This window comes from Marmota monax, unplaced genomic scaffold (assembly GCF_021218885.2).
Source record: "Marmota monax isolate L192 unplaced genomic scaffold, Marmota_monax_Labrador192_F-V1.1 WCK01_AAM20220418_F8-fsc00014, whole genome shotgun sequence".
Taxonomy (NCBI): domain Eukaryota; kingdom Metazoa; phylum Chordata; class Mammalia; order Rodentia; family Sciuridae; genus Marmota; species Marmota monax.
This window is the reverse complement of record NW_026695222.1, coordinates 23,775,495-23,916,523: the sequence shown is the minus strand read 5'-3', so window position 1 is coordinate 23,916,523 and position 141,029 is coordinate 23,775,495. Positions and strand designations below refer to the sequence as shown.

Here is a 141,029-nt window from a genome sequence, read left to right as displayed (position 1 = left end):
GAGCCACATCCCCAGCCCCATAGTTCATTTTTGTGTGTTGATCTTGTATTCAGCTAACTTGCTGAGCTCATTCATTGGTTCTAAAGGTTTATGTGTGTTTATTCCATAGGATTTTCTACATACAAGATCAAGTTATCTGCTAATAGAGTTGGTTTTACTTCCTTTCTAGTTGGATATCTTTCATATTTTTTGCTTCATTATTCTGGCCAGATCTTCTGGTATAGCATTAAATAGCCAAGTGAAGAGTGGGATTCTTCTCTTGTTCTTGATCTTAGGAGGAACCTTTTAGTTTTTCACCATTAAGTATGGTGTTAGCACTGCGGTTCGGTTTTCACTGATGTATTTTATCAGTTGGAGAAAGTTGTGTATTCCTGCTTTGAGTATTTTTATCTTGAAAGGTCATTGGGTTTTGTCAGATGCTTTTTCTGTCTATTGAAATGGTCATGTAGTTTTTGTCTTTTATTCATGTGTATTTTTTAATTCAGTCATTTAACTCCTGCTTGTAGTAAGCATCTGCACTGCTAGAGACACATAGATGACTCTGCATCTTGTTAGGGAGTTCTTTGCCTAGTAAGCAAAGAACAAGGCAGGAACGAAAAATGCTGAGGCAGAAGGATGCCCTAGGGAGCATTGGGAGGTGGGAGGAAGCCTCTAACTCAGCCTAGTGAGGGTTGATGTCAGGGAAGTCTTTCCAGAGGACATGGCACTGAGTCAGAGAAGTGAGGGATGAGTAAGTTAGCTGGGAAAAGGTTGGTGGGTGGTGCATCCCAAGCATAGAAGAGGCCCTTTGAAGTAATAGGAACATAGTGTGCTTTGGGAGTTGGGCCATGGAGTTGTAACTGATGCAAGTATGGTCAGCCCTATGATGACAGGCAGCAGTTTAGAATTTTAAGCAGAGACCTTAGTCTCCAAAGTTGGAGCAGCTACAATATAATGTTTGCAGGCCAAAGGCAGCAGTTCATTTCATAGCCCCTTTCTGATTTGTCTTCCTTACTTTCCAGCATCCGAACTTCCAGCAACAGCCAAGTAAACAAGCTGACCCTCTCAGGGAGTGACAGCGTGATCCTTGGTGATACCAATGCCAGCGGAGCCAACGATGAAGAAGATGGACAGCCTCGGCGGGCTGTGGACAATGAGAAAGAGGGAGTGCAGTATAGCTACTCATTTTTCCATCTGATGCTCTGCTTGGCTTCCTTGTACATCATGATGACACTGACCGGCTGGTACAGGTGAGGCACAGACAAAAAGGTGGAAGACCACTTAGCCCTTTGGACCGCCTGTGACTCTTTATCTATTGTCCTGACCATATCACCCCTTATTTTACTCCTTTAATAAGCTCTGCTCGGTGCTCTCTCTGAAAGACTTTGGACTTTCTCCCCTCTGCATTTAAAATCCATTTGGAATTCTTTGCAGTGAAAATATTTGGGAGTTTTTCTAGACTTGATTTATTTGAGAGAGAAAATCACGATATTTTATAGGAGCTTAACCCATCTTTGTAGACAAGTTTTCTCTGTACATAGAGATGGCCATATCAAAATATTTTGGTCAGAGTAATAATGTGCTAAGGAAGGAACGTTTCAGGGAGGCCCATTTTAACCTAGACTTTTACCAATAATTAGAACAGCCAAGTGGTCCTGAAGCATTTTACCCAAAGAATAGCTGAAGTCTTTCATGCTGACACGAGGAAAAATGCTATTTAAGAGGCCAAATATTTGCTCATAACAACTAAAAATAGCAGCTTCTTCAACTTTCCCCTAGAAATGTACTGGGGTACTAGTGCCAGCCAGGTTTCACAGGGGAGTTTCTTGCCTTAACTAGGGTCTGCAGGATGCTGGTACCAGGTTCCTTTACCTGACTCTCTTTGTTTTCTTAGCCCTGATGCCATGTTCCAGAATGTGACCAGCAAGTGGCCTGCTGTGTGGGTCAAGATCACCTCCAGCTGGGTGTGCCTCCTCCTTTATGTCTGGACCCTTGTGGCTCCATTAGTCCTCACCAGTCGGGATTTCAGCTGAACTTCTGAATGCCAAGGACACTGCTGAAGTTCCTAAAGGTCTCACCTTTGCTGAAAACTCATATCCCTTTTAAGTTTGCTTCTACTAAACTATTAAGTGAACGCTTTGCAAATTTGACTATATTCTGGTTTATATCAAAAAGCAAGATTGAAAATGCTTGATGCAGAATCTGAACTTTTCATTTTTATGTATGTTTATTTGTAAGGATATAGCACAAGAGAACATTTTTGCGTTTTTAAAGAGAACTACAGCTGTGCTGTGAAGAGAGTTCTTTATAAAGATATGTAGGGTTCTACAAATTTCGTTTAAAATATAAGATAGAAGAATATTGGATATTTGAAGCTATCATTAATATATTTCTATTGCATTCTCCTTAAAAAGAAAAAATGCATTTATATGACATTTCCCTCCATGAAAGTCTTTATTGTGTGATTTAAGCACATTGTTCAGTTCGTAAACTCTTTGGAGGTGTGTCGCATCATCGTTCTTGGGTAAGGATCATGTATGTGGGTCCTTCTCTAGAAGCGTGATTGCTGATGAGGCTGCTGCTTCTACAGCTTGAGTTTATTTACTTTTTTAATACTACAGCATTGATGCAGCTTGATACAAGTCTGTGGCTTTGCCAGATATGTTAATTTCAATAAATGCTTTGTAGGTTTGATTAAAATGAAGATTCATTTGGGGAAATACCGCAATGTCTATGTAATGATCTTATCATGAGTATGTAAAAGTAAAATGCATGTAAGTTATATATTTGCACTATAAAGGTATTTGATTACAATAGAAAGACATTAAACTTTTAAGGCCCTTTCTTTAACAGCTTTTTGAGTTAATAGCCATGCATTATTTTTTGGACAGTCACAGGTTTATCTAGCATCACATCAGGATGCCCCTGTTCCTTCTGAGTCTTGAACTCATTCAAAAATTATCCCGATTATCTTCTCTGGGTAAGACTTTGGTAGATGAGGAATAGTTAAGGCACTGTCAAGAAATATAATCCAGAGAGGCAGCATACAAGGAGGTGTAGGATAAAGCAGTTCTTTGTTAAAAGATTTACTGGGTGTCTATTCCACAGCAGGCCCTGGAACACAGCTTTAAATATGACAGACCACAGGCTCTTCCTTCTTGGACAGTGTAGAGGAGTTTGAAAATGAGCTGATGGGTGGTTCTGATGTGAGTTAGTGCTGTGATTTTGGGATTGCAGGAATCAGGAGGATGGGTACCTGGGGTAGAGGGTGTCACAATGGACTTCCTAGAGAAGTGCTATTAGGAGTAAGCTAGAGAGACATGAGATAGTGGAGTGACATTGCTGAGGATGGGCAGAACTACACTTAAAAGCAGGGAGATGGGAAAAAAAGTGTTCAGTGAAGCTGGAATGGAGGGGGAGAGAATATGGGGACTGAGTTCTGAAGTGCTTTATAGACCCTCATGAGAGTTTGGACTGTAATGTTGAAGGCAGCAGAGCGCATCTTCAGAGCAACATGCGCAAACTGTGTCTTTGGTCACTTGGGCTGATACAGAGAGGATGGATACAGAGAGATGATACCAGAAGCAGTTCATATAGGAAATTTGAAATAAAGAAGTAGAAGGGGACATGGGGGGAATGAGAGAGTGAGGGCTACTTAGTAATTAGAATTTTAACACTGGAAATTAATTAGATATGGGGGAAGGGTAGAGTCCTAAGTGCTTCTGATTTAATCATCCAGGTAGATGGTGCTGCACTTAGATTGGAAGCAGCAAGAGCACAGGTGTAAAATGACAGAGGTGGTCCCTTCAGAATGAGTACAGTCTTGGGAGTAAGCTTTTAGGTTTGCACCCCAACTTTGCCCCCCACCCCCAAATTGGGGATTGAACCCAGGAGCATGTTATCACTGAGCTATATCCCCAGTATTTTTTTATTTTAAGACAGGGTCCAAGTTGCCCAGGCTGGCCTCACACTTCTGGTCCTCTTGCCTCAGCCTCCTATGTTGCTGGGATCACGGGCCTGGGCTACTACCATGCTTGGCAACTTCTCCATTTTTCAGCTGCCAAACTGGTCAGCCAATATTTACTGAGTACATACCACATTTTATGACTTAGGGCAAATGACTTTACCTCTCTGAGCTTCAGTGTTGGTACCTAGAACCTGTGTACTGATGTACTTAGATGGTTTGAAGAATGCTTAACACACTTAAAGCACTCTTGATAGGAGCTGCTAATCTCATTATGGGTTAAAGTGAGACTGGATGAGATTCAAGGGTCACAGATGTCCAGAATCTGGTAGAGGCTGGATTTGAGGTATTCTTGTAGAATTAACCAGATGAACATAGAGGTGGAGATAGGGAAGCAGAGCTTGAAACAAATGGTTGGAACCGCTGTCCTTCAAACCAGCCGTGTATGTCAGGCTTGTATGTGGAAGTAAAGTACAAAGGATTTGAGGGTGAATGAGTTTGGCCCTTGGTCTTGCCAGAGTAAAGCAGATTCCCGGTCCTTAATAGCAGGGGAGCCAGAAAGAATTCTATAGGTTCTAAACTTCAAAAACATTACAGTGCCCCCCTCTTCTGCCTTATGTAATTCAATATAAAAGCAATACTAAACTGTAAAATAATGTAACAAAGTCCAATAAAGGTTTTTATTTTTTTTTCTCATGATGATAGTTTGATATTAATTTGAAATAACAAATTCTCTTTAAAGTTTGGGGATAATGTCCCTTTTGTTGGTCATCCCCTAAGAATGAATGAAGTCTGTCTGTGAATAGGAAACTCAGTCATTGACATTCAAGAATTATACACGTGAATGCTGAATTATACATAAACGTTAATAATACCAACATTTTGAGTAAGCGAATATCATGCTTCAAAGCAGGGTGGTGTTATGAATCATCAGATCCCATGGTTTCATCTCATTCCAGATGAATCACCTGCTGTTTCTTCAGTAAGAACAGGTTGGGACGGCCTCTTAGGTCAAGGCCTTGGCTTTGTGGTCAGAAGCATGTTCTAGGAGTTCATTAAAGCAGCAGCTGCTACTTTGACCTCATTAGAGCTGGGAGAGAGCTGTTAAGTTTTGGTTTACCTTTTAGGTTGGCCTTAAACTCAGTGGGGAATAAAACTTTCTCTTGATAGCCAAAGATAACTGCCAAAGAATGACCATAGACCTGGTTATAAGGATAACTTGATGTTCCAGACCAAACCATAACTCAGGTCTAATTTAGAGCAGGACAGCCTTTTTTGTCAATCGTAAAAGTCTTTGCTTGACTATATTTTTCTTTTTTCCTGTTGAACGTGAGTATTTAGATGATGATGTGCATTTGATTTCTGGAAATTAGTAGCAGGTACCAGGCTTATGTTTCTTCACGGGAGCTTCTGGTCATCTTTCTCCCTTTGTGTTGGCCTATCCATCCTGTTACCCAGGCACCTAAATCAGTCCGCCTCCTCGGTGATGTCCTGATGACTGCTGGGTGACTCAAGCCACACGTTGCCTCTTTCCTCAGGTGAAGAATAATAATAGATACCACATAAACAGCTACATGTGCCAGGCCGTGAATAGATAATGTGTACACCCCTGTGAGGTGCTGAGTCCCCACACTCCCTGCCCTTAAATCAAACCGAGGCTTGGAAAGAAGTCAGACTTCCTGTTGCCCAGGAAGAGGTGAAGAAGCAGGGAGTCAAACCTGGGGCTTGACTTCTAAGTTCTTTTCTCAAAACACCCTTTGTCTGGATCCAGGAGGTTATACTAGAGACTGCTTGGAGACAATGGAGGGGAGTAAGCTGGCTCACGACACTACCCATCATTTTCAGGAAAGTTAGTGACCACCTGACAGCAGTCACTATTTTACTAGGTCACTATTGCTAGTTGCTGGCATCTAGTCAGGTAAGAGCATGAACACTTGGTTAAAACTTCCCCCCAAGGAAAGTGATACCCTAACTGATCTTCTGACTCTCCACCTTTATCATTATTTGGTTTGGGGACCAAACCCTGAGCCTTCTGCATGCTGAGCATGCAGTCTACCTCTGAGCTATATCCCCAGCCCTTTTTATTTTTTGTAAGTTGCTGAGGGTGACTTTGAACTTGTGATCCTCGTGCCTCAGCCTCTCAAGTCACTGGGATTACAACAGGCGTGCACCACCGCACCTGGCTTTACTTGCCAGCAGCTTTAAATGTATTAATGTGAAACCTGTGCTGCCATTGATTGTGGGAGGGGCCCTGCAGGTCGGCAGTGAGGAGGTGCTCAGAAAAGTGCCTCCATTGATGGTCATAACACTGCTGTGAGGTAAAAGGGCTGGAGATGTTGGCTCCCATTTTCCAGAATGAGAAACAGACTGAGCATTCGGTTCCTCCATTTTCCCAGGAAAGGCTGGTTGCACTAAAGGGTGCATACCTGCCTGGTTGTGACATCAAAAGCCAACAGTGAACCTGCATCCTGTGCTGGAGTGTTTCTTAACTCGCCAACACACCAGCCCCATGTGGGGACCTAACTGCTGCCTACTCTGGGACAGAGTATTTGCCTCTCGATAAATAAGGAGGCAGGTTAGAGAAATAGCATGTTTGGAACCAGAGTTGGGTCAAGCCATACTGTTACCCCTTGAGGAGTCTGGCCTCGCTTGTAGGAGCTTCTGGAATAAAATGCTCAGTTACCACTCGGATCTGAGATTAAGAATTGCATTACGTGTTTCCAGAAAATAAGGCAATTTCTGATACGATCTTTTTATAAAGATTCCTATCTTCTTTCCCTCTGTTCTGTGGATTATTTGACAACAAAATTTTTAAGAGATGGATTCCACCTGGCTCCCACCATCAAGTCCTGATGCAGGGCTTGGGACTGATGACCTGCCTTAGAATCCCATCTTTACTGTTTTGCTGGTTGTGTCCTTGGGTAAGCTGTTCCACTTTTCTGTGCCTCTTTTTCTTCCTAGGGGCCATACTACTACTTCATTAAGGATACCTGAAAATTAAATGAGATTATGTGTTGTGTGTACTTGACAGGTGTGGCTACCCCACAGGCACATTCGGGAGTTATTGGCTACCACTGAAAGATTCAAGGCCAGTCAGTCCTGAAAATCATCTTGTTCCTCAAGGACTGAAACAGTGACATGTTGCCCCTACCACCATGTATGATTACATCCTCTCCCCTTGGTACATGATGCAGTCTAGGCGCACCTGGTCTTTGGGGGCAGCCAGCTCAATGTTTGCCACAGTACCCCTCCCAGGCTCTCCTGGAAGAGGGAGGCTTTGGCCATGCCTATGAGTAGGAAACCTAAGAGTCTTTATCCAAACTCTGTGGGGGCTGGGGATATAGTTCAGTTGGTAGAGTGCCTGTCTCGCATGCACAAAGCCCTGGGTTCAATCCCCAGCAACACCAAAAAAAAAAAAAAAAACTCTACGCACACTCATCCTTACAGGGATTTTTATTAAGACCCAGTCATGCATACTAAAATTACATATTTTTTTCACCACTTTGACTTAGAAAAATGCACTAGAAAAATAAACTTTTGGTCAAAACAAATACTGAAGTAGATGAAGCCACCACCATGTGTCCCCACACTCGAAGCTACACTGAATTTCAGGTTGAAGCAAGGAATGCAACCAGTGGCTAAAATGATAACCCAACCTAGTTAGGAAATTACCCCAGCTCCCAACAGAGTGGTATCAGAGGCATATCCACAAGAGCCCAGAACTTACTACCTGACTACACAGGCTGCCTTCTTGAGAGTTCTCTTGAAAACAAGCTAAACTGAAAACCAGTAAATGCATCCCAATCATCTCCATCCACGAGTCATACCAGACCTTCCCATGAAGCAAGCTCCTGCTAAGTGGGAATATTTGATGATATTTGTTTCTTGCATTTCAAGCAAACCATTTCTGAGTCAAGAGAGCAGAAAGGAATTTAGATTTTCAAAGTTAACAGCTGCCAATGCTCAGGGGTGCTAGCAGGTTGACAGTCTTCCTGAGCATCTCCAAGCTGTCACGGCTGCAGGAAGGCCACACATTAGTTGACACGTCCCTTCCTGAACGAAAGGAGGTTTCATAGGAAAACCTGGAAAGCTGACAACTTTAAAATGAGGTATTGTAATAATGCCACAATGGCTGCCAAATGAAAAAGAAACCCCATGACTGATCTGAAAATAGCATTTATAAACACTGCCCAGTCAATAAGTCTTGAATTCAGGGGAAATGCCTCCTACCACACCAGCAGGATGAAGTGGAAGGATCCATAGCCCCTTCTGTAGTCCCACGCAGGAAAGCCAGTGTGCGAAGCCAGGGTTGCATTTTTGGCTGTTTCCAGAGATTTCATCTGTTTCTCTCCATAAAGGTAGACTATGTTTCTAGGAAGAATGGGGAATGGGGGAAGAGAAAACTCCCATTGTCCCAAGCTAACAAATTTGTTTTGGAAGCTTTACCAATACATTCAGACCCAAATTTCCTAAAAACCCAGATAGCAGTAAAAGCGGGTTGTCACTGTGGCAGTGAAGCCTGCCAGATGCCAGAAACAGGTTTGGCATTCAGAGTAGAGGTCTCCCGGGTCATGATGATTCAGGGGTGTTCAATGGCTTGTTCAAGGACACATACGTGGCAAGATGTAGCTGGAACTCAATCCTCCTAATTTCTATCCCTGTCCCTTCCCGATATCTCCCTACCTGTACCCAGGGGAAAGTTCATGCCTGGTGTTTGAACCAAAGTTCCCTGAAGGAAGGCTCTTGCCCCAGTCCTCAGGTGTCTCCACCACAAAGCCAGGCCTGCTGTGCCCTGCTGGTTGCCCGCCTGCTCTGCCTTGCTTTTCACCAGGGAGGTCCTGGATTTACAGCTTGCTTCCCATTCCCTGAGGTGCCAAGACCATTTGATCTCTCTGGAGCCAGCAGGATGCCCAGCAGCTCCAGGAGGCAGGCAGAACTAGGTCAATGCCTCTCGCCTGAGGGGAAAGGCTGGGAAAACAGGCAACATCCCTTCCTGCCTCTGAACTATTTCTCCAGGTGAGCCTGGCCATCCAGCGTTTAGTCATGTAGACAAGGGCCACTGGCCAGGAACATGATGCAGGGGCCAAGTGTTCATCCGTCCCTCCGTCTAGCTGTTTCTGTGTGCGTCCCCCACTTCACACACACACATTCTCTTCTCTCTGGGACCCAAGGGAGTCTAACCAACTTCCACCTGGGCCTCTGCATTCTGAACCATGCCCTTCAGCCATTCCACTGAAGCCTAGGTCTTTCAGCAATGCTGGTGACATCGCTTTCACCCACTGGTAGCCAGTGGTGTACGTTTTGACACTTCCAGCTCAGCCAGGACCTTAGAGGATTCAGGGTTAGTGTCTATGGTGGAAAGAACTTTCCATGGAATTGGCATTAATGAGGTAAGTAAATTAATTTCCACCAACTTATGCATTTCTGAAAGTGCTGTAAACTTGAATAGCTTAGTAATAGAAGACCTTGGAATTTCAGAGGCTGTTTCTCTCCCTCAGGAAACTGTCTGCTTTGCCTGCTTATTCTCATAAATGTACAGAGAAGGTACAGGCACAACAAATAGTACTTGCCACTACTTGACATCTTGATCACATATGAAAGGAAACAGGTCAGAAACCATCAGATGAACCACCTAATTTGATGGCTGGGCTAAGGTCGAAGTCTTGACAGGAAGGTTCTAAAATGCTGAAATACAGAACTGCCATTCAGGGCAACTGGTCCTCCCACACCAGAAAGACAATCTTCAGTGGGCCTGGGAGGGCAGAGGCCCCATTGGTGACCCAGCAACAACCTGCCCATGTGTGTATGTTTTCAGGGATGAGATTTAAGAAATCCAAGTACTAAAACCACTGTAGCTGAGTTTACAATATCCTACCCAGATTTCAGGATGGAAGGAATTCCTACAACATTCAGGCCACCTCACACAAGCCATCCTTTTAACCATCACTACAAAAAAGAAGTTGGGTCACTGAGTCCTAGGAATGCACATACTAGCTTCTTTAAAGACAGGACCAGATGGCGCTAATTCTCCATGGAAAGGTCTGTTCGTATCGATAAAAACCAGGATGTGACCAACACTATCTGATAGCCATCTCTCCAGGAAGATAACCTACCAGTAGCTAAACCAAATACCAGAACCTCAGTGCCAAAAGGGCCCTTTGACATGATTTCATCCAGCCTCATAAATGAGAAAGCTGAGACCCACGGGGGCCTGAGTCTTGTGTACAGTCACACAGTCACATACCTGGAGCCCAGGTCTCTTGATTCCTAGTCCAAAATTCTTTAGCTTCACAAGCCTAGAATCCAGTGTTTTACACTGAGCAAGATCATATACTTTTTTTTTTTTTTTGAGAGAATTTTTTAATATTTATTTTTTTTTTAGTTCTCGGCAGACACAACATCTTTGTTTGTATGTGGTGCTGAGGATCGAACCCGGGCCGCACGCATGCCAGGCGAGCGCGCTACCGCTTGAGCCACATCCCCAGTCCAAGATCATATACTTTTAAGACCTGGTCTGACTCAACTGAGAACCAGGGCTAAGGCTTTATAGGTTTGGGAGATGTTTCTATTGCAAGATTCAACCAGTGAATCCCAGGGAGGCTTTGAAGTCTCTGGCTTCTCAATTTGATCAGGAAGAAGTGCCTAGATCCTGGTGCTCCCCTAGTGCAGGCAAGGTGCTTTCCAAACCCAGTGACAGCCACCGGGAACTGGACCTGGAATGGGAAGTTTCCTGATTGGCAGCGGGTTTACAGCGAGAGTTCTTGTAAAAGGCAGACTCCCAAAGCTTTGCATGGCCTCCTTGAAAAGTTCAGCCAAGTTTGTTTCAGAAGAGTAGTGCTGACTGGCCACTTGTGTTGTCTTTTCCTGGAATTGGGATCAAAGTGACTTTCTTACTTCCGGGATGCCTAAGAACTAGATACAACTTCAAGTGTGAATGTGTGGGGGTCACTGGGGAAACTTTCCCTGTCATCCCTGGAATAATCCAAGTAACCAAAGGCTCACCCCAAGCTGGGCTCACCCTCAAAGGTCTCCAGACGGTTCCTCATGCTGCTCTTTCATTACAAGGAGCAAGACTGAGGCCTCAGACTGTAAGTTCTAAAGACGAAGGGAAAAGATTTAAACATGGCGACACTCCCGGGGGACTGACTAGTAGCAGGAGTACAGCTGTGACTTCACCGCCCGCATGGAGTCGTCGCACTGCACATCTGAGGCCAGTCCTTCGGACAGTAGTGCCTGGCCCAGGATGCTGTCACAGGTGGGGACAGGTTGGCAGAACTCTTTCACAAAGTCGTCCTCTGAGGCCAGGAGCACGGCACTCCAGCTGGCAGTGTCCAGCTCCCCCGCTGTGCCCCCATACTCCTTGGGGAGGATGTTTCTTGGGAGGTTTGTGTGAAGAGAGTTCAGGTCAGACCCGTGGAGGAAGAACTAACAGGGAGTGAAATTAAAAGGACACACATTCTTAGGTCAATCAGTAATGGAGCAATCCCTTTTGTGGTAGGTGCTCAAATAATACGTGTTGAATGAAGAAAGATTAATTGCAACTTTACTCAGTTCCTCGGCCAAGAAGCCTGGAGTACCCCTAATTCTCTTCTCTGTATACCACACACCCTATTGGTAGGCCTTCCAGATCCATCCAGGGTCCAGCCACTTGGCTACATCCTCAGTGGTTCCAGGCCTCCAGCACCTCTCTCTGGAGTCCCACATTAGCCTCCTACCTATCTCTCTGCTCTCACTCTTGTCCCCATAGGATTTCAGTGAGGGCTGACATGTCACTCCTCCACACCCTTCTGGCACTCCCTCTCGGACCAGTCAGAGGCCCCTCATGACCTGGCCTATTACTTCTCCAACTCCTCCTCTGATCATTCCTCAGCCCCAGTCACACCAGCCTCCAAGCTGCTCCTTCAGCTATGCTGGACACCTGCTTGTCTGAAAGGCTGACGCCTCACCTGTCAAGTCTCTGCGCAAACATTGACTTCTCAATGGGGCCACCTCCTCAATGCAGCCACCTCTAATACCCTATTGGACACTGCGATCCCCCTTCACACTTACTACCTCCTTTCTGTGGTCTACTTTTGTCTGAAGCACTTCTCCCATTTGAACACTGGGTAACATGTGTGATCCATTATCTGGGTGTCTCTTTCAAGTGTGAGCTTCTTAGGGGAAGGGATTTGTGTCATTTTGTTCATTCTGCACAGAGTAGTTGATTGATAAATAGTTTTGAATGAATAAGTGAATACACGAGGGAGAAAAAACAACATCATGTGCCACAAATAAGAGCATTTCATAGACGTAAAAGACCTGTGTGAAGGCTATGTAGGTTCAGGTTCCAAACAGAATCTTCGGGAACCAACACAGGTTGCGCCCATGCAAGGAGGCCACTAAATCAGTAGCTCCACTATATCAGCCTAGCTATGCATCAGGATTACCTAGGGAAATTTAAAAACCCATATCCCTGGGCTTCACCCCTGAGCTGATAAAATAGGGAAAGAGCTAGATCTGGAGTTTAAGTTCCCTCTTTTGCAACCCTGGGGTTCTCCATCTGTATAAGCTTTCTTTTTGAAAAAGAGTATAAAATTGAGGACCTAGTCTTTAGAGAGAGTGACTACCACGTTCCTAGGTCCAGGCCATTTCAATCAGTGGTCCTGGGAAAGGTGAAGAGAAAAAGGGCTCTTCAGGGTCAGCAAGGAAGACTCGTCCTTTAGTTTATCTTTTATTTTTTTGTTCTATTGAGGATTAAACTCGGGCCATTGCACACACTATGCAAGTGCTCAACCACTGAGCTGCATCCCCAGTTCCTTTTATTTTAATACAGGGTCATGCTAAATTGCCCAGGTTGATCTTGAACTTGTGATCCTCCTGCCTCAGCATCTCAAGTAACATTTATCCCAGCCAGACCACGATCTCAGTTTACTCAGGAGAACAAGGCAGGAGGGTTGTAAATCTGAGGTCATAATGAGACCCTATCTCAAAATCAAAAGGGCTGGGAGTGCAGCTCAGTAGTAGAGTACCCCTGAGTTCAGTCCTCACTATTGTGAAAGAAAGAATGGAGGAAAGAACAAAGGAAGACATATTTTGGGGGGGAGGGGGTAACTGGGAATTGAACTGAGGGTGCTTTGCCACTGAGCCCCATCCCCAGTCTTTTTCATTTTTCATTTTGAGATAGGATCTCACTATGTTGCTGAGGCTAGCTTCCCTCCTGAGTCACTGGGATTAAAGGTGTGTAAGACCTAGCCCCTTCTTAATTAAGAATTAAGCTAAAACCCCACATAGCTCAAAAACCTTGAATTGCTTCAAAAACTGCACAGTAAGACATCAAATTAGGTAAACAGAAATGCTGAAACAGCTTTTTTTGTCTTTGAGACAAGGTCTCACTATGTTGTCCAGATTGGCCTCAAACTCCTGGGTTTAAGTGATCCTCCTGCCTCAGCCTCCTGAGTTGCTAGGATTACAGGTGTACATCACAGCACACAGCAAATGACCCTTAGTTCTTAAGCAATCTGCCCAGTTACTCTCTTTGGCTCCTCCCTTTCCACATCCTCTCATGTATAAAATGCAACATTGGCTTACAATGTCTAAGATAGGAGATCAAAAGGCTAAGGGTTTACATAGCAGAGAGGACACTTATGGTAAAAATTCTGACTTCTGCTCTTTTCTGACAAATATTATCATCTTATAATTTCATCTTTCCCTTATAAAAAAGACTGTTCATTTATATTCATCTGTACTCTCAGACTTTCCAAGTTAGTTCCAAGGCAAAAAGAATTAAGTACTAGCTGTCACAAGCAAATCCAAGGAGGAAAAAGATGAAAGCATCAAAAGCCACAAGGATTGTCACTTACTCTGTTTGCTATTTTCTCCTTCAGAAATGGTTTTATGATGGCAAAAATGCCTTTAAATATCCGAGGTTCATTTACTACATGGACTGCTTTTATCCGAATGGGAAACCCATCCTGTTGGGGGAGGGAAAAGAGTGTTAGAACATCTGCAGTGACTGTAAACTGTCCCTTCCACAGCCACACTCCCTGATTCAACCTCTACGTTCAGCCCCACATCAGTCTGGTTACATTCTCAGGGTCTCTGCAAAGACAGAAGGGCGTGGGGGAGAGGGTTGCTAAATAGGAAGGATAAGCCTTTGTGAAAGTCTCTCTTGGAAGCCAAAATTGGGTCAGAAAAGAGACAAACAGGCAGAGTGGCTCCTCTTATGGGCAGCAAAGATCTGCATCTACACAGATGGAGCTGGCACACATCAAGAGTCCTGGGTCAGAGCTGCCCTAAGCATATTTCTCAGGGAGCATTAGATACAGAAAAGGATTCCATGGCAGGTGAGTCTGGTAAGTCAGTAGACTAGAATAGACAGGTTTCTGTGACCACAGTTCCCTGCTCAGCCTTTAATACAGAGATGTTGGTGGTGAAATTCATAAGAGAGGGATGTGCTATTCCACATTACCAAACCTGTTTAGCCCTGGGACTTCTGTCCGCTCTGGAAGATTTTTGTTTGTTTTTGTGGTACTGGAGATGAAACCCAGGGCCTTGCAAAACTGACCAAGCACTCTACCACTAAGCGACACCCTTAGCCCTTTTTATTTGACTTTGAGACAGTGTCTTAAGTTGCCCAGGCTGGCCTCAAAACCCATGATCCTCCTGCCTTAGCCTCCTAGTAGCTGGGATTATAGGCGTGCACCACCACACCAGGCTGGAGGAGTTTAAAATACCAGGAAAACACTGATTCACTCTACCCTGACACTGAATGTAGTAGACATGGGAACAGAGCAGAGGGCTGGGGTGTGGCTTGTGGTTCTGTGCTTGCCTGGCATGCGCAAAGACCTTGGTTCTGTCTAAGCACTACAAAAGCAAAAAACAGAAACAGAGTGGAAGCAAAGAAAAGCCAGAATACTGGCTCAAAGCTAGAAATAAGATTTACAATTATGTCAAAAAGTGGTCTTAAACACACTTGTGAATTCGGTGAGAGGTGATGCTGTGACCACTGGTGCCCACAGTTCACAGGGGCAGCATCTGCAGCACTCTAGGACTTGGGTCAGAATGAACAAGGAATCCAAATCTGTCCCAGTTGTGACCCTCTGGCCAGACTCTATCCTCTCTAGGTCTCAGTTTCCCCGTCTATCAAAAAAGGAAAAAGAATTCTTGACTAATACAGAAGATTCCTCAAAGGACTGAATGGGTGATAACGGTGGTAACAGCCCTTTGTGAACTGTTAAATATGTATGGAAGGGACCTTCCAGGCCCTAGCAATTTGGGTTCCAAAACGTGAAGCCTGAAGTGTGAGACCTCTGATCAAAACACAGTCCCACAGAACCCCAGGTCCCAGTTCCACAGAGGAATGGAGAGGTTCCAGCCCCTAAGGCAGGACAATTTATTTTGTGTTTTAGGAAAATTCCTTCTTTGCCATTTGCACACATATGTGCACATGTGCACACACAAAGGCAGAAAGCAGCTGCCTGTTTTTGATTCTTGCCCAAACTGTGATCTTGTCTAGATAGAAGGTACCTTCTCCTCAAATGACTGGAGACCCTGAGGAAGCCATGAAAAATGGCTGGTGACTTCCCACTGCAGGTGGGAGGTGGGGTTTGTGAATCCCAAGAGACCTGCATGAAGGGCCCTGGGGAAAGTCAAAGCAACCACAGAAGGGGCACACGGCAAACGGGCCATACCTGGAGGATGCCAATCACCTTTTTGGCTATAAAAGGGCCAAAATGAGATGCTTTTGATAAGCTCACTCCTTTGTAGTCTGCAAGAATTACAATTCCATTCACCTGGGTTTCTTCAGACTGAATGAGTTTTTCTAACGTCAGGTATATGGCTCGGATGTTTTCAGTAATTGGATAGTTGCTTGGTATCCATCTGTCTGAGGTTATAAGAGAATAAGGAACAATAGGTTATAGAAACGAACACGAACAAGTGATGAGAAAAGATTTATCTCTGTCTATTAAAAAAAACCTGCTGTCTCAAATGGAAAGAATGAGATTTGTGTGGCCATGATGCTACTTAGGTTATAAGTGGGCTTTACGCAGTAGCTGATATTTCTTTTTTTTTTTTAATATTTCTTTTAAATGTTGATGGACCTTTATTTTATTCATTTATTTTACATGTGGTGCCGAGACTAGAACCCAGTGCCTCGTACATGCTAGGCAAGTGCTCTACCACCGAGCCACGTCAGACGGAGTAGCTAATGTTTCTTACTCCAAACCCAGTGGTGCATTCAGAAATGGAAATGCAGTTGAGCATTAAGGTTAAAAGCATGCCCTCTGAAGTCTCACCACCTGGGGATCGGAACCTGACTGCCTGTGTGGCCTCGAGCAGGCTGCCTTCTTCCCCTGGGCCTCTCTGCCTCCTCCAAGTAGAAGAGAACAATGACACCACCTTCATGGACACCTATGCTTCTCACCATCAGGTATTTCCCCTTATCTTCATAACACCATCCTGATTTTCCTTGGGGAGACACCTCTTTCCACTCTTGCCATGCAACTTGCATAGAACTGCTGTGACTCCTGACTCTAGAGGTGAAAAAGTGCCTGGGCACTGATTTGCCATCTGGTGTTAGATCCTCCTGGCCACAGTGTGGTCAAAGCCAGGTCACACAAATCCCGGGAGTCTCAATTCCAGCACCTTGACCCTTGAGAAGGGGATACTCTTTCCTCCCTCTTACAGTACTCTGGCTGTGAGCTCAAGATGCAGGAGTCCCATGAGGCCAGAGCTGGCCTGAGAATGAAGTCCACGCTGAGGTCAGTGGAGATGGAGACAGATTTCCAGTGCTGCTGTTTGACCCGGCTGTGCCCTAATGTCAGTTATCTGAGAAAATGAGTTTTGTTTTGTTTGTTTTAGCTGACCTATGATGGCTTTCTGTCACTTGCCACCTAAAAAGTGAGTCCTAACTTCTGTACCACCTTCAGGAGATGTCGTGGGGATGGGAAATGATGCTGCATTGCAGAAGACCCTGCATCCAAGGGTCCAGGGCAGATGTTTCTTTAATACTTTAATACTTCCCACATATTCAACAATTCTTTCTTCCCTTCGGGAAAAAGATAAAAATGACAGCATTTGTGATTATTAACCACTATTCTCAAGAAAATTCCACCAAAACCTGTGTGCCCCTTTCTTAGAATGATAAAACTTCACGTTTACCACCAATGAGACATGTAAGATGTGTAAAATTCTTAAGAAAATTCTTTGTATAAAAATTGTGCCAGTGTGCTGTTTTGTGTTGCTGCCAGTTAAACCTGCCTCTGCATTTCCGGATGCCATCTTTTGAATCACATATGTCCCCAAAGAGCTTATAAAAGGGCAAAGCCAAAACCCAGCTGAGAAGAGAACTTAGTGTCTCTGCTACCTTCTGAGAGGCTGGGTCAGTAGGGAGGGGTCCAGGTCTGCTCCACCCACATGGGAAGGTATTCATCTCACCAGCAAAGGGCAGGAACCACTGTGGCAAGGTGCAACCAGTGTGGTAATATCTGCCATTTTGTAATATCCTTACCCGTTGAGCACAGAGGAGCAGCAGAAAAGCCTACTGGCTGGTTTCTAGGTCTCCTGGTGCCCTGAAATCTGCACTGCATTGCTTATTTTAAAATAAACACCTCTAATTTCAGAAAGTGGCTACCAGTGCAGGTACAGCCATTAACACGTGCCTGATTCATAGTAAGGGCCAAAAAGAAAGATCTAGTTTCAGAGAGATTTTGGTAAATGATGAAGGGAACAGAGAAGTGGGGCTTAATGGCAGAGGAAGCGCAGGGAGGTACTGCTCCCATCAGATGTCCCTTGAAGAGGCGTTTGTACACACCAGGCTGCCAGTCTGTTTGCACTTTCTGGCTCACTCGGGAAGAACACTGCAATCTATCTTTCCCTTTTTTTCTGAGCAGTGCTCTGATGGAAAATGTTGAGGCTGTGGGTGGGGTGGGGAACACGCCTCCATGACAGTGCATTTGGCATCATGGGAGAGAACAGGATTAAGGATTAGAAGGCTGGAGTTCTAGCACCCCCTAGTCACTGTGTCCAAAGCTCGGAATGTTCCAAATGCTTCTTCAGGAAGTCGGCAGGGAACTGCCCCCAACTGCTAACTTCTGTGCCAATGAAATAAGAAGAATAAAAATGGGCAGAAAAGTTTTTTGGCTTTCTCTCTTTCCCAATCTATAAATTGCTGCATAACTGTTTGAATAGTAAAGTTAATATGGAGAACTAGACAATAGTGCCAACAAAGGATAATGTGTGTCTACTTTTGGGTCTACTCATACATTTTTTTGTACAATGTCAAAGAAAATGAACTTTTAAAAAAAGTAATGTACCCTGATGATCACTATGAAGTGCTAAGATTTAAAAAATAACTCTTGGGGCTTTGATGTGGCTCAGGGGCACAGCACTGGTCTAGCATGCATGAGGCACTACGCTCCATCTCCATCACTGCAAAAATAAAAATAAAGTGGACCTTGTCAAGGCTTCACAAAGCAGAGGAAAGGAGGGAGGACGAGGGATGGGGAAGGCTCCTTTTCACGAGTCTGCCCACTCCTCAACCTCTCAATGATATCTGTGCCTTGGCCACTCAAAGAGGAGTGGCAGGGGCTCCTGGCAGCTCTGCTCGTATCCTCTGACCAGAGGCAGACCCCTCAACCCAGCATATTCTCTCCCACTGGAAATCTAGAATTTGCACTGAGGGGTGTGAACTGGGTGGCCAGGTGATCCTCATTGCTGAGAGATGTCAGTTAGCCTTGTGCACAAAGGCAGCAAGCGCTGGTCTACAGAAAAGAAAGGTAAAGAGGATATGCCAGAGGTAGCAGAAACATGTGGCCAGGGGATATGCAGGCAGAGGTGGGTCATCTTAGACTGGCTCTTACTGTAGGACCTGGTGAGAGCTTATGCACCTCATGCCCTCTAGGTCTAGATGAGACCCACAACTCCCTTGACCAAGTTCTCCCTTCTGTCTTTAGTTAGAGTAGGTTTTTATTATCTGCAATCAAAATCAAAAGAGGCTCAACTAACAGAGGGGAAAAGGGACTAGGAGAAGGCAAGGTGCAGGGAAAGCTCAGCAACCACACCCATGTCCCGTGGCAGGCTGGGGAAATACCTGGACGGATGCAGAGGATGTGGCAGCCCCTGGGGTCAGTGTGGGGCAGCACAGTAAGGAACCCAGAACTCAGCACATCTTTTAGGGCCGATGGCTTCAGGTTACTGAAGACTTCGGGCCAGCTCCTGCGGCAGCTGTGGTAGTTGACCAGGAGCTGCAGGGCCCGGTCGTAGTCAAACTTGCGGGCTCGGAGGAAGCGCAGCAGGAAGGCGTCCTCAAGGGATGTGCTCAGGTTGGGGTACTCCTTCCGCACCATGTCCCGGAGGGCCTGAACATCCCGAAGTCTCCACTCCGGCTTCTCCTGCAGCTCTTCCCGGGCTTTGGTGACCAGTTCTTCCGTCAGTGAGCACACGTAACCGGGGGGCTCGGGTGGTGGTGGCAGTTCATTTTCAGAGAGTGAGGCCACAGAAGGGCTGGTTCTCAGAGAGTCACTTTCTTCTGACATTAGCTACTAAGGTCCCTGCTGACACAGAAGCCCAAGCAAAGTTAGGAAAGCTCAGCACTGCTAATTTCGAAGCCCAGGAAGCAAGATGTGGGAATAGTAGTATTTTTTTTTTTTTCAGAGCCCAATAACCTCAGGGGCAGTGGTTCTCAAAGAGGAAAGAAACTGACCTAAATCATGGGCCCAGGTCCAACCCAGACCCATGCAGTCAGAATCTCCTCGCAGGCACCCTGGCAGCTGTGGCTGAATACATGCACTCCTCCCCACATACACAGACTTCTGTGTCAGTGTGTGAACAGGTGCTAAACCACACTCATCTTACATAAAAGTAAGTTAAAACAAATTGGAGCCAAGCACGGTGGTGCACACCTGTAATCTCAGCATCTTGAGGCAGTAGAATGGCAAATTTGAGGTCAGCCTGGGCAACTTAGTGAGACATTATCTCATAATTTAAAAAAAATTAAAAAGGGCTCAGGACGTAGTTCAGTGATAGTACAACCCTGGGTTTAATTCCCAGTACCACCCCCCCACACACACACACGCATACACCAAAAATAAAAAGTAAAGCAAAAACATTACGATCCACACTGGCAAAAATAAACAACAGATACTTTGGAATACTGGCAGGAGTGTAAACTGATGTAGTCCCTTTAAAGGGCAGTTTATTAGTATGTATTAAATTTAAAATCACATATAACTCAGCAATTCCATTTCTGGAATGCATATATATGTGTAAAATAATGCATTCACATGTCTATTTTAAGTATTGATTAAAATGACAGATGACTGTAAATATCTTTACTGAACATCAGGAACTAGATTAAATAAAAAATAAAATACTTCTTCAGTCATGAAAAGGAATTATCAGATCTTCATGAACTGACATATTATGGAAAAAGGAGGCTGAGAACAGTATGCAAAAAATAATCACATTATGTCTTTAAAATATATACCCATATACACTTGTGAATGCACAGAAATTTTCCGGAAGGATATAAAAAATTGTGTTACCAATGGTTACTTTGAGGGAAGAGATCTGGACAACTGGACAATTAAGATGAGAACGTTTACTGTACTGTTTACTTTTTTAAAAAATATATACTCATTTAACACATTGTGGAGACTGTGATATGGGCTGGTAGATCTACTGCTGTGGAAATATACTTGTCAAATGGCTCCAGGTGCTGTCCCTCTGGATCCATCAGCCACACTGGATGCCACACTTCCCACAGACCACCCTCAGCTGTGACTGAGTGACACATGGAATCCTTTATCTGCCACAGTCATTGCTTCCAACTGGACGTGCACTGCATATCCCATCTCTAGACTCTAATGTCTGCTTCTCAGAAAATCTGAATTAACACATTATTACATGAAAGAAAAAAATAGCAGACTGAAATATTCTGGGAATAAGGTAAACACAAATCTGACCAGTTCTAAAGTTCAACTCTTGTCCATAGGCCACCATTGATCCTCCAATGCAAGCTCAACAAGGAAATCAGGGAACCTCTCACAGGTTCTTCCACATACCCCTAAGGTCCTAACTGCACCTGGCTGGACTCCCTCCAGTCCACTACAGCCAGAGTGACCAAGCAGGTCACTCCCTCCAAAACTGAGATATGCCACTCCATCTCTTGCATTCCAACCTCCAGCTTCTTTCACTCCTCCACAAAGGTGTGTTCCAGCCTGTGCAAACCCTGATCTCTCGCACTGGCATGCTCTTGCTCCGGTTCCTCATCTGACCCACATCAATTCACCCTTAAGTCTCAATTAGATGACAATTCACTCAGTCAATGGTTACCAAGCATTTATGATGTACCAGACCCTCTTACAGGCATATAGAAGTAAATGAAGAAAGAATTCTGCTCTGCTGAGCTTAGATTCTAGAGAAGATAGAGAAGACTATGAGAATAACCAATCATACAGTCTATACATCGTGATGAATGTTGTGAAGAAAACAAAGCAGGGAAGTTGGCTGCATGTACCTCGGGCAGATGCTGCAATTTTGAATAGGGTAGTCAGGGAAGGCCTCATCTAGCTGATGGAGGAGGTGAAGGAGCAAGCCGTGCATATCTGGGGGAGGGGGGGACAACTGTGAAGCTGGAGGCAGGAATCTGCCTGGCTCTTTTGAGCAACAGCAAATAAGCAAGGTGAGGAACACTAGCAGATGAATTCAGGGGCTTACTGGGCCCCAGGGGCCAAGGCTTTGTAGAACTATAAGAACTCTTCCATTCTGAGTGAAGGGGGGGATGGAGGTCTTTGAGTGTTGTGATCTGTTTTATAGTTTAAAGGGGTCACTCTACTGTTTTAAGAATGTAGAGGGTGAGGATAGAAACAGACCAGAAAGGCTACTGAAATATCCAGTTGGGTGAAGATTGTGGCTTTAACCAATCAGCCTTCACTGACCCCAGGCCAGGATGGGTGCCCCCTGCAGGAGCTCTTTGGCACAGTACTTCTCACTCTGTTGTCATTGTCTGTAGGCAATTTGTGGTTGGTATCATGTCTGTCTTGTTCATCACTATAAACACAACACTTAACATGGTATGAGAGAGTCTGCACTCCATAAATATTTGTTGAATGAGTTTAATGTGCTTAGCAGAGGTATGCTGAGCAAGAAATGAACAGTTCCAGCTTTGCAGAACCCACTTGGGGTTCCAATAGTTGTCTGCAAACCCAATCCAGGGCATACCTGACAGGCACACTGTAGTGCTCACAGGCTACAGACCCAAAGCCCTCTCCAGCCTCACCTCCCACCTCTCCCCTGCCAGTCAAAACAAACTACTGACCCACAATTCTTCACACACTTTGATGCACTGATATCCCCTCCCTGAAATTTCCTTTCCTTATCTGTTCCCAATCATAACTCATCACCTTTGAAGCCCAGCTGCAACATCATGGCCTCTGTGAAGCCTTCCCTGACTTCCTCAGGGTGAATCCCTGAGTTTTCCACAGCACTGCAGTCCAATGTCACAAGTGTTTACATGAAATTCCTGAGTCTGTTTCACTATGCATTATCAAATAATTACTGATTACCTATCGTATGTGTCAGGCACTGTGCTAGGTACACAGCAACAAACACTAAAAGTCTTTTGTGTTTTACCCTATATCAAGCACTATGTTTGGCACTTGTTTTCTCAATTTTATTTATTTATTTATTTTTTGCCAGTGCTGGGTATGCATCACTGGGCTACATCCCCAGCCTTTTATTTACTCCTCACAATATTTGTTATGTATATTATTACTGTTCCTATTTTACAGACTGTCCCCAAGAATCCACGAGGGCAGAGAACCTGCCTGCCATGATCACCGCTATCCCCTTGGCTGCGTACACGTCAGAGCTCGGTAAACATCAGGGGAAGACAGATGCTAAGTGATGTGCTCAAGGGTGGCAGGAGGAAGTGTCAAGTCCCACCCTGGTCTCTCATCCCTACCCTCCACCGGGTGCTTCATTTTAATCTCCAGGGCCTCGACAGTGGCTCAGTAAGTCTGCTAAATGATGGATGGACGTAGGGATGGGATGCAAACACCAGCTGCTGAGGTGAAGCAGGAATCTTCCCCACCTGGAGCCCATCATTTTGTGGAGCATCACCTTCCTCGCCACCCCACCCCCCCCCCCCGACAGCGAGAGGCCAAGACCATTTCTCTTGGGCCCCAGGGATCCCATCTCCCCTAGACTACCTTCCCGGGCCCCCAACTTCCGGTCGTCGCCCCCTCCCCAGGGGTCCCCATTTCCTGGGGTCTCTCGCTCCCTCGGCTCCCACTTCCGGTTATCCCTCCCTTTCGGGGCACCTTTTCTCGGCCCCTGGGACGTACGCATGGGCTCGCGGGCACTCACCGGCCCGGCTGCGGGGCGGAGCGCGGGTCAATCGGCGGCGGGAGCCTCGTCTGGCAACGCGCACAGAGCCGACCCGCACTCCTCGCCCGGCCGGTCCGGCCCCTCTCGCCGGAAGTGACGTGCACAGGGCGTGGGAAGGCGGGGCGCCGTTTGGGAGTGCGCATGTGCGATTTCTCGCCGTGTTGCCGGAGCTTTGCCTCCACCTGGCGGTCGCGACTGTACATTGCGGGCCCTCTGCTGGCTGCTAGTAAGTGGGATCGTGAGCAACTTGTCCGACCCTCCGTGTGAATGGGGAACCGGGTCCAGAGAGAGAAGGAAGGAAAGAAACTGCCCTTTTCCTCGAACGTACCACCACGTTCCTGGTGTCTTCCTCCATGCCTCATTAAATTCTTGAATTTGTGCAATTTCCCTGTTTCATGAAAAGGAAAGTGGCAATCCATTGCAATAAAGAGATTAAAACCCAGACCTCAGGATTAGCATTCCAGAATTCCTCCCACCGCATCTCCCATCAGGACTGGCTGCTTCTTGGAGGGAGACTTCCATACAATCTCGGATTGTCATTAGCAGCATGAACTTGGACAAGCCCCTATTCTTCATTGGCCTCGGTTTCTTCATCTGATCCTGATTTGATAATTAACTTCTTTCTTGCTTTAGGGTTCACGAAGTGCCCACCAGATAATGGTAATGTGAAAAAGGATTTATTACCACCACATCTAGTCCATTAACCCCCCTCCCCAGCATATATTCATGTTTTGTGCAACTGCAATTTTGAGAGAAATCTCAGGCAGAGTCAAGACGATAAACCATTTCTAGGGAGAAATTCTGGTGATCCAGAAGAACTTCAGATCCAAAGGGATGACCTTAAATAATCCTTTCCTCTCTCTGCCTCAAGGACAAGGGAAGTCCCAGAGGGAAGTGACCCAGGAGATCCCCAAGAAAATGTTTCTGCCAGATGCCCGACTGTGTGTGTGTTGGTGGGGGTGGCGGGTGGCGGGAGTGGGAGCTGCCTGAGAATCTTGACTTTTGACTTTCTGCTCTCTCGTTCACCATTTCTAAGGTTCCCAAATAAAATATAGAACATTCAGTTAAATTTGAATTTCAGATAAATGATTTCTTTTTAAGTATGTCTTAAACAACATTTGGGATATGCTTATGTTTTTAAAATGATTATTAGAAATTGAAATTGTCGCTGGGTGCTGTGGTACACTCCTGTAATCCCAGCGGCTTGGGAGGCGAGGCAGGAGGATTGTGAGTTCAAAGTCAGCCCCAGCAATTTAATGAGACCCTAAGCAAATCAGGGAGATACTGTCTCTAAATAAAATATTTAAAAGGGGGAGGGGCTGGAGATGTGGCTCAGTGGTTGAGTGCCCCTGGGTTCAATCCCAGGTACAAAAAAAAAAAAAAGAAAAGAAATTCAAATTATCTCAAAGTTGCCATTATAATCATCCAGGATAATCTCCCAATCTCAAAATCCTTAATTTAATCACATCTACAGCATACTTTTTACCAAGTAAAGCAAGATAGCCACAAACTTTAGAAATTAGGATAAGGATATCTGATAACCTTCCCCAAGTTGTAACCTTGGGGAAGTCACTTAAACAAGTCATTTAAACTCCCAAAGCCTCTAGTTTCTCATGGGCAAACGTGTAATTAAGTGGGCTCATTAGAGGAAACTTCTTGCTTATACTAGGCAAACAGTAGGTATTTAATAAATGGAAACTCTTAGAGCAAAAGGCAAGGGATGGCCCTGTCCAAACCATGCTGTCCTAGGTCTTGGGATGACACCCCTCTTCAACCCAGACCCAGGACCTATTGGAGGTTCACGGAACCAGACTTCCATGCTAGATGCTGACAGCAGGAAGAAAAGTTGGTCTTAAGATCATTATTTCTTGCTCCTCCTTAGTAATACATTTTAGAGAACCAATTTGTCTCAGAATTGGAAAAGGTCTCAGAAAAATGACAATAAATTTTCTGCCTTTTGAGCAATCATATACCTGTGCGCTGTACTTGTATGATCTCAATTACACCTTAGAACAACCCCCGTGAACAAAGGGCCAGGAGAGAGTTTCCCTTACTGAAGAGAACACTAAGATCCAAAAAGAGGAAATCTCTTGTCTAAGGGCCCAAGAGGATCTGTGAATGAGCCTGATTTAAACTGAAATTTGTTTGTACCACAGGCCCAGGTTTTGTTTTGCTGTAAAGGTCACATGGGCCGCTTGTCTCCGTGTTTCTGTGGGTTAGGAAACAGGTGCAGAGACCGACAAGAAATTCCCCATAGTCACAGGACAGTTAAATGGCTGAACAGGGATTTGAACAACTTCTGCTTTGGGCACTCTGAAGTAACAGACTCAGAACAACCCCTTGAAAGGACCCATTTCTTTATGTGTAAAGAGGGGATGGCTTGTGTAAAGTTCTGGTACATCATGTCATGAAATGTCTGTTGATTATATTCACCCAACTCCAGAGCAAAAAGATCACCAGAGATGTTACAGAGCGGAGAGAGTGAGGAGGCTGCGTCTGGCTCCCGCTCTCACAGCCATTGCAGTACATTGAGCTCCATAGAGACAGTGCCGGGGCAAGTGAGAGCCGGACGGGCACTGGGCGACTCTGTGCCTCGCTGAGGAAAAATAACTAAACATGGGCAAAGGAGATCCTAAGAAGCCGAGAGGCAAAATGTCATCATATGCATTCTTTGTGCAAACTTGCCGGGAGGAGCACAAGAAAAAGCACCCAGATGCTTCAGTCAACTTCTCAGAGTTTTCTAAGAAGTGCTCAGAGAGGTGGAAGACCATGTCTGCTAAAGAGAAAGGAAAATTTGAAGACATGGCAAAGGCGGACAAGGCCCGTTATGAAAGAGAAATGAAAACCTATATCCCTCCTAAAGGGGAAACAAAAAAGAAGTTCAAGGATCCCAATGCACCCAAGAGGCCTCCGTCGGCCTTCTTCTTGTTCTGTTCTGAGTATCGCCCCAAAATCAAGGGAGAACATCCTGGCCTATCCATTGGTGATGTTGCAAAGAAACTGGGAGAGATGTGGAATAACACTGCTGCAGATGATAAGCAGCCTTATGAAAAGAAAGCTGCCAAGCTGAAGGAAAAATACGAAAAGGATATTGCTGCCTACCGAGCTAAAGGAAAACCTGATGCAGCAAAAAAGGGAGTTGTCAAGGCTGAAAAAAGCAAGAAAAAGAAGGAAGAGGAGGAAGATGAGGAAGATGAAGAGGATGAGGAAGATGAAGAGGATGAGGAGGAAGAGGAAGATGAAGAAGATGAAGATGAAGAAGAAGATGATGATGATGAATAAGTTGGTTCTAGCGCAGTTTTTTTTTTCTTGTCTATAAAGCATTTAACCCCCCTGTACACAACTCACTCCTTTTAAAGAAAAAAATTGAAATGTAAGGCTGTGTAAGATTTGTTTTTAAACTGTACAGTGTCTTTTTTTGTATAGTTAACACACTACCGAATGTGTCTTTAGATAGCCCTGTCCTGGTGGTATTTTCAATAGCCACTAACCTTGCCTGGTACAGTATGGGGGTTGTAAATTGGCATGGAAATTTAAAGCAGGTTCTTGTTGGTGCACAGCACAAATTAGTTATATATGGGGACGGTAGTTTTTCATCTTCAGTTGTCTCTGATGCAGCTTATACGAAATAATTGTTGTTCTGTTAACTGAATACCACTCTGTAATTGCAAAAAAAAAAAGTTGCAGCTGTTTTGTTGACATTCTGAATGCTTCTAAGTAAATACAATTTTTTTATTAGTATTGTTGTCCTTTTCATAGGTCTGAAATTTTTCTTCTTGAGGGGAAGTTAGTCTTGCTTTTGCCCATTTTAGATCACATGAATTATTACAATGTTTATCTTTTCATAGTAAGATGATAAAAACTTTTTGTCTACACACCCTGCATATCATGATGGGGTTAATAAAAATTAAATTGAGGACATTTTCATCCGTAACTGAAACTCCAAAACCTTGATCAGTTGATAGCTAATTTCACATAGCCCACTTACATTTACCAAGTGAAGGGTAGCCAATTCTATTCACAGCATGGGATTATTAGAATCAAACAATCTGAAAATCTGTCCTTGAAGGACTAATAGAGACGTATGTTCTGATCTTTACATGAGGACTCTATATTAACTCCCATTACCATGTAATGGCAGTTATATTTTGCAGTTAACACATTAAAGAAGACCTGAGAATGTATCCCCAAAAGCGTGAGCTTAAAATACAAGACTGCCATATTAAATTTTTTGTTGAGATTAGTCCCAGCAAAGGTTCTAAGAGTGCTGGCTGTAAATGCCTTTTCCCATTTATCTAAATATGGACTGCTCAGGAAACTTGAGACTCCATTGAAAGTATTTTTACTTAATTGGGCCAGCTTATAAAATTACAATGCCAAGTTTGAAGTAGGGTATATTTTCCTATATTGTGGTTTGCCCATTTATAAATCAAAATAGACATGAGGAAAAAACTTTGCATCTCTACCAATTATCCAACTTATTTTATGTTTTTTTTTCTTTTTTTTTTTTTTTAATTTTTAACAAAAATCCAAACTCATTCATTAGAGTCATGTTTATCTACTTAGCAGTTTAGGGAACAATTTGGCAATTTTGTGGTTTTTGAGATTATCGTTCTCTTAAAGTGCCAGTGTTTTAAAATAGCGTTCTTGTAATTTTACACGCTTTTGTGATGGAGTGCTGTTTTGTTATATAATTTTGACTTGGATTCTTTCCATTTGCATTTGTTTATGTAATTTCAGGAGGAATACTGAACATCTGAGTCCTGGATGATACTAATAAACTAATAATTGCAGAGGTTTTAAAAAAAAAAAAAGATCACCAGAGGGCAGCTTGTCCTGTATCTTGGTTCAGAAGGCTCTGAGCATCTTGCTCTCCTAGCATCATCCAGTGTCTGAAGACAGAGATTATGACATTAAGTGTGTGCTGGAGGTGGCCAGAAATGTCTGAACTGTCTGTTTTCAGGGCATTTGACTCTGAGCTCAATTTCTTTTAACCAGGTTTTTGTTTTAGTTTGCAACAGGGTCTTGCTGCATTAACCCCAAACTCCTGGACTCAAACGATTTTCCCACCTCAGGTTTCTGAGTAGCTGGGACTAGTGGTAGTAGTTTTATTGCTATTCTTCTGAGACTGTTGTTTGTGTAAAATGAACTCAAGCAAATCAGTAAGTATAGAATCTTTTCATTTTATTAACCCCCATATACATGAGAATCAAACACTTCAGTGTGGAAAAAATGAGCAACCGATGAAACAAGAAGTTAAAGTAAAAGTTCTGTAAGGAGGTATATGCATTGAAAGTATCAGCATGAACTCGAGATTATTTTTAAAGAGAAATTATATGCATGGAAACACACCACACACACACACACACACACACACACACACACCTAATACCTAATATCTAGTAAAGAGGATGGAAAACAATGACCAATCTAGTAGCAACAAGCATACCTTGCACCCAGATATAATAGTTTTGAAATGTGATTTTCAACTAAAAAATAATTTCTTGAAGAAATGGTAAATTCCAGAACTGTAGCAGGAAATATATTAGATGATCCTGGAATATCTTGTCACACCAGGCAACAGGAAATTATTACTAAGGGCACAGTAAAAAAAAGTCAACTTACAGATGAGACAATTTCATCTGCAAGTAAGATAATTGCAGTCGCTGTCGCTATTATCAAATACTAGAGATATATTACTATATATATATATATATATATAATTGATAATATTTGATAATTGCAAAAATGGCAGTTGATCAAAATTCATCAAATATGTCTAAGTCCCTGAGTTTGTAGTGACCATCATCAGAAACACTAATTGATCACCTTCTGAAGGTGGCATGAAATATTATTGAGAACTGATGGGGCTGGGGTTGTGGCCTTTGCCTAGCATCTGTGAGGCACTGGGTTCAATTATCAGCACCCATATAAACTAATAAAATAAATAAAGTTCCACCAACAACTTAAAAAGAAAGAAAGAAAGAAATTATTGAGAACTGAGTAAATATAAAGAAAGAAATCCTTATTTATTCCATCTTTCCTAGATACACAGTAGCAGTTGGTAACCAAACAATAGATTAAGTGAAGCATTTTCCTATAAAATTATTACAACTAGTAGGTGAAAACAAAGTGATACAATATTGCCATTTGAGATCTGCAGTGAGCTAAGCATCTAGCCACTGCACACCCTGGCAGCTAACAGCAATTAAAAAAAAAAAGAAGAAGAAGAAGAAGTAGAAAAGAAAAGAAAGAAAGAACAAACTCAACCATGTATGAGCTTCTTGGAAAAGAACCAGCATAACCTCTAATCATGCCAAAGGAATAGAGCCTGGCTCTCATCCAATTGCTCATCTGCCTAGAAATCTTGTATTGTACTATGAGGATGCAGAAGACAAAATGCAGACTTTGAGAAACTACTGATGAAACAGCCCGAATTCTTCAACTGATGAATTGCAATGAAAAGAAAAGATTGGAAGGGAAACTATAGATTTAAAAAGGCCCAGTGTATACGGGCTAGGGGTATGGCTCAGTTGGTAGAGGGCTTGCCTTGCATGTGCTACACCCTGGGTTCAATCCCCAGCCCTACAAAAAAGAAGAAAAGGTGGGAAAGAAAGTGTGTACCTGTAATCCCGCTACTGGGGAGGCTAAGACAGGAGGATCACAAGTTAGCAAAGGCCTGCCTCAAAAATTTTAAAAATGAATGAGATTTAGCTCATGGGCGAGGCTCTGGGTTCAGTCTCTAGGACCACAAAACAAAACTTACCTGTGTAATTTCAGCACCATTGCTAACCTTAGAAACTTGTTTGACTAACTAGGAATAGTAAAATCATAACTGATTTCTACCTGCCAGGCACAGTTCCCAATGGATCTAATCTAATTGATTGCTTGAAACCCTCTTATGGTTATTCCCATTTTACAAGAATAAAACTGAGACTCACAGAGGTTCCCTGTGGCCACACACGAGGTGGTAGAGCAGTTTGGATCTGAACCCAGGCAGTCTGTGCTCCAATTCACTGTAGTGTGTATCCCATCCTGGTTTTAGATTTTGGTTTTCTTCATGCTGGGGTTTGAATCCAGGCCCTCATGCATATTTTTCCTTCGATGTCCAGCGCCCCTGTTGGCAATAAGTCCCCCTCCTGAGTGTCTGCCACATGGGTGCCAATGTCTTGACACTGAGGACCCGAGTCTTACTCTAACCCTGGGAGGTGGGAACACCTGTGAGTCTGCCTTTGACAAATGGCAAACCTGGAACCCAGAGAGGTGAAGGAACTTGCCTGAAGTTACGAAATAAGTGGCACTGAGGGGCAAGGGAGGGGTTTGCCTGGGAAGTGGGGAGGGTTCACACTCTGGTTCTTGGGATTCTCAAGTACAAAATGTCCTATACTTTTAAACATGCTTACCCGGCAGGTCTGACCCATTTGAGGTCACAGCTTGCCCAACCAGTGGTCTGGAGCTTGTCTTGGCTGGACAAGTGACCAGGGCAGGATGGGGAAAGTCAGAGGATTGGCAAAAGCCAAGCCTGATCCCTGATGCCTGACCTCAATTCGAGGGTCGTGTGAAACCTGTGACCCTCAGGCCTGATGTGCCTTCGTGTGCCAGGGGCTCCAATTTCTCAGTGTGCTGAGGTTTGGCTTACAAGCCCCAGAACTAGGACCTACAGCAGAGCCAGCCAGCTCTGAGCTGGGGTAAAGATGTGCCCAGGGATTGTCCGTGTGGATTTCCCAGAAGAGGCAAGAACCCTGCTGTATTTTTGTGGACACACATTGATTTCCCAGCCTGAGTCAGCACAGTCAGTTGGAGGGACAGGACGTCCTCTCTGGATCCCAGCAGCCTGGAGATTTCCCAATACAGGGCCTGACATGGTGAGGAGATGGGGTGGGGTGGAGACCCCAGAGCCCCTGCTCCATTGGTACAGCCTAAGAGCTCAGCTGTACCAACACCCAGCCTGGAGAGGGTGCCTAGCCAGGCCTGGCACGGTGCCAGCATCTGATATATATCCTCTTGACTATCCCCACAGTGATGCTACAGAGTAGGAGTTCTTTGACTACTAGATGAGGAAACAGACACAAAGAAGTAAAAATCACTTACAGATGGTCACACAGAGGAGGAATGACAGGTCTGTGACTGTGGAACCCTAGCACGTCAGACCCAGTGATGCTCTGTGAAGTCACTGAGTCTCTCACTACATTGCAACCATCCCAGCAGGTAGCTGTTGTCATCCCGGTCAAGGATGTTGGGAAACTGAGGCCAGGGAGTGGATGTGACTTGTACAGTGTTGACAGGAAGTCCCTGCTGAGACACCAGTGATCATTTTTAGAGCACAGTCTAACACTGACAACTGACAACTGCTAGCATTTAGCCACAAGTACTCAAAACCCCCTCATTGGTTATCACCCCTATGTACTCCCAGCTCTTCCATGATGGGGAGGGGGAGCAGAGGCTTCTTTGGTGGCCATCTCTTGGGGAAGGTGGACTGCAGGAGTTGGGGCTCTCCATGGGAGGGAAGCACTGGTTGGAGAGCTCAAGTGTGACTCCTGTGCAGAGGGGCGGCTGGATGATGTGGGCAGGGACATCTAGAGACTGGAACTCAGGCTGCCCGGCCACACTGGTAGAGAAGCCACAGAATATGGAAGTGCCAAGGCTAGCCCACACTCCTGCTATCTCACGGAAAGGCTGCTTGAGCATTTCCCATAGACCAGCCATGGGCAGAGAGTACCCACAAGGAGACAGCTTGGGCCCTGTCCCTTGGGGTCTCCCACAAGGGAGGAGGGTGGTGGCAGTGTTGAGAAAGGAGTTACAAGGGACCCCCAGGAAGAGAGATGAATCCCCCGAGGTCAGGGGTGAGAGGAGTCCTGTGGGGACAACCATCCTCAGGGAGCCCACACTCTTGTTTCATTAGATAAAGGGGTAACTTTAAATGTCCTCTGGGTCCAGAGAGTTTGAAGCCAGCCAGGCTGGTGACAGTTCAAGCAAGGTCCTTTTTCTGTTCTCCTTATCTCCATCAGGACCCCAGCTCCACTGTAGAGGACTGGAGGGAACAGAGGAGCAGCCGCCCACATCACCTCCCCCCAGTAGGCTCCAGCTGGGTGAGCAGAGAAGGTTTGAACCCAAATCAAATTGGGGGTTTCCTTAGTAGCTTGACTCCACGTCAAAGAGACACCGGGAGGCAAAAATAAAGACGTGCTTTGATTATGTCATGTAGGTCAGGGGTTTTCAACATGCTGGTCTCAGCGAGTGGGAGAATTCTTCAAAACAAGCCTGGGACATGAGTGTTCCAGAATGTCCTAGAATTTGGGTCATTAGGCAGTTGAGAAGTGTGGGTGCCTCTGAGAACTTCTTGAGCCCTGTAAGGGGCCAGCACACCCACCCGCTGGAAGCTTCAGTCCTTGGCTTACTCTTTCCCCTTCTCCTGAGAAGTGTCCCCTCAGGAGCCACCTGTGCCAGCCGGTTCCCCCCTCACCCACAGGGTGGCTTATATCAACACCAATTGTTACGGAGAACAAAAGGCCAGCCTTCTTGCCGGACTTTACCTGAGGCCACGTCCTGGTTCATTCCCTCCTATTTTACTTCCCTCCATCCCCTACAGGTTCCCCACTTCCTAAATCACAGGCACTGAATCCCTGCCTCAGGCTCTGCATCTCAGAAACGGAAGACAACACGGCCTGCCTTTTTGTCACTGGGCTGCTTTGCCAGCCAGGAGCCAAGTGCTCCATGAGAGAGACTTCTGGGGCCAAATCAAACTTACATAGAACCAAATCCCAGAACCATCACTTAACTGCAGGTGATCTCGGCTCATTACTGGTCAAAGCCCCTCAATTTTCTCATCTGGAATATGGAAGGAGATAACCACCCAGCTCAGAAGCCTTTGAGAAGTTAAGTCTACCCAAGCACCCAGCATAGTAGCTGCACATTCGATAGGGTTACTGTTACTTCTCCAGGTCCTCAGCACCTCCAGACTAGCAAGAAAAGGAATCAGCTCTTTACTATCTAGGTGAGGATGCTATATCTTGGGGTCACTCACCAGATCAGGGGATGGCTGGGGTTCAGTTGTGATAAAAGAGCCACCATATAGGTGGCTAGTCCTATACCACAGTCCTATACCACAGTCTTACATGCACTCTAGTTCACTGTCTTCACTACCTTTTAATACCGTTGTGATTGCCCCATTTTATACATGGGAAAACCAAGGCTTGGGATGTCTGAAACACTGAGTACATCCAGAATCGCTATAGTCTAATGACTGGCCCCAGTAACAGGACACCCATACTGTGCTGGCAGGAATGCCGAATGGTAAAACTATTTTGGAAAACGGGTTTTTTTTCTTTAAAACATACACTAATATGATTAAAAAGACAACATACACTTATATAACTAAACATACATTTATATGATCCAGCAGTTTCACACCTTGGTATTCACGCAAGTTTAATAAAATTATTTGTCTAGTCAAAGACATGTACAATGAATGTTCATGGCAGCTTTATTTGTAGTAGTCAAAAACTGGGGGCTGGGAGAAAATGGCTATCCTCAGGGGCGTGGGTCCACAAACTGAGACATATGTGCAGATGCACCTCAGTTACTGTGGGGCTATGTCCTGATGAACCCGACATAAGTTGAAAATGTCTTTTTTTTTTTTTTAAAGAGAGAGGGAGAGAGAGAATTTTAATATTTATTTTTTAGTTTCCGGTGGATACAACATCTTTGTTTGTATGTGGTGCTGAGGACCGAACCCGGGCCGCACGCATGCCAGGCGGGCGCGCTACCGCTTGAGCCACATCCCCAGCCCTGAAAATGTCTTAAATGCAAAGTGTGTTTAATAACCGAACCTACTGGATACGGTGGCTTCGCCCAGCCTACCTTAAACGTGCTCAGAATACATCAGCCTGAAGGTGGGAAAAGTCACATAACACAAAGCCTGTTTTATAATAAAGCATTGAATGTCTTATATGATTCATATTGAAGATGATGTTGTCGTAGAGCCAAAAAGATCATGAGTCAAACCTAAGTCAGGAGCCATTTGTGTGTGTTGACATGACTTTGCAATGAAAGGGAACAAACAACCCGTACCTGAAAACAAGATTTCTGAAGAAAGCAAACGAGTACAAATTGTATGATTTCATTTCTATGAATGTCCAGAAAATACAGTCATCTATAGTGAAAGGAAATAATTGGTAGGGACCAAGCTGCCTGGGGATTGGGGGTGGTGAGGGGAAGGTGACCTCAAGGAGCAGGAGAAAACTATGAGGGCAGTGGAAACATTTGTCACTTTAGTTGTGGTGCTGGTTCCTGGGGTGCTGAAATATGTTAACGAAACCAGAGTTCAAGACCAAACTGGATTCTCTGCTTCTGCTGTACAAGCTGAAAGCCTGCTTCAGTGTCAGCAGCTACACAGCAGGAGATGCCTACCAGCTTCAGCCTCTGAGGGTCTCAGCCAGCAAAGCTGATTCTCCTCCATTACCACTGAGTGGCGAGTGGCATGTCGTGGCTCTAAATGGGGGCCATGCCCCCCCCCCCCCCCGTGTTGGAGCGGACTCCAGCAGCTCCGGCCAGCTTCTTCCCAGGTTCTTGTCTCACAGACCTGAAGACTGCAATTCAAGGACAACAGAAGGCAAGAGGGAAAGGAGGAGGATTTACTCAAGGGTTAAGAACAGAAACAGAACTCTCACAGAGGGGTCCCCCTAGGGGGCTGCCACTGGAGTGTGCTAGTCTAGGGGTTTATAGAGCACTTGGGTCAATGCTATTGGTCCAAACTTTCTTCTGATCAGCATTGATACCAGTGCTGTTGGTTAGCCCCGCAGCCCATTTGGGTCTGCCCCGCTTCCATTTTCCCGCTGCTTGTGTGCAAGTGGGAGGTTGAGGTTGTTGGCTGGTGGACGCAGGGGTAGGGGATTCAGAGCTGTGGTGCTGCACAGAGTGGGCATCTGCACCAGGAACAGGCTAGGCTGCCACCAGGTGACAGGTCCGTTACACGCTGGCTCGCCTAGACCCTGGCTGGCCACCTCCGGCCCACACTGGCAGGGTGGGCTCTTGCAGCCACGGCCTGCGCTGGCCATATGCACTCCAGCCCACCTGGGCCTCTGCTCCCCCACTCCAGGACAAGGGCTTGCTTTCATGAAGACTTATCAAATTTTGCAATTTAAATATGTGTAATTTGGGGCTGGGGATGTGGCCCAAGCGGTAGCGCGCCCGCCTGGCATGCGTGCGGCCCGGGTTCGATCACCAGCTCCACATACAAACAAAGATGTTGTATCCACCGAAAAACTAAAAAATAAATATTAAAATTCTCTTTCTCTCTCTCTCTTTAAAAAAATATGTGTAATTTCTTGTACATCAGTTATATCTCAATAATGCCATTTAGGGAAAAGAAATAGAGTGCCATAGTTAAGATTGGAGCCCAGGTGTGTCTGATGCGAAATAGCTGAGGAACTGGTAAGTTACTGCAGGACCCACCACGTTGTAAAGATGTCTGTAGCCCCAAGCTTCACAGCAGCATCATTCACAACAGTCGAGGGGTGGAAGCAGCCCAGGTGTCTACTGGCAGATGTGATATATATACATGGTGAAATATTATTCGGCCTTAAAAAAGGAGATCCTGCCATTTGCTGCAACATAGATGGACCTGGAGAACATTACTCTAAGTGCAATAAGCCAGACCTAGAAAGACAAAAATACTGCATGATCTCACTTATATGTGGAAGAGTAAAAAACAAACAAAAAAACACAAAACAGTGGTAGAAAATATAATAGTGGTTACCAGGAGCAAGAAGGTGTGGTGGGGGTGAAGATATGAGACATGGGTGAAATTATAAGGCCTTCTTTCTTGTCTGGAGAAGAAAAAAGAATCAGTCCGAATGACACCACCTCCAGGAAGCCTTCCTGTCCCTTCCATGGAGGACCATGACTTTTCGGAAATTCATCTTAGCCCCCCACCCTCCTGCCTGCCTTCAGGCCTTGTCAGTGGATTCTTAGAACACTTGGAAAGCCTTTCGCTGTGTCTTCCTCTATATGTCCTTCAAATATGCTGGCTGACCGTGGGTTTGATCCATTTTCACCAGCTGCCTGACTTTAGATGGGCTCCTCTGCCTCTTAAAGCTACAGGTTCCTCATCTGAAAAATACTAGAAGCTCCCTTGGAATTGCCTCAGGAATCAAATGAGAGATAATTCCAATTAGCATGGGCCCTGCTGTGTAATAAAGCACTCAATAAATGTTAACTATTATCGATCTTCACCTGGGCAGTGGCTGCTGACTGTTTAAGTTTCTCAGCCTTTGAATCAAGTACTTACCGACCCAGCTATATTTACTGACATGGAAAGATGCCCAAAGCTTACTGTTGGGGCGGGGGTGGGGGCCAGGAACAGGCTAGAAAACAACATATGCCTATAGGTTATTTAAAGATTAAAGGAAAAAGTGATCATCTAAGCCTTAACATGGGGCCTGGCAGGCAGGAAGTGGTCGCTGAGAGCTAGCTGTGATGATCACTAATGTGAAAGCATTTTTTTTAGCCTGTGCAATGCCACTCTCCAGTATTATCATGGCACTTCCTGGGAAGCTGGATCACGTTCAAAGTTGCCCTTGAGTCCAGGTGAGGTAGAGGGCAAGTTCCCTTCTGCCTTCCTTCTGATGCCCTTCAGGATCGTCATGGCAAGGCTTGGATTGGAGTTAGGGTCTGTTGGCCTGATGTGGATTTGGGTACTTTGTTTTAAAATATGGTCTTGAAGTGAAAGATAAGAAAAACAATGCCTTTCGAAATTGAGACTCCAAACTGGGATAAAGGGTGCTTTGGGCAGTGACTGGGGTGCTGTGACACAATACAGACACACGGGGGCGCTCCAGCCAATCAGCAATAGAGAAAGACACAAGGATGTGACAATCATAATGATAATGTGATCGCAGCAAGGGCTTCCACTCAAGGAATCCTTACTATGAGATCCTACAATGTGTTGAGAGTCATGACCCAGTTCTCATTTTAGCTTTGCGAAACATCCCATCCAAACTAAAGATTTTATGCCTGGGGTATGTTGCTCTTTGGAATTAAAAAAAAAATTGTGGAATGATAATTCACAAATATTATTACAAGTAAAATTGTAATGATTACAAGTTTGGTGAATGCCAGGGTGCAAGCGGCTTGGGGACCAGGCGTGTGGGCCTGGGAGGCTGTGCTTGTGATCGCAAAGCTCTGCCTCCTTTTCTAAGGGTGATTCTTTAGGGAATAAACCTTTGGCATTTTGAACTTTCCCCTTTGTGCATCTCTATGTTGTTCGAATTTGAGTTTTCTTTATCTTCTTTTAGGTATGGATTGCACCCACTATTGTGATAAGTAGGTTCCGTTTTTATAAAAGCAATACTAGGGTGGATTTCTAATGTGTAAGAATTAGCTGTGAACACCGCAGGGAGGTCTAGCATCCTCAGAGAGCATTGGTGGCCAAAGGGACAAGCCTCTCTCAGCTCTATTTGTGGTGATGAGACTAACTACCATCATTGGAGTTGGGAACCAAGGTCCAAGGCTGATTTCCCCCAGCCCAGGGCTCTTTGTGATTCTGGGTTTATCCCTGGCATCCCAGGCCCAGTTCCCTCCGCAAACTTCAACCTGATACAGGAAGAATGAATCCTGTCCCCTCTAGGTCTGTCCCACCTCTTCTACTGCCAGCATCTGTTCCCTGCCTTCCCTTGGGGCCCAAAGGATTAATGAATGAACCAAGTCACTGGAAAGTGCTAATTGCTTACAGGTGTTTAGAAAGAAAAGCGGCAAGAGCTCAATGCCTGACCAGATGTTGGCCCACTGGGCCGGGGGCGTGGCCTTCTGCTGGCCCTGAAATCACTGCCCAGGCCAGGAAGGAGAGATGGGCAGGCCTCTCCCCAGGAAAAGAGTTTTCTATCTGTGACCCCACTTGTGAACTCAGCTGCTATCACCCCAGCCTCCAAAAGGCTGGGCCCAGAGGGCCATAAACTCCTGCTATCATTAGTATCTCTACAGCTCAGGCTATTTGCCAGGAACCCTATAATTATTTTTATCATGTACGAGTCCTTAATTATTTTTATCACATTTTTCTCACAGCAGCTTTGCAAGCAGGGATACTGTGCTCTCTTTTAGTTAAACTTGGGGGAACCCGGACTTTGGGGGGTTTCAGGGAATTTCCTGGTTTTGCCCAAAGCTCTGGAGAAGTCACGGTTTGAACTCACAGTCCCCTCTGGGGTCAAAGCTAGGGCCTGGTGTGAGGCCGGAGGGTGCAGAAGAATTGGAAGGTGGAGAATAGCCATCTGAACCAGGGAAAGACCCGAGGCTTGGTTACTTCCTAACTGGGTGACCTTGGATAAATCATTCAACCTCTCTGTGCCTCAACATTTTCATCAGTCAATGAGGAAGGAATAACAGAACTCACCTCATGAGTTAGTACATGTAAGTGTTCAATAGCTGACAGTCTGTTGAATCTAGGGTTAGGACCTGGATTCTAAACTCAGACTTGTCCCATTGAATGACTTGGTCAAGTCCCTTGGCATCTCTGAGCCTCAGATTCCTCATCTGTAAAATGGGCAATCTTGCCTGCTTTATAACCTGGCTCTCCTGTCTTCGGGGCCCATCAGCTTCTTCCAATTCTCATGTGACTGGAAACTAAGCCCAATCCTCCCACCCCACCTTTTCCTGGTTGACCGCCAATTACCAACTCAGGCGCCCTTCTTTCCCTCCTCCTCTTCTCTTTTTTCACTTATTCAGTAAATCTTTTCAAGCACCTACTATGTGCCAGGTGGTAGATAAAACAGGCAAAGTCCGTCTCCTCATGAAGAGATAGACAATAAACTAAAGCAAGGGGGAATACCCGGCCAACAAGGCTATTACCAACTGTCACGGCAATGCATAGGGGGAAATTGCAGCAGTGAGAAAGGAAGGAACTGAGGAAAGGTACTGGTCAGCTTTCCCACACTGTGACAAAATACCTGAGATAAATCAAACACAAAAGGTAAAAGATTGATTTCGGTTCACAGTTTCAGAGATTTCAACCCTAGTCACTTGGCTCTGTCATTTTGGACCTATGGCAGTACATCATGACAGAGGAGGCTGCTCACCTCAAGGTGGCTGAAAGCAAAGAGGGAGCGAGAGAAAGGGGCCAGGATCCCAACATCCCCTTCAAGGACATGCCCCCAGTGACCTAACTTCCTCCCAGTAGGCCCTGCCTCCTAAAGGTCCCACTAGCTCCCTAGGCTGGAGACCAAGCTTTCAGCTCTGGGCCTTTGGGTGACATTTGAGATGCAAACCATTGCAAAAGGCCTCTCCAAGGAGACACTTTTGGTGGAATTAATAATTTATTTGAATATACTCATGGTACACAATTCAAGCAGTGAGCGATGTCACATGATTGAATCACTTCTTCCCTACCATGTCCCCAGTTTTGTAACACAACCTCTATGTGGCCAGTTTCTTGGGAGTCAGGGACACTTGCATCATGGGAAGCAGCAAGATGATTGGAGAAGAGGCACCCAAGCAGAGGCCATTTGCAGCTTGCTTCTGGTAGGCAGGACTGAGAACCTTCAGGTTCTCATTGTTTCTTCACTGAGGAACACTTTACCCATGAAAGCTTAATATACAAAATACATGGAGAAAGTTACATCGTTTATCAGTTTGAACAAAAGAGGAGAGCAAAACAGACACAATTCTTAATATTGATGTTAGATAAAGCAACTATGGAGAAAAGTGGGGCTGTTTTGTGACACACCACAATTTTAAATGGGAGCCTAGCTGACCATTACATTCTTTTTATTCACTCAACAAAGTCATCAGCTTCCTGCACTCAGAATTCCATTATTTCAGCATTTTTCCCCTTTGCACCCGAACACAGTCCTGCTTCATCTAGAGAACTATTTCCAAATGGTAATAGTTTGTTTCGGATTTTTTATATAAGTTTTGAAGTACAACATACATAAAAAATGCTCAAAGTTCAAGTGTACAGCTCAATGAGTTGTCATAAAAAGAATGCCACTGTGGTACTGGGCTGGATGGAGAAGAGAGAATAGACTCCCCAGAAGCCCTCCTTCTGTTCTTCTAATCCCCCACCACCCTCCCCTTGACAGGGTAACTACATCCTGCCTCAAAAACATCAGAGATGAATTTGGTCTGTTGTGAAAAGACTTTAAAATGGAATAACAGAGGTTCTTATGTGCCTGGATTACTTTTCTGAGATCCATTCCAATGCTTTTTTTCCCCCGCTCTATGACCAAGCTTTGTTCGCATTGTTCTGTTATCTTGTAGTATTGTGTACTCCTTTTGAGAAAGAGCACAGCCATGTCTTCAACTGTAATGATCCAATTTTATGTATCTAGATGTTTTAAAGAATCTCTTAATTGTTGGAATTCTTATTCATTATCTTTCCTGGAATGCGGTGGGACATTTTTATTTGCAATTTCTACTCTTCCTCATTTTTTCATAAATCCGTTTGAGTCATTTTTTTATGTAAAATCACTCTAGCAAACAAAATACCATGAAAGAATTATTTTCTGTATTTTACATTTATTTTCCACTTTCAAATTGCTTTTATCTTGTAGCATCGTCTGTATTCACATTAATCATCTCCAGTGTTTCTATAAACCGTGTCATCTATGGTTTATAGCTATACCTGTTTTCTAATTTGTTATTTTCTGGTTGAACTTTGAATGTATTTATGTATTCCAGATTATCATCCTTTGTTATATATGTAGTGTGCAAATATTTTCTCTCTGTAACTTTTAAAATAATCCCTTTTCCAGAGTCTTTTGCTGAGCATGAGATTTAATTTTGATAAGGCTTAATACCTCAGTTTTTTTCTTTTATGAACGGTTTTATGTTTATTTTCAATTGGAGGGTTTGAATACTATGGTACAGATGAAATAATAAAATTGGAGTCACTAACTGAACCCATCCCTCTTTTTCATGTCCATAATTCATTCATTCAGTCTCATTACTGTACAGTGTGCCACAGTGTGAATATGTCAAGTTTCACATCGTGATTTATTATTATTATTATTATTATTATTATTATTATTATTATTGGTCCTGAGGATTGAACTCAGTGCATTAAACATGCCAGACAAGTGCTCTACCATGTGCTACATCCCCAGACTTTTTAATTTTATTTTGAGACAGCATCTCACTGAGTTGCCCACGCTGGTCTCCAACTTGCCTTTCTTCTGGGTCAGCCCCCTGAGTCTCTGGGATTGAGGTGTGCACCACCATGCCCAGCTGTTTACAGATATTTTGGAAGACAATTTGCCCAGTTAGCAAATGTTTGCTGGCATGTAGCTCCTATTACAGGGGCTACGTGGTGAACGACACTGAGACCCTGCCCTCAAGGACTCAATCCTGGGGGGAGACCATGCCCACCAAGGTCTCTCCTTGCTGCTCTGTGGGTGGCTCAAGGACACAGAGTAGATCTATTCATCTCTGTGCCAGTAAGAGGAGCCCAATGGCAGCTGTGTAAACCAGCAGGTCATAGCACAGAGGGCAACAGGAGTCCAGAGCCCTTGCCTTGACCTGCAAGGATCCAGGCAGTGAACTTCAATAGAGTTTCTCAACCGTGGCACGGCTGACATTGGGGCTGCCTAGTTCTCTGTCATGGGCACTGTCTTGCGCATGGCAGGGTGTTTATCATTTCCAGCCTTCACCCATTAAGTGCCAGTACACCCACTCCTCCTGACATGACAACAGAGAGTTTTCAAGGGCTGGGGATGGAACTCAGTGGCAGAGAGCTTGCCTGGCATGTAGCAGACCCTGGGTTCCATCCCCAGTGCCAGAAAAAAAGGTCTCCAGACATTGCCAAATACCCCCCTGTAGGGTAAAGTTGTCCCAGCCTGGGAGCCACAAGCATAAATGAAGTGAGTTTAAGGAAGAGAGTCTTTCCAGGGGTATGGGAAGCTGAGGGAGATGCCAAGGAATGGTGGGGCACCCAAGGACTGACAACAGTGGGAGCTGATAGCACTCCAAGACCTGAGGGAGTGCGAAAGAGATCAGTGACCCTGGACCAGACAGAGCTGGAGGCCTGGGAGTGAGGCCAAAACAGGAGTTGAGACCACAGAGGAATGTAGCTTCTGCCATCCGAAGGCCTAAAAATGAGGCCAAGATTGGAGTTGAGGCACAGAGGAATGTGGCCTCTACTAAAACGAAGGCAGAGCACTCCCCCCACCCTGCCCTACTCTCCTGCTGATCCCACTTCGGTCAAATAGAAGTCAGAGCACAGAGGCCTCCTAGGGCCCAGGGTAGGACAGACAAGGTAGGGACCAGATGGTGCACTGGTAGAGGTGGAGGATGAATAGAGAGCATCACAGGGAGGCAGGGGCAGGCCCCAGGGGACAGGACAACTGAGGGCCTCTTGGAGGATGCGTGGTTCTCCAGAGGGAGAAAGCCAATGTGTCTCCCAAGTTTCATGTGATGGAAATCTGGTCCCCCTGGAAGCAGTGTTGAGAGGTGGGCCCTTTGGGAATTGACTGAATGGAGGTGACCCATTTGAGGACTTTAATTCAGGGCGATTGCTGCCGTGACTTTGTTAGGGGAACAAGCTCTCTTTGGCACACTTGTTCTGTCTCGCCATGTGACCCACCGTGTTACGATTCATCCAGAACCATGAGCTAAACAAACCTCTTTCCTTTACAAATCACCCAGGTGCAGGTATTTTGTTATAGTGAAAGTACTTTAGATACCAGGAAAGGTTATTTCACCAGAGGGAACAGCACGTGCCAAAGGCATGGAGTTACCAAAGAACCTGACTCACTAAATAGTTTATTAATTGTAATTGTTTGTTCCATTGATTGACTCTGCTGTGTGCACTTGGTGAAAGGTAAACTCAGAAAAGGTCCAAAAGGGCATAAAATGGAAAGTAGGTCCTCAGGTCACCTGGCTGCCCACTCTCCCTCTCATAACCTTTCAGAACTCCACGTGCATGCCAGCCAGTACAGGTGTGTGGCCTGTCTCACTTCAACTCCTAATTTGACTTGATCTTACTGATATTTTTGGAGCCCTCCCCTGTGTGCCAAGAAATGGGCAAAGGGTCCAGAATCCAGTCTTGGACCCTGACCCGACTCCTCCACTACCTCCACTCCTCCACACCCCTCTGGTCTCCCCTTTGTCTCCTGCCCACGATGAGTAGGTCTCCAAGGGTCTCACCAGCTCTCGGGTTTGCCCACAGTTATGTTAGTCAATTGATATTTTGTGGATTGAATTGAATTAAAACTGAATCACCGGCAAGAAGCAGTTGTAACGTGGGAAACCAAACGTGTGGTTTGGAAGATGACATGTTGTTGTTTGGGGGAGACTAAGGACTTTCTGTCTCCAAAGACCAGCTCTTGGTAGAGCCAGTTGCCTAAGGAGGGAATGCCCCGCAGCCTGGCCTGGAGGGGTGCAGGCTGGTTGCAGGTGGCAATTTGATGGACTTGACGTGGCTCAGACCTGCCCCAGGGAAGACCAGGTCCTGCCTGGCTGTCCCCAGCCAGTGTCTGAAGACCCTGGGGGGAAGTTAAGACCAGGAGAGGAGGTGGGAGAGTTGGATAACAGCAGAAAAACCCCCAGCCCGATCCTACAATCGCCAACGCGAAGGCAAACAAGCAAATCTGGGCACCAGTTGCCGGGCAGAAGCCCAGAGGCCAAAGCAGTCGGTGACCAAAAGTGGACAGAGATGGAGCTCTTCCTCCCTGCTCTGCTCTGGTCTCTCAAGATCCAGAGGACCTCCTCTGGCAAGGCCACATGTTGTGCACTCACGGCAAACGGGCACCGCAGTGGACCCCTTTCTGTGCTGTGCTGACCACATCCCAGGTCTCGCCCTTGTGGCTACTTTGCAGGAAAAGTGCTGCTGATCCCCAAGATGCAAACAGGGGAAACCAAGTCTTGCAAAGGAGGGAGGGCAGACTGTGTGGGGTTGGGGGGGGTCATAACATAAAGTGATATCAACAAGTATTTTGTATCAGAGAATGGTGCAGTATGGAACAGAGAATCAGAGAGTCCTGAAATCCAGGGGTCCTGGACTCACAGGTTCCAGCATACCCGCCCCTGACACTGCCCTAACCTGTTAACCTCGCCATGGATGAAATGTCTCTGGGCCCATTTGCCTTCCGCTCAGGCGTCTTCTCTTACCTGGGTCCATTCCAGCCTCCCCTCTCCTCTCTGTTCCTTCCAAACCTGCAGCCAGAGGCATCTTTCCAAACTGCCCAGCAGACCGTGTGGCTCTTCCCCTTAAACCCTTCACTGGCTCCCCTTTGCCCTCAGGATAAGGTTCAAACTCCTTGACAGGCCTTTCCCGGTCCTCTGTCGTGGGCCACGGTCCCTCTCCACTCTTCACCCCCCCCCCAACTCTCCACCCATTTACCCTGCGTGGGTTCTGGCTCAGCAGGACGCCCGCGGCTCTAGCTCTCCCTCGCCCCTGGGCCACTCCCTTCATGGGGAACCTGATTCCACCAGCACTTGCTTCTCTAGAACAGCACCCTCCTTTCCTGTTTCCTCTGGGAAGTCATGTCTGCCCAGCTGGTCTGCGTTGGCGCCTCTCCCCGCTCCATGCCCGCACTACTTCCCCGGACGGAGCTCAAGAGCATCCGGGACATTTCCCTGTGCCTCCATCCGCTCTGGAGCCACACAAGGACACAAGCTGCAAATGTCTTTCTTTTCTGAATCCCTGGCTCCCAGCACTGTGCGGGGCAGAGAAGAGTTGCTGGGCAGATAGGTGCTGATAAATGAGTCATAAGATGTCAGAATCATAAAACTGTAGAATGACAGACGTGTGAAACAGAAGCCTGAAATCTCAAGTCACACAGAGACTTAGCCTGAGGAACACAGAGACTGAGAATCCCTGTAGCTCAGGATACCATAGTTGGAAGAATTCTTGCACAGACACATTGTCCAAGGGCTCCTACTGGGTTAGGAAAGTCGTCATTGGGCTCTTTCTTTTTTTGCAGTAGGAGAGATTGAATCCAGGGCTAGGCAAGCGCTCTACCACTAGGTTAGGGTCCCAGTTCCCCTGCCGTGTTATTTAATTAACATTTATTTACATAAGTGTTATATTACATTTATCTTTCAATTTTTACTTTTATTATGTGTTTTTTTGTATTTACTGAACAAGTTATTTTTAACCAATATTCATTGTGTATATTGACCAATATTAATTAATATCAGACTGTGTTAATTATCTGTGTCTGCATAGCTAATCACCTTGGTTTGAAAGAACAAACATGATCCCCTAGTTTTTCTGTGGTAGGGCTTTAGGAAGGGCTCAGCTGGATGGTTCTGGCTTATGTCACCCATAGGTTATAGTCAGAATATCAGTTGGGACCACGGTTACCTGAAGCTTGACTGGGTCTGGACCATCCTCTTCTGATATGACTCATTTGAGTGGCTGGAGGCTGCCAGGAAGCCTCAGCACGTCTCCATGGATCCACTGAGTGTCCTTACTAAGTGGCTGCTGGATTCCCCGGAGCAAAGATGGAAGCCACAGTGCCTTTTATGACCGAGCCCCAAAGGTCATGTGCCGCAGTCTGGCTGGGCACAAATCATGAGCCACTCAAGCAGGAACAAACTTTATTTCCCAACTCCCCCGAACGCCACCCACACGCCCTTCCTGGGACACCACACACCAACTGGAACTCCCTCCACCGGAACTTCACCAACCAACGTAACTCCCCAGGAATCCGCATGAGAACTTCAAAGTAGCGGGCGCCCAAGGCAGACAGCAGGGGTCTATATACAATTGAATACACAGCCTGTTTCAATCCAGCATCATCCAGTCACAGAAATTATAGACAGCTTAACTTAATTATCATCATCTTAATGGCTGCTTCTCAACCATTACTTCTGGCAAAATGCCAGGGGCCATTCCGACTCAGCTGTGGCTCTCAATAGTCACGCTCCATCAGTTCCAAAGCACAGAACAGCTCTATTCAGTTTTGGGAGTCTTCCTGTGGTGTGAATACCAGGAGATGGGGATCCTTGGGAACCATCTTGCAAGCTGGCTATCATAGCAGCATTGAACAAGACTAACACAGTACTTTCTCTGACGGAGGGAAGGGAAGGGTGGGGAAGACAATAGAGGGATAAACAAGTACAGAGATGATTTTGGAAGTTTTAAGTGCAAAAGAAGAAAATCAAATAGGACAATCAGTTAAGAGGGTGTTGACTACTAAGATCATGACCAAGTCTACCTGCTGCCTGCTTTTGCAAATGAAGTTAGTCGAAGCTCAGCCACGCCCTTCCCCTTATACACTGCATATGGAGCTTCCACGCAGTTAGGGCAGATTTAAGTAGTTGCAACAGAAACTGTTTAGCCAAAGCCTCATATATTTAGCTAGTTTTCGAGAAGTCCTCTCCAAGAGGCCACATCTGAGCAGACACCAGGGCGGTTAGAAGGAAGTAGTCATGGGAAGAGCATCGAGGAAAGGATGTTCAGCTCCAGCATGCTGCGGAACAGGGGGGAGGCCAACGGGCTGGTGTGGGTGACCACTGGGAGATGACCAGTGTGAGGAGACATGTTGGAGAAGTGATGAGGGCCCAGTTATGGACGGCCTTGGAACCCTGGTGAGAGGTCTGAGTTCCTTCCAAGCATGCTGGGAAGCCGCTGGGAGGTTTCAGCAGTAGGGGAGTGGTCTGATGGGGATGGTGGCCATGCCTCATGTAGTTTGGCCTCCTTTTTCTGAGCAAGATGGTGTCTCTGCTGGCCCCTAAGTGCAGCTGTCCCCGAGCTGGTTGGAAAGAACACACAATTTGCAGTCATGGGGAGCCCCAGCTCCACGACCTGCTTATCCTTTGCCCTCTGTGTCCTCTGCTTTCTCAACTCTGAAATGGGGAACCTAAGCTAAGAGGCTTTGGTTACAGGAGAGAGTAGCCATTGACGTATCACACAGAGAGAAAACTCTGCCAGTTAAATGATGACCTAATACTTTCTTGTCATATAGAATTTTTGTTTTATATTTGATAAAACAATTCCTTAAACTACTTTAGGTGGGTTTTTTTTAAGTAGGGATTAAACACAGAGCTTTACTTTTAGTTTTTAAAAATCATTTGTCATCACTCTTGTGCATGCATAAACAGGAAAATACAAGTGAAATAAATTCATTAAAGAACTCCCCAAACTCCTGTGTTTATGTTCAACCCAGCTAGATCACTTTTCCTCTTAGAATCTTCATTCTCTATAGTTTTAGATTTTGGAGGGGGTATTGGGGATTGAACCCAGGGGCACTCTACCATTGAGCTACATCCCCAGCCCTTTTTAAAATTTTCTATTTTGAGAGAGAGGGTCTTGCCAAGTTGTTGAGCCTGGCCTCACACTTTCGATACTTCTGCCATTATTATGCCTCCTGTGAACTGTGAACCCAGGGCAAGTCCCTTTCCTCAGGCGTAAAACAAGGAGAGTTCCTTTGACCCACCACAGCCTCACTGAGGCAGCTGACCATGAGGACGCCAGCACACCTGAGTAGCTGGGATTACAGGTGTGGGCCATCATGCCCAACTCATTGTCCATATTTTTCATGCCACGTCAGCCTCCTTACATTGAACCTTTCCATCTTGCAGCATTTCTTGAAAGAATGCTCCATCTCCAGACTTTCTTCCAACCCACTCCTCCTACTCCACAGCTCTTTCCTTGCTCTTATCAGAAGATGTCAACAGGAAGTTTCAGGAAACAACCAGGGCTCATGCGCCTTCCTCAAAGGGTCATTAAGTCGTTCATGATGAAACCCAGAAAGAGAAGTTGCTCAGTTAGGCCACCAGGACTCATGACCAGAATCCACAAGGTTCTGGCCACCACCTGATCCTACCAACAGGGAACGCAGGATGCCCTTGACCTTGGAGACACGTACATCCTAATTTCAGAGATACCATGATGTAGAAAAGGGCACATGGTAGAGTTTTTAAAATATCATGATAACTTCTCTCTCTCTCTCTCTCTCTCTCTCTCTCTCTCTCTCTCTCTCTCTGTGTGTGTGTGTGTCAGGATTTATGTGAGAATGAAATGAAAATAAGTCTGTGATGGGCCCTGCACACCACAGACCCCCAGTGCCCAGCCCAGTGGTGGCCACTCCCTTGACGTTACTCAACTGTCCCCTAATTCCTTTCAGCCGGGGCATCGCCCTTGTTGCAGAGCAGGCTCAGGTTTATGGCAACAACACTGCCCCTGCCAGACATGATCTCAAAGTCATAAAGACATTTTATGGTTTCACTCTCCCTGAGATAAGCTGAGGGAGCCCTTCCCAAGGCCAGGAACAATCTCAGCACAGGGGGTGGGGGTGGGGGTGTGGGGGTGCTGGGCGTTGTACAAGTTGGGGACTGGAACAAGTTTTATGGCCCCAATTTCTCTAAAAATGCCACGTTCTCATATCCTCAGCTTGACTCTGCAGGTGAAGCCTCGGCACCTGGAGCTTGATGACACTCACTCATTCAGTGAATAGGGAATGTGTGAGGGACGCACCAGTGTGGACCTTCTCACCGCGCCATCATTATGCCTCCAATGAACTGTGAACCCAGGGCAAGTCCCTTTCCCCAGGTGTAAAACAAGGAGAGTTCCTTTGACCCACCGCAGCCTCACTGAGGCGACTGACTGTGAGGACGCCAGCACACCCAGCACATAGTAGGCCCTCATCAAAGGGGCTTGGTGCTCTTTTTCCACCACCTTCCTTCATCCTCCCCGCTCTTTGCTGGCTCCTCCTCTTCTTTCCAGCCCTGATGGTGTTTTGGCCCAGAGCAGAGTCCTCCCCTCTAACCAGTTCGCTCTCCACGCTCTCCACGCCCTCTCTTTAAATGTCCTCAAGCAACTAGTTGATGACTTTTTCTTTCTTTCTTTCTTCTTTTATTTATGTATGTATGTATGTATGTATGTTATGTATCTCCACACACTAAAATTCACCCTTCTTAGTGCGTGCTTCTGCAAGTTTTGGCAAGTACATACAGTCAGGCAACCACGTGAAGATGGAGATTTCACAGGACATTCGCATCATCACCAAGGTCTCTCCTCGGTGCCCTTCCTGTTCACAACCCCCTGCCCTGCCCCCTCGCCTCTGGTAACTGCAGTTCTATCCCTATGGTTTTGTCTTTTCTAGAGTAACTTATAACCAGGCATGGCGCATGCCTATAAACCCAGCAACTTGGGAGGTTGAGGCAGAAGGATTGCCATTCGGGCAACTAAGTGAGACCCTGTCTCAAAATAAAAATAAAAAGGGCTGGGGATGTGGCTCAGTGGTAGAGAACCCCTGGGTTCAATCCCCCGTACATGCAAAATATCTGATGGATGTTCTCATACGGAGGTAGCTTCCAAGTCTGCCTTCTTCCACTCGGCCCAGAGCACTTGAGAGCCCTGGTGCTCATATCAGTAGTTGGCTCCTGTCCGTTTCCGGGCAGGGGTCCCACTTGACTTTCGAGTTTCTCATCTCTGCCACGACTTGGACTTTTCCTCTCCAGCCCCAGCTGCTTTTCCCTGAGCTCCAGCTTTACATAGCCAAGGCTTCTTCAGATATCTCCTTGGCCTCTCAAGCAACACATCCCAAACAGAACACTTCACATTCTCACTCCGGTTGGTACCATTCACCCCATGGTTATTTTTCTTTTTTCTACACTCGTTAGCACTTCCTTAGCAGTTCTACTCCCAAAGTATCCCATTTGGGAGCACTGCTTACTACCACTACCTAATATGTGTTTTCTATTGCAAATGACCACATACACAGTGGTTTATGAGAACCATTGGTTATCTTGAAGTTCTGTGGGTCAGAAGCTTGGACACAGCATGGTTGGGTTCTCAGCACAGACTTAAATCCAGGTGTCAGCCAGCCTGTGTCCTTCTCAACGATCTAGGGAAGAATCCAAGTTCTTATGGCTGGAGGATGAAGCTCAAAAATCCTTGCTGGTTGTCAGCCACAGGTCACTCTTGGCTTATAGAGGCCATCCACATTCTTGCCTAGGGCCTCCTTCATCTTCAAAGCCAGTGACAGAGATTCTCCCTCATGTAGAATCCCTCTCACATTTATGATTTAATTTGCCCAGAGGGCCTCAGTAGCAAGAGCACGTGTACACATGTACGTGCCTTCCAAGTGCACGCCACTCCCTTCCGACAGCTCGCTGGGCGTCACTCTTCCCCCCTTAGTTCTTAAGGTGCAACTGCTTGCTACTTCCCCCTTCATGTGTAAAAACCATAACACCTCGTGGTATTGCTTCTTTGTAATCCCAGGCGCCTCCTCTCAGAACTGTGCCCAGCAACTTTCTTACAGGATGGACTTTCCCCTGTGTTTGCTGCTGTGCCCATCACACAGCACCTGAATCATCAGGGTCCTCTTCAATCCCCTTGGGGTGGCCTCTGGAGTCAGACAGTGAGCATCTGATCAGCTGTCATACCAGCGAAGGACCTTGGGCAAGTCCCTTCCTCCTACTGAGGCTGGTTCCCTTGTTTGTAACACAGAACAAGAATAACTACCTCAGAAGGCTGTTGTGGGTGTAAATTGAGCCAAGCAGTGTTTGGGAAAGAGGAAGAGCTCCATAAACAGTCCTTGGCTTCATGATTCAGTGTTCAGTTTCATGATCCTACACCTGAGCGGGATCCTGGGACTCAGATCTCTTAGATCACCTCTTGGGATTTACATATGACATACTGATTTGAGAACTACTGATCAGAGGTGACCTGGGTTCTCCAATGAGGAAGCAGGGAGACCTCACCAATTTGGGATGACAGATCATTCACGCTGCATGGAACAGTCTTTGACCCTTCCAGCCACCTGTCACCTGGGATCCCCTCTACTTTTGGCTCCCACTCTGAGCACTGGGGCTGTCCACTGGGGATGATGGGAGAAGAAGCTTCTAGAAGCATGGAATCAGCTTGTGGAAAAGAGCTGAAAGGAGGAGACTTCCTGGAAGCCCAATTCTCAACTAGCCCCTGAGGGCTGGTAGCGAGGCGTGGGCTCAAGTCCTGGCCCAATGTCTCCTGGCTGTGTGGCTTTGGACAAGTTCCCTCATCTTTCTGAGTCTAGATTTCATCATCTTTAAAATGGGGATTTTTCCGTTTGCCACGAAAGCTGATGATGTTCAGCAACTGAAATGGAAACTAAATGTGACGCCCTGCGTCGAGATTTGTGATTAACTGGGGCAAAGGGCTGATGAGGTGGAAGAGCCAAGGTCAGGGGAATTTATGGCAGCCCAGGGTTTATGGTTTTGATATGGATTTATTAAGCACAATTTAGGACTGAAATAGCCTCCTCTGGCCCAGGGCCTCCATTGCATCATGGAAAATGTTTCCTGGTGCCGACGAGTGGAGAGAAGGGACAGAGAAGGCAGAAGTGGTCCTAGGGATCAAGCAAGCAGATACTGGGTGCTCTTGAGGCTGGGGAGCTTAATAGTTAGCCTCTCACCAGAAAATGGCTGCATGAAGTTCACATGTGCTGGTCATCACAGTAGCTCTTACAGTTAACTCATTCAGTCAAAGTCCAACAACATCCCTAAAGGGAGATTTCATTCCCATTTTACAGATGAGGCTCGGAGAAGTGGAGAGACCTGCCCAAGTTACACTGACCAGTGATTCCCAGACCGGAACAGCTGTCCCCTTCCTTTGGGAAGAACGGAGGGTCCCTCTACTTTACCCTCTGCGTCACCATAGCAGACATCCCACAGTTCAGTCATCACTGTGTGCCACTATGCTGTGCCAGAACAACAGGTCCTCTATGGAAAAAAAAAAAAAAGCCTTGGTTTGTGCCATTTGCCAGTTATGGTGTGAAGCCTTCTGCTGTGGCTGATTTCATGTTGTCAACACAGAGTTAGGGACAAGCCAACAATTGGCTCTCACAAGCTGGTTCCAGCACTTCCTGTGATGGCCAAGACACAAAGTCATCTCCCAATGGAAAAGGACCAAAGTGGTCACGGACAGGGCTGGAAAGTCTTGGGTATGTTCCTTGATCTTATTATTTTTTCAAACAAGTTTTGCTTTTATGAAATGTCCCCATGTCTATGTATCTCCTATGGCCAGCAGATTGAGGTGACCCAGAGAAGGACTCCATCTTGGACCCTAATGACAAGGCAGTTGTCAGACCCTCTTGTTATTTTTCCAGATCTTTCCATCACCTTCTCCCTTATCCCTCTCCTCTTCAAGAGAGGGGTCAACTTTCACTCTCTGTATACTGAATATTTGGGTTCAGGAGACCCAGGTAGATTTCCACCTCTGCCTCTTAAAGGAAAAGTACTTCCCTGAGCCTCAGTTTCCTCATCTATACAATAGGAGGTCATCATAAGGTCTAATGTGCTTACATCTTGATATGAAAACAAAATAATGGATATCAAAGCATTTTGTCCACTGTAAAGGATTCTAGGACTGTCCTTATTCTTATTTCAAACACCTGGAAAAAAAAAAGACGCCCACACAAGGGCTTAGAAAACATATGCGCCATTTATTTTGTTTTATAAACTTTTGTTAAAACACACAAGAGTAAGAAATGTTTTTTTTTGCTTCTTTGCCCCATCAGGCAGCAGTGACAGGGACTTGGGGATCAGCATAGGACCTAAGGACATCCACATACCCACAGGAAGATGCAGATCACTCTGATGGGACCCAGCCCACTTCCAGAATTGCTAGATGTGAACTTCACAATTTATCTTCATTGGGGCAGATCACAGGAAAATCTAGCAAAGAACTGGCTTGGTCACTGCAAGAAATTGGGGAGCCTCCATTTCAACTCTCTCCTCTCCTGGGTCTGCTCTCAGAAAAGCTGTGTGGATTCTAGAAGCTCCTGAGAACCTCCTGAAAGAGATGTCTTGGAGGAGAATTTATAGTGCCCACATTTGCCTCCCATGAACCCTTCTCGAGTCCATCAGACTTTATGTTTTAGGACCACAACTCAGAAAAACGAATTCCAATGTACTGTCCTCATCTTAAAATAAGGAAAGTAAACGTGTCTTTATTTTGTGTTTCCTGCAATGCAATAAAGTTAGTAATGTGGGATGGATTTCTCCTTTAAAAAGTGTGGATTGGGGGCCAAGGATGGGTCTCCTGCCCACCCCCTCCCCATAAATTGCTACCATTAAAGACTACCATGACCCCACTCCATTCCATGGGAACTTCCTATCCCAAGATAGAGGCTAAGCAACATGGCGGGCGGGGAGGAACAGAGTGGGAATGACCATGATGACCAGAATGATCCCAGCTTCACTGCCCTGTGCAGACCTGTTGGGGCCAGCTGGCTGGGGGTTCTGAGGCACTGGAGTGAGGGTGACTGAGGAAGACATGAGAGCTCTGAGCAAGAGATGGTCCCTCCTGGATCTGGACTTGGCTTCTGACAGCCCCAGAGGTGTGGAGATGGCTCTTAAACATATGGCTCCAATACTTCTTCATGTTCTCTAGCAAACAGGAACAAGCACATATGGTGGAATTTCTGGGCATGGGAGTATCATCCCCATCCACTCAGAAGGGTCAGTCTTGGGTGGAAGGTGGGCTCCATCAAATAGTTTGCTCTCCTAGCTAATCACACTTTTGGCCCCAGGACAACATCCCTGTTATTCCCACCAGTCAATGGCATTTTCCAGAATCTTCCCAAAGCCATAAAGATTCTGAGAGTGCTGGTTGCTCCATCCTGGGATTTAAGGTTTCCAGAATGTATCTCGAATGATGTTCCTCAGAGAAAATCTGAAACCCGGGGTTTCTCATCCCTCCCCTCTTCCTCACCCAAACTATCCACCCCTAGACAGAAGACAGGTTTGTCTGTCCCCCAGAAACCAGACCCCTGCTGCCCCTTCCCCAGGCTTAGGGAGCAAAGAACAAAAAGGGGTCAGGAGTCATGAATTCTCCTTAATATTTATCAGCAAACAGGATTCTGGGCCCTCACTGGATTTCAGTTCATTCTCCAATCAACCTGAATCCTGGTAATAGGAAAAGCTTCTGGAATGAGCCTTGGGGTTCTCTCGGTTTGATCATAGTGAAGGCAGGGGGTTCCTTCAGTGGATTAAGCTTTCCTAGTCTGATCCAGAGGGACTTGGATCTTGACCTAGTTACTGACTAGCTGTGTGAGTTTCAGGGGGAAAAAACATCCCTTAACTTCTTAGAATTCAATTTTGTCTTCTGTAATAATCTCTAGGTCATAGGAGGATTCCATGAGAGGATGGATGTCCCATGCCTTAAGACAGTGCCTGGGAGTAAGGAGAGCCTGAGTTAGGCCCTGAGGGTACTTGCTCCTCAACAGACCCTGACCTGAGGCTTTCCTGCCCCTTCCTCTCCATCTGAGGCCTCAGCACTCACCTGGATTACATGGTGGGCTCCTGTCTAACCTCCCTGCTCCCTCCTAACCTTCTAACTAAGAGACTGTGTTCATCTCCTGACAGCCCAGTTCTCCTGTCCCTCCAGGCTACTCCCTCAGTCTGGCATTCAAGGTCCCATGCTCCCCAACGCACCCTCTTGGCTCAGAGAGCCCAGTCACCTTGGTGCCTCTCTCCCAAACCGTCCTCCCTGTCTCTGGGCCTCTCTTGGGCTGTTCTCTTTTGGAACATCCTGTCTCCCCTGCTCTACCAGCCAGAACCCTGCCCTTCTGCAAAGGCCGAGTGCATAGCCCATCTGCCTCTTCCTGGATGCTTTCTCTGGCCACTTGCCCCCTCCCCACAAGTTCCTGTGGAAGTTCTTATCTTGGACTGTCCTCTCATTGTTGAAGACCTATAGGGACCATCGCTCCAAACACCCATGCCAGTCACTGGAGAAGGGAAGTGCACTGGGGTCAGGGGAGGAAGAATGGTATCTTCCTGCTCCATCACCTCCTGCCCTCTGCCTAGCCCCAGTCAATGCCTCCAGATGTTCCTGGAGTGGCTGGGGGAGGGGTTTCAAGTTTTCCTCCACCTCTGGAGAGTGGCTTTGGAGAAGATGGGATGGCTGAGGAAGGTGACAGCAGAGGGCAGAGGGGGCATTTGAGGTGAGGGCAGCAGAAGAGGGAGGAAGACTTCCAGGGCTCCATGTCTGGGCACCATGACCAGGCCCAGGGGAGAAGAAGTCCCAGCCGGGAGGAGGGGAGCTGTGTTTAAGCAAGGTCCCATCTTATCTTCAGACTGTATTCTTTGGGGGTAGATATGGATGAAGGAGAAGGAAGTTTGGCTTCAGCATGAGAAATGTCATCCAAGTCAGCAGAGGACTTCCCAGCCGGGGTCTCTCTAGGTTAAAGCTCTGTCAGCCAGAGCATTGGGTCAAAGGTGGCAATGAGTGTGGCCCTCAGCCCACATTCTTAGTCTTTTGCTCTTTCCATTGCTGCTCTGGGACTGGCCCTGTTGTCACGCCTTCCATTACTGTGATCAAGTGGTCGCCAGGAACTCTCTGAGGGGGTTGGGGTGAGCCAGCAGAAGCCCTGACTCCCAGTGGCTTGCTAGATGACTTCTTGCTTGGTGATGGTGGGCTGAGGGATGGCAGAGGGGGGCTTGACAATCGTGGTGATGGCTCCTGGCAGGAGCTTGTAGGGCTCAGACCCTGAGCCACCGGGCGGTGAGGGCTGTGGAGTCTCAGGGGTGGCTGAAGGGACAAAGAAACAGACAGAAGCTGCTCAAAATTCCAGTCCTTTGTGAGTATGAGAAGAGCTCTGGGAAAGTTCTTCCCTCACTTCGAGGCTTAATTTCCTCTTCTATAAAATGAGAGAATGAAACTAGATGATCCCTGAGGTCTGATGACTCAACCCTTCTATGGATTTCAGACTATAAAATCCACATTCTATGACATCTGGAAGGTCCTTCCACCCATCTCCTCCACCAACTGATGTGGAGGGTTGAGCTGCTTCTCCCAAATGGAGGACTAGGTCTGACTGTCCCCAAGGAAAATGAGATGTATGGTAGGGGTACTCTTTCTTAGAGAAAGCAGCAGTCAATGGGACCCAGGGATAAATGGCTCAAAAACTACCACCTGTATTTAGGAGATGGGTAACAGAAACTAATTAGCCCCATTTCCATCACAGGTTGGAGAATAACCTGACCAAGTGGCTAGCTTTACTCAATGGACAACTTTCCCAAAGAACAATTTCAATTAAATGCCATTTAATTGCAATGGACCACTTCATTCTGTTGATAATTTAATTTTTTGGAGAGCTTTACCCAATGACAAACTCACCTCAGATAATGGTCTATCCCAGAGGACATCCCTAACCCATGGACTGTCTCTTCCAATTGTGTAATGATAGCCTTACCCAACTGGGCAGCCATATTTCAGTGAACAGTATTATCTTATGGAAATCTCACCCAGTGGTAACCTCATCCAATGAATTGCCTCATTCCCAGGACAGTTTCATTTGGCAGAAGTTGTCAATCACCTCATTGACTAAACAGCTTCAACAAATGGACAACCTCACCCCTCATTCTCCGCTCTGGAACACAGAGAACAGTTGTATCCCAGTTTCACCTTCTAGACTCAAACTTCTGCTTCCTTTCTAGCCCCATCCTTGGGTAGAACCCAGGTTGCCCACCTGCCTGTCCCCTGGGTCGGGGCCACTCACACATCTGTCCGTTGCTGAGGTGAGTGGGCATCGTGTTGGCAACAATGACGTTGGTGCCCATGTGCTCCTGCATCAGGTGAGGGTGCAGGGGGTGGTGGGCATGGGGTGCATCACTGGAGGACCCTGCAGGTAAAGAGAGTATCAATCAGGACGGTGAGGCTGGGATAAGGACCATAGGCCTTGAAGCACCGTCCTCCTCAGGTGTGGTCAATCAACCTGCCCATCCAACAATGATGGTACCTATTGAGTATTCCAGGGTTAGTAAACCAGGGCTCACCATTCCTGTCCACAGGCTTCATATGGGATTGAGAAGACCCAAAATACCAAGAGAGTAAAAGTGACTTGAAAGAAGAGCATATAAGGAACTCTGAGATCACTTAAATATAGTGAGGGTGTTGGTTGCATAGTCATAGAATAAGTTTAATCAAAGACTCTCAAAGCTCCTTGACCTGCAAGTCCTTCAACCATTTGATCCCAACTCACCTGTCAGCCTCACCTTCCAACTCTGCTTCAGCCAAGCTGACCTACTTGGAGTATCTGTGTGTCCCCCATGTTTTCCTATCTCTGAGCTTTCTCTCACATTGTGGCTTCCATCTGGGATGCCTCACTTGGATTTTGCCTCCCATCCTTCTAGCTCATTCCATGGGGTACCATCCCTGAAAAATTTCACCCAAGTTCCATAAGTCCAAACCCCAGCTCAGATATTTCCTCCTTTGGGAAGATTCTTCTGAATCTCCCCACTCTTCTTTTTCTCCTTAACTGTAATTTATCTGCTACTCAATTTGGGAGCAATCCAAATCCACAGTAATTTATCTATAACTCAACTTTGGGAAAAACCACTTCTTCTGTCTATGGGCATTACAATTATAGGTATATATTTCTTTACTTTTTTTTCTCTGAGGGCCTAGTGAAGTTTCAGGAACACAGTAACTGCTTCAAACAATGAGTGGAGGAGTAATAAAATATAAAGTATGGTGGCATAATAGGCCATAATCATTAATGTGACTGATGTTGGATTTCAAGGCACATCTGATCTATAATTAATAATTATTGAGCACCTATCCTGTGCCTGGTACTAGTTTAAAGCACTTCTCATATTTTACATAATTAATTGCTCACAACAAACCTGGAGTTTGGATACCATCACTTCCCATTCTACAGATGAGAAAACAGCAGCCAGAGGGATTATTTTACCCAACACAACAGACCACAACCTCCTGATTCTGATCACAGTAACCCGTGCTTCATAATAACCCCACACCCACAGGATCAGTGTGAGAATGGAATGAGCTACCATTTGACAGTGGTTCTCAACTTGGATTGATTTTTGTCCACTCAGGAGACATTTGACAATATCTAAAGATGTTTTTGGTTGCCACCACTGGAGAAGTGCCACTGGCATCTCATGGGTAGAGGCTAGAGATGCAGCTCAACCCTGCACATGGCAGCCTTTCAAGGCAAAGAACTATCCAATTCCAAACATGGTGGTGCTGGGCCCCTCCTGGGCCCGGCATGGACCTCCCAGCAGCATCTCCTACACCATCTCCCAAACCTCCAGGGCAGACGCCCTCACTTGGATTTTGCCTCCCATCCTTCTAGCTCATTCCATGGGGTACCATCCCTGAAAAATTTCAACCCTACTGAGGCTATTCATTGGTTGACTCCTAGTCTCGCACCTACAACCCCATTTTTCTTCCAGTCCAGCCAAGATCCATGGTCTATCATTACAATCACTCCTTCTTAATTATCCCCAACCCCCTCAGAGCTCCCCTTCAGAATAAAGCATTTTCAAAATCTCTCTACCCGGTGTCCACTTCTTCACCCACCCCTCCAAGTGGATTCCATTCTCAGACTGCTCATTGCTTTAAGCATAAGAGTCAAGAGCCTTCACATTGCCATCCGGTGGATGCTGCCCCTCCTCCCTTTTCCTCCCTCCCCCCACAAACCCAGGGTAGAATTTTACACCATTAAATATCCTGTCTTCCTTTTCAGACACTCTTCTCTTGGATTCTGGAACTCTCCTTGTTTCCTCCCACCCCCCCGGGCGAGCTTTCCCCCATAGTTGTCCAGGCATGTTCTCCTGTCCAATTTCCTAAATGTCGGAAGCCATGGAGCTGCCTTGTGCCTTGGGTTTGAACCTTAGACTTGTTCATTCAGCTGCTCCCTTGAAATAACCCAAGCCAGATACATAACAGTCCTTCCATACTCGACTCCCGTCCTGAATGGATCTCCTGGGTCACTCCTCCCACCACCCCCAGGCCCAGCCATTTGCTTCAACCTTCTCATCTCAGAACATGACTCCATCAGCATTTCTGCCACTCAAAACAAAAATGTAGGCTTCACACTTGACCCTGTTCTCATCGCCCCCCATTTCTGATCCATCAGCAAGCGCTTGGGTCCTTCCTCCTGATAGATGATCCAGATCATATCTGCTGTCTGTTGCCACAGTCCAGACCTCCTCTGTCCCTCACATGACTGCAGAGAGTAACATTCTCAGGGGTCTCTTGCTTCCATTTCACCGCCCCCACCATCAAATTTACTCTCTACCCAATAGTCAGAGTGCTTCTTTTGCAACATCAGTCTGATTTTCAGTCTACTTACAATAGGTGCAAGGAGAGTTAAATCTAAATTTCTGACTTGCCTACAACCATCTGTTTATGATTTGGTTTCTACCTAATCTCCATCTGCATCTCATACAGTTCCCAGTCACAGTCTTGCCCTTCCTTCTCAACACACGAACTTCTGCCTCAAGGGCAGCTTCTGCCTGGAATGTTCCTGTAGCTTTTACATCACAGAAATCACACTTCAGTGAGGTCACCCTTGACCAAACCCATCTACAAAGCATCTTTTCAGTTAAGCTTTATCATATATCTGTTGATTTCAAAATCTATAGTTACCTTCTTATTACATACTTGGTCATTTCCTGTCCCCCTGAGCCTTTGTACACACACACAGCTCTGTGCATGCAAGCAGCATATGCCCACTCACTGAGCTAGCTCTCTCTCTCTCTCTCTCTCTCTCTCACACACACACACACACACACACGCACGCACATCCTCCAGGAGGGCAGAGATTTGCTCTTTGTTGAGTCTCCAGCACTTCAAACATTGACTGACAAAGGCCAGGCTTCCAGCGCCTGAACAAATGGACTTCTGTTTCTTCTCATTTTTCTGATGAGGAAACTGAGGCCCAGGCAGTTTAAGCAACTTGCTCAAAGCCAATTGAATCAATAATGGAGCCCAGAGTTGAGCTCAAGTCTATCTGAGGCTGTCTCCCAGAAAGGTGCCCCCAGTACCCCTCCTGGGCCTGGCACGGACCTCCCAGCAGCATCTCCTGCAGCAGGTTGTCAATCTTGGCCATGCCGAAGAGCTTGATGAACTGGATCTGCTCAATCATCTGCCAGGTGATGCTCTGCAGTGTGGGCAGCAGCAGCAGCAGCTCCCCAAAGCGGCCACGGGAGTCGTACTGGCGGTCGTTGATGTAGTCCTCCAGGCTCACCTGCACCTGAGAACGCAGCCGCTTGATCTTGCCGGGGTCACTCAGCCCCTTGGCATCTGCAATGGAAAGGGGTGGTCAGGGTGGACAGCAGATGTTCCCTGACTTGTGGGGCCCAAATTGGGCTTAGCCACCCAATATCACACAGGGACTCTTTAACAGTTTGGGGGCAAAGATTTGGGGTTTTCTACAACCAGGGTACATTTCCTAAGAGAGCAAACTGTGGGAATAGGGAATAAGGGACAGAGTGTGGGGCTGCAGGAACAGGCCCAATAGGAGACCTTGGGCCATCTCCTTAATGTAGCTCCTGCTATATTAAGAATCTCCCCTTCTCTGCCTGCTACCACCTGGGGACTCAGCCAAGGTCTCATCTCCTCCAGGAAGTCTCCTCCATCCTGCTTTCCTAGGTCTACATTGTATGTCCATCATGTTCCCAAGGTCCTGTGGCTCCTCCATCACTACTGCCCACATGGGATGTTATCGCTCTTCCACTAGACCCTGAGCTCCAGGTGGGCAAGCATGTCTTAATTGCCATGTTAACCCACCATCACAGTAGCCACTACCATGTGTAGGCAATCTTTGTTGAGGTAGGTAACTGAATGAAGGGATGGATGGATGGAGGAAAGGATGAATGAAAAAAATCCTTGATTAAATTCTAGATCCTTATCCTAGAAGCGGAGGTAAGTCATCAATACTTTCATCTCAGCCTTCATGGAAGTAATACATTTACTTCCTCTCTTATGAACAAAGGAAGTGGCAGAAGGAGTTTTCCCACATTTCCAGTGGGCTGTCTCCACTGTCCCAAGGTTGTGAATTCTTTTATTCAGTTGACAAACTTTCATGGAGCAGCTCCTGCCCTCTGAATCAGGCTGCTAATTCTGACTCGGCACCAGTAACCCAGTTGTGTTTCCCAGTAAATGTCACCTGCCCAGCCTAGTTCTAGCCCTGGCTAGGCCCTATACAAAAACCAGAATTAGGGCTGCGGATGTGGCTCAAGTGGTAGCGCGCTCGCCTGGCATGCGTGCAGCCCGGGTTCGATTCTCAGCACCACATACAAACAAAGATGTTGTGTCCTCGAAAAATAAATAAATAAATATTTAAAAAAAAAAAAAAAACAGAATTAGAATTCTCACCCTCCAGGAAAGGGGAATAGCATGTGGAAGATAAGAACGTGGGCTTGAGAGATAGAGGTTGACAGATAGTCTAAAGTTCAAATCAGCCATTTCCTCCAGGAAATGTGACCAATCAAATGATTGACTGGTCAAATCATTTGATTTTGGTGTCTCAGTTTCCTTATTTGCAAATGAGGGCAATAATAATTCCTACCTCACAGACACCGTGTTATAAGGTGATGTGCATAAAGTGTTTAAAACTGTGCTTCTGTGAGCATTCAATAAATGGAGGTCATTTTTCCCCTTCATTGCTGTGATGATTAGAGGTGATCTCTGAAGACAGATCCAGCACCCTCTAGGAACTCTCTAATATGGAAGAGAAGAGGGATACAAGCAAGTCTCTGGGCTGAGGCACCTTCACAATGTCAAGGTACCTTGCTCACAGATGTGACTCACACTCTATAAAAATGCATGTGCAAAAGTCAACAGATGGAATGGAGAGAGGAGAAGAGAGCCAAGGCGAGCACATCCTGCTAAGTGAAGGGTCAGAAGATTCTGTGGACAGTTGATAGGACAATAAATAAAGGTGGGGGAGACACAACCAAAAGCTCCAAAGGCAATGAGTGGACACAGGAACACAGCAATAAAAATATATAGGGAAGATGGGGGAGAAAAATGGGAATAGCAGTGGAGAAGAGCAGCATCCTTAGCCAGGATGGGAGGAGAACTATGATCTAAAATGCATAAAGCAAGAAATATGGGGCTAGGAATGTAGCTCGGGAGAGAGTGCTTGCCTAGCATGCACAAGAACCAGGATTCCATTCCCAGGACTGCGAAAAACCAAAACCCAAATCGGAAATATAAGGCTTCATGGTTTATTTTAGACTGTTGAGATGACTGCCACAGGGATCAGTTAAAAGAATCAGAAATTTATTTATTGGAGAGTGGGCTATGGAAAAGTGAGGTCTGAGGGGGTAGATTATTTGCATTTTCAGTACATGTAGATCATGTAGATATTATCTCAAAAAATTTTTTGGAAGAAGCAAAGAAGGAAGACAGGAAATCAGGAGAAAGAAGGAGGAGGGGAAGAAAGGAAGGGAGAGAAAAAAAACCCAGGCTTTTGGGGTCAGTTTGCCTTGCCAAGTCCCATTATCCCTTTGAACCTTGACTTGCCTCATCTATTGAATGGGGCTGATGGAAAGCATCTCTCCTGATTCTCATGACAGGTCAGGAACCCAGCAGGAGAAGTCTGACAGAGTATCTGGGGCATCAAGGATGGGTTAGGAAGTGTGGGTGGTACCTGGGTCGAAGAAGATGATGGCTTTGAGGCAGGCATACTCGTTGTCATCTATCTGCAACTCCTGGAAGGGCAGCACCAGCTCATCAAGGATGCGAATGGACACCCGGCTCATCTCCGCCAGTTCCGGACAGTGCCGAGGGACGATATAGTCATTGCCTGGGTGGTTTGGGAGGGAGAGAGGATGGGGCAATCACCTCGGGTCGAGCCCTCTCCTGAAGCTGGGGTTTGTAGGTGGCAATGCAAGTGGTACCCGGGAGGAGGACCTGCAGGGACTGTCATGCTCATTTCACAGATGCAAGATCTGAAGCCAAGGGGAAGAGGTCGAGGTACCAGAAGTCAGTAGGCTGAGCTTGGAACTGGGATGTTTAGGACCCCTTTCATATCACCCAAGCTCCCTTTGCCAGTGGGACTCAAGACTGAGTCCATTCAAGGGGCACCTGGAGGCATAAAAATGTCCATGGATAAGGGACCAGATTCTGGAGCTAGACTGCCCTAGCTGAGCAGTTCTGCCACTTAGGGTCACTTAACTTCTCTGTGACTCAGTTTTCTCATCTATAAAATAGGGATAGATAATAGAGCTTCTCAGGGTTATTGTACTAAAAGAGGTTACGTGCTGGGCATGGGCCACCATGCCTGTAACCCTAGTAACTCAGGAGGCTGAGACAGGAGGATGGCAAGTTGAAGGCCAACCTGGGCAACTTAGCAACAGCCTGTCTCAAAATAAAAAATAAAGTCCTGGGGAAATAGCTCAGTGGTGAAGCTTCCCTGGGATTACTCCCCAGTATCTTAATAAATAAATAAATAAAGTTGGTGAAGTAGTCAGTGTAGTCCATGGCATAGGAAGTGTGCTTTTAAAAGCATTTAAAATAATAAATATATCAGGGAGGCAGAAGACATGGATGGGGGTTTGTGCCATTCCTGGCCTCTTCTTGTTCTTAGTCCAGAAAGAACGTCAGAATTCAAGGGTAATTCCAGGGGTAACCCTGACTGAGCTCCATCTTCAAGACCTGGGAGATTTCCTTGTTTGCATCCACACTTCCTTGTGTCTGAGTGGGGCATCTAGCAGAGAACCGAGTCCTGGAACCCTGTCTCGCAAGCCTGAGAGACAACCTGGCCGTGTTGGTCTGTTGCCCTGCCCCAAGGGCCCCACCACCGAGCTCTCTGTTGCTTGGGTGTGCCCCTTGCACAGAGCTGGCTGGGACAGGCAGCTTCTCACCTAGGAGCAGCACGTCTTTGAACACCATGGATCTCTTGGTGGCTCCAAGCAGCAGGTGCTCCCCGGCATGCGCTCTGAGCAGGGCCACCTGGAAGGGAGAAGGGATGGCGTCTAGCATCTGAGCCCCTGGTAAGGCTGCTCCTGGCCAACACAGTGACCCTGGGAAAGACAGTTTAGTGTTCCCTCTGCCTTTAACTTGTCTGAACTATGAAATGGGCATCACAAAACTGCTGTTTTCCTTCTACAGTGGATCAGTGAGGGGCTTGGTTAGGGTTTGGTAGAAACTCAGAAGAAGAAAGAACAGATCCTTAGAGCCGAGAGACCTCTCCTTGACTCCGCCCTTGAACTGCTGTTGTCATTGAACAAGTAGCTGCTCTCCCCACCCCTCATTTGTGTGCCTAGGGCAACTGGAGGTAGCATTCTAAGTGTATTCTTTTAAAAATTATTATTATTGGCACATATTAATTGTACAAATTAATGGGTTTGACTGTAAAATGATATTGGACCAAGTCCCTTCTCTCCCTATGACCCGCACTGCCATCATCCCCCTTTGAGCAGAAGAAGCTCATCAGATTTTCAAAAGTCTATTGCCCCAAATGTTCTAAAATTGTGGATCCCAAGTTCCTACCCATGGACCAGTTGCCAAGAATTATGCAAGGTGCTATATGGAAGTGCAGATCCTGAGGCCCGACTCTGGCAATTCTGATTATATAAGGAGCAGGCTCAGGGGTCTGCATTACACAAGCTCCCCAGAGGATCCAGAAGCCCCGCTGAGTTTGGAAATCACTGGTCTGGAAGTTCCCAGGGCATCTGTCCACTTGACATCAGAAAAGTCTAGGATTCTGAGAAATTTTTCAAGAACTTGGAGATGGATGTTGGTTCTCAGAAAAGGGTCGACCCAAGGCAAAGGTATGGTAGAGGCAGCTAGCAGGCCCTTTCCCTGCAGGGAGGACAGAGCCTGTGAAGGATGAAGTCTGATGCAGGGCCCAGCTGACTCACAGGGCATGTCTGTCCTGTCAAAGTCATCTGCCTTGCATGAGGATAAAACATGGGCTTGAAATCCAGGGGCAGGCCAGCTGTCTTGAGGATCTTGCCTTCAAAGTGGGGGGGCTTTGGAGGCTCTGTAGCAAGCCACGCCGGAGGGTGAAGTGCTACCATCACTCATCCGCTGCATTGCTTTCTCTCAGCTATGAAGTGGTAAGTGCCTACTAAGTGTCTGACACTCCCTTAGATGATGGGTAAGATCTAAGGATACCATCTCTAGGATCATAGAACTAACTCTCTCTGTAGAGGGCCAGATAATAAAGTACAAGACAAAGAAATGGGACAGAGGGCCACAGGGCTTCATAGGAAGGGAGAGAAGGAAACCGAGCGCTGTGTGGTCAGGGCGAGGGGGTGAGTAGAGCATCAAAAGATGAGGTGGGGGGGGTCTCTCCAAGGAGGTAAGGTGCTGCGAGGCCTGGAAGGTCCCTGGCACATAGGAAGCTCCTCATAGACATTTGAGTGAATGAAAGAAGGAACAGGTTCAGGGAAGAAGGCATGTGCATACAGCTTCCTCTCCAGATCTAACCCCTCCTGGGCATCCTCTGTCCTAACCCCTTTTGTCCCACTGTGGCCAGAAGGAAAACTGAAAAAGAGGAAACATGGGACACCTTGGAGGTGAGAATCCACTTTCCATGACCAAGGAAGGAAGGAAGGGATGCTGGTCACCCGGCATCGCCCGTTGGCCAGGCACCGAGCAGACCTTGTGTCAATCAGACAGTGGCTCTCAAACTGTGAGGCAGGGAACCTGGATTCAGATCCCAGCTCTGCGGTCAGCTTGCTCTGTGGCTTTAGGCCACTCACTCTCTCTCTCTTGTCCTCAATCTCCTTGTGCATTCATCCCCAGCCACTTCCAGGTCTCAGCAGATGAATGTCCAAAATAAGCCAAGAAGCACACGCACTCAGAAGCTGGTTCCTGGGGCAATGTCAACAGGAATGCCAAGTCCTTTGGGGTACAATGACCTTAACTCTCCCAGGTGGGCCCTATGTGTGCTGGGCAAGATGGGCTCCTTTTACACCATGAATGGGTTCCCAGGTCCAGCCCTGATGTGGCAGCTGTGCTGGGGGGCGGGCAGCTGGGGGGTGTTAATGATTGTCTGGTGTTATTGGCCACCCATCACTGCCCTCTGAGAATGCTCTGAGCCCCAGCCAGAGAGGTTTGGGTGGGAAATTGAGGTTAACAATTGCTCAGCTTCGGGGTATCTTGTTGCCCTGCTAAGCCCCTGGGAAGGAACAGGGGGATTAAACATTAATGCGGACACCCTGGAAGACTGCAGAGGGACTGCAGCCAGAGCACGAGGGCTAGGGGAGAAGTCGGGGGCAGCTTGGACAAGATCCCTGCCCGTCGATTCTCCTAAGGGCGGGAGGAATCCGGGGAAGAGGGCTTCTGGTCCAGCCCCTGGAGAGGCTGCAGAAGAGCCACATCAGGGTTTTCATAGAGCACCCATGGGGCCATCTTACAACGGTTCCCTAGAGCCCAGGGGCCAAAGAAGTTTGGGAAGTTTCTTTGAGAAAGACCAGCCTGGCTGCAAGGCTTGTCTTGTGCAAAGGCACCAGATGCTTCCTCCAACACTGTGACAGTGGCTCAGTCCACGTCCCTTCTCCCAGCCCCCAGGTGTTGTCTGTGAGGTCAATGCGGTTGGTGGAGTAGGGAAGGGGGGCTCTGTCACATGCAGCACCTTAGAAAGCCATTTGTTCTCAGTCACACACTACATTCCCAGGCCTTTTTCACCCATGGGAGATTTTCAGTGTTCGGAAGTAGGAATTTTGAGAAATTAAATGCTAAGGGAAACCCATCTTGTTGAAAACAAGAAAGAATCTGATGGTGGGGAGGCCTGCTGTGGTCCAGCTGCCATCCTGCACCTATCAAACAGTAACATCCTCTGTCCTCTTGACAGCGCTCTGATGGGAAGAATTCCCACTTGACGGATAAGAAAAATGAGGGTCAGAAAGAAGTGATTTATCTAGGATCATCCAGGGAACTGGTCCTAAGCCCAAACCTCCTGACTTCTGTCGCTGAATCCCTGTCACCACCCCCCAGAAGAGCTGTGTCCTGTGGTGGTTAGGAGCCTGAACTTTGGAGCTTCCCTGGCTGGTTCTAATCCCAGTTGTGCAGGAGACCATCTGTGTGACCTTGAGCAAGTAACTTAACCTTTCCATTCCCCCGTTTCCTCACCTAGAAGGTGGGAAGAATCATAGTACCTGCCTCATAGTCATTGGAGGGATTGAATGAGTTATTCTTTGTAGAGTGACTTGAACACATGAGCACTATGTGTTATGTTTAATAAAATCGAATCCGTTTAAGGCTCTTTCACAGGGGGACCCGCAGGACTGTGCCCTCACCTGGTCATCCAGGAGGAGCTCACAGAAAGCTGGGATGTACTTGGCCCACTCCACCAGCACCAGTAGCTGCTCCTTCATGGACTCGCAGACGTCGGCAATGTTGGCGATCTTCTTGGCACGGATGTCGCCGTTGATCCCCGAGACGGGGGAGGTGATCTAGGAGAGAGGAAGGAAGTGCTGAGCACTTGCTCAGAGCCTGCTTCCCAGAACTCTTCCCTGCCTGGAGGGGACTGGGCCCAATGGGTGCCTTCCAGCTCAGAAGGAAGCTCTGGGGAAAGGGACAGAAGGGAGGACACAGAGTGGAGGGGGAGGGCTCTCTCTGGACCTTGCCTGCTCCTCCTCCAGCTCCTTAGAGCCCCAGGAATCCCTCAGCCCTAGAGGAGAAGCTGGGAAAAATTCATCACCTCATCTCATAGAGGGAGCTGCCATGGCCCAGAGAAGAGCTGTGATTTGCTTGAGGCCACACAGCAAGGGGTTACCTGAGCCCCAGTTTGACACCCCAGTCTAGTGGTCTGCCCCTCTATTCTCTTGGGACTGATGTCAAGCCCTCAGTTGAGAGCACAGACTCTGCTTGGCCTACGGAATGTGGGATGAAGTACACAGTGCCCCGCAGCATCAGGTCGACACCGAATTCTGTCTTTGCTATGAAACGGGCCATGTGACATGGGACTCAGTTTCCCATCCATAATATCTGATATTCCAGAGCCTGGCTGGGGAGGACAGAGGTGGAGGAAGTAAGACTACTGTATAGTGTGAGACACGCCAGGTGTCACCCCTGTACCTGCTGGGACAGGACCTCGGCCTGCAGGAGCGCATTGATGGAGGGCAGGCTGCTGTCCTCGTAGCTGGACCTCCGAGTGCTGATCCGGTCCCGCTCATTTTGGACGGCTGTGAGGAGGCAGGAGAGGTGAGGAGAGGGCAGAGAGGGTCGGGGTGGATGTCCCATGACCCTGAGGAGTGGTGCAAGAGGAGAGAGTTCAACTCAGGGCTGCCCCTAGGGGAAGGAAGCGGGAGGGCCAGCGGTGGTGGGACATTCGGAGGATACAGCCCAGCTCAGCATGTGGGAATGAGGGAGGCAGGTTCTAAATCAGCCTGCGGGAGTGATGGCCCATTCCCAGGGGCATGTGAGACACTGGAGACTTGACCAGGACTGAAGATGGGCCTGGGGCACTGAGGAGGGGAGCTTAGAGATCACAGGTTTTCAAGTGGTTTGGAAGAGGGTTCCTTTCTCTCCAAATGAAAAGTGTGTAAAAAAAGCAAAACGAGTTGAACCAGGTGATCCAGAGATGGCCAAGGATTCCTGAAGACCAGGCTGAAGCCTAGCCCTGGGCAGGGTCCCTGGAGGACCCACCTGCCCTGGTGGCTCATCCACTAGCAGGAACCCCTGAGCCTGGGCTGACCTCAGAGTTGGCAGGGCAAGGCTGCCTCCCTCCTGCCCATGCTGGCTGCCCTCCAGAACCGGGGATCCAGGCCTGTGCCCACCACCACCAGAGTCAGTCTAGCCTAAGATATCAGACTGTCCTTCCACTGTCCCAGACACATCCCTTGGAGTCCCAGAGGCCTCCCTGTATAACGAGGCTTTGCTGAAGCAGGAAAAAGAGGCTGCAGAGACCTCGGCTCATGTCTGGAATCCGTCTCTCTCTCTCTGCTACTAGGAATGGCATCCCCACTCCTGGCTTCAGTGTCCCCACCCACAGCTCTGCCCCTCAGCCTGCTCCCTGCATTTCCTCGCATCTCAGGAAGCCACAGGTGGATTCTCCCAGCCCTTCATCCAAACCCTGGGAGTCGTCCTGTACTTCTCTCACACCACCCCATACTGACTCACCCTGCCCATTGTCAGCAATCCCTAGGTCCACAGCGGCCCACTGTCTCCCCTCTAGGCTGGTGCAGGCCTTGCCCCTCAAGTTCCTACCAAATCTGCAGCACCCCTCGCCACCCAGACACACCACCCTCGTCCTTAGGGCCGCCACTGCTGACCCACAGCCTGGAATCCCCTTTCCCCCAGGACTTAGTGACTTCCTCGCTTCATTCATGTCTCCATAATAGTATCACCTTCCCCCTCCAATCCCCTGTTCAATGTGGCATCCCCTCCCTCAGGCCCTGTCCTCTCACCCTACTTGATTTTTCTTTAAGGCAATTATTATAGAATTATTTGTCAACTTTTTTATTATCCATCTCCCTAGGAGATGGAAGATTCCAGAAGACCAGAACTTTAGCCTTCTTCTTCTCTGTTGTCTCCCCAACATCGGGAACGCAGCCTGGCACACAGTAGGTGCTCAATAAATATTTGTTAGTGAGTGGAAGAGGGTGTTGGAGAGATGGCTCTCATTCTTACTAACACCCTGTTTCTCCATGGAACACGGACAACCCAGACTATTTCACTTCCTCTTGATTTCACAGTGTTGAGAATAAAGGTCAAAACAGTCTAAATTGGGCCCAGGAGTCAGTGGGGTGCAGCAGAGATCCTGAGGTAGGAGAGCTCCTCTAGCCCACATCCCTGTCCGTGGGTGCTCACCCAGGCACCTCACCCTTCCCCTGGCAGCCGGCACCCAACGGGGCGCCATGGGGAGGCGGGTGCAATGAAAGGGCTGCCGTCAGCAGCTGCGGACAGGGCTCCTCAAGGTTAAGCTGGCCTTATCAGTGCCCGGCGCGAGCTCAGTCACGGAATGATGTTTTCCAAATGTTTGCTCAGTATTAGCAGGGGTCGGGGACCTAATGTAACTTCCATTGAATATTAACCGGCCAGGGCAGAGGCAGAGAGGAGATGAGCCCATCTTCCTACAGAACGCTGGGGCGGGGCCTGAGCCAGGCGTCTGGGTCCCTCTCCCCTGCCTAGATGGCTGCTCGCCATTCTCTGCTTCTATTGGGCTCACCGATACTCAGGTTTCTCCCCAGACCCCCCGTCCAAGTCTTTGCACCCCCAGGGAACCCCTTTCTAGACACTGTGGAATTTTCTTCTGACCAAGACTCACAGGCCTGTGTCATTTCCAGCTCTTCCCTGTAGTCCAAAGGAAGTTTCAGGAGTCCAGACCAGAACATGCCTCCCAAACACGTCACTATGATTTCAATCCCTGGAGCTTGGTGCCTGCTCATGCCAAGGAGCCTGAGTTCTAAGCCAGACTCCCTCACCTCAGTTTCCCCACCTATGAAGGGCAGAGTGATAGATTTGATGACTTCTAGACTCACCTAGTCCAGAAACCCTCCATTTCCAGCTCCTACTGTTGGTCTTCCAGGACTACTCTTGGTTTTCAGTCCCCTAATCCTCCTGTAGACATCAAGGGAAAGAAAACTGCCCCCAACTCTCCTGGCCATTGAGTTTCCACTGACTTCCACTTGGCTTTGGGAATTTCTCATCAGCCTGAGAAGGGGTGTCGTGGGCTAAAAGACTTAAAGATAGCAACACCCTAACTTCCAAGGCCTTGACCACAGCTGCTTCCCTGTCCCATTCTCAAAGCAACCATGCATGCGCCATGGTCTTCCACATAACCCAGGCATGCAGATAAGCAGCCGCATTTGCTGGCCCACCCTCACTGGCCATCCACAAATCTGTTCTCCTGGAAAATATCTGCTTTCCTGGTCCAAGAGGCAGGCAGATATCCTCAAAGCTGAGCTAAGGCTGAACAAACAGCCTGGGGCCCATTTTCCTCCCGGGAGCTAACATATGGGGTTGCTGGTTCTGTGGATGACAGTTCAGCTCCTTTGCTTTATAAATGGAAAACAGGAGCCCAGAAGAGGTGGGAATGTCCCTAAAGTTGCACAGAAAATTACTTTGGTTGTTAACAAGAGACATATATAAAGACTGACCATAGGCAGGACCGGGACACAGACAGCCCAGGCAGGTGGCCTCAGCTGAGGGGGCCGCCAGCCCTCTCCCACCAGATGATAGTTCTACATGAGACTCCTTCTCTCAAACACAATGTCTTTGGGATATCACCTCTGGACCATCATAGAGCCTCAAATCTTAGGCCTTTGGGGTCACAGAATCACCGTTCCCTGGAACCATAGAATGTGAGGCCCTCAGCCGGTAGTTCAGTCTCATCTCCAAAACTCACACGTGTACCACATCCCCTCTCATAATATCCCCCAATCCATAAGATGGTCCTGAACTTGAAGGTGACAGAGGGTCAGAGGGCTTACTCCCCAGGCAAACTGGGGTGGTGATGTGAAGAGGGGATGCTGGCACTTTGCAAAACCCCTACTGTGTTGGAGAACCACTAAGTGTTAGAATCGTGGTGTCTGGAGCAGTAACGATAGGCCCAGATTTTCCAGTGGAAATTCCAAGTTGATACTAAGGCCCTGTAGAGATGAGCCAGGGTCTCAGGGGCAGGGGCAGGGGACAGGAGGCTACCAAGGCTGAGCTTCACCTCCTTCCTAGTTGACCTGGGGCAGTCTGGGTCCCAGGTTTCTGCTTCTGGATGGGGGGTGTGTGTGTGTGTGTGTGTGTGTGTGTGTGAGAACGGGACCAGACCTGGACTGTACAGGACTGGAAGTGAAGGCCTGAGGTTAGTCCCAGAGCTGCAAAAGGTGAGTCAAGAGAAGAAGAAAACAAAAAGATTTGAAAATGACTCCAGTTACTTTGAAATGGGGAACCACTTTTAAACATCCCTTGGGCCTAAAGGTGTGGAGGGGCAGCAGCATTGAGGTGTTGTCCAAATAGCACAAAGCTGAGGTGCAAAGCTGGGCTTTCCACTGACCAGCTGTGGGGCCTCAGGCAAGTGCTTCCCCACTGGGGGCCTTGGTTTGAGGAAAAGAGTAGGCCAGAGTGGGCACGAGAATGAATGAGCTGTGGATTGTGGGAAAAGTCAGCTTAGTGACTGGTGTTGGCTTGTGAGGAAGCCTGGGGAGACCATCAGGGATGCTGTGCCCTGTTTCTCCCCTCTCCTCCTCCATCCAGGAGGAGGCTGGCACCTTGCTCCCTTTGTCTAGAATAGGAAAACTTTAGAGATCACCCGATACCCAAGAATGAGGGCCAAGGGAATTGGGACACTTGTCCCTTGAACAGGAAGCCCAGGAATAGTGAGCCCATTAGTTTGAGTGGTGGGTCCTTAGATGCTTATAGTATTACACTCTATGCTTTTTGTAATGTTTGAGATATTACATTAAGAAGAAACACCCAGCTTGGCTCCCTCGTGGTGGGACAGGAGGGCAGAGGTGGCAGTTGCTGGGAGCCCAAGTATCTGAGTGGGAGCTTATCTCTGAATCTTTCTCAAGACCAAGCCCAGCCGCTCCCTATGGTCAGATTTCCAGGCCCTCCCTCCTCTCAGCCATTAGCCAGTCACCCTGGGGCCTGTCACCAAGCCATAAAGTGTGGCTACAGTTGTAAATGACGGTCAGGGAGCCATGGGCACAGGTGGGGCGGTGGTGGGTAGGGGAGGGCTGAGGCTCACCTTCCTTCTTCATGCCAGCCCGGAAGCACTTCTTGAGCCTGCAGTAGCGACATTGGTTCCTCTTGTCTTTGTCCACCACACACTGTCGGCTGAATCTGGAGAGGACTTGGGATGGTTGGATGGAAAAGACACGACTTCCCCATCTTAGGACAGAACGGGGACCCTGACCATATGGCCACCCCAGCAACCTTGCTCTATCTCTGCACCCCAGGAATTCTCATGATATCCCAACAGGACATGGAGGGATCGTGTGGATTTTCTGAGAGTACCACCTATCCTGCCAAACATGGAGAAACCGAGGCTCAGAGGGGCAACATGGGGACCTGGTCACCCAGCTGGTTGGAGATAAGCTGAGTGGGAACCTTAGTCTCTTGAGTGCCGGAGCACTGCTATCTCCCTATCTTGTGAGAGCCCAGAGCCCACAGCAGGCTCCCAGTGAGGGCTCAGCCGATACTTGGTCCACAGAAGCATCTCTGGGGGAGAGGGTCTGAGGTAGGGGTGAGGCCACACAGTAGTTATGGGTGAGGACCTGAGGGTCAACCAGGGTGCCATCACTGATTCAAGCTGGCTGATCTTGGGCAAATTCTGAATCCTCCAAACCACAGCTTCCTCATATATCAAATGGGAAAAATAATAGTAACCACCTCAGAGGGGTATCTGTCGGCAGGGGACAGTGAGCTGAAACCTGAATGAGGCTTGGCACAGGATTTGCTCATGGCTGTGATTTTATCATTGTTGTTTTCCAAAATGAGATATGTTTTCAAAGGCGAGATCTCCAAACCCTCAGGAAGCAGAAAGGCCATGGGCCAATCTCACATTTGTCTTAGAAACAGTGTCATCTTGGAGGATGGGTCTCTTCTCTCTATGGTTAATAAGCCGGATTGGTAGAGTAGATGCTCCCACCTAGATCCACAAAGCCCAAGAAACCAGAGGTGTCTTGAGGGCCTTAAAGGGCAGAGGCCTCTGGGACCCACTTGGGAAGGAGCTGGACCCTGGGGAGCATGAGCCCAAGTGTGCCCATTTCCCAGCTGGAGACATGGAGGCCGAGGGGCTCCTCACCTGCAGGAATACATGTGGTTCTTCCTCACGCTCCTCCGGAAGAAGCCTTTGCAGCCGTCGCAGCTCGAGGCACCGTAATGTTTGCCCGTGGCACGGTCTCCGCAGATGGCACACAGGGCACTGACACCCAGGCTGTTGGGCGCGGCGAGGTTGGTGCCTTCTGATGGGGATGTGTCTGTACCAGAAGAGAAAGAGTGAGGCCTCAGGAGGGCTGGAGAGCCAGGAACCACAGGACCTTGTGGAGATCTTTCTAGGGCTTCGGCCTAGGCCAGACTAGAGGTTCTTTCTACCCTAACACCCGTCATGGACCTCGGGCAAGTCACGTGGCCTCATTTTGCATCTATTGTCTTCTAACTTCACAGGGTCATCTGGGGGTGGGGTGAGATTGGCCCATGGCCTTTCTGCTTCCTGAGGGTTTGGAGATCTCTCCTTTGAAAACATATCTCATTTTGGAAAACAACAATGATAAAATCATCTGCTAGGGCCCTGTCCCCTCAAGGAAGTTTCTAGTCCAGTTTTCCAGAAGCCATGAAACCTAGCCACTCCAGAGGTGAGTTTGACCCCAGAGACTCCTAGTTGGGCAGAAGGGACATGGAAGGGACAAGTATTCTCCCAGATTCTCCTCAGATCCAGGTCCTGTCCCTCTTCCTCGCCAGTGACCAGGGCTGGGTACATCTCAGCTTGGTGCTCATAAGCCCTGCAGGCTCCCTAGGGAGCAAGAGAAACATTCACTCCTTTGCCTCCTGGGAGGGTCATGGCAAGGTCTAGGCACCTCTCAAATACTTCCTGTCCCAGAGGCAAAAGGCACCACATCTGTTTGAAAGCAGGGGAGGTTGGAGGCTGCAGGGGAGGTTGGAGGCTGCAGGTGAGGGAGCCTCGGGCTTAGGTGGTGTCAGGGTCCCCTGGACCTCATGCTGAGGCTGGCCTTGGCCAAGTTCCTTTTCCTGCTTTAATCTCCCCTAGCCTCAGTTTCCCCAGCTATAAAAGGGAGTTGTTCAACTGGTCCAGATCTTTTCAGATTTCAAAAAATCTCAGCCCTTGAGCCCCCCTTTTTTTGTAAGCAAATCTTCCACCAAGAATAAAGCCCTCAGAGAAGATAATAAAACCCAACACCATCCTCCCTCAGAAGTGCATAACTGTTTCCACAGAAACTCTGAATCTGCTCTTGGACTCCTAAAGGGACTATGGGTTAAGGCCTGGAGAGGGACGTAGTGCTGGAGTTAGGGCAGAGGCTCTGAAACCGTGTGGTCCAGAATCAGATCCCAATTTGCCCACTTGATCATGTGATGCTGGCTGCCTTGTCTCCTCACTTGTAAACCAAGCAGCATAATAAGATCCCCTAGAGTCGTTCTGAGGATTCCCATATTGATACATGTGGAGTGCTTGGCCCACAGAAAGCCCTGTATCAGCGACTGTGAAATAAAAGTGTCTCTGCAGAAGGGGGCTCTTGCCGCAGATGACCTGAGCCCGCATGGCCAAGCAGACCACATCTCAGCTCTGACGTCGCCTGGCTGAACATCTCCTAGGACTCCCGAGTGTGCGCAGGAGTGTGGCCCCTCCACCTGGTGAATTATTCCTGGAGACAGGGATAATTGTTAAGCTGCGTCTGGTGCCCTTTCTCCCTCAGCTCTCCTCCCTGGGCCCCCAGGGAGAGCTCCCTGACATTTGAAACTCCCTGACATTCGGGCAGAGACTGGAAGGGGCCCCCTTCTGGGCAGGATGGGCTGGGTACCATCAGGAAGATCATCTTCCCCCTGAAGTCAGCTGACCACACCCATTCTCCAGGTGAGGACACCGAGGCTCAGAAGGGACAAGTGACGTGCCCAATGTCGTAACACTGATGCTAAGTAGAGAGGCCATTTTATGGTGTGAGTGTGCTGCACTGCTCCACCATGCTGCCTATGCTGGGGTGTCTGTTGGAGTCTCAAGAAACAAGGACCCCAGGTGGTGTGGTGGCGCACACCTGAAATCCCAGTGATTCGGGAGGCTGAGGCAGGAGGATTGCAAGTTGGAGGCCAGGCTCAGCAACTTAAAGAGACCCTATCTCAAAATTTAAAAAATAATGGGCTGAGGATATAGCTTAGTGGTAGAGCGCCCCTAGGCTTTATCTCTAGTACTGCAAAAAAAAAAAAAGAAGAAGAAAAGAAACATGGACCCCTCCCGCTGCTGCTTCTGAATTGGGGTAGGGGATGGGTGTCTATCCTTGGAGCCTTCGAGCAACCAGCTCAGAATATACCCCCAAATCTTTAGAGGACAACGTCACGTAACCCCAACACCCAGACAACTGCAAGCGCCAGTGGAGGAGTCAGATTCTGCTTACAGATGCCCAGAGTCCTTGAGATGACCCCTGTTGGGGCCAGGGCTAAGCACTCAGGAACCTTATCTTATTTATCCTCTGGTTAGCCCTGGGAGGCAGGCGATACTACTATCCCATTCTATAGATAAGAAAACTGAGGCTCAGGGAAGAAAGAAGCTTGCTGGGTTCCCACCGGTGGGAAAGATCTCTGTCAGATTTGAGCTCCAATCCTTTGGACTCCAGAGTTGGAGGTGTTGTGTCTTAGGGACACCCAGTCAACCTTTGCCTCAGGAGCACACGAATCCTGGGCTCTGGATGGAACTGTGTAGAGGCCAGGAGTGTGACAACACGTACTGTCCCTGTGAGGTCACAAGACACCCTGTCTCGTGCAACAGAAACATCCCAGATCCTCCTAGAAGCCAGATGGGCTTCTCCTGGGGTGGAGAAGCCCATTTTATAGAAGATGCAGAGGCCAAGAGAGGAGGTGACATGCCCAAGGTCACACAATGGTGGATGGCAGGGGTGGGTGAGCACCAATGAGACTGACCCAGCTGCCGCCTCCTCTTTCTAGCTGCATGAACCAGCACTTTCCAGCCCTCCGCCAGAGCCGCAGCCTGACACCAAGGGGCTCAGAGCTGTGGGAGGAAGCAGCGGCAGGCTGACCTCAGCCAGCTGCCATCTCTGTTCTGAGGCTGGCCTGGGACCTGCTAGGGCCCTTTGCCTCCAGGGTCTTCCTGCTTCCAGGCTTTCTGCTTCCTCCCACCTCCTGCGGAGAACCGCCCAGCACCTACAGATGCATCATTAGTGATGTGAGAACCAACCTGGAGAGTCACACACAGGCGACAATACCTGCTGAGAGGCAGATGGAGATGTGGCTGGTGTGAAGCTCATTTGGTGAATGGCTACAGCAGAGATCCACACAACGGTTCTGCAAGGTCACACACTGACCCCCACCCAGGGGATATGCACAGACATACAGCAGGTGCAGACATGGGTGCCCTGCAGAATGGCACGCAGGACGCACAGGCAGAAAGCACAGGGCACAAAAACGTGTGCCCACCTCCCCCAATGTAGCCAGCTAACATGGCACTTGTGAACAGACATCCACAGACCTGCACACACACTCAGGCTGCTTATGTTACGTAAACAAGACACACAGACAGCCCTGGGACACAGACAGACCTACTCGAGGAACAAATACCAACAGGAACAGATGCAGAACACACACAGGCCAACAACACAAATAGGCCAATGTATTTCCAAAGATACGCGTCTGCCCCTCCCAGACACTACACACAGAAACAGGATCACACACAGCACACAGCTGAGGTGGCCTCTCAGCCAGCTAATCTTGCCCGAGAGCTCCCTTTCTACACTCCAATTCCCCGGGGAAAGTCCCAAGGACACTCTGAAATGCAGCTATGCCTCCAGCCACTGTCTCCAGGGACAAGCACCTTTCCATCTCTCTGACCTAGGCCAAGGGCCTCCAGGGGGGCATGTTGGTTTGAATTATTGGAACTGGACACTGAAAAGGAGCTCCTCTTTACATCTCTGTTGCCAGCGGCAGGCCCAGCAGGACAGCTCTGAGGTCACAGGGACTGTGGAAGGGCCTGGAATAGGGGGATACTGGGATCCATTTTTTGCTGAAAATCTGCCCTGGCCAGGCTCCCCTCACCCAGAATGCCTCTGGCTGTGGTACTTGGGCTTCACCTGGCAACATCTATGCAGCCCACAGGACCCACCTACCATTTTCTACCATTCTCCTCCCACCCCAAAGCCAAGTGCCAAAGATCGGCTCCCATACCTGGGCACACCTGCCCCACCTACCATTGCCCATGCTCAACACCTGCACATTCTCAAATTCCAGGGTGGTGTAGGCCGGGTCCAGCGCGGCACTGTAGTCAGCCATATCCATGTCGACGAGAGTTTTGGAGAGGCGCATTCTCCCCTACCTCCGCGCCTCGGCCACCCACCCTACCCAGGATGCCCACTCCCAGCCCCTGCCCTCCACCCTCCCCCTATCTCCCCCCAGATCCCTTCTCTGCCTTCCTTCCTTTCAAACTGTCCTCTGGGAGGCTCAGCCTGGAGTCTGGGCCTAGCTTCTGTGAAGGGGTGGAGGCTGTGCCGGGGAGGGCTGGGGGTTAATGGTTAATCGTCCCCCGCTGGTGGATAGGCTGGGCGGGGCCGGGGATTTGGTTGTTTGTTGGTTTCTGACTGACACCTGGGGGGCTAATTACAAGGCCGGGGCCCTCACCAGTATTCAGTTATCGGTTCTGCAAGGCAGGCGCCGAATGTGCTGGCATTCATTTGACCCCTGACTCGGCCACTCCACAGTCACTGTCACCCCAAGTGGGACATTCAGACTGGATGCTTAGGCAGTGACAGTCTATCTCCAGGACGCCCTAACTCAGTCACTTCCTAAATCATTGACTTCACCCCTCAGTGCTCCTGCAGAGATAAATCTCCCTGTGGACCATGAATGGAAACCTAATCCCAGGCCCAAGCAGCAGTCCTGTGGATCCTGGGAGCTCCCTTCCAGTTCCCTTCCATTTTCCCACTTGTCCTGGGAACAGAACAGACTTGAAGTGTTGGGACGATGGGGCTCAACTCTAGGTCCCTCCCCGGCTTTCTATGACTCCCCAATGGCTACCACTAGCCACATAGCTCCACTGATTCCTGGTCTCGTCTTTTGCTTCCCTCGGCCCCCGCCCACTCCCAGACACAGGCTGAGACAAGGCTTGCAGCCCGGCAGGCCTGGGTTAGCACTCAGGCGCCTGCCACCCCCTAATCATCACTCTGGGTAAATGATTCTCCTCGCTGAGCCTCAGTTTCCTTCTCTGTAAAAGGTACAGTCAACCTCAAAGGCAGTTTAGTAATGAGATGGCAGAAGAAAAAACCCTGTTCCTGTCTCCCTGTCACTCTGCACACAGTTCCTCCATGCAGCGGGGCTTCATGGCTGTACCTGCGGTGCGGTCACCTTCAGAAGGGCCCTGCGCACGGTCAGTGCTGTGCTGTTGCTCTTGACATCTTTTGTGATGTCTGAACAAGGCGCCCTGCACTTTCATTTGGGACTGGGCTCTCAAAATTCTGCAGCGTGCCCGGTCTGTCTTCAGCTCTTGGCTCCGCTGGTCCTTCTCATGCCCTGCAACCCTCTGCGCCTTCTCTACAGACGCGTTCAAGGGCTCCAACGCCAGCCAGGGAGATGGCATTGCAATGCAGAGGCTTAGGAGGCCTGGGCCTGTCGTGCTCTGCTGGTCAGAAGGGAGGTCGGGGGCGGAGGGGGGGATGTGGTAATAACCCAGGGAAAGAGGGGGAGGGCCAGCCCAGGAGCCCTGGTGGGTGAAGTGTGAGGGAGCTAGGGGTGAGCGCATGGGCAGGGGAATGGAAGAGGGGCAAAGGCAGGAGGTGCGCCCTCTCCATGTTCTTCAACCACCAGAAGCCCTTCCTTTGCCCTGGTTAGCTTTATTCTCCCCCTTCCCCCTCTATCCCTGGAGGTGAGGAGGTGGGGATGTGGGAGGAGGTGCATAAGAAGAGGGGGAAAACAGAGGCAGGATTGGCTGCCAGGAGACTGGGGTTTAGAAACCAGCCCTGTCACTATTTGGATGGCTGTGTTTACATCACATCTTGTCCCAGGGCTTCAATAACCTCATCTGTAAAATGGGGAGACAATCCTGGTCTAGTTGTTTCTGGTTAGCCCAACCCACACCTGGGATTCAGATGCTAGCCGGTTCCTCCTGTGCTCCAGCACAGAACATCTGGAGCCAGCTCCGGTGGCCTTCAGGGCAACACTGGACTGGGTGGGAAGTTGGGAAGACCCAGCTAGAGGATAAACACAGGAGAGATGCACAGCTGCTCAGGGAGGGGCCAGTGGGGGCACCCAGGCCCCTGCCACCTTATCTGCCACCTGTGACAACCCATGCACAACTTCCCCTTACACAGTCCAGTGGTACTCATCCCGTATGTCCCGTGATTCATCAACGGTAAGAGGCGCACTTCCAGATTTCCAAAACTGGAGTGCGATCATTGGCAAGTCAGAGTTTAATTAGGCAACCAAACAACCATGCATCTTCCCAGAGATGATGACTGAGATGCAATGACATAAGGTCTACGATCAAGCAGGGTCAGCCAGGCCACACCATGCCACACACAAGAACTCCAGGTGGACGCCGGGAGCTATGAGGTGCACCAACCACGGTGGATGTGACTTACCCACAGCATGGCACGCGGCCCACGAGGCTCAGGCCAGATCCCTGTCCTACCCCATGAGATCTACTCCAGAAGTAAATCTACCTGTTCGTCAACTACAAATTGCATCTTCTAGCATATACACAATTCACCCCACCTTCAGCCAACGTGGAACCGTGTCTTGCACATCTACTTTCCTCCCATAAATGACGCTTTGCCCGTGAGATCCCCTGGCTCTGCACCTCAGGTGAGTTATTCTGAATCACTGGATTCTCCTTCCAAACAATGGGCCTAACTTACAGGGCTTTTTTAAAAAAGATTAAATGAGAAAATACTATATGGTTCACAGTTTTTCTACCCCACCATTTCCCTTTAGGGGCATAAACCATAAAGCTTGAAAGTCAGACAGATCTGGGTCAAAATCCAGGTGCTGTAATTGACCAAACTCTGGGATCTCAGGTTCTACTTCTCTTGGCTTTACTTTCAGCATCAGAAAAATGGGGTTGATCTCCTCTTCAGGGGATGGAGCAGGCATTGAATGGCCACATATAGGCCCTCTGGACCCAGAGTTTCTGAATCAGAGGATTCAACCAACCTCAGACGGAAAAATTTGTGTCACAACTGAACGTATGCAGGATGTTTGTTTTTGAGACAGGTCTCACTATGTTGTCCAGGCTGGCCTTGAACTCAAGGCCTGGCCTCCAGCGATCCTCCCGCCTTAGCTTCCCAAAGACCTGGGACCACACCTGGCTACAGCACAGAAGATTGTTCCTTGCCATTATTTCTTTGCCTACACAATACAGTATAACCACTCCGTACAAAGCATTCACAACGTATTCGGTAGTATATCTCGTAATGATTGAGGATGTCTGTAGGTCATGTGCAAATTATATTAAGCAATTTATAGTAAGGACTTGAAACACTGATTTTGGCCTTGGAGAGCGTCCTGGAACCAATCCCTTGAAGGGCAAAATAGCAGGGGTCACTGTCGTTGGTGCTGGACTCCTTGAGTTGCTGGCCACAGGATCTTTGGGAATTGGGACCCTATCTCTGGAAAGCTCCCAGGTGTGGCCTGCCCAGCCCTGAATGAGCCCTGGACTTGAAGCCATCGATTCTTCCCCTTCCTCTGGAGCTGTCAGGACCCAGCTCCAAAGGGCAGCAGCTCCCAGGAGCTGACAGGACGGCAGAGCTCGCTTGAAGGTCCAGGAGAGGAGTTTAAGAAGGGAAGGAGAGGCTGCCACCCGTGGGCCCGGATCACATGCCTCTGCCATGCACAGGTAAGGGCGAGCCACTATAGAAGGCAGAGTTTTCTTTTAAATTACACTAATGGCTAATGTTTATAGAGATGTGCTAGGCCTGGTGCTGAGAACCACAACTCTTCATTTGATCTGACGTCCCCAGACTTCCTCACCTGATAGATGGCAAAACTGAGATTCAAAGAGGTGAAATGACTGTCCCAAGGCCACAGAGTGCAGCAGAGGGGCTGCCATTTGAACCACCTGGCTCTAGAGCTCCCTTGTTGCCCCACTCCTGGAGTCTCCAGAAGAACTTCAGAATTCTGGAGCTCAGGACTGGTTCCAGACACAGCCAGGGCACCCAAGGGCCTGAGGAGTCACAGTCCGATTCCCAGACACATGGAGGTTGAGAGGCATCCTCCAGGTGCCCAGCCACCCCAGGGCCACCTGGTGCCTGTCCTCTCCTGGGGACTCACCACTCCAGCAACTCCTACTCTTTCTCCTCCACCAGCCACGCGGGGCGTGGGGCAGAGAGAACCAGGATTTTATCAAGACAAAGAACAAAAGTCGTGGGGGAAAGAAGCCAAGAGCCATCTCCCCTGTGGGGTAGGGCCCTTCAGTTTTGCCCCTTTGAAATTTCAAATTCCAGTTTGTGGACAAAGTCCTAACTATCTCACAATATAGGTTCCCAACTGCTGACCAAACTCCAGTCTAGCCGCCACCTGGCCCCAGGCTGGCCCAGTCTGGCTGCTTCCCGACAGCTCCCAAGATCTGGGGTAGGAGGCCAAGGGCAGCTGGGGACCGCCAAGGACCCCCACCTCCCACCTGAGAGGACAGCTTCCTGCCCAGAGTTGGGATCTGATGCTTCCTGGTCTCAACAGCAGATGCCAGGTAGGCGCCCTGGCGGTCTGGGCCTCTGGGCTCCTCCTGGAGCCCCCAACGGACCACCTGCTCACACTGCCATGGCTTAATCCCCAAGGGACCCCACAGCACTGGACAGGCTGTGTCCCTGACCCACTCCTTTGGCACATGGAGACACTGAGGCTGTCGGCAAATGGAAGCTGCTGCAGTTTGAAGAGTGGAGCTGGCCAGAGACCAGGGGCCCCTCCCTGAGCCCCAAAGGCTGGAAGGGACTTGGGAATTGCTCCAGGCCACTCAGTGGTGGCAGGTAAGCTTGGACTGAACAAGGAGGTCAGTCCCCTTCGCTTCCTCTCCTACAGACCGTGGATGGCCCTGTGTGTTTGTCCACTCAGTGACTGATGGCCACCAGGTTGCCCCAGGAGCATTTCCGAGAGGAAGACGAGGGAGCTGGGGCTGAAGGCCAGTGGGATTGGAAGGAAACACTATTCACATGGTTAACTGATAACTGGGCCCCATCCCCGGGCCTCCACAGGCCTCTTTCCTCCCTCCCTCTCCTCAGCATGATTAAGATGAACTTACCTGCCTGCTAATCATTGCTGAGACTGTTGATTTTGCCTTAAAAAATTAACTGGGCATGAGTTTGCGGTTTGCCTCACCCCTAACCCTGAAAAGGCCTGGGTGGGCAGGAGGCCTCCTGGGTTATGCAAGAGGCCGCTGGCCTCCCCACGCGCATCCCGTGGCCTCCTCTGCCGTTCTCCAAAGGGGAGTTTTGCTCAAGAGTCAACAGTCTGCCTGTCCCCCTGCCGGGTCCTGAGCAAATTTGCTCTGTTACCAAAGAGAGATAAAAACACTGTGGAATGGGGGTGGGGGGAACTTTCCAAATGGGGATGTGAAGCAGTGGCTTTGAGCTTGGGTTTCTAGAATCCTGCAGCATCAGAGCCAAGAGAACCTTTCGGAGGATGTGGGCTGGGGCTTTTTATTTTTATTTGACTTTTCAAAGCAGCTTCTGGTGTTCCCAGGAGCCCACGGATTGATGCTCTCTTAGGTGTGATCTTTCTTAATGTTTCCATTGAGAGAAGGGAGACCACAGGTGCAGCCTCAGCCCCTCAGTGTGCAGATGGGAAAAGAGGCCAGGGGAGGGGTGGGTGCCTCAGACAAGAACACAGGCCACCCAGGTATCCTGGGTCTCCAGCCGAGACAGGGATAACAGGTACTCTCTGGACCTGAATGACATGTTGAAGGACATCAGGGAACAAGGTGGCTGCATGCACATCTTCCCCTGCCATCCCCCTCTTCTTGGAGGGCAGAAGTAAGCAGAGAGGTGTCCTGAGAGTCCTGGAAGATCCCACGGCAGGGGACTTCACCTGTAGTGTGTTCTGTGGTCCTCTGAGGAGCAGGACCAGCAGCATGAGCTGCAAACCAGACTCTGTCACAGCCCCTCTTGGCCAACCCTGCCCTGACTCTCGGTCCCTCCGAACCTCAGTTTCTCTCCCTGTAAATTGGGAACAATACCTACCTAACTCCTAGGGTTGTCAGGAGGGTGAACGGAGTAAAAAGCATTCATTGATAATGAGGGCCAATGTGCATGCAGCTGTTTCGGGGGGGCTATCCATCCGTGTTAGCTCATGAATTCTTACACCACCCTAACACAGACAGTGTTTTTATCACCATTTTATGGAGCATGGGCACAGAATGATTGAGTCATGCGCTCAAGCCCACTCAGCTGATAAGAAATGAGTTAGGATTCAAGTCCAAACTGATTGCAGAATCTGTGCTCCTAACCCTAAAGCACCCTGCCTTTCCAGGAATGTACGTAGTAAGGGCTCAAGGAAAGCTGGTCAGTAGAGGGGCATGGAAGTCCCTCTGGTCAGAGATCAGGGCATTGCAGGAGCTGCTGAGTTTGAGGTAGAGAGGATGGCCAGAGGCTGAGCCATCAGGAGGAAAGCCAGGACCCAGTCTGTGTGGGCGGAGCCGCCCTGTGGGTTGCCTGCCTGCTGCCAGGGGGGCGTTCCTGTTCTCCTGTTTATGTTCATCTCTTCTGTTTATGTTCCTGACTTTATCTGCAGGGGTGACCTTGGGGAATTAGATGGGGCCTAGCCTGCCCTCATGGGGCCTGAAGGGTGATGGGAAGTTCCTGCTCAGTCCAGGCCCTCGACTCAGGGATAAAAGTCGCCCTTAGCCTCTCTGGATCCCTCCTGAGGGGCTTCAGGGATTTGTCTGGAGGTCACTGAGGTGAAAGATTTGCAAGTCCTGAGACTTAGGCCAGGATCACTGTGTACAGTTGTACAAGCTGCTCCCCACACACATGTTCTCTAGCCAAGATGGTTGAGTGGGGGTAGAAATCCAGCCCTTGCTCCAAAGCCCATGAACTTTGCCTGCCTGGAGGGGGATGTCTTTTTCTTATTTGCACAAAGAATCCATGTAAGCTACTAGGAGCTCTGCCCCAGCTCTGTTTCCAGCCACTGTGTGACCTCGGACAAAGCCCATCCCTTCCTGGCCTTGGATTCCTGTTTGGGAAGTTGTGTCTAGCATAAAGCAGAGATTCAATCTAGATAGTGAAACAGAATCACCTGGGATCTTAAAAAAATATATAGATGCTCAGCTGCTCGGGTAGCTCAGTGGTAGAGCAGAGAGCAAGTTGCTCCATTCTCAGCCCTAAAGCAAAACACTGAGGCCCAGGCTGGGTGATACGCCAGTGATCAAATCTTAGGGTAGCAGTGAGTAGTGCTCGGCTTCAGTAGTTTTTGAAATCCCTGGATGATTCTGATCATCCAGGATGATTCAGGCCCATCACAGAAGGCTTGACATTTTGAAGTGGAAAGACCTTGACACAGGTCTGAGTTTTCCAACTAAGTGCAGCTTACTATTCAGAACTTCAGGGAGGATTGGTTTCCCCATCTGTAAAATGGACCCACAACTCCCTCACAATGTCAGAATGCTGAGTCAGCGGATGACATCCTGAGATGGTCCCTGATTCTTGGTGCCAATGGCTGTTATTGTTACTGTCAATAAAATATTGGTATCAAGTAAAAGGCCCTTCCAGGCCAAGCGTTCAGGGACATGGAGCCAGGCTTTCTCTGTTCCTTGGATGCCCATCTTCTCTGCCCACCTGTCCTATTATTGAAGTTGTGTGGTGATGATGATGATGATGATCTGATTTGTTAGACATTGCACATTTATTTCTGAATCATTAACGACCTTCACATGGCTCAGAATCAGATGTGAAAAAGGTACCCTGTTGAGAAGCCCGGTCCGCTCTGCCTGCTGCTGCCTGAGCTCTCCACCTCTTTACCACCCTTCCTCATTTTCCTACTTTCTCATGGATCTTTCTTGAAAGTCTTTCACGGAAGTACAAGAATCTATAAGATCACAGGTCGTCAGCCCTGCCTCCCACACTGTCCTGCCTCCTGCCTGTTTCCTTGACCATTATGGCCTGCAGATTTTCCCATAGCAGTTGAGAGCCAGCTTTGGGAGAAAACAGGCTCTGGGAGGGAGCGTTGTTTTCCCAGGAAGCCAAGTCAGTCATGTTTGAACTCTCTCTCCTTGGCTCCAGAGCCCATGTCTGTCCCCTGAACTGAAGTGGCCTTCCAGGAATCCGGGCCTCAGGAGTTTGGGAGCCAGGCATAAACTGGTGCAGCACAGACCTGGCCTTCCCGGGCATAAGGGAAGGTGGGGTTGGGTGGGCTGTTAGGGCCCCTCCTGTTTCTGGGCCCTGAAGACCCAAAGACAGGCTAAAGTATGGAATAAGTCATCCAAATAGGGACCCAGTGAGGGGTGTCCCCTGGATGGGACGTCATGGCCTGGTGGCCCTGCCATCCAGCACTGTAGAACCTGCAAGCTCAGAGTGTGCTGGCAGCAGCAAGGTCCAAAGGAGGAGGGGCAGGGAGGAAGGGAAGCCTGGCCAATGGGACGGCCAATGCAGAGCCCTGGGGGACCCATTCCTGGAGGGCAGGATTTGGAATTCAAGACAGAAGTGGTGAGGACAGCTTAGCCCACATTTTCTGTGCAGGCGAATTCAGGGTCCCCCTGGATCCTTGACCTGCTCAGAGCACTGACTGAGCAAGTCAAGCTCGCTCTCTGCGCCTCAGCTGCAAAATGAAGATTAGACAGCTGGTCTTTGGGCAGCCTTGAAGCACCCCTAAAGGCATCTTTGGGGGCTCCCTCTCCTCGTTGAGGGAATCTGAATCCTGTTTTGACCAGAATATCATTCACCTATCAGGGCCCTTGGCCTTCCTGGATGGGGGCTGGGGATAAAAGTCTCCACACTGCTTCAAAGTCCAGCCTCCTCCCCCCAGTTCTGTGTCTCCCTCCTGCCACCCCATATTCCTTCCAGGCAAATGCAGAGGCAGGACCATACCTGGTGGGTCCTGGGGGAAGCCCTGGCCCCCGTCCGACATCCTCCTCCCGGTGCTATGGGGTCCCGCACAGTGGGCAACCTCTTCATCCCTGAGTCAACCCCTGCTGCCACCCTGGCACCCTAGACCCTGTGGGGACTGCTGGGCAGAGTTAATCCCTTAATACTGGTCACAATGAGATTTCAGGGATGGTGGGAGGCGGTCTCCATGGAGACCGAAGACCTGTCCAGGACCCACGCAAGGAATTAGCCCCAGGCCTCTGCAAGGGGCCCCTAGAGACCCAACCCAAACAGTGGGAGACGCCGGGCCTGCAGGCCTGGGTGTGGCCTCCTGCTCTCTGTGTTCTTTTGCTGAACAGGTGAGATGCATTCACGGGAGCCTGCGTCACCTTTCTGAGACAGATTCTTTATCCTCCATTTGGGGTTCTGGGCCTCAATCAACTTTTCTAGAAGAGTGCCACTTTGGGAGTCTGTTAGACCTGAATTTGATGCTCAGCTTTTCTGTCTCAGACTGCCTCAGGCCAAGCACTGCGCTTCTCTGAGCCTCAGTTTCCTCATCTTTAGGATGGGCACCATAATGCCACCCTGGTGTCACTCTTGGGTCTGTGTGGTGGGTAGTGACACTCAGTGAATGTAAGTGTCTTCACCTCTTTCTGCTGCCCTTCCCCAATCACCTGAAGACCCCACGCCACACCCTCGTCCCTGGCAGAGAGCTGTCACATCTCTCTCTGCCACCCTGTCCCTCCTCCAAGTCCCATCTTGGTCATTCTCTGGCAAGTCCTGCCAACCATCCTCCCACAGCCCCAGAGCTTTCCATCATCACAGTTTAATCAGGTGGTGCTTGTCTGCCTCCTCCTCTAGCAGTGTCCCCTTTACCACTGCATTCCCAGGACCCAGACTGGCGCTTAATATAACCGGTTGGCTGAATGAAAGAGCGAACAACCAAGGAATCGTCGGCCCCAGTGTTGAACACTGATTCAGCACCTGCCCCGTGTGCGATCCCAGGAGATGCCACAGCGAAGATCCTGGGCAAGAGCCCTGCCTCACAGGGCTGCAACCAGCAAGCCAGGTCAAGGCTGCCCAGGCAAACTGCAAGTCCAGAAAAACTTTACTTTAGAATGCTTTTCTAAAGTAGGTCCCAAAGAATGAATGGGGCATACTCATACTTTAAAAGTTTGTGGTTTATCTCAAACCCAAATGAGAGTCGTGGATTGTTTCTGGAAGCTCTATCCCCCCTCCCCTGGCACACAGCTTGGGTCATGGTGGAAAGGCGGAGTGGGGACCGAAATCAAGTAAATAAACAACCAAGTACATTCAAATAGTAGTTAAACAATGACACAGCACGATGCGACAGCACACCGGGACAGGTAGGGGGCGTCTTTGGATCTGACAGCAAGATTTCACCTGCACCACTTTTAATCCCAGTGTTGCTTAGGAAAAGCCCTTTGAGGATCTTAAAGGGCACGAGGGAGACTCCGAGGCGGGCAGAGGGTGCCAGCCGGGGAAAGGGGCTGCTGAATCTCACTCGATAGACTCCGCGGTCTGCAGCTTGGACCTGGGCCTTCGCAAACCTGCGCGAACCCGCAGACCCACCCCTCGGGTCAGCCAATGTCCTCGACGGGGCTGGGAGCCAGGGGAAGAGGCCAAAGGAGCTGTGCAGAGAAGCGTGGCCACCTGGCCAGAGCTGGGAGCCTTGACACACTTTCCCCTCCCTGGCCCGCCCCACCCCCGGCGCAGCAGAACCTGCGTGAGCCCCAAGCCGGAGGGCGACCTGGAGGAGGCGACAGCGACGCGCCTCTGCTGCGCTTGGCACTCCCCGGGTTCCCCCTAGTGGCCCCCGCGGGAACTGGCGCTCAGAATTAGGTAGCTGGTAGCTGTCACAGAGCCTTCACCGACCACAGCGGAGCCGCGCCACAGACCCCACCAATCACAGGACCAGTCGGTCTACGTCTCTCCAAACCCGCGGAAGCCAGCTCGACACAATCACCAATAACAGCTCGTCGCTACTGCACCAATCAGGATGCAAGATGTAAAAACCGGTTCCCCAGCCGCCTCCGCGCTGCCCTTCCAGGGTTCCTGAAACCTCAGTTCCCAGCACCTGCTGCCAGTGCGCAGGCGCCTTGGAGGAAGGTCCCAGGCTTCGTGCTGGCTCCCAGCGGAAGCCCACGTTTGCATTCAGAGGCATATTTAATGACATTGCTGTCATTAAATGTCACCCCTCCATTATGGAAATTGGAGGGTATGGGCAGTGGAAAAACTGGACCTTGGAGTCAGACACACTGAAGCTTTGTGCAGCAGGAGGTTTGCTTCCCTTTCCTCAGCTGTTACGAGAACAATAGTAATATCTACACGAAATACCGGTCACCCTTCCCCATCAATAATCCAAGGGCAAATACTAGGAGTCACTATCTTTGTGTCCCGCCTCACCTGCTATCTCTCCCTTCATCAGAAAACCCAGTTCTTCCACCTCCAACAGTATCTAGAGTTTTCATCATCTTTCCATCTCCAACTGAACCAGCGGTGGCAGAAACGCCCATCATCTCTGGACATCTGTTTTCCACTCGGGCTCCCCTACCACCCACTCCTCAGCCTGGGACAGGGGTGATCTTGTACAAGCCTACATTGGATCAGATCCTCCTCTACTTACACTTTTACAACTTCCTTTGCATTTATAATAAAGCTCATAAAACCCCTGCCAGAGACTAAGGCAGGACACAACCTCCTTTTTAACCTCTCTACCTCTCCAACCTTATTCCATCCCACTCCTGCACCCCCTCCTTTTTTTCCCTTCCTGTCTCAGGGTCTTTGCACATTCTTTGTCCTCTGCCTGGAATATGATTCCTGGGTCCTTTGCATGCCTGTTGGGTGAAAAAATATCCTTCAGATGTGGACTTAATTTTTATTGTATCTGGGAGGAATTTCCTATATGTTTATGCAGAGTCTCTGCATCCTTCACCTCTTTATTCTCTATCTCTGTACTTATTATTTCCCCTTAGCACTTTATATTGATTTGAAATGGCACAAATGTTTGGTTACTTGTGTGTTAACTATTTCCAGGTCAGGACAGAATGCCTTTATTTTATTTGTGTATGGTGCTAAGGATCAAACCCAGGGCCTCACACATGCTAGGCAAGTGTTCTGCCACTGTGCTTCAGCCCCAGCCCTCTGAAAAAGATTTTGAAGGAGAGACTACTAATCATATGCTGACGTCCTTGGTGAACAGTAGGCAATCAACAGAAAGGAGTTCATGCTTACACAAGTTCTGGAAGGTGGAGATTGAAATCATAGGTGCTTCTACATGTAGGAGGGCTCAAGAAGTGAGAAGCACTTGTTTGTCCACCAGAGTTTCCTTGGTGCTGTCAGCTTCATGCATGGGTGCATGGAGGAGCTGTCCTGGGCTTGCAGGCTGCTTGGCAGCATCTTTGGCCTCAATTCATTAGATGCCAGTAGCACCTTGCCCCTCTCCCCAGAGGTGAACCCCCCACCAAAAAAAAAAAATTCTCCAGATATTTAAAAACATCCCTTGGGGGTCAAAATTTCCCTTGATGGAGAACTATTGTGCTAGACCTCTTAGATGTACAAGAAAATTTTCTTCCAGTAATTCAGAGCTTCTCAAATTTCAGTGTCCAAACAAATCATCTTGGGGCCATTACTGAAAATCCGAATCCCTGGGGTCCTACCTTCAGGCTCTGGGGTCAGCAGCGGGCCCAGGCAGCAGATGTTTCGTGAGCTTCCAGACGCTTCTGGTGCAAGATGTTCTCAGACCCCACTCTAAAAACTCTGCCAAGAATCCTCCTGATAACCTGATAAGCAGGCACCACTGTGGGAGGCCCCGCCCACACGGATCCTGCCTTTACTTCCTCTCCTTTCCAGCCACCCTTCCCTGGATGACTTTCCCAAGGAGACACAGAACCTGTCTCAGCCAAGCCCACACTGCCTCATCTCCCTTCTGAGCAGACATACAAACTGACCACAGTTCAGTGGAAGCCACCTGTGGAAAGACACTGGGGCACTGGGGATGGAAACCAGAGTCTCACACATGCTAAGCGCACACAGTGAGCTATTCCGAGAGCTAGACCTCCAGTTCTGTGTGTTTGTTCTTATTTTCAAAATAGGAGTGACAATGAGCGTGTGACTGGGAGTGTGAGTGGTATAGGTGTTGATCTACAGGAAGGGCTCAGAACTGGCCCTGCACAGTGACTGCTATGGAGAGCAGGCAGGGTCAAGAGCCAAGTGACTCAGGAAAAGTGTTTGAACTTGATGGAGAGGAACAAGAAACCCTCCGCAGTGGTCAAAAATAAACCACCAGACAGTGTGGCAGGCAGAGCTGCCCTAGCAGCAGGTAAGAGGCTACACCTGGAAACCACTGCCCAAACCTAGACTCAGGTGTCAGTGACAAGGACATAGTGCTCGGGTCTCCAGAGCTGAGGCCCCCTGCATTCTACCCAGAAAGGACCAGAAAGGGACAGCTGCACCTGGTTCTGATTTTATAATTAGACACATAAAATTTTCCTAGGATGGGGCAAGGTGGGGAAACAATCAGAGAGCTAAAGGCCATCTGGCCTGGATCCTGGGAAAGAGGAGAGACACAGTGTAGCACAGAGGGTAAGGCATTGCCATTAAAATATAGCAATGGCACCATTTGCATAGCTGTTGGACCTGATTAAAATTAGAAGTTCTTGTCAAGCGCATTGCCCCAGGCCTGTAATCCCAGCAGCTCAGGAGGCTGAGGGCAGGAAGATCAGGAGTTCAAAGGAAGCCTCAGCAACTTAGTGAGGCCCTGAGCAATTTAGCGAAATCGTGTGTCAAAATAAAATATAAGCAGGGCAAGGTGGCACAGGGCAAGGTGGCTCAGGCCTGTAATCCCGGTGGCTTGGGAGGATGAGGCAGGAGGATCACGAGTTCAAAGCCAGCCTCAGCAACCGCAAAGTGGAGCAGGAGGATCACGAGTTCAAAGGCAGCCTCAGCAACCGCAAGCAACTCAGTGAGACCCTGTCTCTAAATAAGATACAAACACAGGGCTGGGGATGTGGCTCAGTGGTTGAATGCTACTGAGTTCAATACCCACTACCCACCTCCCCCAAATTAATTTCAACTGTTTTTTGGTTCTTTTAAAATGAAACTTCATTTTGGTGTACTGTAGATTCACTCACTTTTAAAAATTGTTTAAGGGGCTGGAGTTGTGGCTCAGTGGTCTAGCGCTCGCCTAGCACATGCAAGGCCCTGGGTTTGATCCTTAGCACCAGATAAAAATAAATTAAAAAAAAAAAAAAGATATTTTGGGCTGGGGATGTGGCTCAAGCGGTAGCACGCTCGCCTGGCATGCATGCGGCCCGGGTTCGATCCTCAGCACCACATACAAACAAAGATGTTGTGTCTGCCGAAAACTGAAAAATAAATATTAAAAATTAAAAAAAAAAGAAGTTCAAACTTGAGCTCAGTTTAAAAAAAATTGTTTAAATATTGTTGCTGCAGGGGCTGGGGATGTGGCTCAAGTGGTAGCGCGCTCGCCTGGCATGCGTGCGGCCCGGGTTCGATCCTCAGCACCACATACAAAGATGTTGTGTCCGCCGAAAACTAAAAAATAAATATTTAAAAAAAAAATTCTCTCTTTAAAAAAAAATAAATAAATATTGTTGCTGGAAATAGATAAATAGAGCAGTGGGGAGAGCCCAGAAGGTCTATACATATTGGAAAACGGAAGACAGAAGTGGTGGTAGGTACTGCATACCAGGCAATTAAGATGCCCTATTCAGTAAAGGGTATAGGACCAAGTGGCTTTTCAAATAACAAAAAAATGTCCTCTGCTCTGGTTTGGATGTGTCCTTCAGGAGTTCATGTGTAGCAATGCACAGGCTGAGGGCATGTAGATGTGAGGCCTTTAGGATTAAATGAGCTCATGCAGGTGGGTGTTCATGGCTTTCTGAGGGCAAGAGAGGCTCCCACAAGCATACTTGCTCTGCCCCTCCATGTGGTGACACAGCCAGGAGGCCCCCACCAGATACTGAAAAGATGCTGGTACCATGCCCAATTTCCCAGCCTACAGCACTCTGAGCCAACTAAACTTCTGTGCTTTATAAATTACTCAGTCTTGGGTATTTTGTTATAGCAACAGAAAATTGAATAAGCTAATATTCTCATTTCGTACCACACACAAAACCCAATCCCTGTGGAATAAAGACCTAACTATGAAAATGAAAGTTTTCATGCCTATAGAAAATATTTAGGGTAATATCTTCTTTCTCTCAAGGCACTGGAATAGTGAATGGACAAGATATACAAAAAGCACAAACCATACAGGAAAATACTATATTTAATGACTTTATAAATCAGCTAAAATATAACTACATTAAAACTCTAAGCATCTAGCCAGGCTCAGTGCTACACGCCTGTAATATCAGTCACTCAGGAGGCTGAGGCAGGAGGATTGCAGGTTTGAGGCCAACCTCATCTATTTAGAAAGACCCTTTCTCAAAATAATAAATAAAAAAGGACTGGGGGTATAGCTCATGAGTTAAGTGCTGCTGGGTTCAGTATCCAGTATGGTACATTAATAAATAAGTGAATAAATAAATGGAGTGGAAAGATTAGCTACAGATGTTCAATGGTACTTGCCATTAATATAACTAAAAAAGGATTAGTATCAAGAGTGAATAACTCAGGGCTGGCGCTGTAGCTCAGTGGTAGAGCGCTTGCCTAGCACGTGTGAGGCACTGGGTTCAATCCTCAGCACCACGTAAAAATAAATAAATAAAATAAAGGCATGCTGCCCATTTACAACTACAATTTTTTTTTTTTTAAAAAGAGTGAATAACTCACACACTATTTTGAGAACAATGTTATTTCAGTGAACGGTGTGTCGGCCATGCAGAAGTTTACCTGTAGTGCGCTATTTAAAAACATATGTATAAAAGGTCTTTCTTGCCAGGCTGTGGTGCCGCAGGCCTGTAATCCCAGTGACTCAGGAGGCTGAGGCAGGAGGACCGTGAGCTGGAGGCCAGCATCAGCAACTTAGTGAGATCTTATCTCGTAATAAAAAAATAAAAGAACTGGGGATGTAGCTCAGCAGTAAAGCACTCCTGGGGTTCAATCCCCAGTAGACAAAATAATAGAAGTAATAACTCCTACAAATTGATAAGGCAAATAATGTAATAAGAAAGCAGGAAAAGATAAAGACAATCTCAGAAGGGGAAGAAACCCCAAGACAGAGAGAACCCCTCCCTCCCTCTCTAGCAATAGATGAAATACAAATGGAAAAGTGAAGCATCATTTTACCTTCGTCATCTTGCTTTTGAGGATGTGGAGCAAGGAGAACCCTCAACACTGCTGACAGGTGTGGGGTGGACAGAGGGGTATGTACCAAGATCTCATGGGAAGGAAGAGGCCCGCTGCCTGAGACGCAGAGGCCCCACTACTGTGCAGTGCCGTAGAGAAAAACTCTCATCCACAGACAGAAGAATGTTGTTCGTGGCTTTAAGATGGTGACAAACTGGCTGGGCCTTGTGGCACATGCCTCCGAGGAGAATGGCAAGTTCAAAGCCAGCCTAAGAAACTTAGGGAGGCCCTAAGCAACTCAGCGAGACCCTGTCTCTAAATAAAATATAGATAAGGGCTGGAGATGTGGCTCAGTGGGTAAGCGCTCCTGGGTTCAATCCCCAGTTTTAAAAAAAAAAAGATAATGACTAAATGGAAACAACCCCATTGTCACAAAATGAAATAAACATACAAGGCATTTTAAATGAGTGACTGCATTAGGTGGATCAGTAGAGGAAGATCCAAAAGCCATTATGTGGGGTGAATCACAGGACATTGCTGAAGGCTGCCCGCAACACACCGTTTGAATAAATTTCCCAAACATGCAAAGTGCTCCTTTTATTGCTCATGTACAGCATGTAGAGTCAAAGTCCAAAAACGTGTCTGGTTATAATGACAATCACCAGACCTTGACAGTGGTCGCCTCGGAGCTGAGTGGCAGGGGTGACGGGATCGAGTGGGGACAGGGGCTTCCATTCTGTGTCACATATCATTTCTCATTTAGACAAACAAAAATAAACCCAAAGAAAGTGTGACCCTCCAGGAGGATTTGACAGAACTGAGTGGCGGGTATATCAACGTTCACACTAAAATCAACCATCTTCCAGATTACCAGCAACATACAATTCAGTAATCTTATGATTTTAAATATCTAGACAACCTAAAAAAAAAAAAAACGGGAAAATATGGAAGAGAAAACATTTCTCTGTTTGGGGCAGGGAGAGCTTTATCAGGAGTTAATGTTTTGGACTGTGGGGAAGGAGGGTTTGGGGGGCGGCTCTCCTGCATTGACCAAGGCCTGGTCATGAGTTCCTGGCTCTGAAAAGTTCTATGTCAGAAAGGTTCTGGCCATTTTGTGGAACTCAAGCAACTCACAGTAGAATTCCTTCTGTCGGGCTGGGGATGTGGCTCAAGCGATAACATGCTCGCCTGGCATGCGCGGGGTGCTGGGTTCATTCCTCAGCACCACATAAAAATAAAATAAAGATGTTGTGTCCACCGAAAACTAAAAAATAAAAATAATAATAAAAAAGAATTCCTTCTGTCTGAGTGGTCACTTGGGAAAAACCTGCCTTCCTAGTCTTGGCTCTGCCACCCACTTGTGGTCTGGTTTTGCCAGGTCACCTTTCTTCCTGGAGCCTCAGTTTAAATGGGCATGCAAAGAGGACACCGCCAGAATCCTCACCTGTTTTCACCTCTAAGTCCCCAGGTTGGAGCCCAACATTAAGATGCCAAGTCCAGGATGTGGGGATGTAGCTCAGAGAACGTGCCTAGCATCCACAAGACCCTTGGTTCAATCCTCAGTGCCAAAATAAATAAATAAATAATTTAAAAAAAAAATAACCAAGGCCAGTTGTGGTGGTGCACTTCATTTACACCCAGTGACTATGCAGGCTGAGGCAGGAGGATCTTGAGTTCAAATCCAGCCTCAACAAAGTTGAGATGCTGAACAACTCAGTGAGACTCTGTCTCTAAATAAAATACAAATAGGGCTGGGGATGTGTCTCAGTAGTTGAGTGTCCTTGAGTTCAAAACCCAGTATCCTCCAAAAAATAAACCAGGGCTGGGGTGTAGCTTAATAGCAGACACTTGACTAGCTCATCTCTGGCCCTGGGTTGGATCCCCAGCACTAGTAGGGAGGAGGGGGACTGGGAATTCTTTGCTTAGTCATAAAACAATAAAAATATAATCAATATGGGATGCCCTATCCATTTAATTTTATTCCTCCTTACATAAATTTTAAAAAAATAACTGTTTTGCTATTTATTATTGTTATTTGCTAGGAATTGAACCTAGGGCCTCCCACATGCTGGGCAAGTGCTCTACTACCAAGCTGCAGCCCCAGAACGTCACTATATTTTTTGTCACTTAACTAAAGCAGGTTCATGACAGAAGAATTCCAAAAATTCAGAGAAGTAGCCTTTATAGATAAGGAGACTGAGGGTCAGAAAGGTCAAGTCACCTCTGCAGTTCTCTAAACCAGTTCTTCCTAACCCTGTAGCACAAGCTCTCAGCCCCTACCAGGGCCTTCTCATTGGAAGTGGGTCCACCACTCCCAAGATTCCTCCCCCTCCCTCTTTCCTAAGCCTTCTCCTCCGAGGAGCTAAGACCGGTCTTTCCTGTAAACAGAGTCAAAACCTTAAATAATCCTCTCTCCACCCCAACTCCACCCTCTGAGTCCCTGGATTTGGGATCTTGGGCAGGCTGGAGACAGAATGGATGTGCAATTAAGTTTCAGATTGACCATTGTTTTGTGAATATCTGATAAGGAGATCACAAAGGAGGCTGGGACAGACTCCCCACGGTGGAGAATTCTAGAAGACAGGCCTGAAGTTCTGGGACCTGGATCCTCCGGAGGATAGATAATAGGTGGTCAGGCAATAAGGGTGGGGATGCTAGAGATAAGTGTGGGGAGGGGAGACCCAGCTAGAGACACAGGCCCCAGGGGTTTGGCTGGGACAGGTCCCTTCAAGAACGGAAGAGGTAAGTGCAGGTCGGTGGTCACTGCCTTGGAATCCAAGGGACTAGACCAGAGCCATCCAGCAGAAACAGAGAGCCACAAATGTAGCTTTAAATGTTCTAGTAGTCACATTAAAAAAAAAAAATTAGCGGCTCCCTGAAGCAGGAGATTGCATCCACTGGGCATGTGTGGTGGCACCTGCCTATAATCCCAGCAGTTTAGGAGGCTGTGAGACAGGAGGATCATGAGTTCAAAGCCACCCTGGGCAACTAACTTAGTGAGGCCCTGGGAACTTAGCCTTTAGAGATAAGGAGACTGAGGGGAAATTTCCTGTCTCAAAATAAAAATAAAAAGGGCTGGGGATATGGCTCAGGGGTTAAGCACTCCTGGATTCAATCCCTAGTGAGAGAGAGAGAGAGAGAGAGAGAGAGAGAGAGAGGGAGAGCGCACCTAATTGAAATTAGTTCCACAGACCATTGTCTCATGGGTATGGGGAATCAGTGTAGTAGAGCTTCCAATTTTTGAAAGAAACTGGAAGTTGGGATTTTTAGAAGTTAACAGTCAATTTAAATTTGATTTAAACAATGAAAAATAGAACCTCAACTGTCCTTTAAACCCTGGGGCTCCTACTCCTGGGGCTGAGCCCACAGGCAGCTGGGCCTCAGCCTCCTGCAGCTCCTGGGTACTGCTCCCTGGCGGCTCACCTCCTCCTCCACCCCTCCTCAGGCCTGTTTGGATAACTTTGCGACCTGTGCCTTCACAAGCCCTCCCTGAGGTGTGGCTGCCTCTGCTGCTTGTCCCAGGGAATCCTGGGGCCTTGGCCGTGTGGCCAGGCTTGGCCAGTCCCACGGCAGACAGTTGTCAAATAGTGGCTGTCTGGGTGGAGGGAGGCCTGTTTACCCAGGGCAGGGCCCAGGCAGAGGCCGTCGCTTCCTTCCCAGACCACTGGCCATCCAGCTGGGCAGCAGCCTGACTCAACTGTCCCCTCACAAATATTTATGGAGCGCCTACTGTGTGCCAAGCCTGTTGTCCACACTGGGAATGAGCAGGGAACACGACAGCCTGATCCCTTGCTGAGTTAGAGCGAAAGAGTCCGAGAGGGTGAGCAGAGGGTGGAATGGAAATTTTCGAAGCTGCAGGATAATGGGGTTGATGACAATGGGCTGGGGCCAGCAGGCTTAGTTGTGGGTGGCCTCTGAGAGGGGGACATCTGAACTAAGACCCAAAGGATGAGAAGAAATCATCCCTGGGAAGAGCCGGGGAGCTGGTGAGGTGTCTGAAGGGAGGAAGTAACAGGGAGAACAACAAGAGAGCCCAGGGGGCCCTTTGGGTGGAAGAGCTCAGGACTTATTTGGAGTGTGGCACAGCCCGAGCGTCTTCTGCAGGGGCTTGGAACAGTTATGCCCTCAAGTCCTCCAACTCTGCCCTCCCTCCATGGCTTCCTGTCCAGGCTCTTATTTCCAGGTACATTCCCAGGTGTTTGAAATACAGTTTCATTCTGACCTTTGGATGGTCACAATTGGGAAAGAGAATTCTCCCAGGCTTCTAACAGCCAGTGCGCACCTGCGGTCTCCTGAGCCTGTGTCACCAGGGCCAGCGCTCTGGGCTCTTTCCCTGTATCTTCCTCTCATCTCTAAAGGTCATGGCTGTCCGGCTGCTTCCTGGTTTTTGGCTTTAGGTAGAATGCATTAGCTTGCTATTAGGAAGGATCTTGGATAAGTATATCCCAATTTGTGATGAATCAGCGTTCCTTATCTTCAATTGCCTGTCCACGTCCTTATCCTCACCCTTACGGCAGCTGTCACCATCTGCTTTGAGGCCAGGTCTTCCCACACATCACCTCAATTAATCCTCACTATGTCAGAGTGCTTCCCACGCTTGGCTTGGCGTCCAGTGTGCCACTTAGCGGTCTGCGGAAGACTCCAACTCCATGCCCTCATCACAGAGCTGTCCCAAGGGGTGAGCAGAACTGGCAAGGTTTACCCCATTTTCAGAGAAAGGAAACAGAGCCCAGAACTGTAAAGAAAATTCCACCTATCACAGGGTGGTGTGGAGACTAAAACAAAACCCACCTCCTAGCTAGGCAGGAAGGCGCTGGAGCCCTGGTAGACTGTGGGGAGCAAAGAAGTGTTCATCTTGCAACTCATCGTATGTCTGTTAAAGCAGTTAGTGTCACCCTTCCTAGGACAGTGCCCAGGCTTGAGATCTAGCTCTGCCTTGAGTAGGCTGTGTGGTTTGGGGTAAGCTACTTAACCTCTCTGAATCTGTTTTCTCTCCTGAGAAATGGTATGATGACTCCCTCCATGAGCAGTTCTGAGGCCTGGAAGAGTTAATGTTTATAAGGTGTTGAGAACAGTGGTTGGCCAGAGTAAGTGCTGGAGAACTACATAAGTGATTTTTAAAAAGTGAGAAATGAAAGAAAGAGGAAAACACATGTACACAAAACAATTAAACAAACAAAACCCAAAAGCTGGAGAATGGTTGAGCCAGAAACTGGGTGCCAATTTCAGGCTCTGGCTCCGGGTCTAGCTCTGCTCTCCTCGTCATGATTCTGCCCAGAGATGCTGTGCCTGTATTCTATTCACCAGTGACTATTGATTTGGTATTTTTCTTTCCTTGAAGACATTTGTTCATTTTTGAAGGATATTTCGTAATTCTAATGCCTTCAAAGGCTAGCCATGAATTTTTCTAACATACTATAAAAGGAATTCATGAAGATTTAAAAGCATTTGTGCACTTACTACTTAGAATCAGCCCCTGTACCCTGTGGGTAACACTTACAGGAGGGTATGCTATTTTTAAATTTGAAACGAACCTTGGGGAACATTCTGTCCAGTGACTGTTAAGCCTTTTGACCATGACCCTCAGGATGAAACACACTCTGCTTCCCAGACTTGAGGTACCTTGGCGGTAAAGGGTGGCGGCACAGTGAGTCCCTGGGACCCACTTGCCTGAGTGGGCACTTGGGTGAGCCCACATAATTTTGACTGCAGGACCTCCTCATTGTGCTCCATTTGTTTATTTGTACAACAGGGAAGACCGCAGCACTTCCTTCACAGGGTCATTCTGAAAATTAGGAATTGGTTCATGTAAAGCCCCTGTAAGGAGTCTACAGGTTTTTGCTATTATCACAACCATAAGCACATACATACCCACAGACATGTACGGATGAAACAAAAGTTTTACACACACACACATACCTTATTCTTACCTTACTCTTACTACATGGGATGCCCACAATATATTTTATTTTACATTTTTCTTTTTTTAAAAAAAGTTGTCACCTTTGTGCAATTTCATACAGCTATATGCATTTATGATTCATACATGTTTTCTGCTTTGGAGTTTAAGAATGGTACTTTTTAAAGAAATAAAGCAAGTCAGTAAATCATGTGAATAGCAACTAGGCCAAAATGATTTTGTCCAGCATATTAAGTTTTTGGAAGGCTGTATGGTAACAGATCCCCAATTTCTAATGCAGACTGCTGAATTATACTAGGAATAATATATCTACTTAAAGACAAAACTGTACTTCAAGGGCCTTTAAGTAAATAATATTCAATATATTAAAGCAAGGACCAGCAAAGTATAACCTCTGGGCCAAATGTGGCACACTGCCTGCTTTATAAATAAAGTTTTATTGGCACATAGCCACACTCATTCATCTACTTATTGTGTGTGGCTGCTTTTGTGCTACAACTCAGAGCTGAATATTTGCCACAGATCCCTCTGGCCGGCAAAATCTAAAATATTTACTGTCTTGTCTTTTAGAGAAAGTTTGCCAACCTCTGTGTTAGAGTTACAATCCAAAGACCTTAATATTAAGTTAAATCTTCTAGCTTTGTCTTATTTTATTCCATTTTTATGTCTGACTTTTTTTTTCCTTTTATTGTTTGTTGTTGTGCTCAGTAGGGAACCCAGGGCCTCCTGCATGTGAGGCAAGTGCTTTACCCCTGAATTGCATCCCTTTCCCTATAAAAAAAAATAATAATTTATTTTGAGAGAGGGTCTTCTCTCAAAAGGCTGAGGCTGGCCTTGAACTTGTGAACCTCCTGCTTTAGCCTCCTGAGTAGCTGGGATTACAGGCATGCACCACTGTGACCAACACAGGTCTAACAACTTTGAACAGTTTCATCTTCCAAAACAAATTACTTTGAAAGGAGTAAGAGTAAGGTATTTTGAGGCAGATTCTCACTACATTGCCCAGGCTGGCCTTGAACTTGCAATCCTACTAAAGGTTGAAAGATTAGTATAGTGAGCACTTATGTATCCTTTCGCCTAAATTCATCAATTGGCGGTGTTCTATAGATTTGTCACTACCTATGTACTATTTTTATTAAAGCACTTAATCTGAAATTTGCACATGTCACACAGCATCTGAAGGCTTGGAGAGAGGCCTTGCCCTGATTCTGCAGATGGACAGTTGCATCCTAGAGTCAGTTGCCTGTCCCTCCTTCAGAACTGTTTGCTCCACAACACCTAGAAAGATGCTTGCATACAACAGTCACACAATACCTTGTACACAGCAGGTGCACACTCTGTGGAGGTAATACTAATGCAGAAGTTCAAATATACACGGCACTTTCTTCTTACAATACTGTGAATCAAACCCAGGGTCTTACACAAGCTAGGCAAGCACTGAGCTACATCCCCAGCTCTTAATTAAATTTTATTTTGAGGCAGAGTCTCACTACATTCCCTGGTTGGCTCCCAAGTAGCTGGGAGTGGCACTTTCTATGGGATGACAGGTATGCCTGGCATTCATGGCACTTTCTATTGCAGACACTCAGCACTTCCCAGATACGAACCATATTGTCCTTGCCGGTACCCTACGAAAGAGATGTTGGCCATATCCCCCAAGTCAGCACGTGAAGAGCACAAGGCACAGAAGACTAAGGAACCCACTCACAGCCACACAGGTAGGAGGTGACCCAGCCGACGCCAGGCTCTGAGGTGCAGCACTGAGTCACACAGTCCCTCGGGTGCCATTATGAGGGGTAGATGTGTATCTGGAAGAATGACGATTGGGTCGCACTAGATTTTAATCAGCCTTTTGCTGTGTGATGCAGGGAAACTCACTTTGCAACTCTGAGTCTCGATTTTTTTGTGTGTATAATGGAATAAGACTTCCCATCTTGATGGACAAAGCACTTAAATTCGCTGACATCATGGTGTTATTTGGGAAGGGTTCCCATGGAAACACAATTCTCTCCTCTCTGCAAGCTCATCCTTATGCCAGAGGCCTGTGCATCGGATAAAATGGGTAGCATGGTTCCTGCACTGGAGCATCTCAGGATGTTTATAGGACAAGGTAAATCAATCATAAAACAACCGGAACACTTTCCATAGACGATGGAATTAATTGCATTCAATTATCAATAAAATCCATGCAGTGTGGCCAGGCAGCCTTTGCAACCGCTGTTCCTCCAGCTGGGGACACTCTTGCCCTTCCTCTCTTTTCCTGGATGACGCCTGCTAAACCTTCAGGTTTCAGCTTAGAGATCCGTCTGCTCCTCCAGGGACAAGAGGTCTCCGTCCTTTCTCCTCCTCAAGTTTCCTTTTGTGTTCCCACAGTGCCCTATCTGTCCCTCTCAGAGTCCTCTGCCTTGGTGGTTGCTGGTTTGTCTGTGATCCCACCAAATTGAGCACAGTCCCAGATTCCAAGGCAAACTTTGTTCTTCTATGCTGCCTCCGTGCCTTCCAGAACGTCTTGCGGATTACCGTCCCGGTGGACAGTCGACGAAGAAGTGAACAAGCAAATAATGAGTTAATCAACGTGGGAGGCTTCTGGGTGCAGACAGGATATATTTGGGGTGTCCATTCCTCACTCTACAAAGAGAGCCAACCATTTCCCTATTGCAGCTGACCTGAATACCCAAAATCACAGGTGGAATGCAACACAAAATTACAGAATTACTTCACCAGGTCTGAAGTGGAGCCCCAGCATGGGTTGGCTTAAGAATGTTTCCCAAGAGCAACTAGGTTTGTGAACCACTGAAGGCCTAGTTGGGTGGGATGGGAAGATGTGTGGAGAGGGAGATGGGGAAGAAGTGGGGAGAGGGTGCTTTAGCAATGAAGGGTTGGAACATCCATGGCCTGAGATGGGATATGGTCCCATAGCTGGCCAGCACCTGTGGTCCTTTTCAATTCCAGGCCTACCACCCTTTGCAGGGACGAAGCAGGCTGTAGTAATACTCACTCTCCCTCATTAGCTCATGGAATCCTCATAACAAACAAGATGAAAAAATTGGGAAACGGAAACGTGACTCAAAGAACCCACCGTCACATAGCTGTAAGTCAGAGAGTCACTGATCAGATGGCCTATGACAAGAACCTCTGCTCTGGCCTGAAGTCAAATGGTGTAGAGCGAAGGGACTAGGTCTTTACACCTCAGAAAATCAGCCTCCTCTGGCACTTACAAACATAAACTCCTGCCAGGCATGGTGTTGCACCCCTGGAATCCCCACAACTTGGGAGGCTGTTGCAGGAGGATTGCAAGTTTGAGGCCAGGCTGTGCAACTTAGTGAGAGTCTGACTTGAAATAAAAGAGTTGGGGAATGTAGCTCAGTGGTAGAGCACCCCAGGATTCAATCCCTAGTTCCCCTCCGCACACACACAAGAAAGAAAGATAAAGGAAAAGTAGAATGAACTCTCTTGACAAAGGATTATTGCCCTGTGGCCAAATCATTCTGTCTCCTCACTTGGCCTGTCCTGAGCTCGATAGTCCTTCTGTTCCAGGATATCTCAGCTCAATCATCCATCCGTCCGTCCATCCATCCATCCATCCATCCATCTTTTCACCTACCACCAGCTCATTACATCATTCAGCGAATCATCCATCCCCTAACCACCCTCTATCCAGCTACCTATTCTTTCAATTATCACGTGTCCAAATCTCTCCACTTACCATCCATCATCCTCCATAATCACCCACCTACCTATCTACTCGTTAATCCATCTGCCCATCTACCTACCCCTTCATCCTCCCAATTACTCATTTCTTTGTCCTGTTCACCTAACTCCCCACCTCTTCTGCCCATCCATCTACCCACCCAGCCATCACTCCACTCATCAACCTCCCATCCATCACCCTCAGCATCTATTCATTTATTCATCAGTTATGGCTTGGATCTGGGATGTCCCCAAAGTTTCATGTGTCAGAGGTAGAACTCATAATAATTAGATTATGAGGCCTCAGACCTCATGGGTAGTTAATCTACTTGATAGATTAATAATTTAAATAGATTCCTTGGAGATGGTGAAGACTGTAGAAGAAGGGGCCTCATTGGAGGAAGGAGGTCACAGGGACCTTCTCTGGCAGGGTGTATTTGGTCCTGTTCCCTTCAATCTCTCTTTCTCTGCTTCTGGGCTGCCATGATCTGACCACCCTTCCTCATCATGCCTTTCCACCATGAGAGCCCACCTCACCTCAGGACCAAAGCAACAGAGCCAGCTGATTGTGAACTGAAATCTTTGGAACCGTGAGCCAAAATAAATCTTTCCTCCTCTATGTTATTTTTCTCAGGTATTTGCCAACAGCAACGAAAAGCTGACACATCATCCATTCTTTTCCTCATTCATCCACTCAGTTAACCTCCACCGAAGGCTACTTAAGGCCAGAACCTATAGAAACCTCTGACAAAAAGACAACGATGGATATTGTTCTCATGGAGATTGGAGGCACTTATAGAAATGATAATCTACCAAAGGGCCAAAAGGAATAAGCAAGGAAAACAAGGGCAAGAAAATAATATGCCCAGGAATAAGGCTGGTATGCAGAACGCACCACCCGGCATCTTCTCCTCACAGCTGCTCAGGGAAGCCCCAGACCTGGCTCTGGGACAGATCCTGGCACCCAAAGCAAAGTCACCAAACATGAGCCCCAGGGTGCTCAATGGTAGCAGACAACACAGCCACTACTCCTGCTCCTGTGTAACTCCCAGCTGTCACACGTTCTGGGGAATATTTGGCCAGCTGGAGAGATTTTCAATTGGCACAACTGATGGGGATAGACATGATTGGCCTCTGGCGAACAAGGACAGGGATGCTGCTTGACACCCACCATGCACATGACTGTCCCCAGGATAAATAAAGAATGACGCAAGCTGAGCATGCTAAGGTCCATCGTTGTTCATCCATCCATTTATCATCCATCATCCATCCATTGTCCATCCATTATGCATCCATCTATGCATCCATCATCAACCCATCCATCCATCATCCATCCATCATTCATCAATATATCCATTCATCTTCCATCCATCCATCCATCCATTATCCATTCATCATCCATTCATCTGTCCATCATCCATCCATTATCCATCCACTATGCATTCATCTATCCATTCACCATCCGTTCATCATCCATCCATCCATCATTATTCATCCATCCATCCAAGCACTCTAACAACTGTCCATTAAATTCTGGCTCTTTGGTGATCACTGACAGGGGCCAGGATAAGAGGACATGTGGACATCTTCCAATGTAGATAGATGAGACAGTGAGAGGTTATTGGTTATGATGTTATTGAATTACCCTTTGGGAGGGACTCTGGAGGCCCTCTATTCACCCCTAGCCTAGGCTAATGGCCTGGACTGTCCTTTCCAGGAGCTGACTCTCCTTCACCTTTGGAAACAAATTGAATATTCCCCTGGTCCTGGGTTCCATCAAGTCTGACATTTATGTATTAAGTAATGCAGAGCTAGGCTGGGAATGTGGCTTAGTGAGATACAGCATTTGCCTAGCATGCACAAGGCCTTGGGTTCGATTCTTAGCAACACACACACACACACACACACACCCCACTCACAATGAAAGCCCAGCCCTCTGACCATGCTATCTATTCTAATCCCCCTCCTCCCATGAAATACATGAATTATCTCATTTTACAGAAGAGGAAATAGGTTCAGAGAGGGGAAGTAACTTTCTCAAGGTCATGGCTGCTGCAGGTCATGGCTGGCCGCAGGCTATTCAGTCCTTTAGCCAAGGCTGGTGAAGAGACAAGTCTCTGAGTTAGTCCCTCAGAGCCTCTGTCATCAGTTAATGATGACATTAAATCATTCCTTCTAATGAGGGTGGTGTCTGGGGTTTTATAACCTCCCTGTGTGATGAAAGAGTCAAGGACTTCAGTATTGTCCCTACTCCAGAGAGATCAATGGAGGCATAGATGTGCTGAGCGATTTGACTTCCATCATACAACTAGAATGGCTTTTTATTGCATTCCAAGGGTCAAGCTCTACATATGGGGTAGGGGGGACAACTAGATGTATAAAATGCACCTAATTTTTTTAAACTTTAAAACATGCCCCCCAAAGGAAAAACATTCTCTTGAATTTCCCTCCACAGAAATAAAATTGTCACTAGTTTTTGTGTGTCTTCCCATGGAATTTTCTGTGCAAATACAAGCGCATGTGCACACACATACATCAATATGCGCTTTGTAATCAGAAATGACACCCCGGTCTTTAGCGTGCTCTTTCCACTTATTGGAATTTGGAGGTTCTTCCCCATCTGCACACAGATCTGCTCTTTTTCCTTCAAGAATGGGATGACATTCCATCTTAGACGAACCTCTACTCCGTCTACTGAGGACATTTGGGCACCTCTAGTCTAGACCCCACTGTTGGTTGCAGCACCGTGACACTCCTTGAGGCACGAGAACATCCTCAGCTCCTGACACCCCACGTTGGGCAGGGCTTGATGTCTCTTTCCCTTGGGGTTCTCTCCAGAGATAGGGAGGAACCAAGCTGACCCTCCCTTTGGAATCATTCGCTCAAGTCCCCACCCCGGCTAAGACCACGCGTGGCAAGTTGAGCTGGGCCCGGCCTCGGTTCTCTGTGAGCTAGTGTTCTTGGTCTGGGTCATTCTGTGGCGTCTTGGGACCCCTCGATGTATTCCTAGGCAGCATGAACCAAATCCAGGCCCAGAGCTCCAGCCGCCCCACCGAGTTCTTCCCACCGCCCACAGGCCATGCCCTTGTTGGAGACCCTAGCGAAGCAAGCCAGGCGCCAACTCCACGGCTCCTGCGCCAACTCCGTGGCTCCCGCCACTCTAGAAGAGCCCTAGGAGGACCTTCACTTTGTCAGAAACACATCGGAGGGTGATCTACGGCCTTCAAAACCTTATCACAGTCCCACCCTGTCCAGTCCTCCCCAGCCCCAGCCGCTGGCCCCACTCACCATAAGTGCTGTCCACGGGAGCCCCGAGGGGCGTATTCACACTGACCATGGCCTAGTGTAGCCAGCTGGACACTCGGGGGGCATGGAGGAGCGGGGGTACCCCCACACGGCAGCAGCGCGGTCACCAGGCTCCCGTCCACCAGGAAGGCAGTGAGCACAGCCAGCTGCTACCACCCGGTTATCTTATTGATTCTTCTAATCACCCAAGGTGGGTGGATACGTTAAAGAGTAACCAGTCACTTAGGGAACCTGTGGCTGGGGACTGTCGCTATCGCCATGGCAACGGCGACCTGGCCAGACCTGAGGTCCACTCAGGCCCCAGACCTGCACTCTGGGGGTAGGAGCTCCTGGGGCCAGAAGTAAGGGGGTCAGTCCTCAACTTGAGGGAAGGAACTGGGCAAGAGGGCCCTGAGGTGAGAGTCCAGGTTGGGTGGAGTTTTATGGCTCCAAACTGTGGGCGTGGCGTGATGCAGGAGACGGGGAGGCTGCGGGAGAGGAGAGAAGGGGGAAGCGCTGAGTTTAATGTGTCTTGCTGGGTGCTGGGTGCTGGGGGCTGCACGCAGGCCCTGCCCTGCCTCACTAGACATGGAGATGAGGAGTTGAGCCTGAGAAGGTGCTCTTGGTGTCTCAGGGCGGGTGCAGAGAATTGCTAGGAGACAACCCTTGGGCTCCCATTCTTCTGGCAGGTTTATTGGGAACCATCCATCCCAGGCCCTGTACTAGACTCTGGTGGCATGGCCATGAGCAAGCAGATGTCATTCCTGCACCTCCAAACCTGGACCCAGGCGGCCAATTGCTGCTGAGACCAAACCAAGGAGGGATGGCCCGTCAGCAGCTCATGATCGCTGACGGGGAAGGGCCCTTCCACTCCCAGAACTCCCACCGGGTTTCCCTGCTCCTCCATCTGTCTCCCTCTCTACCTCCAGGTCAGACCTCGCTCTCCTCAACACTTTTCCACTTCAATCCACTTGACCTTCCTTGTAGAGAAAACAGAAGCCTAAACCAGACCTCCCAGAGCCTCACTGGCAAAGGCAACAGTTCACCTGGGTCCGTCCACTTCCCTCACCTCCTTCCTCAGGGGCGCACCTGTGTCTGCAGCCCTGATCCCCACTCCTAACACCTGGGCTCTCGGTCTCCTTCTCAGCTTGGCTCAAGCCATCTTCCTCTTACCTGAGTTCGTGAAAGGCCTCTTGTCCACTCCCAGCATCTTCTCTGGCCCTCCCCAAATTTGTTCTCTATTGATGAGGTCAGATCTTTCTTATGCAGTGAAAACTCCATCATGTCATTCTAGGGCTAGAATCCCCACCTGCTGGGCCATTGCCCTTGACTGAGGTTCCAAGATTGTGGATGGCCCCCACCTCCCTCCCGAGGGTGAGTCATCTCACTCTCTTCCCCCAACACCCAGGAGATCTTTTCATCCCTGGAATTGCTGGGCACCCTCTCCCCAGCCCTCCACCCACACGGGCCCTCTCTTCCCCAGAGCCTGACAAGCTTCTCTTCATCCAAAATCACGCCTCTCATGTTGATAATGGAGCAAAGTTATGCATAGGTGAACATGAGCGGTGCACAGGAACTCTCTGCACTTCCTCCCCATTTTGCTGTGAACAAAAACTGTTCTAAAAGGAATACATTTGGGTCTGGGGATGGGGCTTAGTGGTAGCACGTTGCCTGGCATGCATGAGGCACTGTTTGATTCTCAGCACCGAATACAAATAAATAAAATAAAGGTCCATCAACAACTTTAAAATATTTTTTAAAAAGAAAAGAAAAAGAAATACAGTCTGTTTAAAAATAAGTCCCTCTGCAGGAAGACCCACCAGACCATCCATTCTAGTTTAGACTGTGTTCTTATCTTACAATTCCCTGTTCTGGTGCTCTATATGTTTAATAAGGATTATAATGCCTTCCACTGTTGTCGTGCATTTAAAAAATAATAATAAAATCAATAATAAGTAAATAAATAAATGCATCATATTAAAAAACAAATAAAATAATTCCCTGTTCTTCTCCTGGGTAGCATTTCAGTTCCAATAAAGCATTTATGTTCATCTTCCGTTTACTGCCTGGCAGCCCCTGTTGGAGAACTGGACTGTTACTGATCTCAGGGATCAGCAAACCTTTTCTGCAAGGGACCATGTAGTAGATGTCTTGGACTCTGAGAGCCACACAGTGTCTGTGTCAACTCCTCCTCTCTGCCACTGAAGCACCAAGGGAGCTGTGGGCAGCAAGGCCAAGAAGCACAGCTACACTTCAACAAAAAACATCATTTACAGAATGGGCCTGATTTGGCTATGGGCTGTTGTTTGCCCACCCCTCGTGTATATTAAGGGCCACTATGCTCAGAGCTGAGGGTTGGGGGTACTGGGGATTGAACTCAAGGGAGCTTTTTACCACTGAGCCACATCCCCAGTCCTTTCTATTTCTTATTTTGAGACAGGGTCTCACTGAGTTGCTTTGGACCTGCTCAGTTGCTGAGGCTGGCCTAAAACCTTCTGCCTCAACCTCCTGAGTCACTGCGCTTACAGGTGTGCACCACCATGCCTGGCCAGAGCTGAGACTTTCATTTAGTTATGTGCCAGGTGCACTTAAAGTGCTTTCTGTGTATTCATTTGTGCAATGTTTTGAATGACTTTATGAGGCAGAAACTATCAGTGTCCCCCTTTACAGATAAGCCTGAATCACTGAGACCACACGCAGCCACTAAGTACAATTTGTATGCAGGCAGTCTGGCTCCAGGGTCAACCCTCTTGCAGAATAGACTGTGTCAATGAGTGATCAGATGAGAGTGGCCATGAAGGTCTTCAAACACTTCAACATTTTGCAGAGGTTCAAATGTTATCTTTCTCTACACCAAGGTTTCCCCCTCCACTGGGAAAGCCCTGCAATAAGCCAGACTGGCAAGTCCTTTTCCCCTCTGTGGATCTGAGTCCGCAATGTCCAAGGCACAGCAGCATGAAAGAAGCCAACTTGCTCATTTCCTCTTTGTGTATTTAAAAACTTTTTTTTTCTTCTCCACACTGGGGATGGAAATCAGGGGCACTCTATCACTGAGCTACACCCCCAGTCCTTTTTATTTTTCATTATGAGACACATTCTCACCAAATTGCCCAGGCTGGCCTCAAACTTGTGATCCTCCTGTCTCAGCCTCCCAAGAAGCTGGCAGATTACAAGGAGTACTGTTGCTGAAAGCTTGGTCCTTGTCCCTGATGCCTATCCAATTAAGAGGACATGGTTTTTAGAAAAAGAAAAAAAGAAGGTTGGGCTGGGGATGTGGCTCAAGCAGTAGCGCGCTCTCCTGGCGGGCGTGCAGCCCGGGTTCGATCCTCAGCACCACATACAAAGATGTTGTGTCCGCCAAAAAAAAAAAAAAAAAAAAAACTAAAAAATAAATATTAAAATTCTCTCTAAAAAAAGAAAAAAAGAAGGTTTATTGCTTGGGTACTCCTCTCCCAAGGCTATGATTCCGCCCATCCTCAGGAATAGGGGGCTTTTATTAGAGGTGATTCAGAGATAGTGAGATTAGGGAGGAGAGATCAGAAAAGAGAAGATCAGGGGCTGGGGATGTGGCTCAAGCGGTAGCGTGCTCGCCTAGCATGCGTGCGGCCCGGGTTCGAGAATCGAGGGTTCGATCCTCGGCACCACATACCACATACAAATAGAGATGTTGTGTCTGCTGAAAACTAAAAAAAATAAATATAGTCACAGCATCAAGTGAACCTCTGTTACAGTACCACTGCACCCAGCTCCAGTCCTCCTTTGGCCCAGGCTCTTCCTAAAGGTGTATCAGAAATGGTGAATCCAGGAGATCATCTTGAATTCCAATGCTACAGTGCCTTTTTTTTTTTTTTGCTGAATTTGTCAAACGCCAAGGTGTCTCTTAGCTGAGGGGCAGGAGGATGGGGGCTTAAAACATGGCCTGTCTACCTCATAGGGAATAGAATCAGATGTAGCTTCTTGGGACTCAGTTTTTACATCTGTAAAATGGGGATCGGAACACTACCTGTCACTTAAAGTGGCTGTGATCATGCAATGGGATCAAGAGCCCAGGGGACTCCCATCCAAGCACTTCATAAATGCCAGGGACTGTCATTCTCCTTATCTGGGTACTCAGGACCCAGGACAACACAGGCCTTGGAAGCAGATGAGGCTCAATGTAAATCCCACTTCTGCTCCTTACTCGCTGTGTGAGTCTATTATGCCACTTACCCCAGAGGGTTCCCTGTCACTTACACCTCCAGAACATTTTGGGAAATTGATATAGAGTTGGAAAACCATTTTTCTCCCTTATGAGGGTCCATGTATATATTTTTAAATCTAGTATTTACTATCACCATTGTTTTTTAAAAGAAAGAACATTTTAAACTTCGCCCCTCCCAAGAAGAAGGACATTACCTGTGAATAATGAACCTGCAACATTGATTCCCTTATTCCAATCCTTTCCAGAATTTGAAAAACTGAGATTCACTCTAAGCCCCATTTTTCTCTTCTGCAAAATGGGGTGACATAGCTACCTACCCCAGCGCATGGATCTGACCTTTGCTAGTAGGTCCCTGGCTGTCAGCCCCTCCCCTGCTCTTCCTGTAGGCTGCTTCCCCTCCCGCCACTCCAACCCCTCCTACCCACTCGCCTTCCCTTGTCTTTTGATCCTCCTGGAAGCTCAGAGGTCGGAAAGGTCCACTGCCTCGGATCTCTAAGGACTTTACTACGGGGAGCGTCGGGGAGGGGTGGGTGGCGTATTCAGGTCCAGCCCTGGTAGGGATGATCAAGAGGGAAGAAAACACGCTCCATCCAGGTCAATGTAGGGCCTGTGCAGAAAGGGTCTATTTTCCGTCCCTGAGCCTGTTCAGGGCTGGGCCCAGCTGGAGGACAAGGCCTGAGGGAGGAGATTTTACTATCTTTGGAGACAAAAGGGCCTTTGTGTGCTGTGATCTCTGGGTGGGATGGGTGCGGAGAGGGAAATGGTTTATTGGAATGAGAATGAGATTGTAGGGGAGAAAAAGAGACTCCAGAGGCGGAGGCTGGAAAGGAAAAACAGGGCAGAGCCCACAAAGAGGGACGAGGCTGAGACAGAGACACAGAGAAAGGACAGGCCCAGAAAGAGAGCTCCGGGCCAGCTGTGGCTTCTGCTTCTCAGTCCAGGAGACCTGAGGAGGGGGGAAGCCGAGCTCCAGCTTGGTATCCACCCTCTCTGAACCTCCCCATCTGACAAAGGGGGCTGGACCCTGTGGGCCTGGGGAGGGGGTGTCCATAAACTAATTTCATTGGTTTTCAAAATCTTGGACCCAAAACACACGTGGCACAGGGGGGAAGAGCAAACCCTCAAGACAGCCCAAGCTGCTGGCAAGGGATGAGCGAAGGTGGGTTTCAAGATAAAGATTGTCAAATAAGTGCCTTTCCTTGGGTGGACAGTCTTGGGTTGGAAGCCAGAGAGTCAAAATGAGCTAGTAGTTCTGTTCCACAGGGCCCCAGCTCTCTGAGATTCAAGTTCTAAAAGAGGGTCTCCCCTGAGACCTGAGAAAAGAAAGCTGTGACTGAAGAGAGGAGGAAGGCAAGAAGGTCCCTTTCTTCTGACATAGGCTGGACATTGAGCAAAGGGAATCTAGGAGGGAAAAGCCAGTTCTTCATTGGGGGGAACCCAATTCCTGTCCCTGTTCTTTTTTTTTTTGATTCCTTGCACATGTATGAATATATCCCAACAAATCTCACTTTTAGGTATAAAAATAAAGCACCGATTTTAAAAATTTAATGGAGACCAGTAGAGTTGAACAAGGGGGTTGGGGAGGGAGGAACTAGAGAATGAAATTGATCAAGTTGTGATGTGTGCATGTCTGAATATGTCACAATGAATGCCACTGTATAATTATAATGCACTAGCAAAAACATTTTGAAATAATTGTTCCTCCACACTGTCTTTGGGGGCAACCCTTGGAGGATGGGGCCCAGCTGGTGCCCCAGAGCCCCAGGAGAGTTCAGGTCCACAGGAGCCTGTTGGATTTGAGCCCAGAGAAGCACATGTTGCTATTGCAGCTGCCTTGGTAACTTGGGGGACAGGCGGAGCATGGCTTCCCCATCTTGTACGGAGCCTCACCGATCCAGTTGCCCCTGGAAGAGAAAATGTCCCAGGGAAGAAGGGTTAGGAGACAGGAGCTCATAGACTTCAAAACCTCAGCCCATCCACTGGGGCTCTCTGACCCTGGGCAAGTCTTCATATGCAAAGCCACCAGAAGGCCCTTCCCTCTTGGGGGTGCAGCAAGGATCAGATGGAGGGCTGTGAGCATGTGTGACAGGTGCTCACTTTGGTGCTGACTACACCCCTTGTGGCTTTGAAACTCACCTTTTTCTTTTTCCCAATGTTCTTCTCCCTGACCTTTTCCTCCTTGATCTGTTTTTCCCTAAACTTCTCCTTCCTGATCTCTCCTCCCTAATCTCATTTTCTCTGAATGACCTCTATAAAAGACCCCTGTTCCCGTAGATGGGCAAAATCATTGTCTTTGGGGCAGGACTCCTCTGTGCTTCTCCTTTGCTGGCAAAGCAGTAAACCTTCTTTTTCCTTTTTCTTAAAACCATGTCCTCATTACTGGATTGGCATCGGGGACAAGGCAACACATACAGGTCAGGGCATCAGGCCTGGCAAAGGAGAGTCCCTGCAAGCACTGATCTCCTTATTCCCCCATTTCCCCTGGAGGAAGCAGATCAGAGTTCTGGTCCTGGCTTCTGGTCTTGGTGACAGGCTGAGCCACCTCATTTCTTGAAACTTGATTTTATCCTCTGCATAAACTAAATCAACGAAATAGTGCCTGTTAAAATTATGTGAGAAAACCTTGTGGTTTAAGAACACTGTGCAGATGTGGCCACATAATTAGCCCTTGAGTGTAACTGGAGCATGGGGAGGAGGGGGTCTCTGCCTCTCCCAAGGGATTTTGAAACTTGGGTGAAGAAAAAGGATTATTACTATTTTGGGGGACAGGGTACCAATGATCGAACTCAGGGGCACTCGACCACTGAGCCACATCCTTAGCTCTATTTTGTATTTTATTTAGAGACAGGGTCTCACTGAGTTGCTTAGCACCTCGCCATTTCTGAGGCTGGCTTTGAACTCACGATCCTCCTGTCTCAGCCTTCTGAGCCGCTGGGATTACAGACATGCGCCAAGGCGCTCAGCAAGAAAAAAGATTATTAGTGGCCTCTCTGAAATACCAAACTTGTATGGGGTATGTAGAAAAGAGGAAGGGATACTGTGTATATCTTTCTCATCATTGAATTCTTAGGACCCCTCCTGTTCTGGAGCCCCCTTTTGGCATGGGCACTTACTTAATGGCGTAGTTGCAGACCAGGTACACCGCTTGATGCCAGGTGCTGCCCCAGACACTGATGCTGGCACAGGTATGGATGGCGCAGCCCAGCCGACTGGAGGATGCCCACACCATCTGAGGAGGCACAAAGACAAGGGATGCTGAGAGGGACTGGGTGGGGCCCAGGTTCCTTGGGGTGCATGGCCCTTGGGATTGAGTCCAGTGGGTGCATTAGGTAAGGTCTTCTTGGGGAGTTGGCCACATGTCCCAAGATAGAGGCAGGGTGGGGGGGGCTAGAGGCATTCAGACTATAATATAATGTTTCTCAAAATATTGTTTTACTACACCCAACCATAAGGAATAAATTTCATATTGTTATGCACACATACACACAATTGAAACAAAAGGTTTTGAACCAATGTTTAGTTTTATTGTGTGCAATATAAGCTAATATTTTCTACGTTGTTCTATTCATTTTATTTATTTATTTTCTCCTAGTGACCAACCTTTGAAAATCATTGATGTGTTTGTTAGAGATTCAAGACAAACTTTGGAATCAAATACACTTGGATTAGTATCCCAATATTGCCTGCTGTGTGACTTTGACTAAATCTCTTTATCTCTGTGTGCCTTGATTTCTTCATTAGTAAAGTGGAAGTAATAATGTGTCCTAGGAAGTTAGAAAGGACATTTGGGTTAGGTGTCATGTTGTAGAGGGTCTCAAAGTTAGGTTTTGAATTTAACTCCAAATGGGTCCCAGAGAGACGGACGGAGCTGAAAGAAGCCAACTGTCACATGGTAGGAAGCTTCTATTCTATTACAACAAATATAGCATTGTATCGTTCTGCCTAGTATCACAGTATTCAATATTATCTCTCAAAATGTTCCATAGTATTTGGAATATTTGGGGACATTTCCCTTTTTTGAAGATAGTAGGCACAAAGCAGAGCATGATGGCACACAACTGTAATCCCAGAGACTCAGGAGGCTGAGGCAGGAGGATCACAAGTTTGAGGTTAGCCTCGGCAACTTAATGGGGCCGTTTCAAAAAACAAAAGGGCTGGAGATGTAGCTGAGTGGTTGAGCACTTGCTTAGCAGACAACAGAGCCTTGATTTGATTTCTAGAACCAAGGGAGGGGGGGAGAGATATAGTGAGAATCTTAGAAAATGGAAAATTCGGGCTGGGGATGTGGCTCAAGCGGTAACTCCTCTTGCCTGGCATGCGCGGGGCGCTGGGTTCGATGCTCAGCACCACATAAAAATAAAATAAAGATGTTGTGTCCACCGAAAAACTAAAAAAAAAAAAAAAGAAGAAAGAAAATGGAAAATTCCCAAGACACTCAGAATAAAACAAGGTTCACCTCAATGCAACATGCACAGAACTTTCCAGAATCTCCAAAGGTCCCTGCTTGAATTCTCATTTCTGTTCCACCCATCCTTCTCCCTCTAGGTACCAGGGCTTGTTCTGTGTCTGCCCTGAGCCCTGAAGGAGGGGTACCTGGGTGTAGTGGGAGCAGACAGGGCCACTGCAGTGCCAGGGGCAATGCGGGGTACAGTCCTTTGGGGATGGAAACAAGAAATGCTGCTTCTCCTCTGACCAAGACTTCACGAGATCCACCACCGAGCGGTACCTGGGGAGGCCAAGAACATGGAGGAAGCTGCGGGGGAGAATGGAAAATTCACTGTACCGCCAACTGCCCAGGACTTGCTTGGTGACCTTGGGTGACTCACTTTGCTTCTCTTCCTGGTTTCCTCCTCTCTAAAATGGGAATGAGGACAGGAGCACTTACCTCACAGGTGTGTTCTGAAAGTCAGAGGGGGTAGGCTGTGTCGAGCCCTTCCCTGTAGCTGGCACATAGTAAGTGCTCAGTAAAGAGCTTGAACTTGTCATGGTCATGTAAAAGGCATCTCAGACAGAGGCACTTGCATTTTTAGGGAAGGAAAGGCTTGTTGGATCATCTGTGAGGCCTCTGAACTGTGAGATGGGGAGAAGGCAGACCTGGTGAGTCAACCCAAGAAACCCTGCAGTGGTAATTCACAATGGCCCATCTTTACCCCTGACTCCTTTTCCTCATGTGATGACCATGGGCAAGGGTGGGGTCAGGCAGGAAATTTTAGTGGCAGGAAGAGGGGACACGACCTTGGGACAGACTACACGCATTCTTGGCCCCTAAAGCCTGGGGTTGGCCCAGCAAGTGGATGACTTGGAAAAGGGCCTGGGAGCCCGCTGGGCTCCAGTGAAAGGCAGCCCTAAATCTGTCTTTCTCTGTCTGCTGGGGTCATGGCCAATCGGTAGGTGTGGGGCAGCACTGTTTTTCTAACGTTCATATTTGGCAAAGTAAGAACATGTCAATGGTGTGGCCCTCTCGTAAATGTCTTTGACATTTTACTGGCCTGTGAAATCTGCAAGTCAGGAAAGAGCCAAGCCCGGCCAACACCTTGGTTTGCAGACAGCACACTGAGGTTGGGACACGGAAATAACCTTCCCTGGGCTGCACAGATTAGAACTCACTCCCCAGACTCGGATTCAAGAGACGGAATGGGGGAGGCAAGTCAGGCTGGAGGAGTGGGTCTGTCTTTCTCAGACTTTGGGGGGCACCTGTGGACCTGGGGTGCCCCCTGCCAGGGCTCTCATCCCCCAACTCTCGGAAACAATCTAAGTGATTATTTGTTCACCCCTTTGTCATTGTCTGTCCTAACTAGAAGGCAGGCTCCCTGTGGGCAGGAGACTGCTCTGCCTCCTGTCAACGTAGTCCAGCACCTGGGACAGGGCCGGTGCTCAGTGTGTCCAAGGGAGGGAGGGAGGGACGAGATTGACTCACCGGCCAGAATGGATGGAGAGGTTCTGGCCCACATATCGCATCAGCGGTGAGGGCCCATGGGCCCAGGTGCATTGGGTAGCCCAGGCCTTGGCAGAACTGGCCAGTCGCTCATCCCATACCTGGGGAAGAAAGGCCATGAGCTCTTCTCACCCACCCCAGGAACGCGCCCAGTGCCTTGCTCCCCTGCGACAAACCCACTGGGCAGATTAGAAAAAGAAAGCCTCAAGGTCAACCCCGAGTCCACCACGGAGGTCCACCCCAGTCCCATGCCCTTTTCCCTTCACTGGGCCTCATGCTTGAGGCCTTTGACTCCGAGTGTGGTCGAGGTTATTGGTCTAGGCATTCGGTGGTCCCATGAGGGGACTGAGCCCAGGGTGAAGGGAAGATGGCTGATTTTAAAGGTATGATTATTCTATTTTTTTCCTCCTTTCCTTTCTTTAAAATGCAACACTGGGGATTGAACCCAGGGGTGTTATATATTTATTTTTTGAAGCAGGGTCTCATCAAGTTGTTGAGGCTGCTCCCAAATTTGTGATCCCCTTGTCTCAGCCTCCCAAGTCACTGAGACGACAGGTGTGCACCACAATGTCTGGCACATATTCTATTTTCTAAACATATTTATGTTAACATAAAAATTTTAGTTCAGGGCTAGGGATGTGGCTTGATGGTACAGCATTTGACTAGCATGCATGAGGCCCAGGTTCAATGCATGCAAAAAAGAAACAATTATGTTTACCTCAAAAGCGTTTTTTAATATGCAAGAACAGGGCTGGGGATATAGCTCAGTTGGCAGAGTGCTTGCCTAGCATGCACAAGGCCCTGGGTTCAATCCCCAGCACCACCAAAAAAAAAAAAAAAAGTGAACATATATTTATAGACACATACACTGTGTGTGTGTGTGTGTGTGTATTATTTTTCTTTTTCTTTCTTTTTTTTTTTTTTTTTTTTTTTTGACAAATGGCAGCCTGCCAGACTCTTTGGCACCTCACCCTCTTCACTTGACAAAATAAGTTATCTTTGTGATTTTTTTTTTTTTTTTTTGGTACCAGGATTGAACTAGGGCACTCGAACACTGAGCCACATCCCCAGCCCTATTTTGTATTTTATCTAGAGTCTCACTGAGTTGCTTTGCCCCTCACTTTTTGCTGAGACTGGTTTTGAACTCGTGATCCTCCTGTCTCAGCCTCCCAAGCTGCTGGGATTACAGGCATGCGCCATCAGGCCTGGTTATTTTTGTGAGGATTCCACATCAGTGCCTATCAAATACTTTCCTCATCCTTCTGAACAGCTTTATAATTTTCCAACGTATTAATTCCCCAAGTTTTACAGCCAGAAAATGTTTCACTCTACCACTAAGTTATACTCCCAGGCTGGGAGTATAACTTAGTGGTAGAGCACCAGCCTAACATGTATGTGGCCCTGAGTTCCATCCCCAGCACCACAAAGAAAAAAAATCAACAAAAGAATGAATGAGTAAATAAAATAAAATGCTAGTTCCCTTCCAACTCTGAGTCTTTGGGATTCTCTGGGATCTTATTTGTTCACTCAGCAAATATTGAACAATATTTCTGGGCACTGAGGACTCACAGTGTAGCAAGGAAATGAGACATCAAACAACACATGAGTCATTTTGATCCTGGTGTGTAAGAGAATGTGGAGCCAGACAGACTTTCTTGGGGGCTGTGCAGGAAAGAGCTCCTGTGGGGCTTGTCTCACTTCCCATCTTGTAGGGAAAACAGAGGAAAGAGGTGAGTTGAAGGAACACACTCGCTGACCCTCCCTGAGGTCCTTGGGGAGATAATCTGGACTTCTCTGTTCCACGCCAGATGCAATAATTAAACACCAGTTGGGGTGAGTGTCACACACACACTGCTGCTCAATAAATGTGTCATTTGTTTGAAAAGAGGAGGGCTTTCTATGTGTCCGTCCCTGTGTTAATAAATGAATGATTCAATGAACAAATAAGGACTCCCTCCCTCCTTGCTGCAGCTGCTGTTTCCGGGCTTCTATCCCCGCCCCTTTCCAACAATCACCTCCTGGTAACTGATATATATATATATATATATATATATATATATATATATATATATATATATATATATATGTATCTCACCAGGAGGTGACATATATCAGTGACCCCAGGCGGCTAAGTGATGCCCACTCATACATATATGTGTCTTGTTGATTTTTTTTCTCTAACCCTCCTCAAATGAATGCACCACAGGGAAGGAGCCTGGTCCCTCCTGAGCTCTCAGCATGGGGCCAACTCCCAGCAGAGCTGGTATAGAAATGGAGGGGCAAGCTACTCACCTGTAGGCTGAGAGGTGGACTGGCAACTCTTTCCCTGAAGAAATCCCTGTGGGCTGGGAGTCCTCTATCTCCAGCTCAGTTTGGGACAGTGGTGGTAGGGAGGAGTTGTGACAAGGAGCAAATTGTCCTCCACTCCGGGGGGTCTGACTTCTGGAGGACTGGGGTGAGAGACGTCAGCCCTGCCTCTTGGGACAAAAGATATCCCAGTCTCCTCCGCTAACCAGTGACTGGCTTTCCTCAGTCTGAGATCCCCAGGTGCCTGTCCCCACCGCTTCAAACCCTGTCTCTTTGGACTTTCTGGGAACAGTGATCCGGGTATATCAGGCAAACCCTCGGGCCAAGAGACAATAGCATTGGAAGCTCTGGCCACCCACCTCCTATAGGATCCTGGTGTGAGTCATGATTCTTAGGCAGGCTATTGAGGTAGGTTAAGACTGAAGCCTTAGCAGTAGGCACAGCTGGCTTAGAATCCTGGCTGGGTGACCTTAAGCAAATTAATTCTCTGAGTCTCAATTTTAAAATTTGGAAAGTGGAGACAAGATATCCTCTTGATGGAAGAGGGTCACCCCCAGTGCCTAGTGCACATAGGTGCTCTGTACATAGCATTCTTGTCCCCAGATTCACTGGAAGAGCTGGGCAATTGCCTCAGTTTCTTTATCTGTAAAATGGGCAAACTAATTCCTGCCCATTGTACAGGACATCCAGATACTGGCTAGTGGGTCCAGACTGGCTAGTCCTTCCAAGGCAGTCACTCCAAGTCACAAGGAGCAAGCTGGTGTTTGCTGGAAGGGGTGCTGGGTCAGGCACAGGGACTCACCATGTACTCCATGTTGGCTGCAGGTGGGTGCACGCTGGCCCGGATGTGGTTGTGATAATCCAATAAGGCACTCATGTCCCGGGCAGAGAGATGGCGCTTCCGGCGGTACCGGGGCACCCCAAGGCCACTCAGGGGTTGCACAGCCATGCCCTCAGGTCGGCCCAGGGATAAGGTGGCATTGGGCACCATTGAGGCATCCGCTGTCTGGCCTGCCCAGAGGAGCAGGCCTGCCAGGCCCACAGCGCTGGGCAGCAGGGGCATAGCTGGCTGGGGGCACAAATTGGCCTGGTACAGTCAGAGCCAGCTGCCTAGAAGGGGCAGGCAGGAGAGCAGCACGCCCTGAGGTCCTCCACGGGCATTGCCAGCCCGGAGGCTGCTCCCTGGGAACTTGGCAAAGATGGCCTGACCCAGTTCTGGTGCAGATGCCCAGTGCTGCTTCCTCCCCACCCCAGTGGACTGAGAGGGTTGGGTGAGGAGAAGGAATGCCCAGACAGTGGCTAACACAGACCAAGCCCCCAGGGGTGGGACGAGCCACAATGCCAAAGCCAGGCCCTGTCCTGCCCACCCAGGGGACAGACAACCAGACATCCTCTTCTCCAGCCCTCTCCAAGGCCCAGCAGATGCCCACAGAGGCAGCGCCAACCTCTCCCAACCACACTGCAGGGCCCTCTTGCTCCTGAGGTGCTGCAGCTTTGAATTAAGAGGGGGGTGGAGATGGCATAGAGAACACAGAGAAGGAAAGTACAGAGAAGCAGAGAAGCTTGGGGACCAGGCAGTGGCTCCCAGGGGCGCATACCCAGGACAGGTGGTTTGCAGGGGACCTCTGCAGACACCTGGCCTGCCTGGCTGTGCGGAGACTTTAATATCCCCCAGGAGCTGATGGCATCTGACGTCCCAGGCCCCACAGCCCCCTCCCTTCCAGCCCAGCCAGACTGGACAGGGAGGCCCCACCCGCTGATCCATGGGCCTTCTCTCCAGTCCTCCCCATCCCGCTGTTCTGCTTCTATCTGGAGTGTCAGGGCTGCTTCTGAGCTGCGGGCAGAACGGGGATGTGCTGGAGGCAGGAATCCAGGAGGACGCACCCTTCTCCTGGAGAGACCCCAGGCTGGCCTCCGGGCTTCTCTCTGCCTCCCAGACCTGTCGCATTAAGGCCTCCTCACCTCAGGACAGTATTTTCTGACCGTTCTCCCTACCAAGACTTCCAGCCTCAGAGTGGGCATTGAAGACGGCCCTGGCTAATGAGCGCCTACTCTGTGCCAGGCCCAGGGCTGAGAGCTTTACGCACAATCTGGGCCAACCCTCAGAGGCAGGAGCTACACCCCTCACTGGACAGATGAAGAAACCAGCACTAAGAGTTGAAGGAAGGAGCCCAAAGTCAAGTCAGCGGCTCTGCAACAGACCCAGGATGTTGAAAGAATGCCATTTTTTTTTTTTTTTTTGTGGCCAAACCAGATAGAGATGCATTAGGCAAAAGACCTAGGAGGATATTTGCCATGAAGCCACCCAAACGCAGCACCGTGCAGCAGGACACGGGCCTGGGTTCAGGTCCCCTCTATTCCTCACACTAATTGGGTGTCCTGGAGCAATGGCTCCTTGGCGATCTTGTTCCTCATCCACCATGTGGAAGAAGTGGTGCTTCCTGCCCCATCCATGGTTGTAAGATTAAATGAATTAACATCCATGAAGTCAGAACAGTGGCAAGTACACGGTGTGGAGCTCTGTGTGTGTATTTCTGTGTACCTGTGTGGCTCTGCACTTGGGCATTACGTGTGTGCAAATACACTTACACGCACATGTGAGTCACACGTGTGTGCCCTGGTGCACACCTGAGTGTACAGATGTGTGCACACACATGTGAGTGTGTGGTTAAATCTCAGCTATTCTGGATGAGCAAGAGCTTATATTCTCCTCTTTGATTACTTGGGTGTTTTTTTTGTTTTTTTTTTTGGTACTGGGATTGAACTCAGGGTCACTCAACCACTGAGCCACATCCCCAGCCCTATTTTGTATTTTATTTAAAGACAGGGACTCACTGAGTTGTTTAGCACCCTGCTGTTGCTGAAGTTGGCTTTGAACTCGTGATCCTCCTCTCTCAGCCTCTAGAGCCACTAGGATTATAGGTGGGCACCACTGTGCCCGGCTCCTCTTTGATGGCTTGAATCCTCCATAGATAACAAACATTTCTTTTGTAACAGTGGTGTATCAAAAAATGAGGGTAGAAGTATCTGCCACCCTCCGCCTCTTCTTCTAGCAACCTCTGAGAAGCCCCAGGCTAAACCAGTCTGGAGGTGGCAGGCCCAGTCTAGCCCAGCTGGCTGCACAGGGCTGGGGGATGGGACCCAGCAACTCAAGCCAGGTCTTCCCCAGACACATGGAATTCCTGCCCCAGGCAGCCGCCAAGTCCCCACCTCCGTGGCCCAGACAGCACACACTGCCAAAGCCCACACCTTACCACTGCTGCGGAGTCCCCAGCCTGGCCGGCCACTGACTGACCGCCGAGTGCTGGGGGAGGCACAAGGGCAGAGCAGTGAGGGCTGCGGTCTCTGACCCTCCAACCACGACTGCCAATCCACCGCATCCCTGCACCCAGGGTGCTGGTGTCCTGAGGCAAGTCCTCATCTGTCTCTGGGCCTTGGATGTCCCTCTGGAAAAAGTGAACTTAGGCCTCTTCTGACTGGGGCAGGCTGGGTCCCCAGTACACCAAGGCGAGCTCAGCAACCCAGGGGAGGCCCTGGTGCTCGGGACCCCAGGAGACTAAGTGATGCCCACTCTCTCAGAATGCCTGACACGGTCACTCCACATGACTGGCACGGGCATTGGCGCGGAACTTCCCATTGAGGGTTCGTCCTCTTGGCTTCCTTTGAGGTAGGAATGCCACCCATTGTATAGACAAGACGCGGAGGCATGTGTGAGCTTCGGCGGCTAAGGTCTGGAGCTGGTTCCAGAGTAACAGGGTCCCGAACACAGGCAGGGTGTGGGTGCATCTGCACGCCCTGATGCTCTCACGTGGGCACACCCCGCTCCCTGGAATCACAGAGAGCTCGTCCCCCAGCCCTGCGTAGCCTCTCCCACAGGGTGTACAGGAAATGAACATCGTGCATAAATACACAAAAGCCCACCTGGATCTGAGCTGTCTGGACCAGAGGCTGTCCCACAATGCGCCATCTGAAGCACTCTGCAAGACGCGTAGATCCCAGCAGCAGCAGGAGCCCCCTTTTATACGCATAAAGAAACAGATGCTCAGAGGGCAAGTCATTTGCCCAGGGTGACCTCATCAGCGGGTGGCAGAGCCGGATGTGCACCCAATCATTGCCACTTCATAAATACAGACAGACAGATGGACACGGGAAAGCACAGCCTGCAGCAGAGCCACTCAGGTAGAACCCCCATCATTTACCTCGTGAGTTTGCACATCCACAGAAAATCCTGCCGGGCCGCCTCATCTGATGAGTCCCCTCTCCATCTGCATCCGCATAGAATGGTCCTGCTTTCACTACGGTAGCTTTGCAGTGGGTAGAGATGTCAGGTGTGGGGACGGGAAGCAATTGGGGTGGCCCAAGTTAAGGGCTGTCAACCTCACACAGGGTAAGAACCTTTTTTCTCCCCCCTGGATTTTACCCCACTGGAGTCTGCTATTGCCTCCTTCAATGTCCCCATTGGAATTCTTTCTGGGCTTGGGTAAGGGAAGGGGAAATTCTCCCAGAGTGTGGTAGGATCCAAGGCAGGACAGCCTGGTGGGTGAGGGGGCAGGCTCTATGTCCTGACAGCCTGGTTCATGGCCCAGCCCTGTGTGACCATCAGCAAGTTATTTATTCTCTCTGTGCCTCTGTTTCCTCGTTCACTAAGTGAAGCTACCTCGAGACATCAGTGTGAGGACTAAAAGAGTTAGTCCATCTTAGGACACTTGTCACAATGTCTGGCACAGAGCAAGCTGTCAGTGAATAATAATTGCTAATAATCCTAAGAGTCCCCACTTCATTTAGCACATACGAGACTGCAGGCTCTAAGTGTTTCGTGCATATCATGATTTCATTTAAGCCTCCTCTCAGCTCCACGGGTTAAGTATCAGGATCCCCATTCTACAGACAAGAAAATGGAAACTCAGAGAGGTCAAGGAATTTGCCCAAGTTCACACAACTAGTTGCTGGGGAAATTGGATTCCATGCCAGGTCTCTCTGACTTTTACACAGTATTCTTTTTAAAGTAGTTTTTTAGAAAAGATGTGAAGCAGGAGTCTGGTACTTGAGAGAGGAGACCAAAGGTCTTTAGAAATCATCTCAGTCATCCTCTCATTTGCCAGTTGAGGAAAGATGTTCACAGAGGTTAAGTAGCTTGTCCAAGGTCACACAGGAACTGGCAGACTTGGGACAGCAACCCAGATCTGTGTCACTCTGAATCCAAGCAGTCGGAGGAAGAGAACTGAGGAGGGGGCATGTGGAAAACCACAGGTAGGACCCAAGCTCTGCGAAACTCATCACGGCTTCAGAGGAACTGACTCCTCAGCAAATAAATCCTGTGTGGAAGCAGCTCTGAGCTCCAGGCTCTCTTGATCTCTCTGCACCCTAATGGCAATACCACCTGTCCTGCAGATTTCCGGAAGGAGGCAGGATGACCCAGTGTAAGGATGAGGACCAGAATTGTGGAATCAGATAGCTCTGGGTGACCTCAAGGCAAGTCATGGGTCCTCTCTGTGCCTGTTTCCCCATCTGTAAAATGGGAATCGGAAAAGGCACTGCCTTATTCAGCCACTCTGGGAGGTTCAGTGAGAACAGAAGGAGTTTAGCTGACTGCAGTTTGTTCAGTATTAGCGACCAGCCTCCTCAAACAGAAGCACTATGTGAATCCAAAGACGAAATGCTTAGGACAGGTACAACCAACTCAGGTTGACCAAAGTCAAAACAGGGGCTCAATGGGGTTCTCAGGTGGAAAGGGAGCGCCTCAGGTGGGCTGTACACAGTGTGAATTTTTTAAACCAGCATTTATACATACTTACAGGGTAAGAGTGAGAATTTAGGAAGTGTATATAATGCGTATTGATCAAATCAGGGTAATTAGCATCTCCATTGCCTCAAACATTTATCAATTATTATTATTATTTTATTTTATTTTTTATTTTTTGGTACTGGGGATTACCACTGAGCTACATCCCCAGCCCTTTTTAAATTTTATTTTGAGACAGATTCTTGCTGAATTACAGAGGCTGGTCTGGAACTTGTGATCCTCCTGCCCCAGCCTCCTGAGTTGCTGGGATTACCAGTGTGCACCACTTTACCTGGCAAATATCTATCACGTCTTTGTATTGAGGGTCTTTGAGCTCATCCTGTCTGATTCTTTATAAATTATCTGTCCTTGTTTACTATTGTGATCTGCATAGTGATTACACAGGTGAATGTTATGTTCCAAGTTCCAAGTTCTTCTAGCTGTACACTCAAGATTTAGAGGTGTTTCATGGGGCTGGGGATATAGCTCAGTTGGTAGAGTGCTTGCCCCACATGCACAAGGCCCTGGGTTCAATCCCCAGCACCACCAAAAAAATAGAAATTGGGCACTTCAAATTGAGGTTGTGCCTCACTAAAACAATTGAGGCCTATATCTGGTAAAAATCTTTGTTTAAAATAATTAACGGAACAGGCACGACCAGATGCTTTTCCAACTCTGAGTACACAGAAGCACCCTGCAGATGTGTACAGAGACACACGCAAGCTAAACCTAGGAGCTGAATTGATGGGAGGGTTTTGTTTTGCTTTGGTTTTTTTTTTTTTCCCCCAGTACTGGAGATTGAACCCAGAGGTGCCCTACCTCTGAGCTACATTCCCAGCCATTTTATTTATTTTAGACAGAGTCTAAGTTGCCCAGGCTGGCCTCTAATTTGTGATCCTCCTGCCTCAGCCTCTTGAGTAGCTGGGAACACAGGTGTCGGTCAGGGTAGTCTTGAGTCAAATTTTTGAGTCAGACATATCTGGGTGGAAGTCTTAGGCCCGCCACTCTCTTACCATGGGACCTAGGGCAAGTCACCACATCAGCTGTGAACCTCTGCCTCCTCACCAGTAAGATGAGCCCAACTAGATTTCTCATGAAATGAAAGAAAGAGGAAGGGAGGTTGTGGCTCAGTGGTAGAGCACTTGCCTAACATGTGTGGGGCCCCGGGTTCGATTCTCAGCACCACATATAAATAAATAAAATAAAGGTCCATTGACATCTAAAAAACAAAAAAAAGGAAGGGATATTGGCCAAATATGTAACAACAAACCCCACCATTATGTACAAATACACTGCACCAGTAAAAAAGAAATAAAGAGGAAGATCATAAGCAAATAAGCTCTTCCAGAGAAGGAGCTGTGTCTAATTTGTCTCCATATCTTCAGGGCCTCACATCAAACTTGTGTTGTGAATCCATCCAGATTAATCTGTAGATCAACACGATCCCCATTCAGACTCCCACGAAGCTTCTGGAGGAAGTTAAATGTCTGATTGTGAACTGCGGGGGAAGCTATGGCCCAAGAACTTTGAGACACTGAATTGATTATAATATTAGTAATATATATGACTCAAAAAAAACAGGAAAAATGAGTGGAGGTTGGCTGAGCCACAGGAGAAGCTGGGTCATGGGAGAGTCGCCTGCAGTACTGGAAGAGGGGACAGCTGGTGCAGAGGCCCCGAGGCTGGAGAAAACTGGGAGCATTTGAAAAACTAACAAAGGGCCGGTTAGGGCAGCCTTTGAGGGTAGAGAGCGAGAGCGATGGGAGAGACTGCTTGAAAGTAAACGGAGGTGCCAGGCGCAGTGGCGCAGGCCTGTAATCCCAGCGGCTCCGGAGTCTGAGGCAGGATGATCGTGAGTTCAAAGCCAACCTCAGCAAAAGTCAGGCGATAAGCAACTCAGTGAGATCCTGTCTCTAAATAAAATACAAAATAGGGTTGGGGATGTAGCTCAGTGGTCGAGTGCCCCTGAGTTCAATCCCTGGTAACCCCAAAAAGTAAGCAGAGGTAAATGGACCTGAGTCTCCCTGGGCTCCAGGTAAGGAGAGGGAAGATAAGGGAGGGAGGAAGGAGTGTTCAGCCTTCAGGGAAAGGGCATTTCCTTTCTGTCCAACCCCCTAGCAACTGACTCCCGGCACACCCTCAGGATGAAGCCTGGAGGGGTGACCTGAGGTGTCCCTCCTATTAAGGATAACTCAGCTAAGAGGGAGCAAGCACTACTGTGTGCACAAAGTGGGGGTGTTGGCAGAGTGTTTGCAGGGACTGAGCCCGCACACCTGGTATCAGAGGGGGCTAACCGCCTTCCCAAAAAACCAGAAAGGTGTAGCGAGGAGGAGGAGGGCCGGCGGGTCCCATGGGCCAGGCCTGTCTGCAGAGGCACCGCAGCCCCCGCCCGAGGCGCCCGCGGGGAGCTCCGGGCAGCGCGGCGCAGTTGGCTGCAGAACCCGACCCAGAGCTCCGCTCCGCGCCTGAGCGCTGCAGTCCGGGCCAAGGCCGTGCCCTCGGGGGCCGGGGACAGGCTGCGGGAGGACTGGGGAATCCTTGCCGGTCCAGCCCGGACAGCTGCACAGCCAGGTGTGGCCGCGGAATTTGCTGTGTCGCGGGCCCGCGCAGCTGGAGCGGAAAAGCCTCGGTGTCAGCGCCCACCGCCTGCCACGGGCGCTGCCCCCAGCGCCGCACATTCCTGCGGACTCTAAGAATGCAGCAGGGCGGGGCGCAGGGGACCGGTGGGACCCTTCGGCCAACTCTGTAGTGTGGGAACTGAGTCACCCCCCCCCCCCCATCTGGCTATGGGGACAGTGACACTTTACCTGTCTTACGAGGAACCTAAAAAGACAATCTTTATTTTAGAGGTGATCATTTATTGTGTCCCTAACACTCAGCATATCCTCACAGCGAAGTTGATTTTTTTTTTTTTTTACAAGAGTGGAAACATTAAATGACTTGACCCAGGTCGTCCAATAATAAACAGTCTAGACTTGAACTCAGGTCTATGAATTATGTACTACTCGGTCTCCAAACCCTATCAAATGTGACTTGGTAAACTGTAAAGTGCTGTGACCTTGTGGATTGGGCAGATGAGTTCAAAGGGGGACCTCCAGACCCAGGAGGCAGTGGGATAGAGGTTAGGCATTCTGTCCCTGGGGCACCCAGACCTTAGCCTGAGTCCCAGATCTGTTGGATTGTTATTCATGTGACCTTGGCTAAATTTCTTAGTCTCTCTTGGCCTCAGTATTTCCATTCATAGAAAGGAGTAATGACTGTACCTACCTCTGAGGTCCTTGTGAGACACAAAATGCCAAGCCACTGGGCTCAATCTGATAATCACTATTCCAAGAATTTAGGAATTTTATTCCTTGTCTGGTACTCCTTGTTTTCTGGTTGTTACTTGATTATTTATTTGTTTTAATAGCATTTTTGTGAAATATAACACACACAACATTTATAAAATACAAGTGTATAGCTTAACATCTTATTTATTTTTACTATTCTGGGAATTGAACTGAGAGTTGCTCTAACACTAAACTACACCCCCAACCCCTTTATTTTCCCTTTCTTTCTTTCTTTCCTTCCTTCCTTCCTTCCTTCCTTCCTTCCTTCCCCCCCCCCTCCTCCTTCTTTCTCTCTCTCTCTCTCTCTCAATTTTGACATAGCATCTTATTAAATTGCTTAGGGCTTGACTACATTGCTGAGGTTGGCCTGGAACTTGTGATTCTCCTGCCTCAGCCTCCCAAGTCACTGGGATTCCGGCATGAGCTATTTTTAAATGGCTTTTTTTTTGGGGGGGGGGGTAACCAGAGATTGAACTCAGGGCACTCAACCACATCACCAGTCCTATTTTGTATTTTATTTAGAGACAGGGTCTCACGGAGTTGCTTAGCACCTGGTATTGCTGAGGCTGGCTTTGAACTTGCAATCCTCCGGTCTCAGCCTCCTAAACCACCGGAATTACAGGTGTGCGCCAAGCACAAATATGTGACTTCCCTAAGCAAAGAACGTGAACATCCTCTGCACCACCAAAAGCCCTCTGTCTCAATGCCCTCCCTCTGACCTTTCAGGCAGCCACCATCCTAAGGCTGGGGTGTGTCCCAGTCTTGTGTCTCTTTCTGATTTTACCCACACTCCTTCAGGCAGCAGAAGTTCTCTCCCCCCAGGCCTTGGTCCTATGACTGTCTGAGATAGGAGTCATCATAGGGGTGCAGAAGACATGGCCAGAGGAGGAAGCAGAAAGCTCTTGAAGGGGCTATGCAGGGTTGGGGGAAGCCCTTCTGCCATTGTCCCTGTAACCTGCAGAGGAGCGAAGCTGCGTCCCTGCTTTGCAGCGCCTGTCCTGCTGACCTGACCCTGTGCCCAGGTGGACTCAGATGACGGGACACCTGGGCTTGTGTGTGTTGGGGGCACAGCCTGTGGCTGTAGCCTCTCCACTGAGGCAGGCAGCCAGCCTCCCCTTTGGCAGACAAAAGCTTTGCTCAGCTGCCTCCCTCCAGGGAGTGTCTAGCCATCCCCGAGGGCCAGAAATAGTGGTGGTCAGAAGTTGATAATGAGGGAGGTATTACCTAGGAGAGCTCAGAGGGAAAGACTTGTCACCGGCATGAAGAGTGCTGCTTGCTGGCCAGGAGCTATGGACAACGAGAGAGCCGCTTGCTGGGACAATTCCTGGGCTGCCTCACCCCCTCCCAGTCTGTAGCTCCAGCCAACAAAAGCCACCTGATGGTTGCTCTTCCTGGGATGATGCTTCCTACTGGTCCTGTGGCTGATCCCCAGCCCCAGTCCTTCAGACTAGGAGTTCTTCCCTGGGCCTTCCTCCCCTCCATCCTCCAAGGCCCCAAGCATCCTCTACCAAACCATCAGCATTCCAATGCAGCACCTTTCACAGCCATTTGTAATCTTGGGAACGCCTTAAGATTAAAGAAATAATAATTTCATAGTTTTTTTTTGTTGTTGTTTGGGTTTTTTTGGCAGTACTAGGGATGGAACCCTGGGAGCTCTACCACTGAACTGGATCTCCAGCCCTTTTTATTTTTTAATTTGAGTCAGGGTCTCCCTAAAATGTCCAGGCTGGCCTTGAACTTGTGACCCTCCTGCCTCAGCCTTCAGAGTTGCTGGGATTATAGGCATGTGTCATCACACCTGGCTTCATAGTTATTATTTTCTGTTATTTCTCTTCTGTTCACAAAGAAACCAAATGTAAAAATCATTCCCTTTAGATAAGGGTAGTTATAAGGTCCTTGCTTAGCATCTGATGGCCATCTTAAGTGACAGCCGCCATTTTAAAGAAAAAGTTTCACTTTCCCACCCAAAGGTGTTTCTGAGAAAGGCTCACCACTCCCTCACACCAACCCAAGCCTTAACGGCTTCCAAAGGGACAGAAGATCCTACCCAGGACTCCTTCTCCTTTGACCCAGCAGATGAACCCCTGCCATACCACGATTCTCTTTCTAATGAAGCCTCCACTGCAACTGTCCCCTCCGCCCCTCTGCCCTTCTCTCTTTCCGCCACATGCTAATGGGGGTGGGGTACTACCCAACCCAACCCGCATCTCTGTGACCTGTACACGAGGTGGCTGGGGTAGATGGTGTAATCGGGTTCATGTGCCTTTTTCTTTGTCAGATCTTTCACAGATAGAAAAGCGTCTGGGGTCCTACACTTCAAGTCCCACCACATATGACAAAGAGTTTCAGTATCTGACTCAATTATATGATTTGACTTTCCATGATGTCCATATGATCTTACCTAACACCCTTCTGCCTGAGGAGAGCAGGTGAGTTTGGGAGCAAGCTAGAAATTATGCTGCTGAGGCACATCTGACCTCCCCTGCCCATCCGATTGGCACTGAAGCACTCCCTGACAAGGACCCCAGTTGGGATGCTAATTTGCCTGGAGGAGTAACTAGTAGAAACCAATCCATTACTTGCCTCATGGCAGGACTTAGAAAGGCAGCCCACAGGCCATCAATTATGAAAGGCTCCAGTAAATCTCCCAAGATCAGAATGAAAACCCTTTAACATTTTTAGACCTTCTGACCAAGGCTGTATTACAATATACTAAACTGGACCCTGAGGCTCCAGATGGGAGACATTTACTAATGACCTACTTTTTCTCCCAGAGTGTCCCTGATATTAAGGCCCTTCCAGACGGAGGCTCCTAACTCCACAAGCTGAGGTTCTAGGAATGGCCTTTAAGGTGTATAATGAGAGAGACAAGAAGCAGAAACATCAGATGCTCACTCAAGCCGTCCATCCGGCCTTAGCATCTGTCCCTGGTTCCACTGGCCCACAGAAGAATCTCTCGGGACCACCCGGACCCTGTTTTAAATGTGGTCAGACAGGTCATTGGGCTTGTACATGTTCTAAGCCTCGCAAGCTTCTGGGCCTTTGTTCTAAATGCCATCAGAAAGGACACTGGACCATTAACTGTCCCCAAGCCCATGGCGACCCCCAGCCATCTGGCCCTTCTGGTTCCCCTTTCCAACTCTGCAGAGGAGTGACAAGGCCCAGGTCCCCATCACCTGATCACTACCATCGCTTGGAGGGGTATTTCTGCATATTTCAGGTAGTCCTGTCTCCTTCCTCCTAGACACTGGGGCTACAAACTCAGTCTTCAAGGAGTTCTGGGGGCCTACTACTTGTTCTATGACCATTATTGATGGGGTAGAGGGCAAACCTTACCAACTCTTACAGATACCTCACCTTGCTTGCTTTTGGCTCTAATTTTTATCCACTCCTTTTTGGTCATTCCACAGTGCCCTATTGCCCTTTGGGGAAGGGACAGCCTCACAAAATTGGGGGCTACGCTTTCCTTCTCCCCTCATATATGCTTCCATCCAGACTCGCCTGCCGCTCCCCTGATCCTCACCCTTACCTTAAGACCATCCACTATTCCGTCTGCCAGTGCCTCCCATTACCCGCTTCCGAGGTGGACCCTACTGTCTGGGCTGTTTCAAGTCCTTCCATCGCCTCACACCACGAGCCCATTCACATCCATCTCAAAGACCCCCTCTGGCCCAATCACAATACCTGCTCTTTCAACAAGAACTCCTAGGCTTACAGCCTATCATTCAAGACTTCTTATGAAAGGGAATCCTTAGAACTATTCATTCCTCTTATAACACCCCCATCTTGGCAGTGAAAAAGCCTAATGGTTCCTTCTGCTTGGTCCAAGACCTCTGTTTCACCAACTCTGCAGTTGTCCCAATCAATCCTTATACCCTTCTCTCCACCATTCCTTCTGGGACCTCTTCTCAGTACTAGACCTGAAAGATGCCTTCTTCTCTATTCCCCTCCATTCTGATTCTTAAGACATTTTTGCCTTTACATGGACAGACCCTGAGTCTTATCACTCCACTCAGCTACGTGGACAGTTCTCCCCAAGGGTTCCGAGACAGCCCTTATATATTCGAACAGGCCTTGGCTAAGGACCTAGCAACCCTACATTTCACTCAGTCTATGGTGCTACAGTATGCTGATGACCTCCTTCTTTGCAGTCCCCACTTTGAGGTCAGTCATCAGGACACCTGTAAACTTCTTAACTGCCTTTCTGCCTGTGACTATAGGGTTTCTCCATCCAAGGTACAGCTTTCCTTGGCAATGGTAACATACCTAGGCCTCCTCCTGACCCTATCCACAAAGCTATTATCATTGATAGAAAGGGCCTTATCTCTAATATACCAACACCCTCTACTAAGGAAGAAATCTCTCCTTTCTAGATATGGCAGGATTCCTCAGAGCTTGGATTCCTAACTACTCTATACTGGGGCTAAGCCTTTATATGATGCGGCCCGGGCCCACTTTCTGAACCCCTCTTGCACTCTGTTACAAAGCCCTTCACCAGGCTCTAGCAGACCCTCCTCCAGGCCCCCGCTCTCCATCTCCCTGATCTCACAAGCCCATTTCACTTTTATGTGTCTGAAAAGCAGGGATTTGCTCTAGGGATCCTCAGACACAAGCTCGGACACACAACCTTTGCCCCTGTGGCTTATCTATCAAAGGGTCTTGACCCTACTATTCAGGGATGGGCCCCTTGCCTACCAACATTGGCCGTAGCCTCTCTACTCATTAATGAGTCAAAGAAACTCATCTCTGGGGCCCCACTCACCATCCTGTCTCCCCATCACCTAAAGGAACTCCTCACCTACAAGGGCTTACCTTCCCTATCCCCCTGTTGCCTTTTATCTCTACAGGTTTCCCTGGTGGAAGATCCCACTCTCACATTCCACACGTGCTCACTTTTAAACCCTGCTACTCTCCTCCCCACTCCTCAGGACTCTTCCACTTCTTCTCCTCTTACCCATTCATGCACTGAAACTCTGGAGGAGCTTCTTCCACATCCCTCCCACACACAGGAAGGCCCCTTGCTCCAGGCAACCTGCACAGGGTTCACAGATGGCTCCTCCTTCTTTCAGGAGGGAGTTCGTGGGGCAGGGTGTGCTACAGTCTCTCTAACCTTGGTTGTGGAAGCAGCTCCCCTCCCCAGGAATACATCCAAATCAGCAGGCTGAACTGGTTGCCCTCATCAGAGCCTTCACTTTGGCAAAAAGAGCCTCCCTCAATATCTACACTGACTCTAAATATGCTTTCCACATACTTCTCTCCCACCCTGTTATTTGGAAGGAGCATGGATTCCTTACCACCAAGGGAACTTCAATTACTAATGCCCCCTTTATCTCCGATCTCCTTCAGACATCATTGGAATCTCACATTGTAAATCCCATCAGACTGAGGTGAGGGCCGCTGCCCTTGGAGAGCCTACTCCACCTGTGGTCCTCTGCCTTGCTAGTCCTCTGATGGACTCTTCCCTACCTGACACCCAACAGATGCTTACCTTCCTTCACAACCTCTTTCACCCTAACACCACATCTTTAAAACAATTTCTCACTTCCCACCTTAAACTCTCTCCAGAGGACATACAATCTCTCTCTACCCTCTCTACCTCCTGTGAAATCTGCCCCCAAACCAATCCCACCTCCAATCTACACCCACCTGCCTTCCATTTATACCAGGCAAGAGGACATCTCCCCTGCTCTGATAGGCAGCTGGATTTCACCCATATACCCCTGGTCAAATGGTACAAATTTCTCTTGGAACATGTCAACACCCTCTCGGGATGGGTCAACACATTCTTCTCCCATTTAACCTCCCTCCTCGCCCCAGTCTGATAATGGTCTTGAATTTACTTCCCATGTTTCACGTTCTGTAGCTAAGGCACCCAACATCTCCTGGTGTTTTCATATCCCCTAGCATCTCCAGTCCTCTGGCAAGGTGGAACTTACCAACCAGACATTGAAGAACTTTCTCACTAAACTGTTCCTTGAATTACTTTTAGATTGGACTAAACTCCTTTCCTTGGCTCTTCTTAGGTTACGAGCCCTCCCAAAGAAGCCATTCAACATCTCCTTTTTTAAGCTCTTATATGGATGGCCTAGCTCCCTGCTCAGCTCACCACCCCTGATTCTCCACTACCCCTTGCTCCTCATCTTTTCTGGCCCCTTCTTGCATACATTAGGAATCTTCCTTAATACAGTAATGCTGTTCTGGCAAAGCCTAGTTCTGCCTCTTCCCCTTCTCCCACTCTGTCTCCTGGTGACCTGGTACTTTTTAACCTCCACCCCCAACAGGCCTCCCTCCTCCTCTCCACAAAATGGACTGGACCCTATCGGGTCATTCTTACCACCCCCTGGATGGCCCGCCTTGAGGGCATCCCATATTGGGTTCATAACTTCCATTTAAAACGGTTTTCTCTGCCCTTTTATACAGTGACACCCACAGGCCCTCCCAAGCTGCATTTCTCCAAGGCCGGAACCCCCAATCTTCCTTCAGTCTCTGAGGACCACGAGGACACTGCAGAACCATGAGTACCATCCTTCCCTTTTTCATTTTTGCCCTCCTCCCTCATCCTGCACTCACCTCCCAGGGGGACCATTCCCAGGAATTGCCATTCTGATTTCTAGGAGACTGACAGCAACTTGCTCAAACCATACTAACCATACAGTCCCAGCTTGATTCTTTAGCTGCTGTGGTTCTGCAGAATCAAAGGGGTCTTGGTTTTTTTATGGCCGAAAAAGGTGGACTTTGTCTGTACTACAGGAGGAATGCTATATTTATGTCAATTAATCTGGTATACTAAAGGACAAGATAGAACAACTCCAACAGGACCTTGAACATCGGAAACAACAGCTTTTCTCTACTGAAGGATGGCAGCCAAGTAACTCCCTTCTCCCGTGGGCACTTCCTTTCCTGACCCCTCTCCTTGTCATAGGCCTTCTGTTAATGCTTGCCCTCTGCACCATTAGACTGGTTCAAGACCAGATCCAAAAAATCTCTAGCCAAACTATAAACCAGATTTTGTTACAGGAATACCAATCTCTCACCAAAAATTGGGCCACCAGGGACAGTGTTCCACCACCAATCAACCTCTGTCATCCTTCCAGTCATATCCTGCGCCCCTAATAAGGGATTCAAATTCTGCCCCTTCCCAGGAGGAAGTAGTTATAGAAGATTGACCTACATCCCTGTTCCCTAATGGCCCAGTAAAAACAAAAAAAGGAGGGGGATATAAGGTCCTTGCTTAGCACCTGGATGGCCATCTTAAGTGACAGTTTCCATTTTAAGGAAAAAGTTTCACTTTCCAGCCCAAGGGCATTTCTGACAAGGGCTCAGCACTCCCTCACACCAACCCAACCCTTAACCGCCCACATTAGCACCCGCCCAGCTCTGATTCCTGAGCCTCCCCCATAAAAGTCCCAGAACTCAAGCCTGTTTTGCCTCTCTCTCCTACAGAGAGATGGCCTTTATTTGTCAGCTCTGACTGGTCTTGTGTGTGTCTCTGCCTGGTCTCCGTCTTTCATTTCTCCCTTACCTGTCTCTTGACTCTCACTTTCCCTTCAGTAGTAGTGATGATATTTTAGGCTGGGGGAACAACTTAGTGGTAAAATGTATTTGCATGCTTGAGGCTCTAGGTTTGAGCCCCAGCACTAATGATAATAGTAATACTTCTTTAATTTACTCAAAAACATGTTTGTGTGTGTGCTTGGTCAGTGTCAGAACCCACCTGAGACACTTAGGATGCACCAATGAACAAAACAGACAACATTCGCTACCCTCAAGTGGGAGAAATGGAAAATGAACTATTAAGTAAGTTGAAGTGTAATCTTTGATGGAGACTGCTAATCCATAGAGAGATTATAGTTTTTTCCATTGAACCAAGTGACACAGATCAATTTACTTTAAAACAGACCAAAATCACCATCAAAATAAAGATCTCTTTTCCAATGGAGACACTCTCATTTTTTGGTATTCTATCTAAAAGAGTTTAATCCCCATATAAATTATGAGTATCATGATGTAATGTGGTTATGAAGAATGAAAATTACTTATGCAAAGGTAGCATACACTTAATTTCCTTTGACTTTAGTCATATATATATTTTCTAAATGTCCAACCTTGCTAAAATGTAATCTGACCTCAGATGATTTCCATGCAATCCTTCCTGAGTTTGGTTGTCTTTCTGTGCCTAGCTTGTTTTACTTAGCATGATGTTCTCCAATTCCATTGAAGTTGTCACAAAGGCCAGAATCTCTTTTTAAAGACTGAATAATATTTCACTATGTAGATAAGTGACATTTTCTCTATCCCATCACAGACATTTGGATTGATTCCACAACTTGGCCATTGTGAATAATGATGTAATGAGCACAGGAGAGCAAACATCTTACATTGATTATACAACTTCTGGATTACTGAATTACGTGGTAATGTTTTTTTGCTTTTTTTGTTTTTTGTTTTTTGTTTTTTGGTACTGAGGATTGAACTCAGGGGCACTTGCCCACTGAGCCACATTCCCAGCCCTATTTTGTTTATTTCCAGGGTTTCACTGAGTTGCTTTGAACTCACAATCTTCCCGCCTCAGCTTCCCGAGCCACCGCACCCAGTGGTAATTTTATTTTATTTTTTTTATTTTTTTTTTTTTAGAGAGATGAGAGAGAGAATTTTTAATATTTATTTATTTTAGTTCTCAGTGGACACAACATCTTTGTTTGTATGTGGTGCTGAGGATCGAACCCGGGCCGCACGCACGCCAGGCGAGCACGCTACCGCTTGAGCCACATCCCCAGCCCCGGTAATTTTATTTTTAATAAAATACAAACATAAACTTTTTCCATACTAGCTCTACTAATTTACATTTCTATCAATTTTGTACAAGGATTCCCTTTTATTTACACCAACACCCATGTCTTATCTTTTTGATGACAGTCATCTGACATGTAATATTTCCTTGTGGTTATAATTTGCATTTCCCCCAATGAATGATGGTGTTGAGAATCTTTACATATATCTGTGGACATGTGTGTGTCTGCATTTGAAAAAATGTTTATTCAGTTCCATTGTACATTTTCAAATGAGATTGTTTCCTTTCTGTAGCGTGGTTGAGTTTCTTACATATTTGGGGTATTAACCCCCTCTCAGATACATGACTCGCAAATATTCTCTCTCATTCTTCAGGTTGCTTCTTCACTCCGCTGTTTACTTTGATGTGCAGAAACTTTTTAGTTTGATGTAATCCGATTTGTTTATTTTTGTTTTTGTTGCTTGCACTTTTAAGATCCAATCTTGAAAATAATTGCCCAAACCAATAGCGTATAGTTTTGCCCTTTATTTTCTTCTAAGAGCTTTATAGTTTCATGTCTTATGTTTAAATTTTTAATCCATTTGAGATGATTTTTGTTTATAGTGTGAGGTAAGGGTTCAATTATATTCTACTGCATATGGATATCCAATTTTCCTGACATCGTTTGGAAAAAAATTGTCCTTTTCCAGTATTTTCTTGGTAACTTCGTTGATGATTAATTGACTATATACATATGGGGGTTCATTTCTGAGCTCTCTATTCTGTTCATTTGGTCAAGATGTCTATTTTTATATCAGTACTGTGCTGTTTTAGCTACTACCACTTTGTCAAGTAGGGTGATGAATCCAGCTTTGTTCATTTGGCTCATGATTGCATTGGCTATTTAAAGTTTTGTTGTTTTTTTTTTTTTTCCTATGGTTCCACATGGACTTTAGGGTTTTTTTTTTTTTTTTTCAAATTTCTATGAAAAAGACATTGGAATTTTGATAGGGATTACATTGTATTTGTAGATCACTTTGAGTAGTATCAGTATTTCAATGATATTAATTGTTCCAATCCATGAACATGGGATACCAATCCATTTATTTGTGCAGAGACAATATTACTTTTTTTAAAAAATTTATTTTGTAGCTGTAGATGGACAGAATGCCTTTATTTTATTTGTTTATTTTTATGTGGTACTGAGGATCCAACCCAGTGCCTCACACATGCAAGGCAAGCGCTCCACCACTGAGCCACAACCCCAGCCCCAGAGACAACACTTCTAACAAGCATTTGTAGAATCAACAAATGAAGGATGAAAATCAACAATTAGGTGATACCACTGAGGTCTCAGGCGGGGAGAAGCCCAATATTTGTGGTCTTCCGTCTCCCTCTGGTGGAGAAGGGAAAGGGTATCATTCTCTGATGCCTTAAAATTTCCTAATTTGCATTTTTCAAATTATACTATGAATGTATGAAATAAATTCAGTGAATAATGACCAGCATTTTAAAAAATTAAACCGAGTTTATGATTGGGTAGAAATGATCAGAGTGCTTTACACATGACAGTGCTTTACACATGTCTTGAACTGTCATGAAGCTCTATCTATAACTAAATATCTATTGGCATATATAATCATTTATATGCTACATATATTTTTATGTGTGTACTAGATTACAAACAATGATCTGGTGGTAAATGTTACTTGTTCTGTAGGGGAACGTGTATAAGTATATATATAGGCTTATTGTAAATTTTTCTCAATATAAAGAATGTGTAGCACATGATTTACAAGTTATGAATATATAATGCTCTGTTGCAAATATAATTAATTGATTTCACAGAATGCTTTTATTGATTTTTGCTGGACTCTTCTATCTATAGCCAACATATGATTTCAGCTCAACCACGTTTTGACAAACGGAGTTGCAATCAATGTATACATTAAAGCCTTAATTTGTGGACTTGCCAATTTCCTTAGTGTAAATACTCCTACTCAGTCTGATTTTAAGGTACCAATGTGATATCACAGAGGAGAAGAGTTATACAGGAGCGTTCTGTGCAGATAAGACAAATGTAAGCAACCTCAAGAACATGGGTGATAGGCAGGGACACTGGTATACACCTATAATCCCAGCTACTCAGGTGGTTGAGGCAGAAAGATCTCAAGTTCAAGGCAAACCTAAGCAATTTAGCAAGACCTTGTCTCAAAATTAAAAAGAAGAAGGAGAATGAGGAGGAGGGCAGGAGGAGGAGGGGTCAGGGGAAAGCTGGGATGTAGCTCAATGGTTGAGCAGCTCTGGTTTCAATCCCCAGGACTGCAAAAAAAACAAACAAAACATAGATAATAATAACATAATAAAATAATTAGGCAGTGATGGGGTTTAGATATTTATTTTCAGTTCATTAGTTTATATAATAGAATTCTTTATATGGCTGTGTTTAACAATCATTTTTGCAAAAGTTCTGAAAATTTAACACCCAGCTCTCTCAGGCCTATATGAACTGGCTCTCTAAGGGATTATCGCTGGACTCCAAACATATATATGTATTTCCTAATGGGGGTTGAATTTTAAAAAATATATATGAGAACTGCTCTAGAGACCTTCAACAATTCTTTAGGACCAAGTTCAAACCTGTCTTCAACAATCTCCAGGAAGGAAGCTGCATTATTTCCAATGAAACAAACCCATTTCCTTTCTTTAGAAATGCAAATCCCAGCCCGAACTTTCAGGAGGTACCTTTTTGATGGCCCTCTGGATGCTGTCTAGCATTTCTGTTCACCCAGCCCTCTTTTCCCATTGAGTCAGGGGATCAGCATCTGGATTTCCACTAGGGGAACCACCCAGTTATTAAGGTAGAGCTGCCACTCAAACAAACCCAGCCTCCCTCCCTTTTCCCATTATGGTGTATGCTACTGAAAGTCTTGGTAAGCTGCACCAGCCAATCTTAAGGAGATGGAGATGGTTTCAACTTCTATTTACAAGCTGCCTTCACAAACAACAAAAAGTCAAATTAGTATAATTATCCCTGTATTTTCTTTTTTAAACCTAGCTATTTGAAGGCCCAGAAATATCTTGCCATATAAGAACCCCAATCAGATAAATGCAATTTACAGACATGAAGATCATCTTAGGATGGGTTTTAAGGAATTATTACTTTTAGTTTCATTAATTATTGATTCTCTGTATGAGATACTTCAAAAATCAGTCCATGATAGGCATAAATCAGACATTATTTCCCAAAGTATGGTAGCTGTCCTTGGTATATGGACATGAGATAATTTTAGTCTGTTAGCAATGATAATATTTCTCTCTCTCTCTCTCTCTCTCTCTCTCTCTCTCTCTCTCTCGGTATTGGGGATTGAACCCAGGGGCACTCAATCACTGAGCCACAGCCCCAACTCTTTTTTGTATTTTATTTAGAGACAGGGTCTCACTGAGTTGTTTAGGGCCTTGCTAAGTGACTGAGGCTGGGTTTGTACTCACAATCCTCCTGCCTCAGCCTCCTGAGCCATTGGGATTACAGGGATGTGCCACTGTGCCTGGATAACAATGATAACATTTCAATAGAAAGGTTTTCTTTGAATGGAAGAAATATAACTGGCACATCAAATCCATGACTACCTGGATAGTTTTCTTGGGAGGGTATTCAGTAGGTATGCACATTTTAAATGTGTATTGTTTAAAAAATATTAATTAAATAACAGAATTTATGGTATATAGACATAGTAAAAGTAGGCAGGAATAGGTCAAATGATGACCCCCCACCACACAAAAGATATGTCCTAGTTCTAATGACTGGTGCCTAGGAATGTGACCTTCCTTGGAAATAGTCTTTGCAGGTATAAGTAAATTAAGGATCTCAGTGGATTTAGGATGGGGCCTCTTCAATGACAACAGAGGGGACACACAGACATG

The 141,029-nt window shown here is 47.8% G+C and overlaps 6 protein-coding genes across 24 annotated transcripts in view; 3 read left to right on the top strand and 3 right to left on the bottom strand.

Annotated features, from left to right (window-relative positions):
- Serinc3 (serine incorporator 3) overlaps window positions 1–4,639 on the top strand; it is a 22,449-nt gene extending 17,810 nt beyond the window's left edge. Inside the window, exons 9-10 of the mRNA XM_046433762.2 lie at window positions 1,002–1,229; window positions 1,874–4,639. Of these exons, the coding sequence (XP_046289718.1) occupies window positions 1,002–1,229; window positions 1,874–2,012 (367 nt within the window). The 3' untranslated portion in view covers window positions 2,013–4,639. The remainder of the gene's footprint in view (window positions 1–1,001; window positions 1,230–1,873) is intronic.
- Window positions 4,640–7,378: 2,739 nt separating this feature from the next.
- Ttpal (alpha tocopherol transfer protein like) lies at window positions 7,379–44,479 on the bottom strand. 6 transcript variants are annotated; one of them, XM_046433765.2, is made up of 6 exons: window positions 30,253–30,581; window positions 23,640–23,699; window positions 19,014–19,473; window positions 15,613–15,806; window positions 13,783–13,893; window positions 7,379–11,368 (listed from the first exon to the last, which is right to left on the bottom strand). In XM_046433765.2, exons 3-6 carry the CDS (start codon window positions 19,456–19,458, stop codon window positions 11,090–11,092), a joined length of 1,029 nt encoding a protein of 342 aa, XP_046289721.1. In that variant the 5' UTR covers window positions 19,459–19,473; window positions 23,640–23,699; window positions 30,253–30,581; the 3' UTR covers window positions 7,379–11,089. The 6 variants fall into 6 exon arrangements, with proteins under 6 accessions (XP_046289721.1, XP_058431598.1, XP_046289723.1 ...); XM_058575615.1 differs by lacking the exons at window positions 23,640–23,699; window positions 30,253–30,581 and adding an exon at window positions 44,405–44,479; XM_046433767.2 differs by lacking the exon at window positions 23,640–23,699 and having other exon boundaries at window positions 15,715–15,806.
- LOC124085793 (high mobility group protein B1-like) lies at window positions 25,787–27,845 on the top strand. Its single transcript, XM_046433768.2, has one exon. It carries the CDS (start codon window positions 25,928–25,930, stop codon window positions 26,591–26,593), a length of 666 nt encoding a protein of 221 aa, XP_046289724.1. The 5' UTR covers window positions 25,787–25,927; the 3' UTR covers window positions 26,594–27,845.
- An 8,169-nt stretch (window positions 44,480–52,648) lies between the features above and the next one.
- Window positions 52,649–106,889, bottom strand: Hnf4a (hepatocyte nuclear factor 4 alpha). Of its 6 annotated transcripts, none has more exons than XM_046433756.2 (10): window positions 106,785–106,889; window positions 73,681–73,855; window positions 72,622–72,716; window positions 68,016–68,122; window positions 67,235–67,390; window positions 63,851–63,938; window positions 62,635–62,790; window positions 60,045–60,281; window positions 56,698–56,850; window positions 52,649–55,757 (listed from the first exon to the last, which is right to left on the bottom strand). In XM_046433756.2, exons 1-10 carry the CDS (start codon window positions 106,831–106,833, stop codon window positions 55,615–55,617), a joined length of 1,359 nt encoding a protein of 452 aa, XP_046289712.1. In that variant the 5' UTR covers window positions 106,834–106,889; the 3' UTR covers window positions 52,649–55,614. The 6 variants fall into 6 exon arrangements, with proteins under 6 accessions (XP_046289712.1, XP_046289713.1, XP_058431595.1 ...); XM_046433757.2 differs by lacking the exon at window positions 106,785–106,889 and adding an exon at window positions 82,837–82,990; XM_058575612.1 differs by lacking the exon at window positions 106,785–106,889 and adding an exon at window positions 78,939–79,362.
- Window positions 79,673–104,714, top strand: LOC124085789 (uncharacterized). Of its 9 annotated transcripts, none has more exons than XM_046433759.2 (7): window positions 79,728–80,408; window positions 80,649–81,438; window positions 81,908–82,002; window positions 82,081–82,287; window positions 101,388–101,524; window positions 101,829–101,916; window positions 104,131–104,714. In XM_046433759.2, exons 2-7 carry the CDS (start codon window positions 81,431–81,433, stop codon window positions 104,196–104,198), a joined length of 603 nt encoding a protein of 200 aa, XP_046289715.1. In that variant the 5' UTR covers window positions 79,728–80,408; window positions 80,649–81,430; the 3' UTR covers window positions 104,199–104,714. The 9 variants fall into 9 exon arrangements, 3 of the variants coding, with proteins under 3 accessions (XP_046289715.1, XP_046289716.1, XP_058431597.1); XR_006849562.2 differs by lacking the exon at window positions 101,829–101,916 and adding an exon at window positions 82,376–82,564 and having other exon boundaries at window positions 79,734–80,408; XR_006849559.2 differs by lacking the exon at window positions 101,829–101,916 and having other exon boundaries at window positions 79,736–80,408; window positions 82,081–82,564.
- A 5,673-nt stretch (window positions 106,890–112,562) lies between the features above and the next one.
- R3hdml (R3H domain containing like) lies at window positions 112,563–120,287 on the bottom strand. Its single transcript, XM_046433083.2, has 5 exons — window positions 120,027–120,287; window positions 116,900–117,018; window positions 115,576–115,708; window positions 114,096–114,211; window positions 112,563–112,886 (listed from the first exon to the last, which is right to left on the bottom strand). The coding sequence occupies exons 1-5, from the start codon at window positions 120,285–120,287 to the stop codon at window positions 112,754–112,756; spliced, it is 762 nt and encodes a 253-aa protein (XP_046289039.1). The 3' UTR covers window positions 112,563–112,753.
- Window positions 120,288–141,029: the final 20,742 nt, after the last annotated feature.

What these genes read in the sequence shown, in the direction of transcription:
- Ttpal (XM_058575615.1), bottom strand. Translation starts at nt 19,458, where the DNA reads ATGTCAGAAGAAAGTGACTCTCTGAGAACCAGCCCTTCTGTGGCCTCA. An exon ending in CATCCTCTGCATCCGTCCAG is followed by an intron (nt 15,807 to 19,013) that starts GTATTTCCCCAG and finishes TTATAACCTCAG; the next exon opens with ACAGATGGATACCAAGCAAC. An exon ending in AGGAGAAAATAGCAAACAGA is followed by an intron (nt 11,369 to 13,782) that starts GTAAGTGACAAT and finishes ACTCCCTGTTAG; the next exon opens with TTCTTCCTCCACGGGTCTGA.
- LOC124085793 (XM_046433768.2), top strand. Translation starts at nt 25,928, where the DNA reads ATGGGCAAAGGAGATCCTAAGAAGCCGAGAGGCAAAATGTCATCATAT.
- Hnf4a (XM_058575612.1), bottom strand. Translation starts at nt 79,347, where the DNA reads ATGCGCTCACCCCTAGCTCCCTCACACTTCACCCACCAGGGCTCCTGG. An exon ending in AACCACATGTATTCCTGCAG is followed by an intron (nt 72,717 to 73,680) that starts GTGAGGAGCCCC and finishes AGTCCTCTCCAG; the next exon opens with ATTCAGCCGACAGTGTGTGG. An exon ending in CAAAGACGTGCTGCTCCTAG is followed by an intron (nt 62,791 to 63,850) that starts GTGAGAAGCTGC and finishes CAAACCACCCAG; the next exon opens with GCAATGACTATATCGTCCCT.
- LOC124085789 (XM_046433759.2), top strand. An exon ending in AGAGCCATCTCCCCTGTGGG is followed by an intron (nt 82,003 to 82,080) that starts GTAGGGCCCTTC and finishes CTCACAATATAG; the next exon opens with GTTCCCAACTGCTGACCAAA. An exon ending in GTCTCAACAGCAGATGCCAG is followed by an intron (nt 82,288 to 101,387) that starts GTAGGCGCCCTG and finishes TTTCTATTGCAG; the next exon opens with ACACTCAGCACTTCCCAGAT.
- R3hdml (XM_046433083.2), bottom strand. Translation starts at nt 120,287, where the DNA reads ATGCCCCTGCTGCCCAGCGCTGTGGGCCTGGCAGGCCTGCTCCTCTGG. An exon ending in TCTGCTCCCACTACACCCAG is followed by an intron (nt 114,212 to 115,575) that starts GTACCCCTCCTT and finishes GTGCCTCCTCAG; the next exon opens with ATGGTGTGGGCATCCTCCAG. An exon ending in GTCTGCAACTACGCCATTAA is followed by an intron (nt 112,887 to 114,095) that starts GTAAGTGCCCAT and finishes TTTCTCTTCCAG; the next exon opens with GGGCAACTGGATCGGTGAGG.